General features: G+C 42.7%; 5 protein-coding genes and 3 long non-coding RNA genes across 16 annotated transcripts in view; 6 read left to right on the forward strand and 2 right to left on the reverse strand.

The window, feature by feature from the left end:
* Positions 1–12,891: 12,891 nt before the first annotated feature.
* LOC135236214 (dehydrogenase/reductase SDR family member 11-like) lies at positions 12,892–19,656 on the forward strand. The gene is made up of 7 exons (XM_064302454.1): positions 12,892–13,310; positions 14,507–14,716; positions 15,195–15,289; positions 15,879–16,008; positions 17,778–17,870; positions 18,026–18,091; positions 18,607–19,656. The coding sequence occupies exons 1-7, from the start codon at positions 13,179–13,181 to the stop codon at positions 18,646–18,648; spliced, it is 768 nt and encodes a 255-aa protein (XP_064158524.1). The 5' UTR covers positions 12,892–13,178; the 3' UTR covers positions 18,649–19,656.
* Positions 19,657–19,680: 24 nt separating this feature from the next.
* LOC135236216 (uncharacterized) lies at positions 19,681–21,606 on the forward strand. The gene is made up of 2 exons (XR_010324531.1): positions 19,681–20,526; positions 20,670–21,606. It is a non-coding gene; the product is annotated as an uncharacterized LOC135236216 (long non-coding RNA).
* Positions 21,607–23,249: 1,643 nt separating this feature from the next.
* Positions 23,250–51,782, forward strand: LOC135236918 (flotillin-2a-like). Of its 2 annotated transcripts, none has more exons than XM_064303517.1 (11): positions 23,250–23,534; positions 25,193–25,274; positions 34,944–35,034; positions 35,872–35,995; positions 36,128–36,246; positions 39,912–40,025; positions 40,403–40,522; positions 42,482–42,696; positions 43,160–43,343; positions 43,635–43,784; positions 48,394–51,782. In XM_064303517.1, the coding sequence occupies exons 1-11, from the start codon at positions 23,486–23,488 to the stop codon at positions 48,430–48,432; spliced, it is 1,287 nt and encodes a 428-aa protein (XP_064159587.1). In that variant the 5' UTR covers positions 23,250–23,485; the 3' UTR covers positions 48,433–51,782. The 2 variants fall into 2 exon arrangements, with proteins under 2 accessions (XP_064159587.1, XP_064159588.1); XM_064303518.1 differs by having other exon boundaries at positions 23,260–23,409.
* Positions 51,783–54,841: 3,059 nt separating this feature from the next.
* On the forward strand, positions 54,842–56,112 carry LOC135236919 (uncharacterized). Its single transcript, XR_010324712.1, has 2 exons — positions 54,842–54,930; positions 55,210–56,112. It is a non-coding gene; the product is annotated as an uncharacterized LOC135236919 (long non-coding RNA).
* Positions 56,113–58,884: 2,772 nt separating this feature from the next.
* LOC135236252 (uncharacterized) lies at positions 58,885–71,809 on the forward strand. Of its 2 annotated transcripts, XR_010324535.1 has the most exons (4): positions 58,885–59,123; positions 65,211–65,315; positions 65,732–65,765; positions 65,925–71,809. It is a non-coding gene; the product is annotated as an uncharacterized LOC135236252 (long non-coding RNA). The 2 variants fall into 2 exon arrangements; XR_010324534.1 differs by having other exon boundaries at positions 65,732–71,809.
* A 5,902-nt stretch (positions 71,810–77,711) lies between these two features.
* Positions 77,712–88,967, forward strand: LOC135235886 (protein FAM222B-like). Its single transcript, XM_064301861.1, has 2 exons — positions 77,712–78,277; positions 82,813–88,967. The coding sequence occupies exons 1-2, from the start codon at positions 78,196–78,198 to the stop codon at positions 84,711–84,713; spliced, it is 1,983 nt and encodes a 660-aa protein (XP_064157931.1). The 5' UTR covers positions 77,712–78,195; the 3' UTR covers positions 84,714–88,967.
* A 6,629-nt stretch (positions 88,968–95,596) lies between these two features.
* LOC135236053 (P2X purinoceptor 5-like) lies at positions 95,597–114,140 on the reverse strand. Of its 7 annotated transcripts, none has more exons than XM_064302213.1 (12): positions 113,714–114,140; positions 110,736–110,886; positions 109,369–109,440; positions 105,012–105,087; positions 104,500–104,596; positions 103,474–103,554; positions 102,844–102,985; positions 101,289–101,425; positions 101,026–101,119; positions 100,851–100,916; positions 99,105–99,219; positions 95,597–97,249 (listed from the first exon to the last, which is right to left on the reverse strand). In XM_064302213.1, the coding sequence occupies exons 1-12, from the start codon at positions 113,971–113,973 to the stop codon at positions 97,203–97,205; spliced, it is 1,338 nt and encodes a 445-aa protein (XP_064158283.1). In that variant the 5' UTR covers positions 113,974–114,140; the 3' UTR covers positions 95,597–97,202. The 7 variants fall into 7 exon arrangements, with proteins under 7 accessions (XP_064158283.1, XP_064158281.1, XP_064158280.1 ...); XM_064302211.1 differs by having other exon boundaries at positions 95,597–97,214; positions 113,714–114,139; XM_064302210.1 differs by lacking the exon at positions 105,012–105,087 and adding an exon at positions 106,854–106,929 and having other exon boundaries at positions 99,137–99,219; positions 113,714–114,134.
* A 10,137-nt stretch (positions 114,141–124,277) lies between these two features.
* Positions 124,278–143,158, reverse strand: part of LOC135235926 (integrin alpha-E-like) — a 33,193-nt gene continuing 14,312 nt past the window's right edge. Inside the window, exons 11-32 of the mRNA XM_064301986.1 lie at positions 142,447–142,594; positions 142,075–142,145; positions 141,141–141,267; positions 140,589–140,725; positions 140,040–140,177; positions 138,616–138,840; positions 138,120–138,250; positions 137,672–137,814; positions 137,302–137,450; positions 134,452–134,574; positions 133,513–133,577; positions 133,186–133,312; positions 132,993–133,100; positions 132,785–132,864; positions 132,496–132,576; positions 132,328–132,403; positions 130,224–130,322; positions 130,105–130,146; positions 129,913–129,996; positions 129,416–129,505; positions 125,253–125,363; positions 124,278–125,152 (exon numbers count right to left, since the gene is read on the reverse strand). Coding sequence (XP_064158056.1) covers positions 125,099–125,152; positions 125,253–125,363; positions 129,416–129,505; positions 129,913–129,996; positions 130,105–130,146; positions 130,224–130,322; positions 132,328–132,403; positions 132,496–132,576; positions 132,785–132,864; positions 132,993–133,100; positions 133,186–133,312; positions 133,513–133,577; positions 134,452–134,574; positions 137,302–137,450; positions 137,672–137,814; positions 138,120–138,250; positions 138,616–138,840; positions 140,040–140,177; positions 140,589–140,725; positions 141,141–141,267; positions 142,075–142,145; positions 142,447–142,594 — 2,409 coding nt within the window. The 3' untranslated portion in view covers positions 124,278–125,098. The remainder of the gene's footprint in view (positions 125,153–125,252; positions 125,364–129,415; positions 129,506–129,912; positions 129,997–130,104; positions 130,147–130,223; positions 130,323–132,327; positions 132,404–132,495; positions 132,577–132,784; positions 132,865–132,992; positions 133,101–133,185; positions 133,313–133,512; positions 133,578–134,451; positions 134,575–137,301; positions 137,451–137,671; positions 137,815–138,119; positions 138,251–138,615; positions 138,841–140,039; positions 140,178–140,588; positions 140,726–141,140; positions 141,268–142,074; positions 142,146–142,446; positions 142,595–143,158) is intronic.

Here is a 143,158-nt window from a genome sequence, read left to right on the forward strand (position 1 = left end):
TATTTCACATGCCAATAAGCTTCGTAGAGCACGTCAAAATGAGCTAGAAGAGTCTATCACCACCTTAGACAACCTATTTTCAATTAACCGTTCACCCAATTTATATAAAGAAAGGATGGGACTTCAAACGGAACTTGATCTTCTCCTAACAAAAGAGGCAGAACGTCTCCTACTGCGCTCTCGAGGGACCATGTATGAACACGGAGACAAGTCTGGTCACCTCTTGGCCCACCAACTGAAGGCCAAGATGGCATTGAATCAAATCACCCAGATACGAGATGATTCAGGCTTTCTTGCTTCTGACTCGGGTGATATCTTCAAAACATTCTACTCCCAGCTTTACACATCAGAATCTCCCAAGGATGAAGCTCAACTACTTAACTTTTTTGAGAATTTAGACATGGCCAAGATCTCTACTAGGGATTGCCAAATGCTTGACGCCCCGTTAAAGCTTTCTGAAATCAAAGAAGCAATTAAGTCAATGCATAGCGCCAAGTCTCCGGGCCCTGGCGGGTACCCGGTGGAATTTAATAAAAAGTTTTCAGACCAGTTAGCCCCGTTGTTACTTGAAATATTTAATCAGTCTCACCACCAGGGCTCGCTGCTGCCCACCCTTACGCAGGCCTCTATCTCTTTGATTTTCAAGAAGGGCAAAGATCCGTTGAACTGCGCGTTATATTGCCCAATCTCACTTTTATCTGTGGACATGAAAATACTTGCAAAGGTCTTTGCTCGCTGATTTGAATCTGTTATACCTTCAATCATGTCGGAGGATCAGACGGGATTCATAAAAGGGAGGCACTCTTTCACAAACATACGAAGGCTTCTCGGCGTCATTCACACTCCGCCCTCCCCTACTGAACCAGAGGTGATCATATCTCTTGACGCTGAGAAAGCCTTCGACAGGGTGGAGTGGGTCTATTTGTTCTCTGCGCTGCGACAGTTCGGCTTTGGTGAAGACCTTGTTTCGTGGATTCAATTACTTTACTCTTCCCCTCACGCATCAGTGTGCACAAACACCCACCGCTCCGAACCCTTCCCTCTCTTCCATGGGACGCGCCGGGGATGTCTGCTGTCACCGCTCTTGTTCGCGATCGCTATCGAGCCACTGTCGATTGCTTTAAAAGCAGAGAGCGGGCTTAAGGGCATCCAGAGATGGGGTACAGAACATAAAGTCTACTATATACTATAGGGACTATATGCCGACGACCTGCTTTTATATGTGTACGACCTCCTGTCTAGTATCCCTCATATTCTCTCACTCTTGGAATCTTTTGGCGTGCTCTCCGGTTATAAATTAAATATCCAAAAAAGCGAATGTTTTCTTATTAACCAATTGGCAGCAGATTTACCAATGTCGTTAATACCTTTCAGACTATCTAACGTGGGATTTTAAATACCTGGGCATAGCTATTACTAGATCCATCCTCTCGCTACGGGAACAAAACCTTACGGCACAAACGGAAACAGTCAAATCTGACCTACAGAGGTGGAGCCGCCTACCGCTTTCTTTAGCGGGAAGGGTACAGACAATCAAAATGAACATTTTACCTAGGTACTTGTATATTTTCCAGTGTCTCCCTATCTTTTTACCTTGATCGTTTCTCGGATCTGTTGATAGCATTATATCCTCATTTATCTGGGCTGGTAAGCATGCGACAATTAGTAGAACCTTGCTACAGAAAAACAGGTTGCTAGGTGGGCTTGGCTTACTCAACCTCCTTGGCTACTACTGGGCCACCAATGCACACAAGGTCATGCTTTGGTTTGTTTCACCTCAGAATAGTTGGTATCAGATTGAGGCTGACTCATGCTCTTCATCTTCACCCCAAGCCCTAGCATGCAGCACCCTGCCCCTCTTCCCCTCACAATATACATCTAACCCCATTGTTATCGGCACTCTGAGAATCTGGGCACAGATTAGGCGTCACTTTGAGTGGCTTACTCTTCCCCAGGCGACCCATATTTGCAATAATAATTTATTTTTGCCTGCTGGAATTGACCCTAGATTTACCTCTCTAGATAGGAAAGGCATCCACTGCCTGGAAAGCTGGTACATAGACAGCCTGTTTGCCAGCTTCGATCAAGTGTGCGCAGCTTTCGATTTAGGCAGCTCTAATTTTTAAAGATATTTTCAGCTACAAGATTTTGCTAGAACCCACTCCCCCTGGTTCCCCCAAATCCCACCCCCCCAGGGGCCTAGATTTTGTACTTAGAGCTAGAACCTTACCCAAGGGCCATGTCTCCTACTTTTATGACCTCTTATCCCCAGCGGATGAGTCTATCATTAACAAGATCAGAGCCAACTGGGGGAATGAACTGCAGATTACCTTCTCTGATCATTTCTGGGGGAAAGCCCTAAGAGCTGTCAACTCATCCTCCAGCTGCACTAGGCTTAGCCTTATAAAATTCAAGGTACTTCATAGACTCCATTATAGCAAGGCTAAACTTTCCAGATTTTACCCAGACAGACTAGATGATAGATGTAACAGATGCTCTGGTCATGCCCCAAACTGATTTGATTCTGGCAATCATTTTTTGATGCGGTCTCAGAAATTTTAGGAATTGAAGTCCCTCCATCCCCTCATGTAGCTATCTTCGGTAGACCTCCAGATGAAGTCACTACAACAACTATCCAAACCAATGTTATCGCGTTCGCCTCTTTGATTGCCCATAGGAAAATTCTCCTTCAGTGGAAGTCCACCCTGTCACCTTCATTTAAATCTTGGCTGCTCGATACTCTGTCTCTCCTAAAACTGCAGAAAATTAAATTTACACTAAGAGGTTCCTCCGATCAATTATGAGACCACTGATCAATTATGTTGATCGGCTTCCCCCTGGTAGGGTGTCACAGTAATGGTGTGTCCTGTGCCTGCCTACATTGGGCGCGGGTCTTGCTGCCTGTCTGCCACACGGTCCCCGTATAAGATCTCTGTGTCTATGTGTATACGAAGGCTCTGCGTGTGCAGTAGTGTGCACGCTGAGTCTACTGGCTTTGCCTCCTGAACTTCGGATCTTCAATAGTCCAGTGTGACAGCTTGAATGTCAGCAACCACTAACTCTTCTTTCTTAGTGTTTGTTTAGGTGTCTGTATTATTATTATTATTATTATTATTTTTATTACTGTGTCTGTGTTTACTTAATTTAATTCCATGTTTAACTTGCCATATCTTCCATGTGTACCACACTGTCTCAATCTCATCAAAGAGGGCATCAGCAAAGCTAACACGCCTGGCGGAGATCTGCACTCTACTGAGTGCACTCTTGTAGTTTTTTTCTTATTTCATCATCAACATCATCACAATCATCATTCCTGTTATTGCTGTTGTTGTTGCTGCACTCGTCTTAGGCAACGTTTCACATAAATAAAAAATGCAAACGGACAGTCAGGTTAACAGAGTAGAAATTTATTTTTTTTATTCAGAGGGTGGAGGTTGGAGCATATATAATGCACGTGATGCTGCATTTCTGTTGGGAGGTAAAGCGCCACTGAGGAAATATTTGGCACTAGAGCCGCCGAACACGGTCTGGCTGAAAATAGCGCTAAGCATACGAACGACTGAGGAAAATGGAGTGTGAAGTGGAAGAAGGAGCAAATAAGGAAAAGTAAAAAGGAATTGAAAATGAAAAGAAAGATGAGAAATATGTAGTAGGAATGAAGGTGGAGCCCGGGTCTGGATGGGAAGCTAATGGCGTTTTTAATGACATCAATGAAATAGGGAGATTAGTGAAGGATATTGGGGACGTTAGAGCAGTGAGGGTAACGGGGGGGGGGGGGTTATAATCATTGTCAAAGAGACTGAGGGACAAAGCACTTAAAATTAAAAGATTTGGATTGACAGAAGTTATCTGTTTTTTAATGAGGGAAAGAGCACTACGAAAAGGGGTGATCAGTGGCGCCCCGGATTTGGTAGATGCTGACTGTTTCTTGGAGGTGGAGGGAGTTTTCGGGGCGAGGAGAATGAAAAGTTATCGGGAGGGGAAAGAACAAGAAAGTGGCTCAATACTATTAGAATTTGAAGGAGACTACCGGAGAGGATTTATTTAGACTATGTTAGTTACAGGGTGAGGGCATATGAAAGCGTTCTACTGAGGTGTTACTGGTGTCAGGATTATGGACACGTGGCAGCAGTTTGTAGAAGGGATCACAGGTGTAGAAGGTGTGGGAAAGATGGGTGTTTGGACGAGGAGTGCACGGTGTCTAAAGACCAGGCAATATGTTTTCACTGTGGGGGAAATCATGAAGTGGGGGCAAAACAGTGTGAAAGAAGGAAGAGGGAAAGTGAGGTAGAAAGAACACAAGTGCAAAACAAAATAACATGCTGAAGCAACGAAGAGAGTGAGGGCAGAAACCAGACTGTCATTGAGCACGGATAGCAAGTCTTCACCTACCACCTGCCAGAAGCCCTTGTAAAATTCTACTGGCAGCCATCAATTCCAGGGGCCTTCCCACTCGCCATGCCCTGAAGTGCTGTGTAGAGTTCCTGCTGAGATAGAAACCCCCCCAGATCCCCACTGGCATGAACGGTTGGAAGCCCGTCATGGGAAGCATTTGCTATCCCTGCCTCCCCTCTATATTCACTCAGGTAAAGCTCTGAAAAGAACTCCACTGCCCTCCGTCGGATTGCAGTAAGCTCTGTGAGCTCCTGACCTGTGGCGGATTTCAGACAGTGAATAAACCGACTCTGACCACTTTTCTTCTCTAAGCAAAAGAAAAACTTTGATGGGGCATCCATCTCTGCTACATTCTGGAACCTTGACAGCACGAGTGCTCCCTGAGCCTGTATGCCCAGCAGGTCAACTAATTACGTTTTTTTTGGCTTTGAGAACACCAATTGTTTCTCTTCCTCCAGAGGTCTCCACCAAAGTTTGGAGATCCTCTATTTCTCTCTCCAGAGCCTTCATAGACTCAGTGATGTCTCTTGTCACATTTAGAGTGTATTGCAGACACAACTGTTTAATCTGATTTTACCACAGTCCCACCATTGTTGTAAAGAGTTGAAACTATGTTTTCGCTTCTTCCATGTACCCCCAAAAAATTCAGAAACCTCCCTGAAATTAGAGTCCTTGTAGGAGTGTATTGTTGAAATGCCAGTAAGCACTCCCAGGCTTGAAAGATTGGATGGAAAAAGTCCCTGTCACTAAGCTGTGATCAGAAAAACCCACAGGGGTTATAAAACACTGTTTTACTGCATTACCTTGATATTCAAACACATATATCCTATCTAATCTAGCCATTGTGATTGAATTTCCTCTAGTGTGTGTCCAGGTGTACTGCCTATGCTGTCCATGGACACGCCTCCAGACATCACACAGCTCATGTGTCTCAATAATCTGACAGATTAATCTGCTGGAAGGTGCATGTGGTTCTGTATGATTCCTATCCAGTGTGTTCTGCGCTGTACAATTAAAATCTCCAGCAACATACAAGTCATCAGTGTTACATTTAGCTATTATTTCATTAAGCACATTCAGAAAAATCACCCTCTCTGGTCCATATGTTGGGGCATACACATTAATAAAGGCCATGTTGAAATGAACCTTGCAACCACCTTCAAAAATCTACCTCTAACCACCTCCTCTACAACATAGGAGAGTGGCGAGAAAGTCCTTGAAAACAAAATGGCCACCCCTGAGCTATCTGAGCTCTTATGGCTCAGAAAGACCTCACCCTCCCACTCCTTCCTCTAGTCAGTAGTCCTCATTATCAGTATCACTGTGTGTCTCTTGAGCAAAGGTAACATCAATGTGTTTTTGCTTTAATTTGCTTTTAAAATTCCCCTCTTTCTACCATCCCTCGCCCCGTTCAGGTTAAGTGTTGCTATCTTAGCCTCAGCCATGGATGGTAAAGTGATAAAGAACACATAAAACAGCACTGGATACACTAAACAGAGAAAAGGGGGAGTTTGCCTTTGCCTGAATATCATAATTTAGCTTGATTTGCTCCTTTACCTTTTGCAAAAATTAATACTCTGTAAACCTCAGGACTGGGAAAAGCTACCTGCCCTTTGATGCTCATTTGAGCCTTTACAGATCTGACAAATAGCCTCAGATCTGGAAAATGTTCATGAATCTGAATGTTCTTTTGATTCTTAGTTGTTTTCAGAAAATTCATAATCTTTTCAATACTGTAGCCACCTGTATGCTGCTCAAGCCCACTAGCTGTAGAGGAGTCTGAAAAATACTCGTCCTCACTAGCGTGAGATCCTGTCTCTCCGCTCTCTCATCTGATGTTTGCTTGTCTACTTTTTTGTTTTTGCACTACGTCCTGCTGTACATTAACTTTTCCTTTTAGCTGTTGGTATCTTGAAAACACCCTCATCTTCCTCTTCAGGCCCCCCACCCTCGACTATGGCTGTAACCATGCTATCTGCTTGAGAGGTTCCTTGTTCATTCACCTCCTCCCCAACCATGCCATCTGCTTGAGAAGCCCCTTGTTCATTCACTTCCTCCCTAACCATGCTATCTGCTTGCGAAGCCCCTTGTTCATTCACCTCCTCCCTAACCATGCTATCTGCTTGAGAAGCCCCTTGTTCATTCGCCTCCTCCCCAACCATGCTATCTGCTTGAGAAGCCCCTTGTTCATTTGCCTCCTCTGCCACCTTCTCCCCCTCTTTTCCTACAACCACTTCTGTTGTCACAAACGCACCATTATCCCCATTATCATTACCTCCCTGCTCAGAGTTTGTTTGCGCTTCCCCTGCCCCGCCAGAGGACGGGCCCGCAGGTTCATCTGCAGCAGGCTCCCTGTTCAGACAGGATCTGGATAAATAAGCCCAAAAAGGACCCAAATGCAGAGTGAGGGGGAAAACGCAAAACTCCTAAAGGGTAATTGGAAACAAGGACTTTACTTACAAACAGGAACTAAATCAGGGAGCAAAAAGCCTTGCAGGGAAACTCTCAAAAACTACAAAGAAAAACTTCAAAAACACAGGAAACAAAGAAAATCCAAAAATTCAAAAGCACATGGAAAACAGAACACGGGCAGGAACACACGGGGCAGAAACACGATCAGATGCACACACGAACAAACAACCAACGAGGAGCCAGCCCTTAGTCAGGGTGAAGGGAACTTAAATAGACAAGACACTGACGAGACACAGCAGGGCACAATGCACAATCAGGCCACAGAGAGGGAAGGGAAAACGAGACAACCCAAAAACAATAATAGTATAATTGAAAGCAATGATACAATTAAACAGGGGGAGCAGGACACAAAACAGAAGTGCCGCCATCTGGCGGCCCAACAAGGAAAGACAGACGGAAACACAGAACCATGACAGATAATAGATACAAGACAAAAACATGAAGAACATAAATCAATCAACTCTAATTAGTAGGACAGTATGCAAGTGTGTAGCCTTGCTCACAGTTTAGTGTACATAGCATAGCTCATAGAGGCAGTCTAGTGTACATAGCATAGCTCATAGAGGCAGTTTAGTGTACATAGCATAGCTCATAGAGGCAGTTTAGTGTACATAGCATAGCTCATAGAGGCAGTCTAGTGTACATAGCATAGCTCATAGAGGCAGTTTAGTGTACATAGCATAGCTCATAGAGGCAGTCTAGTGTACATAGCATAGCTCATAGAGGCAGTTTAGTGTACATAGCATAGCTCATAGAGGCAGTTTAGTGTACATAGCATAGCTCATAGAGGCAGTGCAGTGTACATAGCATAGCAGGTAGAGGCAGTGGTGAGTGCGAAGGTGAACCCTTTTGTCTTATGTCAGTCAGCAGTTGTAATTAGCCCATGGGGGGTACTGGTGTCTCCCCATAATGTGGCCTGTCAAACCAAGGTGGGGCCCTATCTCTCTCTGAGAGCTACAGCGCAACTGCCTCTGCTGAACACTGTACAACTGTGCGTGCGTATGTGTGTGAGTGTGCGTGTGTGTGTGTATGTGTGTGTGCGTGTGTGTGTATGCATGTGTGAGTGTGTGTGTGTGTGTATGCATGTGTGAGTGTGTGTGTGTGAGTGTGGGTGTATATGTGTGTGTGTGTGTGTGTGTGTGTGGGTGTATGTGTGTGCATGTGTTACGGTGAAGCCACACTATACGCGGCGACGGCCGCCTGTAGCCGCGCCGCGTCCCCACAATCGGCTGTTTGTGGGCGTGTCACCTATTTTTGACAGACAGTTGTGTTCGTTAAATGTTGACCGGGTTTAATATCGTGTTTCATATTCATTGTCCTGTCTAAATAAAAATCATTTTTGCAGTAACCTAGATCTGAAAGATGTTAGTCAGCTGCCTAGCTAGGCTGTTTAATGTCTAGCTAGTGAGTAACAACCAACAACAAAAACATTGTCTGGCTAATTAGCCAGATAATGCCTTCAGAGTTACATCTGGTCAGCTAGCTAGGTGGCTGGTAGAAACGAACAACTTGCAACTAATACATTAGGAAGATTTTTTTGTTTGTTATTGTTTGTTGTTACTCACTATAGCTAGACATTAGACAGCCTAGCCAGGCAGCTTATTAACATTTTTCAGAGCTAGGTTACTGCAAAAATGATTTTTGCACAGTGATAGTAGCTAACGGCGATAACTACGTTGCAGAGCCACCGACAATTTCAGGGACTTTTCTCCACGCTGCGTTCCTCTTATCAATGTCTCTGTAGGAGATTTTATTAATTTGGGAAACCCGATACGGAAATTACGAGTTAGGTCCTCCATTGTGGAACGATAGAATGTGGAACTAAAATTAGAAAAAATTAGGGACAATTTACTTGACGGATCATTAGATCAAATCAGATTGGTTACCGCGATGCGGCGAGGGGGTCAAAGTTGAATTTTTGCCATCTCCCCCGTGGCCTCGCTGCCTCACGCCGTGCCGCCGGCAATCCCATCATGCCTTGCGGGGTCCGGCCGCCACCTCTCATTCAAAATGAATGGAGGCGGCACCGCCGCGCGGCGGGACTGCGTATAGTGTGGCTTCAGTCGGAGACGACGTCGCCCGCTGCCGTTGTAATAACAGTAGGCCTACTTCAACTACGCTTCAGTTACGCGCGTAATACGCGCGTAGTGCGCTCGCGGTCGATACGTGTGCGGTGGGTGCCCGGCTTAAGACAATCTTTGTACCTTGGTGGTGTAGGCCTTCATGGAAATATGAACAAAGGCAATGTTTCACTTTTTGTAATGCTGGGGTCACTCTAGGAAAAGTAATCAAATTTCAAGTTCAAAAAAGATCATTTATGGGGTTTTATCTGCTGTTAAACATAGTGGTGAGTCATTTTTTACCCTTAAGACATTACAAGGGTTAATCGGGGTAACAAAGCAAAGAAGAGAGTGAGGGCAGAAACCGGAACTGTGAGGAAGGAACAGAATAGGACTGTTAACACAGGGTAAAGATCAAGTGAGATGTGATAGAGAAATGATGCATATGGAGAGAAGAAGGTTCTTGGCATTTATAGCGATGGTGATCAATTGTGCAAGTGAAACAGAAACAAAATCAGAGAGGATCAAGATGGCGGTGGACGCAACAAAAGAGATTTTGGGAATAACGGACGTGAAGGGGGACGAAATTCAGGGAATTTTGGCTAAAGGGTTTGGAGGGAGCCAGACGCCAGAGATATAGGAAATAGTAAAGAATCGTGAGTCAGATATGGAAGGGTTGAGCTGTTGTTTTATTTATTTTTTGAGAGAAGATAGCAAAGCATAGAGTTGGTGACGGTAATGCACTAATTTTTGTTTGCAAATCGCCATTAAAACCAAAAAAGAAGAAGATTACTGTTGGGAGCGGGTGGCTGCATCCGAATCAGACTGTAAAAAATATGGACAAAGCTACTGTGACGTCACCCATTGACTCTCCGTGGGTCTCTAAAACACGTTTTGAAGCTCAATGGCGCGCGCGGCCATGTTGTCAATTTGGAGCCAAAACCATAGAGTTAAGCGGTTCTGTGATTTTTGCAATGTGATTGACAGTCTGCTGCGGAAAAACCCATCAACCTGAACGAACGATTGCAGAACGAACTTGAGGCTAGCTGACTGTCTGCCGTTATGTTTTAAAATATATTATCAAATGTTTACGGAGTTTAATTTCCATCTGTGACTATAGGCTACTGTGTCATGTAATCACGTTATATGTATGACATTAATAATACAATTATGTTCAGTTATCTTCAATTTATGTTTCTTAGCAAAACGAATATGCTTAGCTAGCATATCAGCTTGCCAATGAGCTAGGTAGGCTATCCGTGGTTAGCTCACGCATTAGCAATATGAACCACAGGGGAAGAACATCGACTACACTGATGGTCAATCAATCAGAGATGTGTAGCTACTGGTGATTTGACTAGGCTAATTTTCATATAACTGTCTGGTAGACCTGCTGTTAACCGAGCAAGTTATCGTCATAGGTTTTCGCCACAGTCAATTAATGAGCCAGTAACTGCTCCATCGCCGTTTGTGGTGTTCACTTGCTGGGTGACCCTAGGTGACCGATCGTTCGCAAGTCACTTTTTACCAAATAAAAATTAACACTATCAGCGGTGATTAACAAATCTACCAAGTATTTTAATAACTGATCTGCAGGCGGGTAAATATGACAACGCACTCTGTACAGCAAGATTTCCACCTGGTGCATGAAGAAAAAAATAATGTACATTGAATTTCTAATTATTATTAGGCTATTTTTTTTTCTTGTAGACCATCAAAACCAATGGAGAAAAGCCAATATAAGCAAGGAGCCCCCAGGACCGATTCTGAGAACCACTGTCTTAAATGCTCTTGTCGGTCTCTTAAATGCTAAAAACATGTTCCTTTCTAAATGCCAATCTTACAAAGATGGTTAATTTAGTTAAATTCTGTGTGTGTGATTTCATCGTGTGTTGTATGTTATCCAGTAGGCTAAATAAACCTAAGACTCTTAATTCGCTTCGTGAAACTGAAAATTTAGCAGTGTTTATCCCAAAATCGCGATTATAGTAGCTTTGTCACATGCGTGAAGCATGGCCCAGGTAGACATTTACGGAATGTACACGACTGACAAGCCGTCAAACACGTTTGAAAAATTGAATATTTGCCGGTTAGGGTTAGCTAGCTAGTCAAATGGCTTGGTAGCCGAAGTTGCGAACTGTTTTAGCATAGGCTACTGGACTACCAAATATAACAAGCTGATTATGCTTTCTGCCAACTAATTATTTGGTTAAGTAGGCTAAAGGAAATAGCAAAAATGACTCGGCTACCGAAAAACTTCAGAGGAGGATTATTTTATGGTCGTCTAGTGCAGCTGTAAATAGCACACACCATAATGAAATCACAACGAATGCCTGCATTTTCTGACTTCGCACAGGTGGACCGTAGTTGGAGCCGCAATGTCAAGGCCAAGAGGCGCCACCTCCTACCCAGTGTCCATAGACTGTAGCCCGTACTGTAGCTTAGTCCTCTGCAGTAATCAGGAAGTGACACAAACGGTACCTCATTGGTCCACAACAAATATTATAACAGTGCCCAAATGACACAATAAATCATGAAATCGACCCATGGACAGTCATAATACGAATAGAATACACATATTGTGACTATTTGTTCTCATGAGAAAAAATAATTGACTTTGTATTTTGACCGCATTTGTGCCGTAGACTTACGTGGAAACCGGATATGAAAACACCTATACTGGAGCCAACCGTAGTGGCGCTAGTGAGCAACCAGGAACAACAAGACCAGGAAATGAGCTTCAAAAACGAAGTCTGGTTTTGGCCGCTTGGTCCGAATAGTCTTTTTTGCTCAGGAAGGTTCCTAACAGAGTGAAATGACCCGGAAGTATCTAAGTGGCAGCCATGATAAGAGCTGTTCGAATTCTCTAAATACTAAGGAAAGGTGCTTCAATGCTTCCTATCTTTTCTCCTTTAGCATAGGGCACACTGGACCGTCCTTTACGAAAGGAAAGGAGATAGTGCCGTCCCACAGTTCCTTACGGCAGCATCATTTAAAGCGAAGCACCATTCGGCCGTTCACGAAAACAAACGATCAACATGACTGAGTTGTGTGGTGGTTCTTAAGCTATTATATGCATAGGCTTATAATCAGATCATAATCAGCATAGTAACCATAACACAGAAGTCTGTCTTTCAAGAAACAGGGATATGAGACGTTTTTAGATTATGTTTTTAATTCAACATGTTTGAAACTTATGAATGATGATATGTACGGTAGTAAATGTGTAGGCCTAACATGTTATGCCTATCTTGCATTAAATTTAATGAATTATTTTCATACAATCATACTAATTGGGATTCATGTCGATAAATATGAGTGGACAGGAGGGTGAGCGTGAGCAACCATTCTCAATGTGACAACCATTTCGTTTCACTTTTGTGACTGGTAGCTTATATTCCTTTTTTTATTTCAATTACAACCTTGGTAATGAAGTTATATTTTTCACCGGGTTGTCCATATTTATATAGCCTGCATGAAACAACACGGTAAGAACGCACGGGGCGAAGTATCTAAGATGCGCTTTTAGTAGTCCACCTTTGGAACATTGTAGTTTTACCACGGCAGACCCACGTCAATAACATCCGCCGTCGCAAAATTCCGTAGCCTAGTGTAAGTGCAGTCGGATTGTTTTAGCACCGCGGTTGTGTTTTCCTAAGTCCTTTTGAATTCTCCTTCACATCTTTCCTTAACCTCATGACGTTTTCCATCAAGGTCAAGGAAAGGTGGTTAGGAAAAGAAATAAGACGTAATTTTTTCGACTATTCGGATGCAGCCAGTATGTGCGCAACCACAGACATATATACATAGACGCCGCATTGGCCGCTTCGGCCCCTTGCTGCGATACGTCAACGTGGCCGCCATATTGGGCCAGGCAAGACTGGCCTGAAAACAAATAGAAGTAAACGGGGGAGCCGCAGTTGTTATGGATAAAAAGCACTATGACGTTTATATTTCTCAATCGATTTCAACGAGTCGTTTTTATATTCAAGGGTTTATGATCGTGGAGTACAAAATAGTAGTGCTTTTTATCCAGAAAAACCGCAGCTCATCCGTTTACAGGCCAGTCTTGCCTGGACCGATATGGCGGCGACGTTGACGTACGATCCAAAGGCCAATGCGGCGTGTCTATGTGCGCAACTGTGTCGTCGTAGAGTTGCTTGAATTACGACAGAGCCATAGCCATATGACTCCGAGTTACGAGAAGATCAGCAGTCCTCGTTCTGTTGTGCACAGCCTGTGTTTTTCGACATGGAGCGGTGGAAAGGCAGAGTTGCCCTTGTTACAGGAGCTTCGGTTGGGATTGGAGCGGCTATAGCTCGTACTCTTGTTCAACACTGTATGACGGTGGTCGGCTGCGCTAGGAATGTGGAGAAAATAGAGGTTAGTCATTTGCTTTCCAAGAAATACCCGAGACAGTTGCTAAGATATGTTATGTACAAAATACAGACACGTCCAATGTGCAGCCCTACGTACGTTTAGCTAGTTAGTCCGTTATGTGTGAACCTTAGCATTAAGCAGGGGTTCAATTGGGATTTGGGAGGTGGGTGGACCCTGAGATCCGGTGGGAGGTGGGTGAAAAAAGGTAGCCTACAATTAATGTCTCAGCTCAAAACAGTTGTATCTTTAATGTGTTGTGCACATATGTGTAATTAAGGAAAACAGTGTTTTAAAAAGAATGTATACTGTAGATCTCCAGAAATGGTGTTGATTGAATGAGGAGTCTCGCGGTACCTTGAAGGGACAGAGATTCCCATTGGTCACTTCAGCAAGTACGCTGAATTAAAGCAGACACAGGACTGCTCCCATTGGTCACCACAGTACATACGCTGATTTAAAGCAGACACAGGACTGCTCCCATTGGTCACCACAGCACACACGCTGCTTTAAAGCAGACAAGAATGCTTTTTTACACACACACACACTGCAACACATCCATGCCCTTTATTCAATGGGTTCCTTTCTTTAGTACTTACCATTTTAGGCAGATATGGAATAAATAATTACTGTAAAACCTTGCATAATACAAATTACGCAATTTTTTAAAGGCATCATTACTATAGGTTATGGGCATTTAGCAGATGCTTTCATCCAGTGTGTCTTGCATAATTTGACATTTTTTACTGAAGCAAAGCAGGTCAAGTACCTTGGGTAATGGCAACCCTGCAACCTTTTGGCTACAAGGCCAGTTCCTTAACCATTTTGCCGCACTGTTATCATCAAAATAACCGGTTCTAAATAAATTTTTTAATTGATTATATTGCTATCAGTACATGTTGAATTAAAGCCTGTTCTGTGTGTGTGTTGTTTGGAATGCCACAGTAGATCAAGCCTTGTGGGGATGAAAGAGAATTCCTTTTTAAGGCCCTAAAAATCGTTTGCTACCGCAGCTGTCATAACAAACGACGGCAGATCACCTGTTCTCTGAGATCCCTGTACTGTGCCCTTGCTTCGGCCTGTTATGTTAAAATATATTTGTAACGTAGCTGTGATGGTTGGTCTGCTGGCTACGGCAGTTCCCTTGGCTGGCTGTGCTGAGGTGGTGTTAGGACAGGAGCTCCTGTGTTCCTGCATTTCAGAAGCTGGCTGCAGAGTGTCGGAGCGCGGGCTACGCTGGCACCCTGATCCCGTACAAGTGTGACCTGTCCAGCGAGGAGGAGATCTTGTCCATGTTCTCCGCCATCAAGACGCTCCACCAGGGAGTGGACGTGTGCGTCAACAACGCGGGCCTGGCTTGCGCCGAGCCCCTGCTGAGCGGCCAGGCCGACGGCTGGAGGACCATGATCAACGTGAGTGGAACCGCGGTTACCTTGGCGACGTTGCTTTTGGTCCACTGCCAGCCGAACCACAGTGAGGAGTAGTGGTGAGAGACTGCAGCAGTTTGAGCATTGGACTGTATGACTCTCTACATTGTTTTCACTTGACTTCCCTTGCACAGCTGTTTTTTATTATATTTTTGTTTTTAAAGGAAGGTGTTTTCTAAGAGTTCATCTTTTATCTACAGCCATATGTCATAGGATAAGGCAAGTTGTTCTGTCTTTTAAAAGTTTTTTTCCCAAAAATTTAACAGTTGGATTGATTATGCATTTACCTGTTTATTTGGCCGATATTCATGATTGCATGCTATTGGCGATAGCTTGACGCTGTAAGGAGACAGTCCTAGCCTCTGTAGCACAAGCTGTATTGGGTAGAACTGTCTCCTTGCAATGGCAAACTTGTCTTGTATGGAGTTAAGCACCATTATTGGTTTGCCTATTTTTACTTCAGGTGAATGTTCTAGCATTGTCCATCTGCACACGCGAGGCCTACCAGTCAATGAAGGAGAGAAGTGTGGATGATGGCCATATTATTAACATTAACAGGTAGAGTGTGATTTCCATCCATTCTCTGCTGAGAACAATCACCGACTTGCCTCTTATGAAATGTGACAGAAAAACTGCAGGAGATTCTGTGCTCCTGTCATTTACCATTAAAGCCCTCAGTCCTACTGACAGAACTGTGTTCCAGGATCAGCACAGAAGATTACTTATCCAGGGAAAGAGGCCACATGCTAAGCAAGTCAAGTCAGTTTATTTATAAAAAACATTTAAAAACAACAGAAGTTGACCAAAATGCTGTACAAAAGATAAAAAGATACATAAAATACAAAAATAAAATAAAAGGTATAAAATACAATACACAAAGACTACAACACATGCCAGACATTAAGATTCATATGCCAATGTAAAAAGGTGTGTCTTAATACGGGATTTAAGAAAATCAAGATGACTGTGGGTTAAACAGAGCAAAATAACACCCAGGCAAATGAATTGTTTTCGACTGCTTTGCCTGTTTAGTTAAGCAAATGACCTTTAGGTATAAACCATTGTGCATTAAAGAAATTGGACTTGCACTGACCGAGGTGAAGTGCTGGGCCTTTGCTGTTCATCTGACTGTGTTTTGTTCCTGCAGTATGAGTGGACACAGGGTGGTGCCCAATGCAGATGTGCACTTCTACAGTGCCACCAAGTATGCTGTGACTGCGCTCACAGAAGGGCTGAGACAGGAGCTGAGGGAAGCTAAGAGTCACATTCGAGCCTCGGTAAGCGCTGTCTAAACCTGGTACAGCACATACGAGCCTCGGTAAGCGCTATCTAAACCTGATACAGCACATTCGAGCCTGTAAGAACTATCTAAACCTGGTACAGCACATTCGAGCCTCGGTAAGCGCTGTCTCAACCTGGTACAGCACATACAAGCCCCTGTAAGAGCTGTCTAAACCTGGTACAGCACATACAAGCCCCTGTAAGAGCTGTCTAAACCTGGTACAGCACATACAAGCCCCTGTAAGAGCTGTCTAAACCTGGTACAGCACATACGAGCTTCTGTAAGAGCTGTCTAAACCTGGTACAGCACATACGAGCCTCTGTAAGAGCTGTCTAAACCTGGTACAGCACATACCAGCCTCTGTAAGAGCTGTCTAAACCTGATACAGCACATACACGCTTCTGTAAGTTCTGTCTAAACCTGATACAGCACATACGAGCTGTCTAAACCTGATACAGCACATACAAGCCTCTGTAAGAGCTGTCTAAACCTGGTACAGCACATACAAGCTTCTGTAAGTGCTGTCTAAACCTGGTACAGCACATACAAGCCTCTGTAAGAGCTGTCTAAACCTGATACAGCACATACAAGCCTCTGTAAGTGCTGTCTAAACCTGATACAGCGCATACAAGCCTCTGTATGAGCTGTCTAAACTTGGTACAGCACATATGAGCCTCTGTAAGAGCTGTCTAAACCTGGTACAGCACATACGAGCTGTCTAAATCTGGTACAGTACATACGAGCCTCTCTAAGTGCTGTCTAAACCTGGTACAGCACATACGAGCCTCTGTAAGAGCTGTCTAAACCTAGTACAGCACATACGAGCCTCTGTAAGAGCTGTCTAAATCTGGTACAGCACATATGAGCCCCTGTAAGCGCTGTCTAAACCTGGTACAGCACATACGAGCTGTCTAAATCTGGTACAGTACATACGAGCCTCTCTAAGCGCTGTCTAAACCTGGTACAGCACATACGAGCCTCTGTAAGTGCTGTCTAAACCTGGTACAGTACATACTGGCCTCAGTAAGAGCTGTCTTAACCTGGTACAGCACATACAGACAAAATGTATTAGACAAATGGAACCTGTGTAATCACAAAATGCATTTCTTTAAAAATTATTTCATTTATTTAATGATAAACGTAATCGCACCTATATCACCGATGTGATAAAGTAAGAACTGTCTAAATCTGGTGCATGTGAGCCAATAGTATGAGCTTTCGAAAACTTGTACCATTTGAGTGACAGTCAGACCTTTCCAGCATTCATATATACTGAGCACATGAAGTGCCCTAATGACTCGCACTGAGTGAAAGAGCTGCTGGCACTGTGACCAGCAGCCATTCCTGCATTACGGCATTTCAGTGCATCCATAAAGGTCTCAGTAACGGCATTTACAAGCTGTCAGAGCTATGGTATCAAAAATACAATTCCTATGTTCTCAGTTCTTCATGTCTCTGAAGCAGGAAAACATATTTTTGCAGGTTCCTTAATTGGAAATCTGCACCAATGATACGAGGCCGGATATTAAAAACCTGTGGGTACTCTGTGAAACTCACAGCTGCAGAGAAGAAAACTTTTTTTTGACAAAAAGCTTTCTCTCACTGCATTCTCAAACAATCGTGCAGTGCTTTCATTTGGCTACAGTTTGCACTTATTAATACATTTTAAAAAAACATTCAATTTTGTATGCATCTATGCATGGTTTCTGGATTAGTTTGATTCTACCCATGGTGAGTGTTCTGTCTGACTTTTTTTTACCACAGTGTATATCTCCTGGCTTAGTGGAAACTGAGTTTGCTTTTCGACTTCACAACAGCAACCCAGAGAAAGCCGCTGCCACTTATGAACAAATCAAGGTAAGGCAGCAGAAGTACTTTGTCAGATAGTATCGCAAAAGAACAATAGTTCCTTCAGTTATAAGTAGCAATCACATGGTGAAAATGTGATTCTTTGGAATGGAAGTCTCCCCTGCAGTGATAAGTGAGTTTTAAAATGTGTTCATTCCCCTCAGTGCTTGGAAGCGAACGACGTAGCCAGCGCAGTGGCATACATCCTCAGTGTACCTCCACATGTGCAGGTAAGCATGCTCATGTCTGCGTGAAATTTAGGACATAAAATGGTTGTTGAATGAAATCGGGTGGACCTGTATTTTGGTTTTTCATTTCATGTTGACCGTTGTTTATGTGGGGCCAAATAGGGCCATCATAAAATGAGATGTGACTATTAATGTCGCACTAAACCAGGTACACAGAGTGCTGTTCATGTCCTTAGTCCATGCTAAAGAGAGATTGCAAAACAACAGAAACATTCTTGGCATGTGTTTTTTCCATAAATGTTCCACATAGATTGACGGATCCTATTACAATTTGCACATGTCCATTTTTGGAAGTTTTTTATTCCCATTTCCTTATAAACTGCATGAGAGATTGGCCATTTTCCTTCGCTCACCTTGACATACCACTCAAAATCTAGGGGAGATGATGCTGAGCTTTTTTGAGGGATTTATTCAAAGCAAATTGTCATGGATAGTTTGACTTGTTTGTGTGACTTGTCTGTTTACCTTTTTGGTTCTAATGTATCTTCCTGATGCAGATTGGAGATGTTCTGATGAGGCCTGTGGAACAGGTGTCCTAGCAGTCTGCAGTCTCAGCTGGAGCTACCGTAGATCAAGCTGGCAGCTACGCTGTCTCTACAGTGACCCCTGCTGGGCACAAATAAGATTAAACTGGATGTGAGAATTCGGGGAGAATGGAAGAGCAAAACCCTGGCTCTGGGGATGGCTGCTCTGGGGGGCATTTCACAAAGCAGGATTAGTAACTTGGCTGGGGGGGCTATTTCAGGAAGCAGGGCTACTGAGTTAAGCCGCGTTTCCACCGCAGGAACTATACCCCGGAACTAGGAACCTTTTGAGGAACTCAGTGCGTTTCCACCGCAGGAACTAGGGTCTAAATTTAGTTCTGGGGGCTTTGTTTTACCCCCCAAAAGGTTCCTGCTCGGGGGGTAGTACTTTCCGAAAGTACAGGAACCTTTTGGGTGGAGCTTGCAGCGCTGAACATTTCGGATTGGTCGAGTACTCACGGGATTTTTTTGTGTCTATTTTCAGGCGCCATGTTTGAAAATATGCAGGCGCAAACCAATTTATTTTCATAATAACTTCAAATCAAACTTGTATGTTATGCGGCGCAATAGTCTACGTTTGGTTATAGCCTGCCAACGTCTTGGAATTATAACGTGTGCTCTTCTGTTCTTTTCTTGCTTTAGTATTCGTTTTATAAAATGCTAAGCATTCGTGCTGGGACAGCATATTACGTACTAAAACATTCAAACGGATTAATTCGGTTGCTGAATATTTTCTTCCGGATTTTCTTAGCCCGTTGTAATTGACTCAAAACGTTTGATACAGTTATGTGAGGTATGCGGTAGTTCTGCGTAATTCACATTGGTGATACAGTAAAAGCAAACTGGAAATCACCTTCCGCACTTTTTGTCAGGGTAAAATAACAGGTTAATTCTAGTAATCGTACCTTTAGCTTTTTCAGACTGCCGTAATTTTACTCTGCCATTCTTCAATTCCACAAAAAGACCAGGAAGACTATGGACTAATTTATGGTGCATGGTTCGCATCTGGAGGGCACACTTCGCTGCTCGGCTAGCAGTAACATCGAAGGAAAACAAACGGTGGCTGTACCACTACTAATTTAAATTTTCACGCAAGTCCGAGTTTTCGTTCTATTCTTGTCATTTTGCGATTAGCCTATATGGAATTGACGATGAGAAAGTAATCAAACAGCAAATTGTTTACAATGTGTGCATGTTTTCTGCTGTTGTTGCCAGTTAGCCTATATTGGAAATGTGAATGCATTCTGTCGCTTCGGATGTCAAGACATGAAAGCGAATGTTCGCATAAAAACATAATGAATGTGTTTGAGTGGATATATAAAACAGTTACAATCTGACTATTGGCCTGTTATATCCTATTTGTTGCATAACGGTCCAAGTTCAACTACCAACGACAGTTTTGCTTGACAGCGGTAAAATATGCCCAAACGGCTGCAGAAGAATATTTCAATTCCATGTGATTAAATCGATAAAAATCAATAAATACAAAAGTAACCATATATAGTCATTGTTGGTAACCCGTTGTATATAAGTGGAATAAACCCCTCCGGGCTGTCCCGGTTATTAGAAAATAATGTAGGCTACTTAGGTGGTAGTATGGGGTTACAGAAGAAATCATATGACAGATGGACCGACGACAACGCCGCTTTTTCATACGTCAGTGGGCTAATTTGCCTACTGTGGGGGGGGGGGGGGGGGGGTATTGCTCAGTGCAGTTATCCAGCTAACTAATCCTGCTTCAGGAAACAGGGCCATGGTTGTTGTTCCACTCAAGGCAAAGCAATCGTTTCTAATGGAAGACCGTTATTCAGCATGCTGCAGCAGTAGAATGTATGATTTCCAGTCCTTTAGTTTTGCATACGAGTCAGTGACTGCCATCCGGGATTAGATTATGTGTTCGTCCTGAACCATAATCGCAGGTACACACCTGGTTTAAAGTGGGAAAACCTACACTGTCCGCTGAAAATGTGGTGGAGTTTTTTGGCTGGACCGCAACAGTGGGGCCAGCCCTACAAACGCGAATGTCTGTGACTGAGTGACTGAGTGATGAAGTTACACCATTGGTCGGCCGAAATATGAAGTGGCACCATTGGTCGGCCGGTCCAGCCATATACTAGATTTTAACCTGGTCTTGTTTTGATCATGTTGCACTTCTGTTTAAATGTATGATTTAAAATAAAAGGATTTGTGCAAACAATGGTATTTTTAAAAAGCATCACAAATTTGATGGTCAGTATGTACAGTCCATAGCTCTTAAAGGCACACTCAGATTCTCATCTTTTATGTTCTAGAGAGCAGCTTCTACCTGTAATGCACCTTCCCTCATCCATTCATCCTCAGTTCTACCATGTCTACCTGCACGTCAGCCCCTGTGCACATTCCCAAAACTTCCTCTTTAAAAATGTTTTAATAATACATTTTCTATTCTGACAGTTTTAACCTATAGGTAAGCATGTCATGATTAAAATGACTACTTCTGTTGTGTATAATGTTTAATGTGTGTGTAATCTGTTACTCTGTGACAGCTGGCCACTCCTTATAATGCTTGTCTATAAGTGCCTTTCTGGCTTTGCCAGGGAAACTAAATCACCCTCAACAATAGCCTTTTTAATAGGTAGGAATTTGTGATAATGATAATAATTTGAAGATGAATCTCTTCAGGTGTTATGCCTAGGAGGATGTCCATATAGAGACAAGCATTTAAGATTGTGCAGTTTTGAACTGTTTGTGCCAATTCCACAGCTCCCCAAGCCCTGATGAATCTTGTGCCAAAAGATTAAGTTGTCTGATGTCATTGCGGAGGTTATTTTCTAAAATTTGATTTAACAAAATGGGATTTAAAATATGAAATCTTTCTGGAAATGTTCACAATGCTGCAAATATAATGTTGAGCTCCTTTAGCTGATAGCAACAAGGAGTCAGATGTTTTGATTAATAAAGCAAATCACTCAACTTGAGCTGGAAACCTTGGTATGGGCCGTGTCTGCTGCAGTCTTCTTTTCCTCTGGGTACTGAAATTCCAGTTGAGTGGAAAGGATTGTGAGCTGTGGAGGAGCTCTTTATTTCATGCATCAGCGCTTGCATTGGTACAGGACAGTAAAGATGGTGGTAAGCATGCCGTGGCACTGGGAAGAACACGAGAGACCAGTCAGTCACTGAAGACAGCAGAACGGTATCTGCACTGGAATTCTATCGCCATATGCAGCACCTTATGTGACTGTGCATGACGCTGCACACATTTCTAAGAGAGGCCAGTCAGAAGATGCCTTCTGAAGTGTATGAACCCAGTAGATAAAAGTTTGAGTCAGTTTAGCTTTCCTAATCTCAGTAACTATTATATAAATCATAACTTCTCTTGCTCATCTACAGCTTTATTGGCTTCCCTGTCACATATGTCTGTGGAATGAATTAATGTAATTAGGTCATAATTTATATACATGGTTTGATTTGTGAAACTGATTAATTGGCAAGTACAGTATTTTGCCTGCCTGGCATCCCATTTTTTGTCATGCAGATTTGAGGTCTGTTAACTATACTTTCAGTGTATGATCTAACAATTTAGGGACCAACCTCCTATTCATAAGCCTTGTGGATGTGGGGTCGCATGGAAGTTATGACCAATGGCATTTAGCACTGTTGAGTCACACCATCAGCACCTTCGTTCCTGCTGAATGTTGCATACACTTTACTGGTTAAGTCAAAGATTTACAGAAATTGGTTTGTTAATGATAACAGTCTGGGTTTTGCTGCTAATGTTTCAAAAAAATCAAATCTAGCTAAACTCTAAAACACACCCCTTTTCATATTACACTGAAATGCAACCAAAGATAAACAGTGATGTCAGTCAGGGCATGGTAGACAAATTGGTTAAGTAACAGGTGTGGAATTGGAATTGTGGGAGAGAGGAAGTTATATGGAGTAGATTACAGTGTGATTATACAGGAATAAATGCATCACTGACTGATTGGGAGACGTGAAACAGGGTTATGTGATGCGTGTTAAGTAGAGGAAACAGTGGACCGTGCTGCTGTTTTGTGAATTGTATGATGTAGACGGGGAAAGACTGTTTGATGGGGTCAGAAAAACTGGGCAGGGATGGGGTAATATTAGGGGGCAGAAAGGGGAAATAAGTGAGGCTAATGCTCTTTTTAGTTTCTTAGAGCGAGGCAGTCCTATCCTGTTCCTGGAAATGTCCTATCTTGTGGGTTTTCACTACAACCCTAACAAATCACACCTCATTCAACAGCTAACAATCTCATTGAACTGCTAATTAGTAGCATCTAATGTGCCAAATTAGAGTTGACATAAAAACCTACAGGATGGTAGATATCCAGGAACAGGGTTAGGTAGCCCTATCTTAGAGTACCAGGTTTAAATAATAATAATAATAATAATAATAATAATTTAATGAAGGGCTGCAATGTCTGCTGGGTTTTGGGGTGTTCTCGGCACAAGTGCTTCATTTAAGTCATTGATTGGCTAAGGAATCCTACATACCTCGTTCTCGAGGCTTTAATTGGCAGCTGATTGAAAGGAAACCACAAAAACCCGAAGACACTGCGGCCCCTTGGGATTCAGTTTGACACCCCAGAGGGGGACTGTGTCCTGCCTCACACTCCAGCACAGTAGGGGGCGGTGTATGCACCTTAACGTTTAGTGATCGCCACTCAAACCCAAAGAAGAAGAAGAAGGGCGGAGGTAGTGAAGACATTGAGGAGGAGCTGCGAACGGCGAGCTAATACCAGCGTTCATTTTGGAACTGTTTTGGCAGCTGAAGTACGGGGTATACGTTTGGAGTATTTTAAAAGAAGTTTGTAGTTGCGTCTTTACACGATAAATATATTTTTGTAATATGGGTAACTGTCATACAGTTGGACCAAACGAAGCCCTTGTGGTCTCAGGTACGCTGTTCTTTTCTTTATGTGAATAGCTATCTGTTGTGTTAGCCTACTCCTCCCCTCTGTTTTCGTACAGTAGCTAGTCAAATGTTATAAAGGTTGGCAAGTTCTGTGTAAATCGGCGTGGTGTAACTTTATGATCGTTAGCCAAGCACCTTGCAAGCTATCCGAGGTGTCTGTAACGTGCCAGCTAGCCAGTCGTCTGCAGGCAGTTGAATGTTATTTGCTTGCCAGCACGCAGACAGTAACGTTAGGCTGCGTTACATTGTTAACGTTACAGTGGCTCAGAGTGGAATTTGTTTGTGTGTAAGATTTAAATAGGGGGCTTCGTATGCGTTCAAGCAAGCTTTCGGGAAGCTTGGTATTTGCGTGTAACGTTAGCCGTGGATGGGATACCCTTTTGGCTAAACATAGCTGATGGGCGTGGTACTCGTAAGTGCGGAAAGCCTTAGCACGTGACTCACGTAGTTGCTGGATGGCGCAAACCAACGTTGGTGTAAATATAATGTGTCAGTGGGTGATACTATACCTGAATGCTCGTCGAATAAATGCGACACAAAAAAGCTTTCGCCTGTAATTTAATTCTATTTTAATTAGCATTCTTTCTTTCCCTCTGGTTGTCACACTAGTTTTGGCGAAACACAAGCATCTACAGCCTAACTAGGCGTATTTGTAATCGCAGGATTTCGCAAGCACGGGAAATGTCGGGAAGTTACATTAAAGATGCCATGCGCCAGATATTTGTACTACGACTGTAAAAGCCGTTATTTATTTGGTTAATTAAGAAGCTATACCATAGTTGTAAATTGCATTTTCTGTCGGTATACACATTCATTGGTAATATTACTGAGCACAGTCTGTTATAAAATATGTAATGCATATTAATTCCATGCTGTTTTATAGTTCGTTGAGCAATTTTCTTTCGAAATTGGTTGGTCAAATGAAAGTAAAAAGACCTTCTAAAAAGTTTTTTTTAAGCTAAAACAAAAATCATCCTATTTCGATGCAAAATGACCGAAAGAACCACCGTTACTGTAGGAGTGCATGGGCATTCCAAAACGATCTGTGCAGAGGCAAGTGGGGAACAACAGACACTGTTAAGTAAAAATGTAGTGAGCTTGACGCGCCTCTTTGCAGCTGTCTTAGAGTAATTAGATTCCACTGTATGCTGCAGTGGAAAGTCCCTCCGTCATACGGGGCCATAGGTCCTTGGAATGGGCACTAGTGCCTGTTGTGCATCACAGCCTCAGTAACTGACAGAATGCCACATTTAGACTAGTGTAAGTCTAATGCTTCACTGGGTGCAACATTTCAGCTGAAATCTATTTATTTATTTTGCATATTGGGACATTGTTTTATTACAGCACTGGACTTTGTACCTGTTGGGTCTTGAGTGGTGCACTTTTGTCCTTGAGTATTTTTACCTGAGTATATTGAATTACTCATGTTGCATATATTAATTAACCTAAAATAAATGTTGAAGATTAAACATTCTATTGGGGGGGGGGGGGTGGCTGCTTCATATTTATCAGTAGTACTGATAATCATCCTTCCCCATTTAAGTATTTGTTTTGCAAACCATTTTCAAAAGAGTTGTGCTTGGTTTTGTTGCAGCAGTATATTTTTATGTTAATGCCAGTGTTGTGCTCCTTCCTCCCCAGGTGGCTGTAGTGGCTCCAATGAGAAGGCCTATATTGTGGGTGGATGGGCCTGGGCATGGTGGTGTCTCTCAGACACTCAGCGGTAAGGCTTCCAGCAGCGCTTTGCTCTGTTAAAGGAACCTGTCTACTTTCAACTTTCATTTAATTCTCTGGCAATTCTGCTGCTGCCTTTTTTGTGTTAATACTTTTCAGCAATGACATTACAGTATTTATTATTTTTTTGTCTTGACCAGGCAACATCATGCTCTACTCTTGAGACACTTGAACAATTATTTTATCTTAAGCTACCAATAAATTAATTAAACCTTTGCGTTGCTGTATTTGGAATGAGATCAGTTGTATCAGTTGGGGTTAGTATGTGAGAATCTGTATCTGTTGACCGGATTGCCTATGGTTTCATTTTTGCTTTTCTGCTTTGCACCACAGTTCTGTTAACATGTAGGCGTGTGCTGATGATCGAATAATCAGGTGATCACGAAAATGTGAACTGATAACAATTCATATTTTCTGTTTTCTCAAGTTTTCAAATAAACCCAAATTTCTACCTGTCTTCCATTATTTTGCAACTTAAATAGTTGGGGGCCAAGCAGCGAAGCTGCGTAGGGCACCCATTGTGTTTCTACCTTTTTTGGCTGGACCGCAACAGCGGGGGCAGCCCTACAAACCCGAATGTCTGTGACTGAGTCAGCCGTTTGGTCAGCCGAGTTATGAAGTTACACCATTGGTCGGCTGGTCCAGCCATATACTAGGTTTTGACCTGGTCTTGTTTCTTTATTATGCATCATCATCTTTTTCTTCTGGCTAGGATGTCTATGGCAGCCCAGGGTTTCCCCCAGAAAAGTTGTTAGGCCCGGTGGCAAGTATATTTTGACAGGGGCCGGCGGCCCAGTGGCCAAGTGTCTTTTTTGATGGGGGCCCGGCGCGGGCCAGCGACAGACTGATGGCAGCATTAAGATAGGGCCCTATAGTTTCTGTGATAACAGAATCACGGACGGAATCGCGGAATTGAGAATGTAAAAAAGCTATAACACAGATTCCATAGGGCCCTACATTAAGTCAGTGCTAAAAGCTGAGTGAATGGTAAATGGTAAATGGACTGCATTTATATTGCGCTTTTATCCAAAGCGCTTTACAATTGATGCCTCTCATTCGCCAGAGCAGTTAGGGGTTAGGGGTTAGGTGTCTTGCTCAAGGACACTTCGACATGCCCAGAGCTGGGTGGAGATGGAGAGTGTGGAGACGGAGTGGAGATTTGAAAATATAACTACGTAATGTGAATGTTGTTATAAAGAAGTCATTTATTCAACACACATTTTAAAAAATCAACAACTATTTACAGCATAGCATAGTTTTACAAAGAATCTGACAGCAATGTACAGACTTGGAATGCTGTGTTTTCAAGACCAACAAAAGAAATTAAATTAAAATAAATAATATCAAAGTTTTTGCACTCTACAAAAAACTTGTATTCAAGTCCTGATTGGCTGCTGAATCTTACAACAAAGCCTTGGAATGCTGGGCACATTTAAATAGGGATGGGAATCAAGAACCGGTTCCAAGTTGTCCTATTCATTGGAATCGTATACCTCTGAGTTTTCGATGTTTTTATGACAGCTGCGCATTGCAAAACAATGACGTAACGCACGCAGGCAGCCTCTCTCAGGTGTTTGTTTTGGACGGCAGCTGTCACAACAGATTTGATCCGGGCTGCCAGCCTTGATACATTCTGTTGCGATAAAGATTCTAAGACAACTCAGCAATTTCTCTGGATTAACGGGTTATTTTCTAGCCTGAAATGCGATCGTATTACTAAATGACTACACATGCCATGTAACATGCAAGTAGTTGGCTATCGCCCTGGATATGAAGTAAATGTTTTTACCAATAAATAATAATAAATGCAATTTTATCCATGGAAATAGCTATACAAAAAGGCAAAATAAATGTTGTGGTTGCGATTGCCGGTGTAGATGTCAGAAGGAAATGTCGCTGACAGAAAAAAAAGTTTGCCCTCTTTGCAGTGGTTTGGGCTGGAAATGAGCTGTAAGAGCGGGATATGCACAACACTGCCTATTGATTGGCTACTGAATCTTACAACAATGTACAGCCTTGACATGCTGGGCACATTTCAACAAAAAAATATCTATGTATCTGTGTTAGCCTACTGACTGTTTGGCTAGCTAGCTAAATTAGCTAAATTACCACGTTGTCGTGCACATCAGTGTCACCAAGCTAACGTTATTAATAAACAAGTGAATTCGTTATTTTGATGGAGATTAATAAATCATGTAATAATGTATCGAACGTTACATTCATGCTACTAGTTTAACATTACCTACACACTGCTTAAGTTAATATAAAAAGAATGTACTTACCGACGAGATGAAGTGATAACACACAAGGTTAGTTAGCCTACTAAAGAAATGGTGCCTTGCTAGGTACTGTTAGCTTGTGATAATTGGAAGCATCAAGTGTTGAACGTCACTCTATGCACAATGAGGGTAAAGAACAATGATCTCAGACCTGCTGTTTTCCTATAGTGCGTTGACATTTTAACCAACAGATGTTGCTGGTGAGCTTTCCAACCAAGTTCCAAAAACATCTTAAAAATACATTAAAAAAAAAAAAAAATCCCCGATGCTTAGGCCCAAAGGGGGGGGAGGTCAATTTAGGCCAATACACTGGCGGAAACCCTGCAGCCCCTAGAACCGTGTGGTAAAAAGTTTTGAAATTTGGCACACTGATTGGGGACAGTCCCATGATTTTGAGCTGTATGCCCGATTTAAAAAAAGAAAAGAAAAAAGAGGTATAGTTGGATTCCTTGGATAAAGCAGAGTTCAACACGTACATTGATGTCAATTTCCGCCATATTGGATTTTCCACCATATTGGATTTTCTGAAAAAGTTAAACAAATTTTCACAGGCCACTAATTTTGTCCAATCAAACCAAAATTGCAACAGGTGATGTTCAGACCAAGCCTTACAAAAGTTATCAGATGGATTTTTGATTTTAGAAACCGTTCGTCCGTCACAGCCAATCGACATCGGCGGTGAAGTCGCCAAACAGGAAGTGAGCTCTTATTTCAGTAAAGATTTGATGTATCAACACCAAACTTGGTACATAGACTCAGTACCCCATTTTGAGGAAACACAAAAAATTTTCCACCATTTGACCACTGGGGGGGCGCTGCAATGTGTGATCTTCGGACCAAGCCTCACAAAAGTTATCAGATGAATTTTAGATTTTCAAAATCGTTTGCTCAGTACAGCCAATCGAAATGGGCGGCAAAGCTGCCAAACAGGGAGTGAGGGCATATCTCAGCAACGCTTTGATGTGTTGATACCAAACTTGGTATATGGACTCAGGACTCCTTCCTGAAGATGTGGAAAAAATTAGGTGTTATTTACTGCAACATAGACCATTGCTCTACCAGGAGCAGACAATTGCACTGAAATACTAATGAAATAGCCTACCAATTACCGATGAATTTATTTTTCTCCTTCCAGAAAACAACTGCATGGCTTACACATCAGTACAAGAATAACACAAAAGGTGGACTTTATTGGAGAAAATGCACACAGACAGAAATAAAACAACACAAAAAGGCAATGTCAAATGGAGAAGTTACAAATTGAATCAGTCTATCAGCAAGTACTTTTAAACACTAACAAAAAATTTTAACTAGACAGGGAAAACATGAACAAGTGGCAAATTAACGTCAACACGTGAAACATGAAAACACACGAAAGAAAACAAGAACTACAAAAACGAGTAGTTCAGGCCTGTATCTCCTCGCCATTCTCTAAGAATAACTCGTCTAATCCCTCTGCATAGTCCTGTGCTTCCAACCCTGGGCCACCCTGTTCGTTCGCTGCATACTCCTTAATTGAAACAATCAGCCCCTCAGTGTTGACGGGCAAGTCAACTTCACCAATACTGATGAAGTGCTCTTCAATCGCCTCCACGTCCCTCATGGAATCGCCCAAGTCCTTCTCCCTCAAGTAGGCATTTCAACACCAACATATTTTGTCCAATCTTCACCAAACTTGTCACAGATCATCTTCAGACCAACCCTCAAAAAAGTTCTCTGATGCATTTTTGATTTTCAAAAACGTTCATCCATTACAGCCAAATCAAAGCATACGACCCAAACAAGATGTGAGCTCATATCTCAGTTACACCCAATCTTTGGTCAATTGACATAAAACTTGCTATCAGTGCTTACAGCCATGCTTTTAACATGATCCTATCAAGTTGCCATGGTGACTCTGCCCTGCTGGACTGCTTGGCCCCCTCATCGCTGCTTGCAGCTATATTTTTGGATCAACTTGGTGATTAAAAATATATGCTGCGGTGAGATGTTAAACACTATCACTGAGAGCGTGCACCGTGTGCAATCTTTGAAATGTGCTGACTCCTAATGGCTTACTATTGAGTCAGCCTGCAGTTGCAGTACGCACAGTGAAAAACTTAATGCAAGTAAAATGGATCTCATTGCAAAGCCCCACATGACTTCACCCATCTGGGCATATTTGGTCCTCAAGCACCGAGAGGAACCCAAAAATTTAGAGGAAGCAGTTTGCGGCGTTAAAAAATAAAAAAGTTGCGGTGAAAGATGCAAACAAATCTAAGAAACCCCGAGCATCAACCACCCGACCAAACCACTGCAGACCACTGATTGGTCAGAAACAGCAGTTTCATGCGGCGTCGCTATGACGACCAGCTACATTAACGGGGGTACTATCTGCAGTGGAAAACGAAGTAACTCGTACCAAAAGTGAGTAGAGTCGAGTGGAGTCCAGTCGGGTTGAGCCGGTACCATGCGGTGGAAAAGTGGCTATAGAATGTCGCCAGCAGTGTATGCGTGTGAGCTCGTCAACACATTTCTGATAGAAAAGGTAGTTTGTAGGCTTTTTTTTAGTTCATTACAGTGGTGGTACAAATGACAAGAACTAAGTGGTACTGTGCTGTTAGCGTTTATTGATCGCCGTACAAGGTTCATGTAAAGTAGCTAGCACAATCTGACAGCACTAACCTATAAAAATGTACTGTGAATGGTACTTGCTCAATCGAACAGTAAATGTGAAAAACACACCGAAATTTTTTGTCACACCCTCAATAAACGTCAAAACTCCCAGTAGTAGATTGAATTAAATCTTTTAACATTATATGAAACGTTATCGATTCCGCTTGGCCACAGTGAGTGAAACTAGGCAATCTAAGCGAATAGTTTCTATGTAAATTACGTCAAAAGGATTCAGCTACCTAAACTCCTCTTCCTTGTTTGCTACCTAAACTTCACAGCACAGTCATTGCCGTTATCATGATTGTAGCATGAAGTGTCTGTTTTCAAAATCCATTTCAGCCATTCACAAGTGACCTGGGACTTTGAAGTTATAAGGCTGTATCAAGTCTCCAGTGAAAATATTCCCTTGCTATATCAGTCAGAATTCTGAGAGAACCAACTACCATATATGAGCGTGTAAAATCAACAAAAAATATAGTTCACCAAGTTGCGCCGTGGGTCTGGACGGTTTCGTGCTTGTTCTTATATGCCATAGGATCTCTCTGATCCAAGACAATTACGCCCTTGGGAGTCTATCTGGGACTAAAGTAAACCTTAACAGTGTAAACTCCCAGATAGACGCTATTGTTCAGTGTGTCATGCTTGGGGGGTGTAGTTGCAGATTAGATTGCTGGGAAGGGGTGCTTGTTAAATGGACAAACAAATAAACTACATGACAAACAGTAGAGAGCTCCGCTTTCTAGCAGTAGCCGTTCAGCGTCATACCATATGGGTCAGACTGTTGTTTTTGGTGAAACTGAAATGTGTACATCATTCCCATTTAAATGACATAACGTCATTATTGATCCATGTCGTATATATAAGTTTAACCAGTGATAATACCTCCTTTAAATGCATAATCCCTAATGATAATACCTGCTGATACACTAAGATTTTCAGCTATTGAATCCATCCTTTTCGCAGATATCCTGCGTATCACATCACATACAAATTCTGTGGAACTGTCACTGTTAATATCTGCAACTGCTGGAGTTAACCTCCAGTGCAACCATTTTACGTCATCTACCCAAAGTGCATTGCGCTTATAAAATAATGGCGATCTTCATTGATCAAATTTTATATTAAAGGCTTTGGTTTTTTAAAGTCGGACTGAAATTGCATTGCTTATATTTTGTACTTCCCTTGGTGGTAAAATAGGCAGCGTCAGCTGTATTATCATATTATTTAAAATTTATAATTTTTTTGTTTTGAATTATAGATATTGGGGTTTTAAAAATCACCGCGCCACCTACTGTGCTTTTTTCCACATTTTTAAAATTGTCGCTTCTTGATGTCAGGAAGCGGTCTCATTTGCATGCAGCCTATCACAGCGTGTATTTGCTTATGATTGACATTGAGGGCTAGGCTGCATTTGCCACTGTCAAGTCTGGGAAACATGGCACCTTGGAAGCGGCATTGCTGTGTTGAAGGATGCACAAATACTGACTCACTACACGCAATCCCGAAGGACACATGTAGAATTTTTATCAGGTTCATTAGTGTCAAACAACACAAGTGTCTGCACTCTGCATTTTACACCAGACGACTTTTTGAATAGGGCGCAAAAACAGAGTGGGTTTTGCAAAGAACTGCGACTGAACCCTGGAGCAGTCCCGACTGTCCAGTTGCAGCAGGGTTGTCTCTGCGTTGTGTTTTCTTGTAAAGATGACATGACAACTGCTGCGCGGGATCTGCATTTATTGTTGTAAAGAGCGATAAAAAGATTGTTGGAAACAGGTTCACTCGCAACTTCGCTCTCAATGGTGCGATAAACTGATATTGTTGGTAACAGGCTCACTCGCAACTGCGCCTGTTAAAATATCCAAAACGTCTTTTAATGTATGTATGTAAAGCACATGTACTTTTCCTATGCGGTACAAAATAAAAGAAAATGTATATTATTCTGAGAATGGCATGGTATTATCACTTCGGCCAAGGCTATAGTTGACTAGCACCATATGGCAACTTATGGCAACAAATAGCTATAATAAAAAAATGCACGACAGAATGCAACTTAAAAATACGTTGAGCAGTCCCCACAAATCGATCAAGCACAGTATGGAGCAGTACAGAGGATAACCACAAAGTAAGTTTCTTCTATTATTATATTTTGGATGTATAATTACTGAGTGTATGAATTACCTTCGCCTGGCTTACAATGAGGATAGCTAACAGCTACATTCGCTGACGTTAGTTGGCATAGCTGAAAAGCAATCTTAGCATCAACATAATTATCACACAAAGTATAAAGCAACAATTCAGGAAAGCCAAATATTATTTATCTAGCTAGCTATGGAGATTTGTTGACTTTGTGCAATATGACAACTCATTTAGCTTTACCTATCTACTGAAATGTAGCCTGTCACCCTATTATTTTCTCTTGATGGCTGTCACAGTCAACATTTTCAGACGGTCCGCCCACTAGCTGTCACTCAAAACGCAAGGAGTACGCCCTCGACCCTGCCCACGCAGTATCTGACCTCCATAGTAGCATTATAATAACATTTTTGTGATATGTATAAATTTTTATTAATAAAAAAAACATTTTAAAACCATTTAAAAACAATTTTGCAATGGTATAGAATATAAGTAATGATACAGTATTTCAAATTTCAGTCCGACTTTAAAAATAACTAATCTTTAGCGTGGTTTTTACAACAGGTTTTTCCATAGTTGAGGGCATTTACAACATATTAAGCCCTACAAGTCTTAACAGGCGGGGGTTCTCTCTAAGTATGCTCATGTATATTACCACTAAATTGATTTTTGTTAAAGGTGCTTAGTGCAATAATATTTAGTATGCTGTACTGGTTAAAACAGGACAGTTAAATCATTAATCACCATTATATGTGTGACAATCATCAGCTAAAGTTTCATAATCATCAGAGGAATGGAATATAGTCTCAATTTGTATTCACTCCAAAAAACGTTTTAAAAAATCAGGTTTCTGGTATTTTGCCTAATTCTGTAAAATTTGTGTAATTTATGCTGCACTGCATGAAAGGGCATTGTTCACTAAAGTCGCATTTGTAAATGAGAATGGCCAATGAGGACAACGTAGTAATGTACCCTGCAGATGTCACAGAAACTCGCCGCGCTCCACATGGAATTCATACAAGCGTGATGTATGCTAGGCAAATGAGTTGAATTTATTTGTCATAATAGTTGGACAGCTGTTAACAGAGTGCAGAGAGGAATTTATTTTAGCTATAGCCTGGAGACTGAAGCACTTTCATAATTAAAACTACAGATAGAAAGAACAAACACTCATTAAGCATCAGGTTTCAATGAGTGGAGCTGGCCATCTTGCAATTCCAAAGTAGACAGTGAATGATAGTGGTAGCTGTCCTTTTGTTTTTAAAAAATCAATGCAAAAAAATTATTTATAATTATTATTATAATTATAATTATTATTAATAATAATAATAATAATAATAATAATAACAATAATAATAATAATAATAATAATGCATTTATTTTATATAGCGCTTTTCATGGTCTCAAAGACGCTTTACAGTACATGATACATAAATACAAACATTACATACAAAAAAAAAAAAATGCAGTGGGACTAGTGGTGCAGCGGTAGTAGGAGGGGGTGTGAGAGGGGGAAGACAAACATCAAGGGAAGGCTAGGGGAAAGAGTTGGGTTTTAAGTTGAGATTTGAAAGAGGTGAGTGAGTCTGAGGTACGGATGTCAGGGGGGAAGGCATTCCAGAGTTTGGGGGCGGCAACTGAGAAGGCGCGGTCGCCAAAAGAATGGCGCTGAGAGGGGATGGTGGTGAGGAGGCCGGCAGTGGATGAACGTAACTGTCTGGGTGGCTGGTAGGGGAGCAGGAGGTCAGAGAGGTAAGTGGGTGCGAGGCCATTTAGGGATTTGTGACCTAGGAAGAGGAGTTTGAATGTGATACGTGATGTGATTGGGAGCCAGTGTAAATCTTTCAAGACGGGTGATGTGAGACCGGGAGGATGTGTGGGCCAGTATTGTTGCAGCCGAGTTCTGAACCAATTGCAGTTTGTGTAGGAGGCGGGAGGAAAGACCAGTGAGGAGTGCGTTGCAGAAGTCCAATCTGCTGGAAATGAATGTGCGGATGAGTTTTTGTGCATCGGGATGGGTGAGAGAGGGTCTAAGTCTGGAGATATTGCGTAGATGTAAAAATGAAACCTTGACAGTGTTATTGATGTGCTTTTCAAAGGAGAGGGATGGAATTTCCCTCTATGAATTTCTATTCTTGCATTTGAAGATACTTACATCATTTATATTTAAAATATGAAAATAAGTTGGCAGTTATACTAGTAAGTACAGAAAGAGCATTTGCTCTAATAATGCAGCTCAGACACAGAACCAAAACAACATCATCCTCTCTGCTTTTTCTCCCCAGTTCAGTATTTACACTTCATTCGAAATAACTCCAGTAGTGGTGCTTGGAAACCAGTCTGTTGCACGAGGAACATCTCATCAAGAAATGCATCGTAATGGATACGGATCTGTCTTTTGTTTTGTGACTTGTGTGCATTGTGGTTTTCGGCCTTCTGTGAGGAGTGAGTTCATGCGGTTGTCATGCGGAAGGCAGGCGCTGGATGACCCGTGCTGGCTGTGCTCTGGAGCTCTACAAGCTGTGTTGCTGCTCTGTTGTTTTCCCTTGCTGCTTTGACATAAACATGCCCCTTGGCATTCTCTGCAGGATCACCCTTGAGATTATGACCCTGCAGCCCAAGTGTGAGGATGTGGAGACAGCAGAGGGCGTGGCCATCACTGTCACGGGGGTGGCGCAGGTAAACACTCCTCTTCCCATCAGGCCTTTTCACCTGCTTACGTCTGTCTCTCTGTCGAATGGAGGCCTCCAAAGAACCTGTAGCAAAGTACCTATGAGTATATGAAGAGTTTCTTCAGGTTCATAATGTGTGCTTCAGGTTTTTTCCAATTAATAGTTTATTTTTCACATCCATTTGTTGAAAAATTCTACAGGATTTTCCTTGAATTTAAAGTGTTTATTTACATCATCTTTTTGATGTTATTTTTGGGTGCTTTAGCTTTCTGCTTTTAGGGATTTGAATTGGTTATAAAAAGGCATTCACCACAAGTGCAGCTGTTCTCTGTAGTTGCAGACCCTGGTCCTGTAGTTGCAGGCTGGGCCCTGGGGTTGCAGGCTGGGCCCTGGGGTTGCAGGCTGGGCCCTGGGGTTGCAGGCTGGGCCCTGGGGTTGCAGGCTGGGCCCTGGGGTTGCAGGCTGGGCCCTGGGGTTGCAGGCTGGGCCCTGGGGTTGCAGGCTTTGCTGTGTTTTGTCTTTGTCCTACCAGGGGTAGGGTGGGTTTGAGCCGCATTGGTTCCTCCCAGTAATGTGGTGGCTATCCACCTTGCTCTGCTGTAGCACTGAATGGCATGATGGTGAATTCACAGATGCAGTGAGCAGTTCCTAAATAAAATGAGGGAATTCAAATGAGCAGCTGTTTCCACAGCATGCTCATTTTCTTATTGAGATGATGGGACCATGTGCAGTAACAAAAGTTTATGTTTTGCCTCTTAAAAAAGTGTATGAATATTTGTGGTTTTTACATATTTAATATGTACTCTGAATTTGTGTCATTCTGCATGCCTGAATTTCTCACCAGGTTAAAGTAATGACTGACAATGATTTGCTGGCTGTTGCCTGTGAGCAGTTTCTGGGCAAATCTGTGACAGAAATCAAAAGCGTTGTTCTGCAAACGTTGGAGGGGCATTTGCGCTCCATCTTGGGTGAGTTCTTGGAGAATTCTTTTTGTTGTCTTGATCACTTGTCTCGTCTGATACTGGATGGATGTCTGCGTGTGTAGCTTGGAGAGCCCAGGAGCTGTAGAAGGCAAGCGTCTTCATCTGTTCTGTCTGCAGGCACGCTGACGGTGGAGCAGATCTACCAGGACCGGGACCAGTTTGCCATGCTGGTGAGGGAGGTGGCTGCTCCGGACGTGGGCCGCATGGGCATCGAGATCCTCAGCTTTACCATTAAGGTGCGCCGGCCTGCCACGCTGCACACTCTGATAGGCTGGTAACGGCCTGCCACGCTGCACTCTGATAGGCTGGAACTGGCTTGCCACACCGCACTCTGATAGGCTGGTAACGGCCTGCCACGCTGCACTCTGATAGGCTGGAACTGGCTTGCAACACTGCACTCTGATAGGCTGGAAACACCACACTGCACTCTGTTTGGCGTTACTGGTAGGCTGGAAACACCACACTGCACTCTGATAGGCTGGAAACGCTGTGCCACGCTCTGATAGGCTAGAAACACCATGCTGCACTCTGATAGGCTGGAAACACCACGCTGCACTCTGTTTGGCGTTACTGATAGGCTGGAAACACCATGCTGCACTCTGTTTGGCGTTACTGGTAGGCTGGAAACACCACACTGCACTCTGATAGGCTGGAAACGCTGTGCCACGCTCTGATAGGCTAGAAACACCATGCTGCACTCTGATAGGCTGGAAACACCACGCTGCACTCTGTTTGGCGTTACTGATAGGCTGGAAACACCATGCTGCACTCTGTTTGCCACACTCTGATAGGCTGGAAACGCTGTGCCACGCACTGATAGGCTAGAAACATCATGCTGCACTCTGATAGGCTGGAAACACCACGCTGCACTCTGTTTGGCGTTACTGATAGGCTGGAAACACCATGCTGCACTCTGTTTGGCGTTACTGGTAGGCTGGAAACACCACACTGCACTCTGATAGGCTGGAAACGCTGTGCCACGCTCTGATAGGCTAGAAACACCATGCTGCACTCTGTTTGCCACACTCTGATAGGCTGGAAACGCTGTGCCACGCACTGATAGGCTAGAAACATCATGCTGCACTCTGATAGGCTGGAAACACCACGCTGCACTCTGTTTGGCGTTACTGATAGGCTGGAAACACCATGCTGCACTCTGTTTGGCGTTACTGGTAGGCTGGAAACACCACACTGCACTCTGATAGGCTGGAAACGCTGTGCCACGCTCTGATAGGCTAGAAACACCATGCTGCACTCTGATAGGCTGGAAACACCACGCTGCACTCTGTTTGGCGTTACTGATAGGCTGGAAACACCATGCTGCACTCTGTTTGCCACACTCTGATAGGCTGGAAACGCTGTGCCACGCACTGATAGGCTAGAAACATCATGCTGCACTCTGATAGGCTGGAAACACCACGCTACACTCTGTTTGGCGTTACTGATAGGCTGGAAACACCACACTGCACTCTGTTTGCCGCACACTGATAGGCTAGAAACATCATGCCACACTCAGTTTGCCGTTACTGATAGGCTGGAAACATACTGGAGTTTTATGTGATCCTGAAGTGGCTCGTCTGCTCACTTCCTGTCTGACCGGAGGTTTAAAGGGTGTATCCACTCAGTGGCAGATCAGGGCTGGAATACGTTGAGAGCTACTTCCCTTTCTGCACAATAACATCTGTCCCGTGTGTACGTGTGTGCTCCCCTGCGCTTTCTGTGGGTATTGCACCCTGCAGACGCGCAGAGCTCATTTTTGAGGACGTGCAGAAAGAACGTTGTGAACGAGCACAGGACACATGGGACCGCAATCTTGCATGCACGTTTGCCAAATTTAAATCAGGCATGTTTCCAGCGTTACGGGTGGATTAGGGCAGGGCTTGCCCCTATCCCCTGCCTTCACTCTGGTCCCTGCTGCTGCAGAATGCATAACTGAGCTCCCAGCTTCCATTCAGAGGATTAAGAGGGGGATCAGTTGCCTGTCGCTTTAAAACACACTATTTGTGTGCCATTAATAAAGAGGAAATGCAGCTGTGGTTTTCCAGAACTGAGCCCTCAGTTTATTGTCCAGTGTTCATACTGAATCCTGATTATTTCTCTTTTCTTGCAATGTTAATCACTTACAAATGGATATGTGTTGATTATAAACAATTGGCCAGATTTTATGAGCCTTCGGGGCTATTTTCAGAAATCAAACGATGCAGATTAAGCTGCCCCGCAGTACTAGGCTTGGTGTTTGTCATGGCTAAGGTCATGGAGCACTCACATGTTAAACATCATAGAAAACTGAAAAAAGAAGCAGAAATCAAATTAATTAAAGCAAAAAAATTAAAGCAAAAAAAATTAATTTATTATTTTATAAAATTTACTAACCAATCGATCTCATGTGCAGCAATGGGGAATGATTGAAATAGCATGCGCAACAATAGCAACAGTATCAAGTTCTTGAAGTTTTAAAAAAAACGGTGCAAAGTTGCCACTTGTTAAAAAATATGAGCAAATGCGCTGATAGGCTGGTGCATTTAATTGCTTTTGTCCACCACAGAAAGAGCAGGCTTTTTGCCTTTAACAGAACATTGTTAGAAACACAGCATGCTCAAATTGCATTACTAAAATAATAAAAAATAGGGTTACTGTGCCTTGTAGTAGCTACAAGGAGCACTCAGCATCAACACTTGACAGAGGCCGTCAAACATTTGATTGCAATAACTGACTGCAGACTGCATTATAGTTTCTATCCTGAACTGCTGAAAAATCACAGAAAGCACTAAAAACTAGGAAAGACACGGAATTGATAAAAATCAGGGAATCAGTTGCACCTGCGTCTTCTGTGACAAACACCCAGGCAATAATTTCTCTTCTTGAAGAAATAAAAGGATCTGGATCATTTCACTCGACACTTGCCACCACAGCAATGCGCACTTTGTCCTGTGCTGTGCATGGTGCTGGATATGCTCCTAACTCACTGCAGAGGCATCTATTTCCCCACATCCAGTCGTATTCAACGCACTGTATGTTATAAGCTCTGCTTCATACGCAAAATATGATTAATAAGCGGCCCCTTTGGCTGATTGCCAAAATAAGAAGTTAATTTCACACAGACTGCAAACACACCAACATACCCTCGTCAGGCCACATTTTGTGCTGCAAGTTTTATGTACGTACTTTTGGCCCAGTGTGCTTATCACATATATACGTGCTGATGTAACGGAGCGAGTTCCTTCATCTGACGGAAAGTGCTCTTCCCCTCTTCCTTCTGTGAACAGAACACTTCCCTGTCATGACAATGCTAGCAATGTGGAAGTGCTGGAGAACCGGTAGAAGTTACTTTTCATTTTTAAAAACTGTCTGTGTTTGAGAGATTGTAAGAACTTGATTTAATTGAACTTGAAGTGTTGAATTGGGAGTTGTGAATTTGAAATTGGTGCAACCTGAGCACATTTAAAAAAAGTATTCGTAGTACATGGGCTCTGTCTTGTAACAGCTGGCTCAAACTGAAACAGGATTCCAGACGCCAGTTGAAGGAATAACAAACTAATTTATTCAAATGGAAAAACATGGATAAACGCAAGAATAACAAGACGTGTGTGTGTGGCCAGGGGAGGGAGGGAGATAGGGCCTCCAGGGCTATGCTAACCAGCTGTAGAGAATTTTCCCCAATTTAGCTGTGCCACATGTCCACCATCAGCACTGGGGAAAGAGCACATCAAACTACCATGCGAGTGAAGCATGACAGTCTGCACTGAACTAATAGAGTTTGGAGCATTCTGGTGAGTTGTAAGCTCTGTACTGTGTTATTTTCAGAGTATTTGATGGAGTTTTCTCTGTCTGTATTGGAGGTCTGGTAATGTCTGCATTTGGCCGCAGTAAGAGCATGCGGGTGGTGTTGGCTCCCTTACAGGACGTGTACGACAAGGTGAATTACCTGAGCTCCCTGGGGAAGACCCAGACTGCCGCTGTCCAGCGGGATGCTGACATCGGTGTTGCAGAGGCAGAAAGGGATGCTGGAATCAGGGTAAGGGAGCTGGGCCCACCATATTGAACACATTCACACGTCTACCGGAGGCATCTACAACTCCGAACCATATTCAACACATTCACACGTCTACCGGAGGCATCTACAACTCAACCATACTCAACACATTCACACGTCTACCGGAGGCATCTACAACTCAACCATACTCAACACATCCACACATCTATCAGAGGCATCTACAGCTCAGTACCATATTCAGCACATTCACACATTTACAGTTGTGTAAGTCGCTCTGGATAAGAGCGTCTGCTAAATGCCTGTAATGTAATGTAATACAGAGACATCTGCATCAAAAACTCAGAAAGAAAAGAGAGGAAATGACCTAATCTCTCCCCGTATTCACTGTCTCTGTTCAGGAAGCTGAATGCAAGAAGGAAATGTTGGACATCAAATTCTTGGCAGACACCAAAATGGCTGACTCCAAACGAGAGCTGGAAATGCAGAAGGCTGCCTTCAACCAGGAAGTCAACACTAAGGTACGAAGCCAGGGAAACAGGCTGCAGCTGTGCTTATATTTTTCTATTGCCCTTCAGATGAATATATGCACATTAACCCGGGTTCTATAATTACTAAACCTAAAAATATGGATACAGTCTATTGAACCTATTCTGGTGTAGAAATAGTTGTGTCCATGAGCAGATTTTCTCCACTCAATTCTGTTCTTGTTCATGTACACAAGCACTTGTTGGCGCATGAATGAGACTCCGATAGATAGTATCGCAGGTATGTGGGTCTTGTGCAGCTGGAGAATACAAATGAACAATGAAGTGTGTGGGAATGAGTGGAAAGGATAGCCTAAATGTGGCTGTAATTATAAATCAATAAACAATTAATATCCTTACTTCACAGAAGCAGTTCAAAATAGGTGTAGGTTAAAATGGAAATGACTGTTTTTTGTTCACTGGTATACGGTGCTCTCCAGAATGATTCACACCCTTGATGAAGATTTTTTTAAAACGCCATAACGTTAAAGATCCACCATTGTCACTGTAGATATGGCATCCTTTTCAACAAGTGTTCAATGAAATATTAAATTCTGTAACACTTGGTTACAGTGGAAGTTCCAGTGGCATTTAGCAAACTCCAGACACATGTGTTTCTCGATTGCCCTCACTGGAGGCTTTTCTGAAAAGCCTCTTGGCACAGAGGTGTCATCTGGAGACTTTGCCTTCCCAAGATGCAGTCTAGTTTTAAAGCTCTCCAACTGTGGCTCCTTGAATTTCTTTGCCTCCCAAAAAATCACACCTCGATAAGATGCACGTCCTCAGCAGGTTTGCCACTGTTCCAGTGGTTTTAACTAATGGTCGAAAGTGCTATCTTTATTTTTTTGTAACTACCGATGCCTAGGCAGTTATGCTGTGTTTTATCGTTAGTGAGCCCTGATGACGACGAGTCTTTGTTAGAAACTGTTAACTTTGTTAGTGAAGTTGGATACATATAGCTTGATAGCATGCATGTTGTCTTGAATTCAGTTCCCCTGATCCAAATAAATGCAGGTGAATTACTGAGCTAGCTAAGCTGTAACTATAAACAGTAACAGCAGTTCCCATAGGGGGGGAAGACATCTTTATTTATGGGTGGGGACAGAATTTGATATAAAAGCTACTCAACCTTGGGCACCTAGCTGCCTAACATTACTTACTGGTCAAACAAAAAACAGGCCAACGCTTTTCATCCCGTTGTTGACGCCGCCAATATTTTCAGTAAAGCAAATCCTGTGTAAAATGCCTTTAATACAGATTTATTTAATGGATTTTATTGAAAAAAAAAATGTATTTGTGGAGTGGCAGTTGGGATGCATGCTCTTTCAGAGAAAAAGAAAACGTTGAACATGTTGTATCGTTTGAGCAAAAAATGTTTCTTACTTTATATACACTTCTTTGCTAATCCTTATCAAGGGTCTGACTTTCAGAGAGCCCTCTGTGTATTAAATAAGAAATCTCAGGAGGAACAGAGGGGTGTTTTGCCTTTCAAGCCAATATCCTGGTCACAGAAATGGTTGATGAAATACCATTGAATTCCACATTAATTAAATCTAACTTTGGAGATGGAAGTGTGACAGTTTGGATGATGGTTTGTGCAGACTTGCTTGGTACTCCGCTTAGATCAGCATTAGTTTTGATAAAATGGATATGATAATGTTATACGGTATTTGCTAAATATGTAACAAACTAAAGGTAATCAGAAGGTGCGTAGAGGTTTGTTGAGTGCTAGCACCCCTGTCTGTGGGTGGTGCAGATGTATTGTTGCGGTGTCCACCCCTGAGATGCTCGCTGTTTTCCTCTGAGTGTGCAGCTGTGAGATGCTCGCTGTTTTCCTCTGAGTGTGCAGCTGTGAGATGCTCGCTGTTTTCCTCTGAGTGTGCAGCTGTGAGATGCTCGCTGTTTTCCTCTGAGTGTGCAGCTGTGAGATGCTCGCTGATTTCTTCCGTGTAGAAAGCAGAGTCCCAGCTGGCCTACGAGCTGCAGGCTGCCAAGGAGCAGCAGAAGATCAGGCTGGAGGAGATCGAGATCGAGGTGGTGCAGAGGAAGAAGCAGATCACCATTGAGGAGAAGGAGATCACCAGGACGGAACGGGAGCTGGTAGCCACGGTTATGAGGCCGGCCGAAGCGGAGGCCTACAAGATCCAGCAGCTGGCCGAGGGACAGAAGTAAGCCCCCCCCCCCTTGCTCAGCCCAAGCCTTTACGATTGTGTCAAATTTAGAGCTCACCATATACTGACATAGACTTTAGAACACATGTTGTATGTTTCTGTATGGCTATACACTAGAATGAGTTCTTAAGCAGGTGGTGAATGGCATCCACTCAGTCAGGCTTTCACAGTCTGTGCCCCTGTTTTCTGATTCCAGAAAACCTGGTTCATACCCATAGATCTGTCAGTTAAATGTTTCAGTTGAAAGACTGTTGGCCTTATCCTGTAGGACTTCTGTTGTGTCGCTAGCAGTTCATTTTGATGTTTTAGGTTCAGTATAAATACAGGGACATGAGGGTTGGAGGCTGCATTCCATTGGGAACAGTTGCCCATTTTACCTTAAATTTTAGCAGAAGAAAGTTGCAGTGCTGAGTTGGTATGCTGCCACGTTGGAATGGGAATTCATGCTCTTCCTCCACAGGACGAAGAGGGTGCTTACGGCCCAGGCTGAAGCAGAGAAGATCAGGCGGATAGGCGAGGCCGAGGCGGGCTCCATCGAGGTGGTGGGGAAGGCTGAGGCTGAGAAGATGAGGCTGAAGGCAGAGGCCTATCAGCAGTATGGAGAGGCAGCTAAGACCGCCCTCGTCCTCGAAGCCCTGCCCAAGGTAAGATGTGAAGGCTGACAGGTGTTTGATTCAGGGGGAAATCATTGTTTTCAGTGTTGTTTTGGCCTTTTTGGCGGTTTTATATTGGAATTAAATTGTTCAACCTGACCACAGTTGAGAACCTAGTCTCGTTGGCACTTACCCAGGGAGTGACATCAGAGCCGCCAAATGTTCCAACAGAAAGTAAAGCACTTGGTTTTGAATCTGAATAATTATTATTAATAACTGTCTTGGTGTTTCAGCCAAATTTTTCAGTGCGTGTAGAATAGCATGTCTGGTGTGTCTGTGCAGATTGCTAGCAAGGTGGCGGCTCCACTGGCCCGAACCAACGAGATTGTCATCCTGAGTGGGGAGGGCAGCCGCGTGACCCGGGACATCAACCAGCTCCTAGCCGAGCTGCCTGTGTCCGTCAACGCCCTCACTGGGGTGGACCTGTCTAAGGTAAGGGCATTCTGAGCCATCAGTGCCCTCACTGGGGTGGACCTGTCCAAGGTAAGAGTGCTCTGAGCCATCAGTGCCCTCACTGGGGTGGACCTGTCCAAGGTAAGGGCATTCTGAGCCATCAGTGCCCTCACTGGGGTGGACCTGTCCAAGGTAAGGGCATTCTGAGCCATCAGTGCCCTCACTGGGGTGGACCTGTCCAGGGTAAGAGTGCTCTGAGCTATCAGTGCCCTCACTGGGGTGGACCTGTCCAAGGTAAGGGCATTCTGAGCCATCAGTGCCCTCACTGGGGTGGACCTGTCCAGGGTAAGAGTGCTCTGAGCCATCAGTGCCCTCACTGGGGTGGACCTGTCCAAGGTAAGGGCATTCTGAGCCATCAGTGCCCTCACTGGGGTGGACCTGTCCAAGGTAAGGGCATTCTGAGCTATCAGTGCCCTCACTGGGGTGGACCTGTCCAAGGTAAGGGCATTCTGAGCCATCAGTGCCCTCACTGGGGTGGACCTGTCCAGGGTAAGAGTGCTCTGAGCCATCAGTGCCCTGACTGGGGTGGACCTGTCTAAGATAAGGGCATTCTGGGCCATCAGTCTCCTCACTGCGGTGGACCTGTCCAGGGTAAGAGTGCTCTGAGCCATCAGTGCCCTCACTGGGGTGGACCTGTCCAAGGTAAGGGCATTCTGGGCCATCAGTGCCCTCACTGGGGTGGACCTGTCCAGGGTAAGAGTGCTTTGAGCCATCAGTGCCCTGACTGGGGTGGACCTGTCTAAGGTAAGGGCATTCTGAGCCCCATCAGTGCCCTCACTGGGGTGGACCTGGCCAAGGAAGGGGCGCTCAGAGCTATCAGTGCACTCTCTAGGGTGGACCTGTCCAGGGTAAGAGTGCTTTGAGCCATCAGTGCCCTGACTGGGGTGGACCTGTCTAAGGTAAGGGCATTCTGAGCCCCATCAGTGCCCTCACTGGGGTGGACCTGTCCAAGGTAAGAGTGCTCTGAGCTATCAGTGCCCTCACTGGGGTGGACCTGTCCAAGGTAAGGGCATTCTGAGCCATCAGTGCCCTCACTGGGCTGGACCTGTCCAAGGTAAGAGTGCTCTGAGCCATCAGTGCCCTCACTGGGGTGGACCTGTCCAAGGTAAGGGCATTCTGAGCCATCAGTGCCCTCACTGGGGTGGACCTGTCCAGGGTAAGAGTGCTCTGAGCTATCAGTGCCCTCACTGGGGTGGACCTGTCTAAGGTAAGAGCGCTCCAAGCCATCAGTGGCCTCACTGGGGTGGACCTGTCCAAGGTAAGGGCATTCTGAGCCATTAGTGCCCTCACTGGGGTGGACCTGTCCAGGGTAAGAGTGCTCTGAGCTATCAGTGCCCTCACTGGGGTGGACCTGTCCAAGGTAAGGGCATTCTGAGCCATTAGTGCCCTCACTGGGGTGGACCTGTCTAAGGTAAGAGTGCTCTGAGCCATCAGTGCCCTCACTGGGGTGGACCTGTCCAAGGTATGGGCATTCTGAGCCATCAGTGCCCTCACTGGGGTGGACCTGTCCAAGGTATGGGCACTCTCAGGAAGAGCCCAACTCACAAGGGAGAACCGCTCTCCATCCACCTCCGTCAGCAGAGTCGCTCTCCATCCACCTTCGTCAACATCTAAGTGTATGTCCACAGGGCCCCAAGTCACAGGGGCCTTTAGTCAATGCATCCTGCAATATAGCCTCTGTTTACTAATCTTGCTAATGATGCAGCTGCAGTGGTTCAGCTACTTCATTATAGAGAATGATTTCCCAGTTTGGTGACACTCCTTTGTTTTTGTTTGTTTTTAAGCTTGTTGTACATCTGCGTACCAGTCAATGATATATTGTCCATTCCAAATTCCATTTTCCTATGAGGCTGCATGGATAACTGCCATATTGCCATACCATGGTGACGGGAGGCGTACCACGTGTTTGGGCCCCTTACCGCCTTTACCGCGACCCTCGTCCTGGAGTAATCGAATTGATTTGATGCTCTGATGTCACCGTGTTTTATGTCTTTAAGATACAAGCTCATGGTACGAAGGCTTCAGAAAAACGCAGCTTTTGAATAAGCAGACAGTAAGCAACGCAAAAGCGCCAAATGACAGTCTTGTGCTTCATTTCGGAAGATGTTGGCATAAGATGTTAAATTTGCTGCATATTTAAAAAGGCATGGGCCTGTTCTAAAATAAAACAAAACTGATATAATGTTTTGTTTAAGCAGATGAAGATCACAATGCTGGCTTACAGAAATCTTAGTCGCTGTCAACTCCGTTGTCCAACAAAGCAGATTATACAGTGTGTCTAAAGTGTGAATAGCAGCAGCAGGCTATACAGTGTGTCTAAAGCGTGAATAGCAACAACAGGCTATACAGTGTGTCTAAAGCGTGAATAGCAGTAGCAGGCTATACAGTGTGCCTAAAGCATGAATAGCAGTAGCAGGCTATACAGTGTGCCTGTAGCGTGAATAGCAGCAGCAGGCTATACAGTGATACAGTGTGTTTAAAGCGTGTATAGCAGTAACAGGTTATACAGTGTGTTTAAAGCGTGAGTAGCAGTAGCAGGCTATACAATGTGTCTAAAGCGTGAATAGCAGTAGCAGGCTATACAATGTGTCTAAAGCGTGAATAGCAGTAGCAGGCTGTACAGTGTGTCTACAGCCTGAATAGGAGCAGTACCAACAGCATTGTTTAATGCACAAGAGGAAGGCCCATATGATGCGTTCAGTCGAGCAGTGGATTTTTAAACGTTGTGCATTGCAAGACTACAGAATAAGACATAATTGAATCTTACAGAAATGCACTTGGGTTACATTACAGTAGGGAATTCTAAAGGTAAATTATAAATAGTGTTTATGTTCTTGCAAAATGAGATGAAGCGCGTTGGAAAGATTCCATGCAGTAAACAGGCTGGAGAAGCCGAACTGTGGGTTCCATGCAGTAAACAGGCTGGAGAAGCCGAACTGTGGGTTCCATGCAGTAAACAGGCTGGAGAAGCCGAACTCTGGGTTCCATGCAGTAAACAGGCTGGAGAGGCCGAACTGTGGGTTCCATGCGGTTACTGGCTGCAGAGGCCGAACTGTGGGTTCCATGCAGTAAACAGGCTGGAGAAGCCATACTGTGGGTTCCATGCAGTAAACAGGCTGGAGAGGCCGAACTGTGGGTTCCATGCGGTTACTGGCTGCAGAGGCCGAACTGTGGGTTCCATGCAGTAAACAGGCTGGAGAAGCCATACTGTGGGTTCCATGCAGTAAACAGGCTGGAGAGGCCGAACTGTGGGTTCCATGCGGTTACTGGCTGCAGAGGCCGAACTGTGGGTTCCATGCAGTAAACAGGCTGGAGAAGCCATACTGTGGGTTCCATGCAGTAAACAGGCTGGAGAAGCCATACTGTGGGTTCCATGCAGTAAACAGGCTGGAGAGGCCGAACTGTGGGTTCCATGCGGTTACTGGCTGCAGAGGCCGAACTGTGGGTTCCATGCGGTAAACAGGCTGGAGAGGCTGAACTGTGGGTTCCATGCAGTACACAGGCTGGAGAAGCCGAACTGTGGGTTCCATGCGGTTACTGGCTGCAGAGGCCGAACTGTGGGTTCCATGCAGTACACAGGCTGGAGAAGCCGAACTGTGGGTTCCATGCGGTTACTGGCTGCAGAGGCTCTGTCCTCCCACTTACTGTGAGCTTGTGTTCCTCTCCCACAACATGTGATGGCTGAATAGGAACACTGTATGACATGGGCAGCAGGAAGTCCTCTATCCTGTACTTAATTTAGGGTAATCATTTGTTTTCGAAGCCTATTATTTATGGTTGTGCTGGAAACGACTGGAGACAAACGTTTGCTTTTAGATTTATTTATGGTTTTTTGTGTTGAATGTAGCCTACTATCCTTTTGAATAGATGTCAGTTATTAGGCTATTTCAAAGTGGAAAATGCCATGAATGTAAAAGATTTCAAGTCTTAAATTTCTTAATTTGTTAATTTATTCTCTTGGAGCTTTCTTTGGATTTAGCCTATTGGCCTATATTAGTTTTTATATTTAAAGTGAAATGAAGAAGTAGGCCTGTTCTATTGAAGATTTAAGCAGAAACACCTGTGTGCTGTCTCATTATTCCAGCAAAACCACATGGTAGCCTAATGCTTTTAGTGTCGGCAATTCAAATCTTAATGAATTTGATTATACATTCTCAAAAATACGTTCTTATGACTGTTGCTTTTGACTAAGGTAAATGATCTAGATCGCCACTGAACCCATGCCAATGCATTTTTGATTACCAGAAAGTCCATGGAAATAAAAATAGTCCAGTCTCATTGTATTCAACAGCCATATGTATGAAAATGAAAATTCAGTCGGGTACAGCTGTAAATCTTAAAGATTTTCCGTAGGGTTAAAATGTTTAGTTTCTTAACATTGTGGTTATACGTTTAAAATGCACACCACCAATGATAATAAATAATTCATATTAAGTGCAGCCCCTGCCCCTTACCGTGATGAAATCTCTCTCTGCCCCTGTGGTACATATCAGCCCTATTTTCCTGTCCCGCTTTTAGGTTCTACGTGTAAGTGCTGACAGTGTGCATGTCCACATCTTTGCTAAACTCTGGCTTTCTTTTTCAACAGGTCCCTTTACTGCAGAAGCTTACCGGCACTCAGGCATGAAGACAATCTGCACTCCTCTGCTCAGAAACACGTTATGCACTCACGTCGACTGCCTTCAAACACTTTTCCCCAACTTAACAAGTGGATTTTTTAGACCTCTGGTGCCTTAATGTTTTTTGTAGGACCAGAATATGGCATGTGCCAGTACCTTGTTGTTTTGGTTTAGAATCGACTATTTCTGTCATTAGAGAGGGAGGGAGATAAAGTGAAACAAAATGGAAGCAGGGAGGGAAAGGGCATTGCTTCCATTTCAGAATTTATGGTAATGTTGGTAAATTTCAGTCTGTCTGAATACTTGTGTTATACAATCTCTTGCGTTGTCAAAATGGAAAAGGTCATTTGGTCTTGCAGGTTAGTGTCATCTTAGACCGGGGGGGCTGCTCCAGCTGTTTGGACCGCCCTTCCGGTGAGTGTGAGGTCCACTCCACAAAGTCTACTTTCGTTTTTTCTGTTTATGCCAAGGAACCGAACAGGGCGAGCTGAGTGCTGATCAAACGGAGGTTCCCAGGTGAAGGCAGGCGAAGGCCTTGTTTTTGCTCTTGCGTAGGTGTGTCAGTCAGCCTGCCTCTTCCAAATGGATAGTCGCATGTCACCTTTAGGAGCTTTGAGAAGACCAGCTCCAAGCATCTTCACCCCCTACTAAACTTTGGGTAGTACGTATAACTGCGGGTAACAATTGCTGCTTGATATACAAATTTACAATAAAGTTGAACATAGAATAGGTTCATACTTCAGAGATTGATGTACTTTATATCTGAGATATTGTACCAGGTGAAATTACCTGGGCCACCATATTTCTGCCCTGTTGGCATGTTTTTAATTGTTGCTTGCCATCCAGGACACATTTTTGCTTGTCTATGAGGTGTTGAAATAGTTGATACTTGCCTTACCTCAAAATATCCCTTTGAATCAAGCCGCAGTGTTTTCAGTAGTGTATGGAAATGTGATCCCTTCTGCTGTTTGCTCAGTGCCGTGGTGCTAAAGGTGCTACCATTGCGCTCGTGTCCTCGCTGTTGCCATTGCCATGAAACGTGCTCAAAAAGGCCTCTCCTAATCGGCCTACAAGCTATGCTTTGTCCTCTTTGTCCTCAGTTATTTAGCACTTACAACTCCATAAATGTCAAGTCCTGCTGGCAGAAAATGTATGGACTCAGTTTTGGGAAGAAATTGGTGTAGATCATAACTGGAATATTATCAAATCTGTGTGATTATTTTGAAAACCCGCTCAGTGCCATGCCCCTTACAGGCGTATGAGGGCTCATCCTGCGGCCTGTTTGGTGAAGAGTAAAAGTAGGTATCCAAGCCAAGCATCTGCCAGAATTCCATCAGGATCACCAGAGCTTGAAGTGCTGAGAATAGCAGGCCAGTGCATATTTTGGACTCCAAGTGTGCATATAAATATACATGTTTTAAGCCATTTGAAAAATGACCTTAATAGAGCTGCTCACAATTCTCTCTCATTTCAGATGCTTCAAACAAAACTGTCGTTAAACTCTCATCTTGCCAGTTTTGAAACTGAAGCTTAATGTTAACGGTTTGGTGTTTAATGTTATGCCTTTTAAACTGTATCAAAGGAAGAATGTCTCCTTTTACTAACATTTTGACTCTTTTCTAGTTGTGTATGATACTGTAAGTCACTGTGAAATTGGCAGTTGCCCAGTTTTGCATTAATATATGCATTCATTTTTGTTTGCTTGCTTCTGTTGTGAATATAGATGGATAGAAGTTAGTAACTTCCACTATGAATTTTGTGTGTTCTGTTTCTTTTTTGTAGTGTGCTGTGGTCAGATAAAAGGAATTATCATTTTTACATTTGAATTAGTTTATAGAAGGGTAATTATTCCTCGTACTATCTGTCGTCACATTCCTTTCCTTTTTTGGCCTCCCAGTGCACAGACAACAGCCAGTGTAGGAAACCGCACCAAAGTGTGTGTATATAGATATATATATATATATATATATATATATATATATATATATATATATATATATATATATATATATATATATATATATATATATATATCAGTGTAAAAATGTCTTTGTGTAGCTTTGGCAGTCTGAAATACACTTTTGTGTCGTTGTTAATGTGTAACCTCAGTTTAAACATGGGAATTATTGAAAAACCCTTTCAAAGTCACCTCAAGTGTGTTGCTCACCAAAATGGAATAACTGTAAGATATTCCTTTTATGCATACTGTGTAAAGTTCCCTATCCGAAACACTTTTTCAGTGACCATACTTAAGCTTTATATGTACTGCCTGTGGCAAACTCTCAAATGGTTTATTTGAAGTTTTATAACCGCAATAAGCGGTCATAAGTGTTTTGGTTTTGTGATCCTATGAATTGCTTATCTTAAATGCTGAAAATGCATACTGTACTTTGGCTTTCTCACAGAATGCACTTAATAAATGTCTTGGTCCTCATTAAACTATTATATGCTAGCCTTTTCTGTAAGGAAGTGACAATTTTTCCATGCCTGATTCAGACAAAAAAAAAAGAATGGTCTTGCATGTGTCGATGATGGACCGTATGGTTGCATAATGTTTCTTCATTTCTATCCCATTTTGTGTGAAAAACATGAATATTGATCATTTTGATGGAGCATTCACAGCTCTTGTTTCATCTTTTTGTATGTTTAACACCATATTGATGAGCTCATTGAATTGGAAATCAAAAGCGTGTGCCGCTAAAGGAATACTGGAAGCTGTTGTTTTTTTTTTGGGGGGGGGGTGAGGTTTGTTGTTTAGTTATAATAATTCAGTACAAGATGAAAGATTGAAGTTGCATCTGTTGGACTTAAATATGAATCCATTTTTTAATGTGTTCTATTTTTGTCATACTGTTAGAATTGTCATTTATGGTGGTTTAGTTGCTGATCTTTTTGAACTGTACATTCACGGTATTTTTATGTAGTATTTCAAGTTCTTTAAAATGGCAGTTTGATTATGATATTGTTACTCTTTAATAGATTAGTATTATATTTTAATTGGATATACCAGGTTTTACTTAATGCAAAGTCTCAGCAACGTTCAGCTTTTTACTGGACTTTCACAGCATATACAATATATGCATTTGTTCATTCATCCAGTCATTCATTCATTGCTATGTATATATTAGATATGAAAAGCCTTCTGCTTACTAAATTACTAAATTTGTCACTTGTTTTTTTTTTTTTAATGAAGGACTGTTATGGGAATCTTATCTTGCATGATATATGCATGTATCTTAGCTACAGATCTTAAATCCTTGAATTCGATTTGACTGTTACATTAATAAAACCAGTGTTTTGTCCATATACTACTGCCTGCACCCAGTTCTTTTAATAAAATAGACTAATTACAAAATAATCATCTTTCACTGTGTTTTGTACAAGTTTTTACTGCTATATAGTTTTTCTTGGATACTGGAAGATTGTATAGACAAAAACAAAAGGTTCACAATGTGAATATTGATTATATGTTTTTTTCTTAAATCTCAGTTACTGTAAAAAAGGCTTTGCTTTTACTGACATCTTCAGTATCTAAGAAATGTAAGTGGACCAAGGTTCCTGTTTTAACTCCGAATGTGCCAGCCTCACTGCCCGTTGCAGTTGTCCGCAGTTTGAGAGGTACTTTTCTGTAGATTGGCCTTATAGGGTGAAAAATAAACATAATAAAATATGTCAGGTCCGCCATGTCTCTTGTGGAACGGTTATCAGTAGGACATCCTAAATTAGAAAAGAAAGGATAATAAACTGCTTTATTTCGCCTTGGCCATAGGGGGCAGTGTAGGCGAGAAAAAACAGTCTTCTCAGCCTTTTTCTCGTTGAGCTGTTGAATGTTTGGGAAACCCAGGCTAAGTGTGTTCTTGATGTGTCTGCAATGCAAAACAGACTTGAGCAATTAAATGTTTATTCTTCCTGAGGTTATAAAATCAGTGTGGTCAGCATTAAAAATCAAGACTGCATAAGGATTATATCCTCTTGAGAACCTGCAAAGTATTTCAATTTTTTTTCATAGGACAATTGTCTTGGGTCACAAAACGATTTTGACTTTGTTCAAAAATGTATTTAATATCTCTTGTAGTGTAGGTTTTAGCATTGTAGAAATATATGGTTCTTGAAATTAAGACCATAGACTTGTGTCCCCTACAGGGGCAAAAGTAAATTTCCAGATCTTCGGAAAATATCAGACATTTTGTAGCAGAACCTACGTGGTGATTTTTAACATTTGGTTAAAGGTCTACATCAGTGTTGTTTAAGGAGGCTAAGCACCAGTGGTTTTTTGGCACATGTTTATTGTTCAAATGACTTTTGATATAAATGACTTTTGCTCAGGCATCTGAGCCAGGGAGAGGGATGTGGACTTAAACTTGCATGATCACCATTACCAATTTTTTTTCATTATCATGTAATGCTAGTGTTAACCATTTGTATAATTTTTTCATTCCATATACTGTATGTGTGAGTGAGCTTTTTCCCAGGTTTTTGTCCATGTCAGTCTGGTTTATATGTTTATGATGGGAACTGCATTCACAGCCATTTCCTCCCTCCACATTGACACATTTTTCCAGCTAACAGGAATATGGTCAACTGCCAGACCAAGCCCCAATAATGGCGGCTAAAGACGGTAGCCACAAGCCTTATGAACAGTAAGTCATCACACCCTGTATGGTCAGAATTTAGGAATTGCCTTCAAAGAATGCAAACATAAGCAGAGGACCTATTGGGGGAAGGGACTGAGTGCAGTGCTTCCGTTTCTTCTTCTTGTGTTTTTCACAGGCTCTCCAAACTGCACCATATGTCTTGCAGCCTGAAGAGAAGATTGTAATTCCTTCAGAAAGTACAGAGACATCAGGGATGAGTTATCTAATGTGATCTACAGTTGCATGTGTACATTCTCAGTGAAATTTTATGACCTGTCATATTTCATAACTGAAACTACATTGCATGTTGCTGTCACATTCAATAACAATTTCAGCAAATATTTTATTAAAACAGTTCTTTTAAACCAACCAAAAGCACTAAACTTTTGAGAACAAATGCAGTCACTAAAATTCAATGTAATTTAATCATATTACACGGATTACATTGTATTTATAGATTTTTATAACATTTGGTGTACTTTTGTGTAATACTGGTCCAGTTTATTAAGTACAGTTACAATTATGGAAAATTGTTCAGAAATAATCATTTAAATTATGTAATAATAAAAGAAATTATGGAAACAGTCAGAAATGGCCAAACAGACATCATTTCCTATTGTATATTTTATCTAAAATTTTCAGTGGAATCTGAATAGTACATCCACTTTAACATATAACCTCCTCTTGAAATGTAGGCAGAGAAAATTCTCGAACTCAAGTTTTCTCTGTAAATGCCCTTTATTTCCTGGAATCTTTAATTTATTTCTCAAATTGATAATGAGTTGTGACGAGACAGGGGTCCTGGATAGTGCTGGAGATAGTGTGTTTCCTCCTTATCTGGGCCCAACCCCAACACACATGGAGCCCTGTGAGGTCCCACCCTTGCGAATGGAACCTGTCTCCCCAGTGAGGGACACATCCCCCAGTGCACAGTTCTGTCTGTCCTAATAACTGCATTTATTTCTTTGGAGTTCCATGCAACATGTTCCATGTCTTTTCATTCCATACTAGTTTGCTCTTGCAGAGTCTTTAGTAACCACAGTTTTATAAACTAGTTTGTTTTATGGTCACACACCATTTAAACTGTCAAGTATCATTGCATCTACAAATTAATTTGATCTCCAGGCACAAAAATTTTGATATCCATGAAGTTTGCCAACATTACTCTAATAAAGGACATCTAAGGACTTTGCCAAGCATATGATTGTACGCTCTCACAAAAATTAAAACAATGTGTGTTCCATTTCACTAGCTAAATTTCCTTTTTCTTTCTTTTTTTTTTTTTTTTGTTTTGTTTTGAAAAGATCAAATCATTCAAAAGCATAAAAAAATCCTGTCTAAGTAAGCATGTGCAATAATCTTTTGGCTACATTATTCATTATTAAAGAGTAAACTGCAATGAGGGCACAAATATAAATTTTAAATGATCATGAATATTATATTTGAGGAAATGCAGGTACCACTGGATATAATCAGGTTTTATTTAAATGATTATTTAAATTATTAGTAATTCCTAATTATAGCTAGTAAATGTTTCAGTTAACATAGTTGCAGTTCTATCAAGTGAAGTTACATATTTGAGCTGAGAAAACCTGGCTTGATGGATAAGGAACTAATAACGCTATGTTCACCAAATGTAAGTTGAAACTGTTCAGTCTGCTATTGGGAGGATCTATCATTGGTCAGCAGCAAGGTTGGGAGCTGATAAGGACTGGGCAAAGCTGGAAGATATGCAAATGAGGGAGCGCCCTTATAAGGCGGACTGGGAGGGTCTTCCCAACTGTCCCTGGATCTTCAACAGCATGAAGACGGGCTATGACAATGGCTTAACTCTTCACTGATTCGCTCTTCCACAAGACATTAGCTGCAAAGGTAAGAACTGTTACATAGATGACTGCTGTCTCAATGTTATCAGAACAATATATTAGCAAACCAAATCTGATAATTGTCATAGTCCAGAAATATATTATAGGTCTATGCTTTATTAAAATATGAAAACAAGCTGACCTGGTTGTGTCCAAATAATGTGAAATTATTACTGCACATTAAAAGCTATGTGATAACAACATGGTTACTACCAAGCTAAACAAACCATTAGGTTTTATATGTGTGATTTCTTCTCGTTTTTCATTAAACCTCTCTTCCCTTTAGACTGAATCAGGGAATCAGATGAATGGTGACTTTTTCATGTGGTGCACTCTGGGCAGGATATCATCATATACTGTAAGTTGGTTATAGAGACACTACAGTATAGATGATGTACTATCCAGGGCTTCATTCCCTCACTTGGAAACACTGGGGTTAATGGCATGGATTCACTAGCTGGACGCACACTTGGGAAACCAGTAAGAGAGTGGCAGTCAAACCGTTACCATTACTGAGCTTTAGTAATGGTAAGGGTTATATTGCCTCTTCTCACTGTCATCTGGTGGACAGAGAACTAACAGTTACTATAAACCACTGTGAATCATAAAAATAGCACTTATTAATGTTTTCATAAGAAATAATAATTAAGCTTTTAAAATGCATATTGATATTGTGCTCAACAACTGAGTAACTACAATGTTTTCTGAATAAAGATGTAGTTCCTGCCACAATATGCCTGCATCCTCTGTCTCCCAAAGGACACAAGCTTCTCTGCTTGCACATTTACCAGTTTAAAAAATTTGTTTTTCTTTTATACTCAATTTACATTCCTCATTACATATTGTACATGGCAAATCTTACAAGACACATTATTTGGCTTGTATCTGAACAAACACCTTTGCATTTATCATACACATCCTTATTTACCTAAATTAGTTCTCTACCTGCACATTAACATAGACTGTGTTGCAAAGACACTTAAAGTGTCATGTAAAACAAAAATCAAGAGTATAAATATTTTTAAATGCTTTTAATGCTTAATTATGTAAAATGGTACACATATTTGCAACTCAAAACAATAACAAAATGCTGTATGGAAACAATAAACAATATATAATTTCATATATAATAAAACGTATTGATTTCTGATGTAACTAATTTATCTCAATAAAGTGATATGAGTTCTGGTTTGGTAGTGAAATGGTTATTTCTATGGGGGCAACTGGGGCATTTTCAGAGAATTCATAGCTTGCAGCCCTGTCTGTTAATGTTTTCTCTTGGTTTGTTCTTAAAAAGCCAATATAGTTTGTGTAATTTTTACATTTTCTTGTGCAATTTGAACAAAGTATGTGCAGTAAATGATGTGGCTCATTTCATTTGACTGCATAGCGTGACATAAGGAAGCAATTATTAACTTCACAGCACAATAACCAAATCAGAGAATTCAAATACAAATTGTATTACTTTTCAAATATGAGGGTCATTTTTACAAAATAATAACTTGTTGTGGACAAGCATCTTACTAGTGCTTCATCACAAGAATAAAATGATTCCAATGACATTGCTTATACACAGGCTATGGACAGGGCGCTTATGAAGCATTTAATACCACTGATTTTATCATAAGGCGCAGTGATACAACAATATGTTGGAATACATTGCTGCTCTGCATGAATCCAAAAGTTTGTAATTAAGCTAACCACAGCGAGTACATCCTGAGTGACAGCCAGTCACCCTGAGCTAACCACAGCAAGTACATCCTGAGTGACAGCCAGTCACCCTGAGCTAACCACAGCAAGTACATCCTGAGTGACAGCCAGTCACCCTGAGCTAACCACAGCAAGTACATCCTGAGTGACAGCCAGTCACCCTGAGCTAACCACGGCAAGTACATCCTGAGTGACAGCCAGTCACCCTGAGCTAACCACGCAAGTACATCCTGAGTGACAGCCAGTCACCCTGAGCTAACCACGGCAAGTACATCCTGAGTGACAGCCAGTCACCCTGAGCTAACCACGGCAAGTACATCCTGAGTGACAGCCAGTCACCCTGAGCTAACCACGGCAAGTACATCCTGAGTGACAGCCAGTCACCCTGAGCTAACCACGGCAAGTACATCCTGAGTGACAGCCAGTCACCCTGAGCTAACCACAGCAAGTACATCCTGAGTGACAGCCGTCACCCTGAGCTAACCACGCAAGTACATCCTGAGTGACAGCCGTCACCCTGAGCTAACCACGCAAGTACATCCTGAGTGACAGCCAGTCACCCTGAGCTAACCACAGCAAGTACATCCTGAGTGACAGCCAGTCACCCTGAGTTAACCACAGCAAGTACATCCTGAGTGACAGCCAGTCACCCTGAGCTAACCACAGCAAGTACACCCTGAGTGACAGCCAGTCACCCTGAGCTAACCACAGCAAGTACATCCTGAGTGACAGCCAGTCACCCTGAGCTAACCACAGCAAGTACATCCTGAGTGACAGCCAGTCACCCTGAGCTAACCACAGCAAGTACATCCTGAGTGACAGCCAGTCACCCTGAGCTAACCACACCCAGTACAACTGAGTGACATTTCCAATACTTTGGCTAACCACACAAAGTACATTATGATACAGCCAGTATGCCTGAGGCTTAACCACATCCAAGTACATCCTGAGTGACAGCCAGTCACCCTGAGCTAACCACAGCAAGTACATCCTGAGTGACAGCCAGTCACCCTGAGCTAACCACAGCCAGTCTAATGAATGTGATCTTTTCTCAATATAATTGGTGATCCATCACAAATTACGTACACTTATGCAAATATGAGCCATTATGGCTGCTGTAGAAATGGCTTGAGAAACCACCTCCTAAAGTTCAGAAAATGGTTTATTTGTTGGGTCAGGCTAACATGCAAGGATATATATGACCTGTTTGAGCAGAGGAAAAATTATGAGCAGGTTGGGTCCTACCTCTCATTTTCCAAGAGACCTGGAGAATGCCATGAGTGCTCAGCATTTACTTAACCCAATGGAGATGTCATTACATAACATTACATTACATTACAGGCATTTAGCAGAGGCTCTTATCCAGAGAAACTTACTCAATGTTTCTCATAACATTGTCTCGAGGAAATGTCTCCAGGTATACTGACTTAATAACCTTTAATGATGCCATCCATTACAAATGAAATGGCAAGGTTTGCCATCAGTACATAAGCGAGTTTGGGGTTACTTGAAGTGTATTTTCTTGCATGAAACCATGAACCCTGAAAGTCATACACCTAAACTTGTAAAGTTGTCTAAATATCTAATATATCCTTTACACAAGAACTACCTTGGCCAATTGAAAAAACATACACTAAAACTGAAATAATATTTAAAACCCTCAGAAAGTAAACTATCCAGATTTAAGTAAGATTAAGTTTTCAAATGTAACATGCTGAAATCTTAAGTGCCTGTGATGAAATTGCCTGACACCGTGGTGTAAATTTGCAGCCCCTGGGAAATGTTTTTACTGTGGTCCTCTAGCCCCTGATTATCCTGTTGTGAATTTGTTTTCAGTGAATTTATGTTTAATTACAGATCATACATTCAGTGTAATTTATTCTTCTTTATCAACAACAGAGGAATTGAAATAATTTTCTAAACGTTTTCCCCAGAATATAGGCTATTGTGAGCTTTCTTTGAACTGTTTTTCCATGGCATATGTATTGCCATTGAACATCTGCAATCCACTTCCTTTAGTTAGAGACATTTCTGTTTTATTTTATATTCTGCCTGAATTTCCAGTTATCTTTATTGTCTAATGTTTGCCTTTAAGGAGAAAATTCATACTGCTGTGTTCGGGTTTGTGGTGTGCAAAACCCCGCTTTTATTTGTTTAAACGATGCTAGCATGGCCAGAGGCATTGGCTGTCTATTTTGGTATTATTTAACATCAAAATTTCATCCACGGGAGAGTTGTCCGGACAACATAACCCACCTACTTTCAGGATTCACTATTCTACCATTTGTAAAGGCTTTCCCATTGAACTGAAACGGGCCTTCCTCTGCCTCTCCCCCTTCTTACGCTGCATGACTGAGCATGCGCCAGAAGTTGGTGCCGCAGAAATCAGCGGTGATTCGGCAATGCATCGTTACTAAACCGAAAATATTGGTGTTTTTAGTGAATCATAACGATGTTTTAAACCATGCCTTTTGTTCGAGTTTGTGGAGAGTAAGTATGTGCACTCTACATGTGGTTCGTGGTATTATATTTGACATTTGGTCTCATAAAGTCTGAAGCCGGTAGCAGCAACAAAGAAGTCCCCTTTCATTGAGTGTACTGGTGGTAGCAAGCTAACAAACGTCGCTAAGGTAGATTTTTTTTAGCAAGCTTGTGACTGTGTTGGATATATTAAGGTAGCTAACTATGAGTAGGACGTAACGCTGTGCTAATCTGATCTTGTTGCCAAGTTAATTAGCTAGTAAGATAACCAAATGTGTCAAATGGTGTTACCAGGTGCTGGTACATAGTGCTAGTTTCTGAAAGCGCAAGCTGGGTTGGCTAAATTAGCAAAGTATATAGATAACGTTAGCTAGCTAGCTAATGCCACATTTTACGATGCAGCCTAAACTGATACTAGCTTCCTAACTTTGCTGTCTAGCGAACGTTAGAACTTAGCCCTGCATACTATAAAGTTGCGTTTCTTTGAACCGTTAATACGTTTAATTGAATATCAGTATTGCTTGTCGCATGTTTGTATTAACCCGCTGCTAATGTTAGCTTGCTAGCATTGTTAAGAGGTAGCTCGGAGTAGCAAGTATTCATTCCTAGGCAATGGCTACGAGTTTTGCCAGCTAAGGTTGCTGCCGTGCTTAAGTGAAAGGGCAGCATGCTAAGTGAAATATTTATTATCTTTTGACCCGAATTGATTAAGGTTAGTCGTCTTAGCTTACACTAACACCTAATGTTAAGACGACTAAGCCAACCCAACCTTGATAACCTTATCAAGACTACTGCTTGATAATGTTAAACTATTTAGCGAGCATTTGGGCTCTAAAATTTGAAACTAAATTTTATAGTAGGTTATACATTTTTCGTTTAGGTAGACTAAGTGTTTGTTGTTATCTTTTGAGTCCCCTTAAGTTGCATTTGAATTTCAAATTGCGTTGACCTGTCTTCATTCGTATTATGAAAACTCACTACACCCAAACCACCATTCGCTGGTGTAATGTGGTTAAAGCATGTCAGACCCCTTCTTTTGCTTGTAAATGTATAGCTAACACACTTTTATAACCAGTTCTGACTGTATGTGCTTGAGCCTTCATAAGACGTTGGTAAGCCGCCTGTGTCCAATACAAATGGACAGTTGTCCTTGGCAGCTGCACTGTGACCACCACTAAATATATAAACGCAGCTCAGTTTTTGCTAATTCTTTTCGAAGTACTGTTTCCAGTCAACATATGCTACTAAATTACAAGATTTTCTTAAGAAACTAAGGAGTTAATCCTTGCAATAATGTTGGTCAGTCATACCGGAACAGAAGCGGTGACACTGGTTCTTCGGTGCAGGAGTCGGGGCGGTAACTTGCATAGGTAGTTTGGTCAGTAAGAATTGAGATAAATTTCACAATGAATGTTCTTTACAATTGGGTGGATGGTGATAATACTGTGTTATGGAACGGACAAACTTCGTGTCGTAGCTAGGCTAGTATCGTGTGCATTTAGCACTGTAGTTATAACCTGTATGATACATTTGCATTCATACACGTGGTATTGATACAACACGCCAATGAGTTTAGTTACTTTAGCTAGAGAATGCTAATGTTTTAACGACGTTGCCATTTTGGCTAACGCCACTGTATAAAACAGGTTGCTGTTGCAGCTATTTTTTTATTTCAGTAGCTAGCGAAGTACTAACGTCTGTCATTTTCCTGCTAGAATAATCAACTCAACTTGTTTTGCAAGTTAAGATGACTTTAGTTAGCAAATTGGTTAGCATAGTGATATTCCATCACAATTCTGTCGGGTAATTCCATTTTACTGTTTGTCACCATCATCCTGAGCATTCTTTAGCACAAATCTGAGTTGAAATGGGTCGGCAAGGTAACAAAGGAGTGACGTAGTTCTTTATCCGGCTCGTGACCTAAAGGCCGGAATCCCTACCTTTTTAACTCTGGTTTGGCTTTCTTATTGGTTATAGCGAGCCGGTTGAACGTTTCCTGTCTGATTCCGAGCCAATCGTGAAGATACCGGATTTTTTATGGGTTGGGTTTTCATATTCTGGGCGTGGTCTCAAACAGTGTGTTCCCAAAAGCAGGATGCAGCTGGTTCATTGAACGTTAACTAGCTAATGCGTTCCCTGACATTTTTCGAGTTGTTTACTTTACCATGCGATTTTGAAGGATGAGTTCAACGAAATGATTACATTCACTTTGGTCCCAATCCTGCTCCAGCATCAGCTTTTCACAGAGAGGAGGTAATTATTTGATACAAGTTCGTTGGGCAGTTGGCGCTAGCTAGCCTATCGGGAAACGAACCTGTGCGTTCCACTTCCATACTAGTTACACTTAGTTACGTTACTTTAGCTATGCGTGGGACGTCGGTCTGTCATTGAAGTTTGCTTGGCAGAAAGGCAGCATAAGAGCTATCCGTCTGGCTTTTTCATTCGTGTCGTTAGTGAGGTGATTGAGCTGAAGTGTTGCTGCCTAGTTAATGTTAAGTTTGCAGTTAGATTTTAGTAGTGTTATGAAGCAGTAGGTGCCAAACTTGCCTAGACTACTAAAAATACTTAGTTGCTGATTAATATTACACGTGTAGTAATATTTCCTAATGTTTCCTAGCTATTTATATGTAGTCATTTTGGTGTCTGTATATAAATTAACTTGCATGAATTTTTTTTAGTGTAAATTACGTGAATTGGTTAAAAGTTAGTTTGATTTGAGAGCAGATTGACTCACTTTCCACTCAATGAATTTCATAACACACTTGCTCATTAACGCGCTTTCAACTGTAATGTCGCTTTTGTCTTGTCGATTTCGTAACATAACATAATGACGAGAACAGGCCATTCAGCCCAACAATGCTCGCCATTTTCCAGACTAAATCAGTGCTACTTTACATTGTCAATTTCTCAGTTTATAGTCTACTTTGCTTTGTAGTGGGTGATACTTAGGATAGCGTCTAATGTATCACTTCTAAACACAAAGTTCACATAAACATGACACTGCTGACCAGAGTTTGGATTTTAAGATTGTCGTATTATTTTTTTTAATGACGACTGTGAATGTGTTGTTGGGTAGACATTTATTTTTAACTTTAAGTGCTTTTCTTTACAGAAAGCCACCACATGAATTGCCATTACCTCTGCAGAACATGCCACATTTTTAATGTGACTGCAGTATATTACTGAGTCAGAGAATTGATGATGATAGTCACCTCCCAATTTCTGTCTTGTAAGTGTATATTAGGGGACAGCTTGTACATTTGGTAAGATAGGAAGTCTATGGCTCCACATTAACTCTTAAGAGTTTTAATAAATGCTGCTGGGTGGCCTAAGAGGGCTATTAAAATATTAGCCTACAGCAGATTAAATGGAGTATTTCTCTCCAGTCTCACATACACAGTAGCCTGTTGCCTGTTGTTATTGGTGGTGGGTCCTGTCTTTTTGTGCAGTGTCAGAACTGCATAAGCTAGCTTTGGCCAGACTTGTCCCCACATTGCTCCTGCATTGTTGCTCCATGAGGCCGTTTTGGGTTCATAAAATGCCAGAGGACATGACCCAAGCAATCGGTTGTTTTCTGTTTCAAGATTTAAAGGCACACATGAAATAACAATTGAATGTTGAACCTGGTTTTGAGGGAGTCATTCATGAAGGCATTTGTACTTTTCAAGGCAGTGATGTTGAACTGCCTTGATGTGCTAGTGAGAGATGCTGAATCACACAGCAATGCCATTTTACCTCAGCCTTGCTTCAGCTGTATATAAGGTGTGGCTTGGGTTTATGTCATGGTTGCATTCATGACCCAGCATATCCTCCCTGAAGCAGGGATTGTTTTTCTTTCAGCCTGTTCTCTGATATCATACTCTGTGCAATGGCATGCCAAGCAGATTTAACCAGCAGATTTTAATGTTTTTTGTGTTTTCAGCGACAAATCCAGAAGTACATTGGAATATACATCCAGTGTCACCTGTAAGGGCGTAGTATAAATGAGACTCTTATAAATATGAACTGTATGAATGAGATTTTGAACATGGAGGCCCAGTAGACGCATAACTAGCTTCTCCATCCTGATTGAGTGCCTGCCCACCCAGTTGCATGTCCATCCGCCTAATCCATTGGCCTATTAGTACTCCGCTCGAGCTGTGGAATGGGTGCTAGGAAAGAGACCGCAGGGATGAGTGTCAGAGCAGAAGGTGTTATGTCATTCCTGATTCCTTCAGAATGGTGGGAATATGCGTTCTCTTGTGGCTTCTCTGAAGGCATTTTATGCTTGCATCACTTCCAGAAAGTTACTTCCTTTGCTGGTCCTGGCACCTTTTATTTAGTTTCTTACTGAGGAGCGAGAAAGCAAGCATTCTTTGACATTTTTATTTTACACCAGCAACTTGCTTTTGCTAACCATGTTGACGTCTGTACTGTTGCTTTTTCCGGCTATTCACAAGCTTCTGGGTTACTGGGTATTTATGCATGCGCATTTTCCTCAGGAGTGAGCAATGAGTCCCTTGTTCTTTAGTACAGTGGGAAACATAGATGTTTGAGACCTCCCAGTGGGGCTGATGTATGTTCCTCCAGAGTAGTCTCACGGCAGAACAAAGGAGAAAGTGGCTATTGTCACGCGTGGGGGGTGGGGTGGAGCCTCCTGTGTTTATGGCAGGAGATAAGGAGGCCAAATGGCCCGGGAGCCAGCTCCTCGGCCCTGCTTAACCAGTGGCGTCTCCGTCAGTGTAATTCACACTGAGCCACTGGAGCTCCTGCAGTGTGTTGGGTCTGCGACTTTGCCAAGTCCGGGGGTGTGACACAGGAAGGCTGCTTTTAAGGCCACCCTGGAAGAGGGCTTTGCAGAGCGGGTCTGGTGAGGCCTTCCCGCCCAGGTAGGCCCCAGGAGCCGCAAGGCTCCCACTCAAAGACTTTGTGCTGATCCTGAGATGGAGGGAGCAGGCCACTGCTGCTGTCATCCCTGCCATGAACTCCAGTCTAAAAACTAAGCTAGCTGAAGATAGTTAAGTGTGTCTGAATCTACAGATTCGGATGTTGCCTAGATTTAAGCCAGTTGGAGATTTAACGAGTTGTACGGTGTAGAATGTAAGTCAAAGTGGCAAGCCACTCCCCAAAGGGCCCCCCCCCCCCCACACCAGAAGGATAGCGTGGTTCTTTAATGAATTTTCTTCCCTTTTTTATATGAACAAAAAAGGACAAATGGACAGACATTGTCTGAGAGTGGGCCTACTATTGATCTCCCAAGCTGTGAGAGCCGTGACCTTTTAGAGGAGTTAAACGCGATCTGTCGCCCGATCTGTAGAAGAGCAGCTCCTCCACACATGCCTCTGCCCACAGCCTCTGCCCAAAGCCTCTGCCCACTGCTTCTGCTCACAGCCTCAACCCACTGCCTCTGCCACAGCTTCTGCCCACAGCCTCTGCCCACTGCTTCTGCCCAAAGCCTCTGCCCACTGCCTCTGCCCAAAGCCTCTACCCACTGCTTATGCCCACTGCTTTTGCCCAACGCCTCTGCCCACTGCCTCTGCCCAAAGCCTCTGCCCACTGCTTCTGCCCAAAGCCTCTGCCCACAGCCTCTGCCCACTGCCTCTGCCCAAAGCCTCTGCCCACAGCCTCTACCCAAAGCCTCTCCCCACTGCCTCTGCCCACAGCCTCTGCCCACTGCCTCTGCGTGCTGTGATGTCTGACTCCTGAGTGGCATAATGTTTCTTTCCGGAAGCTGTCTGCGGCTGACGCAAAGTTGATAAATGTTGGGGGCTAAATGATGACTGTTGAATCTAATTAGGTAAATTCACTGTCACTGATAAACATTTAATTGTACTTATTGGCTTATAGGTGCTTTACTGTACACATAATTGGCTGTGGTTGCTTGGTAAATTGAGGTGACACAGTTTGAACCTTTTTGTGGCACCAATGCAGATCGAAATGAAGTGTCAGAAGGTGCTTGCACTTGTTTCAGCCTGTGTTAGTTATATGAAAAGGTAGCTTAAGGTTTAAGCATCATGTTCTAGCCAGGGTAATGAATGCTTGTTATGGCAGTTGACTGCATAAATGCTGAATGATGGCTTACATCTTTCCTCTTGTGAAAACATGCTGCTTCTTCAGCTGTGTGGTTGTGGATCAAGAGAAAATGAAAATAAAGCCTGCTTTTCAGAGTGCCTAGCATCCCATCCAAAGCGAAAAATGAAGGCATCGGACTCTGCTATTAAGGTGAGAAAAAGATGAATGAATATATGGCTGATGCCGTTTCATTTATTAAGGTTATGATAGTAGATGCGTTAAACTTGGACAACCAGCTAGCAAAATATAGCTTAGTAGAAGATCTTTTGTTCAAAAACAGTACTGCTATAAAATTATTTAATAACCTAGTTATATTTTTTGACAACCCTGTTACTTTCATTTGGCATCACAGTTGCAGAACACTTCACTGGTGCTTCATGATACTAGAGTTAAATTTGGAAATTGGATAGGCTAAATGTAAGAAATTCCCCCGACCTAATTCATAATTGGGTACTGTGACCTTGACAACCAGCTGCTTGGGTGCACATGCCCTTCCTGGGCGACTGTCTTTGTAATCTCATCAGTAGCAATGAAGCGGAATTGAAACCTGGCGCCTTTGCTTACAGGTGCAAGCCACCGGTCTCCTGCATGTCTTTGCTGGTAACGCTAACTTGCCTGCTACCTTTCAAGTGGAAAATGGTAAAACTGTGCATGATCTAATTGGAGGGTCACTCTTGCGTGGTGATATGAGCGGGTGGGGGCTCTGGAACCTTCCCTCCCTGGGTGTGCTTTGGCCAACTGCACGTCCCTCTCCCTCAGGCCCAGAACTCACATCGCTTCTCCACCACCGTGCCGGAATCCGTGCTTCCGCTTTGTTTTGCTTCCTCCACTGCCACCTGACCCGTGCCGGGACACAAGTGCCCGTGCCGATTTTAGCTACTGCTCTGGGGTAGGTACCAAAGGTACTATCCGTGCTGCAATTCGATAGTGCAGACCATTGATTGGTCAATGGAAATCTTCACAAATACGTCATCCCATGTTCAGTTTGTTCACCGGTAGCAACCGCCATTTTTAAATGCCACAACAGCAAGAGAGAGTAACGTTAACTAGCGAATTCTACAGTCAATATCTGGGACTAAATGTTGAATAAATACACAACCTTACCTTTGGTTTTACGCGTAGAGATATTCCTTTTGAGACTGAGTGGTCATATATTGTCTTGGACAATCTGTTTGTGAAATATACGCGCGTTTATGATGCATGGGTACCTCCATAAATAACAAGCTGTGCGTAATACCACGTGTTGTTTACGGCATTGTCGCCCTTTTTAGTACAATCTGGTTTGATTGACAATTCATTTATTCAGTAGGTGAGAGTATAAGCTTTCTAACGATGTGTAACCTATCTAATTTTGCGTTTGGAATAGCGTTTTATAGGTCAGTGTAACCAAAAATTATCGCATTCACTTACGCATTCACTCTGGGGTAGCAGTAAAAGACGTAAGACGTAATGTAAGTATTACTGCTCAAATATTTCGGTTATATACGTTATTTTTTTATATTGAGTGTCTTTAAATAGGTCAGTGGTATTATATAATATGGATATTTCACACTGTAATGTTAGCGTTAGTTAGTAGTGTAATAGTTTTTGTGATGCATGCAACAGTGATGAGGAGGGCTGGAACATTGCCAAAACGTGGTGGACGGTGGAAACTGTTTTCATGTCGTCCCATCCCCATACAAGAAAACATACAAGAGTACATAGTATAGAAATACATACAAGAGTTAATTATTACACATTTAGGATCTACAGGTCGTCTGATTGGACCTTTAAAGGAGAGAACACTGGATTGCATACCCTGCTTGACGCTTTAGTTTTTTACCGGAAATTGACGTTTTATGCATTTGCATATGCTAGTTGTGTGTTCGTAAGCCTGGTTTAAAAGGTGGGTGCTTCAGTGCAGTGGTAGTTTCAGTCCATGATGGTGCAGGGCATTCCAGGATAGCATCGCATTTCAGCGACTCTGTCCATGTCAGCTTTCTGTGATTGAGAGCTGACTGCGAAACCCAAATGGATGCCTAGTGTAACTCAACTGTTCCAGTGCTAGGAAGCTTCCTGGAAACACAGGTGATTCAAGCAGCTATTCTGTGGGGGAGAGGGGGTTCCCTCTTCCCTTCTCTTATTGGTGCATTGAATTTCAGTCTCTTGATAGAAAAGATGTGTGTAATGTGCTCAGTGAGGAAAGCATATAAAGATTTTTAAATACTTTTCGTGGAAGCTAATATACAAAGCTGAGACTTGCTAACTTGCTAACATTTAGCTGCAGTAGAGCTTTTTAAAATAAGCAATCTTGTGATTCTCATTGAAATTCAGTGCATGCATGTCGTTCATTAGGTTAATTTAGGTAGTGTAGCTCACTTTGTGCTTAGCAGTCCTTGCGAGCACCTATGGGTTTCAGGGCTGTTTCTAGCTTCCTAGGAGTGATAACCACATTCTGATTGGGTTTCGCAACCTGAGAGAGACCGATAGCAGCCAATGAGAGCCAGTAAATACAGTAATATGCTCCGGACAGACGCCTGTTTTCTGTGAGCAGCTTGCTGTGGAAGAAGAGGCCATGGAAAGGCCGGTTGAAGATCAGGGCCTGATCATTGGGCCTGTTTAGAAAAGAGCAATGTCATGTTAAATTTGGTGCATCTTTTGTGCAATTTGAGTTAACTGTTCAGAACAGCACCCAAACACTGACATGTCAATTTTAATAATGTAAATTTGGCTAACGCAAGATTAGTTGAATGAGATTGCTTTGGACTGAACGAGGGCCGGTTGTGTGACTCATATTCTGGGGAATGTGGGGAGGAAAGGCCACTGCAGGCATGTTAGAGGTGAGCTCTTCAGAAGTAGTGCTTTTCTCATAACACACGGGTCGCAGTGCTAAGTGGCCCTGGTGGGCCGTGGCTTTCGTCATGCATTGCTTGTTGTGGCTGTTGTCTGCAGGTTTTAACTGCATGTTCAGGTGCACTGAGCTTTTTAAATTTTTAAAAATGTATTTATTGTATTTTGTGCACCACCACTTATTTGACCGCTTTATTAAGTATAGTGTTTCTGTTCGATTACGCAGTGGGCCTGCCCAGGCAGTTTGGGTTCTGAATGTGTTGCTATGGTTTTATGCCCCAGACCATTTAAAACTATTAAACCCTTCCGTTTTTAGTCCCCAGTGATGGATTCTAAAAATAGAAAAGGTTAAGAAGTGCTTTCCAGAAAAATCAAAGCGTAGTGTTGTCTATCCTCATCTGACGCCTGCTTCCTGAGCAAATGTTTATTTAAATGGACAGTTCTAGAAAATCAGTCCAGTAGCCTTTATAAAGCTTGAGGCCGTGACTTTATCTTGAGTGCTTGACTTGTGGAGTACTCATCCCCACCGTTAGCGGTGAGGCTGCAGGGGAGTTGTGGAGTACTCATCCCCACTGTTAGCGGTGAGGCTGCAGGGGAGTTGTGGAGTACTCATCCCCACCGTTAGCTGTGAGGCTGCGGGGGAGTTGTGGAGTACTCATCCCCACCGTTAGCTGTGAGGCTGCAGGGGAGTTGTGGAGTACTCATCCCCACTGTTAGCGGTGAGGCTGCAGGGGAGTTGTGGAGTACTCATCCCCACCGTTAGCTGTGAGGCTGCGGGGGAGTTGTGGAGTACTCATCCCCACCATTAGCTGTGAGGCTGCAGGGGAGTTGTGGAGTACTCATCCCCACCATTAGCGGTGAGGCTGCAGGGGAGTTGTGGAGTACTCATCCCCACCGTTAGCTGTGAGGCTGCAGGGGAGTTGTGGAGTACTCATCCCCACCATTAGTTGTGAGGCTGCGGGGGAGTTGTGGAGTACTCATCCCCACCGTTAGCTGTGAGGCTGCAGGGGAGTTGTGGAGTACTCATCCCCAGTGTTAGCTGTGAGGATGCAGGGAGCAGTGCATGTTTTCTTTGACGGAGAGTCACAGTACAGAAAGCACTGAATGCTGACCTCTCATTCAGAGGCTTAAGCAGCTATGTTCAGGACAGTGGTGATCAGGGATGCATTGTTGAAAAGGCTTCAGTGTCATTTGGGTCGTTTAAGCATGGTCAAACGCACAGGCTGAGTAAACGTGAGAGATGCTCGGCTAAGCAAGACTTGTTTGTAATGTTTGTGTGTTCATGTGAAGTGACAGAATTAAATTTTAAATCAGCATTTTGCAAAGAGACCAGAGGAATTACAGCATCGTTAATAATGCAGGGTGTAATTAAAAAAGTAGTGCTTCCCTTGTGGTAGATCAGCAGGCTACATGCTGAAAGTCCCTTTTGGCAGTACTGCTGCTACAGCAAGCATCTCACCAACACTACTACTTTCCTCCATTTTAGCTGTATTGGCCTAGATATTTTCTAGATGAGTTTCGCGCGGAAGTATTGCAACCAACCACATGGGAGTAACTACTCGAGTAAGTGCTCAAGGGAGTGGATATGTTCATTGCTATCGTAACCATTAGCTGCGTCTCTTCTCATTGCTTTGATGTGAACGGGTCAGTTTTAGAATGTTGTAAACAATGAATTTCGTGAAGTCAGCATTTGCAGCGATCTTTGGTCTGAACTGGGCTTCAAATTGCGTGGAATGCAAAGCAATCTTCAGGGATAAAGAATATAACGTGTTCAGCCATCTATCGTGGTCCGGTGAACACCATAAACAGGCAGGACATCCACGCTATCAACAGCAACAAAGATCTCCTGGATGAATGATAGAATAATGATTAGAGCCCGACCGATGCCAAATTTTTGGGTCCAATGCTGATCCCGATTTTGGAGAGTCCAAGCCCACCGATTACCGATGTTTTGACCGATATTTTGTCAAACCATGCAACATTTTCAAATCAATTTGAAAAACTTATATTTTATGAAAGTTTCTATATTAAAGAACATTTAACTTAAGCAAACAAATAGAAATAAAAATAAACACACAGAGAACTTTTTAGATAAAAAAATGTAAAAGATGATATTAAATTAAATATATATATTAACACCATCTTTAAGTGTGTGAAATCAAAATAACTCCACATCTTGCTTTTACTCCTTTCTTTTCCAGCCATCTATAAAAAATTAATTAAAAAAAAAATCAGTTTTCCAGTTTCAAACATAAATTTTTATGAATATTATTATTGTTGTTATTAATTTGTTATTATTCTTTCTTAGTATCTATTCTCAGTAAATTAATTATTTTCTTATTTTATTCCTACCACACGATCTCAAAGTGTAAGACTTTACCTAGCGAGCTTCCCTGTCCATAAGAATTCGGTGGTGAAAATAACTACAATGCGCTCTGACCCGTGACTAGATGACACACTCGCTCGCAATAACGCATTAGCTATTGACACAGCCTCATTATTTCTTATTATATATTCTCAGTAAGTTAAATGAATTATATTTTATTTCTACTACATGATCTCAAAGAGTAAGACATTATCTAGCGGAGCTAATGAGTGAATCAAGTGTAACGTTAGATGAAATTAAATTGACTGGATGAAATACGTGAAAAAAACTACAATGCGCTTTCGTGCAGGTTACCCGCGCTAACTGTTGATTCACTTCTCCAACAGCAATCCTTCTCTCATGTTATCACGACGAAGCTAGATAACATGGCTTAAAATGGTCCATGTTAGAAGTGTTTTATCGGCGTTTTTTACTGTCTGGTTAGCTTGCTCCGATGACGCGTGACTGGATGACACACTCGCTTGCAATAACGCGTTGGCTATTGACACAGCATCATATAGTAGCTAATATCATTATCTCAGATAAAAAAACAAATGTGTGATGCATTCAATCACCATTTTATTTTGGCTGGTTATTTATTTGAGAATACAGCGATGTCCTCTGGAAATGTAGATCCTACGCTGCTTATGTGCTCACTGCCACTTCATAAAGGCTTGCTAGCCAGCTAGCTTGCTAAAGTGAACCAAATAAGTTAGCTAGCTCGCTCGCTTGATAATGAGGATTGATAAACATAGTGGTCGTATAAACGCATTTAATTAAAAACTTTCACTAAATATACATACCTTTATTGCGGCAGTCGAATCTGTGCACAGAGGTCTTGCAGTGGAGAATATTGGATGAGGCACGAGTGACAAACGTCTTATTACAGAAGTAGCGCGTCAGCTGCTGCAGTTCACACTTGTATTAGAGCTCCCTCTACTGGATAATTCTAGTAAATAGCAATTACAGCGTTCGAACAGGCAAGTACACATAAATAATCAATGTTTTTTGTTTTGTTTATTATACTTATTTAAAAATCGGGACACACCGGCTGCATAACTGCCGATCACGATGTCGTCAAAAAAAGTCAAGTAATGGCCCATATATCGGCCAAACCGATATATCGGTCGGGCTCTAGTTATCCAATCCAATCCAATTTTATTTGTTAAGCACTTTAAAACAGCCATGGCTGACCAAAGTGCTGTACAGACAAATAAATACATTGCAAAATAAACACACAATTGGAGAAATAAATAGGATAAAATAAAATAAATAGGATAAAATGAGGAATAAAATAAAGGATAAAATAAGATAAGATAAGATAAGAAAATAAAATGAAGTCACTGTCTTACTAGGAGTCAAAAGCCAAGGAGAAGAGGTGGCTTTTGACGAGGGATTTAAAAACAGACAGAGGAGGCCTGTCTGATGTGCTGAGGCAGGCCGTTCCATAGTGTTGGAGCTGCAACAGCGAAGGCGCGGTCCTCTCTGAGCTTCCGCTTAGTTTTAGGCACTCTCAGGAGCAGCTGATCAGCTGACCGGAGAGAGCGAGTAGGTGTGTAGGGGTGTAGAAGCTCAGAGAGGTACGGCGGGGCAAGACCACTCAGGGATTTAAAAGCAAATAAAAGAATTTTAAAATGAATCCTGAAGTGTATGGGCAGCCAGTGGAGTGAGGCTAAAATGGGGGAAATGTGCTCATGCTTGCGTGTGCCGGTTAAAAGACGTGCCGCAGAATTCTGAACCATCTGAAGACGAGAGATGGAGGAAGTTATGATAGGAAGTTGCATTTCATGGACAAAATTACAATTGGAGATCTACATATTATTCTCTTAAAAACCTATCATACTATTCTGGAGTAAAGGAAACATTTGCTACACATATGCATTTTCATTTTGAAGCGCATTTGCATTGTGGTAAACTAAAAACTTATGACGAAGGAAATAAATGAATACAAAAAAATATTTTTGGTCAGAGGTTAATCTATTTGGGCAGGCTTCCCAAATATAGTGAATGTATGGGTGACACTGTGCTAATGTATTTCTTATTAAATGGGCCTGTTCGTAATTTTAGATTTTTTTTTGTAGGATATTTTCTGACAGATCTCAAGAGGGCACTGTAATCTACATGTAGCTGTGTAGACATAGACCTGTTTGAACTTAGCTGAGATGTGTAGTTGCAGACTTGTAGCTTTGTTGTCTTGGCACAGCTCGTAGCAGTGATGAGTGGCTGCTGTGTCTGTGCTTGGATGGTTTGCCTGTGACTGCACAACCAAAGCTGGGTGGGCGTGACCTTTCCCAGGTCCCTGCGGGGTGAGCCTTACGCCGCTTTGACATCGCAGATCGGCTTCAGTCATCTCCCACTCAGCACAGCTTCTGGACATCGGTGAACTTTCATACTAGGTTACTACATGTGGGGCCTCATTTATAGAAATTCACGTCAAAGCAGTGGTTTATAAAATTTCAACATGAATCGATTTGACCGTGGAAACGGCTGTGGCTTACGTCAGGTCTTCACTTGACGTATGCACGCAAGTTCATTTTATAAATGAGCCACCTGCAGTTTCTATAGCCTAATGCGCAAATGAATAAAGCACTTTCTCGTGGATGTAATTTGCCACAACTCGGCATTTATTAATCACAATAATAGGGAAATGATTGTTTATAGGAAATCCCTGTTTATTTCTTAACACAAATACTATTCAAACGGCTAATACCTGTAGCCTAAAACAACATACATTACTTGCGCGGTTTAGTTTGTTTAACTTCTTTCAGCATCCAATTTTATCAAAATCTTCAGAACAGAAGGGAAACATAGCCTGCCATGGGAACATTATTTAGCCTAAATTGTTAGCTGACCAGTAACGTTAGCGCGGGAAATGAACTTTGCGTGCACGAACATGATTCACCGCATGAAATTAAAGCCTGTATATTAATTACAAAATGTTAATTACAAAACGCGGGATCCAAAACTAATATTCAAATGCTCAAATTTATATTCGAACTTTAAAAAAAAAAAAAAAAAAAGATTTTTGAATAGTTTTCGAACTTAGAATATTTTTTGACAGCCCTAACGCTTAGCTGCTCTTGTCTCGGGAAACGGAGGAACGTCCTGAGACTCGGTCCAACACGGGGGGGAGCCCTGGACCGCCAATCCGGGACCGCCGAGGTTAACGGAGTGGAAAACATGAACTGTGTTGGAAAATGTTTACTGTGAGGCTAGAAAGCACAGCACAGCTGGGTTAGCCTCGGGTGGCCTGGCTGTGCGTAGGGATGGACTGCATGTGACTTGTGAAGGAAGAGAGCGCTCTGTGTGTGTGTGCACATGTAGCCTGTGTGTGTGCGTGCACATGTAGCCTGTGTGTGTGTGTCTGCACATGTAGCCTGTGTGTGTGTGTGTGTGCACATGTAGCCTGTGTGTGTGTGTCTGCACATGTAGCCTGTGTGTGTGTGTGTGTGTGTGTGCACATGTAGCCTGTGTGTGTGTGTGTGTGTGTGTGTGCACATGTAGCCTGTGTGTGTGTGTGTGTGTGTGTGTGCACATGTAGCCTGTGTGTGTGCACATGTAGCCTGTGTGTGTGTGTGTGTGTGTGTGTGTGTGTGCACATGTAGCCTATGTGTGTGTGTGTGTATGTGTGTGTGCACATGTAGCCTGTGTGTGTGTGTCTGCACATGTAGCCTGTGTGTGTGTGTGTCTGCACATGTAGCCTGTGTGTGTGTGTGTGTGTGTGTGCACATGTAGCCTGTGTGTGTGTGTGTGTGTGTGCACATGTAGCCTGTGTGTGTGTGTGTGTGTGTGTGTGTGTGTGCATGTAGCCTGTGTGTGTGTCTGCACATGTAGCCTGTGTGTGTGTGTGTCTGCACATGTAGCCTGTGTGTGTGTGTGTGTGTCTGCACATGTAGCCTGTGTGTGTGTGCACATGTAGCCTGTGTGTGTGTGTGCACATGTAGCCTGTGTGTGTGTGTGTGTGTCTGCACATGTAGCCTGTGTGTGTGTGTGCGCGCACATGTAGCCTGTGTGTGTGTGTCTGCACATGTAGCCTGTGTGTGTGTGTGCTCGCACATGTAGCCTGTGTGTGTGTGTGTCTGCACATGTAGCCTGTGTGTGTGTGCACATGTAGCCTATGTGTGTCTCTGCACATGTAGCCTGTGTGTGTGTGTGCTCGCACATGTAGCCTGTGTTTGTGTGTCTGCACATGTAGCCTGTGTGTGTGTGTGCACATGTAGCCTATGTGTGTCTCTGCACATGTAGCCTGTGTGTGTGTGCGCACATGTAGCCTGTGTGTGTGTGTGCACATGTAGCCTATGTGTGTGTGTGTGTGTGTGTGTCTGCACATGTAGCCTGTGTGTGTGTGTGTGTGTGTCTGCACATGTAGCCTGTGTGTGTGTGTGTGTGCACATGTAGCCTATATGTGTCTCTGCACATGTAGCCTGTGTGTGTGTCTCTGCACATGTAGCCTGTGTGTGTGTGTGTGTGTGTGCACATGTAGCCTGTGTGTGTGTCTCTGCACATGTAGCCTGTGTGTGTGCACATGTAGCCTGTGTGTGTGCACATGTAGCCTGTGTGTGTGTCTCTGCACATGTAGCCTGTGTGTGTGTCTTCACATGTAGCCTGTGTGTGTGTGTGCACATGTAGCCTGTGTGTGTGTGTGCACATGTAGCCTGTATGTGTGTGTGTACGTGCACATGTAGCCTGTGTGTGTGTGTGTGTGCACATGTAGCCTGTGTGTGCGTGTGTGTGTGTGCACATGTAGCCTGTGTGTGTGTGCACATGCAGCCTGTGTGTGTCCACGCACATGTAGCCTGTGTGTGTGTGTGTGTGTGTGTGTGCACATGTAGCCTGTGTGTGTGTGTGTGTGCACATGTAGCCTGTATGTGTCCGCGCACATGTAGCCTGTGTGTGTGCCCCGGCCCTGCCGCGCCGCCCCCCTCCCCTTCCCCGGCCCGCCGTGCCGCCCCCTCCCTCGACCCGGGGAAGGGTTTGTGTTTGTAACTGGCTGGGGTGTGACAGCACACACGCACACACACAGCCATCGAGGCTGCTGAGGTCAGCTTTTCAGGCTTTACTGTGTGTGAGTCCCGCGTTACGTTTTTGTCCCCGAGCTTTAGAGGAATTTACTTGCAGTGCAGTAGTAATTCTTGTCTGCAGGAAGTAATCCCTCTCCCCCCACATTAGTGGGGCAGAAGGTGCTTAGCCACAGGGAGATTTAAGAGTGGATACATTTTCACCCAGAGTGTAAATCAACCCATGATTTATCACCCAGCCACCGTTCTGAATTGTCATCGCAACCCGTAATTTTATACTGCAGCCGTTGCTCATTTGTGTGTTAGCATCCTGTATGGCTGTCGTAGTGTATGCCTGGGCTGTTCTCTGTTTAGTGTGTGTGCGGGGGAGGATGGGTACTTGGAAAATGTGAAAGGATATTGAAATGCAAATTTCACAGTGGATGTTGGAATTTCTCAAAAATCCTGTTCAGTTTTGGTGAATCACCGATGCAAAATCAGATTAGCTTGAGGATTTACAAATCATTTAGAACCTTGTCAAGAATAATTATATCCTATAATAATCGCACTATTCTTCTCTCAAAGAAATGGTACCATTTAAATTTTGTTAGCATAGAATTCTCCACTGAGCCCTATGATATACACACATTTGTGTTCTGCGCTGTGGTTTGATTTTGGCCGAGTTTGCCTTCCTAACAAATTTACTCCCAGCTTGACTGAGGAAGCAAGAGCGATAAGGTGAGGTGGATGGGGTAATGGGATGAACACACGGATTGCACCCATTGCTCATGGGAGATGTAGTATCATGTAGTGTAATCTCGGATGGACTTAATTATGTCAGATGCCTTTTGTGAACCACAATAATTGTTTTAAAGAAGAAACTGCTACCGAAAGTTCACCCGCCAGAGTGGCTAGTAAGAGCGACGCAGTTATACGCCAACTCGCAAATTCTACCCAAATTTGGCGGGTGCTGGGTGTTAATGCCAAATTCTGGTTATTTCCTTGTGCTCTGTCTGAGTAGGGTTTCAAACTCCATTTGCCTGTTCATCTTTTTCTGTACCTTTCTGGCAAAGCTGAGCTGTTTGGGGGCTTCAGTTAAGGCACTTCAGTACCTAAACTGTGGGTTGCTTTTCTCTCTTGGCGGTGTTGAAGCAACAAACATCAGCTGCATGAATTCTCTCAGCAGTTAATGGTTGCTAAAGGGAAACTTTAACCCTGTCCACATTTATATGTGCAAGTTTCTTTCCTGTATGTGTGATCGCTTTCTCTGGGAATTTCACTGTCCCATCTGTTCTGATCAGCTTTGCTTGCCTCCATGCCGATCTCCACAGTAATGATAGAGGCAGGGGGGTGAATGCTGCTGGTGTCCAGCCAAGTGGCATGGTGGAAGCGTGGTTATTTGCAAAACGCCATTCTCTCTGGGGGTGAAGTGAGCTGTCAACCTGACCTTTGTGTGATCATTTTAAAGTGCTAATTTCTGTCATGCAGACCACTGTAGATGTGTTAGCCTCTAGCTGCTCTGTTAAAGTTGAAGATTATCACCAGATCATGTGGATCATGTATGATTGTAATGGTCGCACAGTAAAATGTCCCATGTTAATTCAGCTGCGTGGTGTCTGACACTAACACCCCCCCAATCCAAACCCAGACATCAGGATGTTATGTGTTTGAAAATGTTTTGGTCTTTAACATTTTTGTGCTTTAAAACTACTTTTAGCAGCCCTTCCAAAATCAAAAATAATTTTTTTGATGGCATCGTTAAGCTCAAGCTGCTTGCACATTTCGTAGGAACTGAAAGTAAACCTGGTTGTGCTTGAGGGAACTGGTTAGTAAAGATGAGTAATGGTAATGGAGCCTCTCATTGGCCCGGGCACATCCTGCTTTACAGCACAGTCACTGATGGGAGCTGTAGTCAGCAAATCGTCTGTGACATCAGACAAACCGTTTGGAAAGCAGCTGGAGCCATTTCTCAGAGAATGTCAAGTGATTCATGCATCTTGAGAACTGCATACTACAGAATGAATTGTAAATGCATTAACTTAAGGTTTATGAATCAAACTTGACGAAATGTTGTACAGTGGTAGATTCTGGGGGACATTAGCCACAAAAATGCTAATAACTCTCAAGCCATTTGACATAAATTTATGGAACTCAAGTAGATTGGCATTCACGTCAAGAGCATAAACTTAAAGTATTGGCCCAATTGAAACACATGGTGGTGCTATAGAGCTTTTTTTTTTAGAATTCACAAAAAATCAGTTGTTGATTCGAATCTCTTTGCTACAGATGTAGGACTTTTTGCTAACAATAATTGGTGATTGAAATTTCACCAGCCAGCTTTGATTCAGCTGATCGCCCTGGGATGCCACGTTTGATGCCTTCAACCTTAGAAAATATTCCAGATAACCCGAATGAAACTCTGTCCCCTAGAAATGAACAAGGGATTTTAAAAGCAATGTTGGTCATCCTTTTTTTAAAGCCTTTTGATCTAGGTTTTGGAATTAAAGTAGACTGAAATAGTACAGGGACAAGCTATTTGCTGCCCAAGTACAGCAGGAGCCAGTAAATTCCGATTCCATTTGAATAATAGGTTATTGATCTCATCCGATATCTACGTTTTGCTTCGATTGTCTAGGAAGACAACGTGTGATTTCAGTCTGAGCTCTGTTGGGGAAATTGTGCCTCTTGGCAGTCAGCTTGTGTGTCCCACACATTATCATTGTGTGTTCTGTCTTTTTCAGTGTGATGCGGGTGCCCTGTGCTGCATTAGTGTTAACACTGTGTGTTCTGTCTTTTTCAGTGTGATGTGGGTGCCCTGTGCTGCATTAGTGCCTGTGAAATGCTGGCCTGTCTGCCAGTAGCAGGTGACCTTTCCCTCCAGCTTCTCTCCCACTCGCAGATGAACTCTGGACTTCAGAAATGTGAGTGCTTCCTCTGCCCTTCAACTCCATGAAAATATGTATAATGCCTTTCATGTGAGCAGTGATTACTGGTTTGAAATAATTGCTATTGCAACTGTATTAAATTTAATGCATTATTAAAACTCGACATCTTACAATTGCATTTTCGACTTAATTTAATTCATTAAAACATTTTTCTTGTTGTTTTTATTGCGTATAAAGGTACAGAAGTTCAGCTGGTTTGTTTCAAGAATGCCACCATGCAGCTTATTCTATGGCAGTATCTAAGTATAAAAGACAAAATGTTTTCATGAAGAACATTGTGTAATCAGGAATGAATTGCTAATTTTACAGCCAAAACATTGACACTTCTGTGAGAGGTGTGAGGGAGTTTTAAGTGTATACATTTTTGTGGTTTGTGTGGAAATGGGCCTTTTGTGGTTTGTGAGGGGCAGAGTCAGGCCTCATACCATTCTGCTGTGATGTTTTTAGTCTATGAGACTCAACACAACCTTTGCCACTTGTTTATCATTAAAACACGGCCTTTGGGATGACCTGGATGTGCTGGAATTGTGCTTTAAGTAAAACAACTACTTTAAGTGAGTTAATTATTCTGGCATCATTTGTTTCCCCTCATTCATCGAAAGAATAAGACTTCAATATCAGTGAGAGGGTGCCAACCTGTGCCCTCTGTAATACCAAAGCCATCCGCCTCAAAGTCACTTCATAATGGGCCTTCACACTGAGATTCTGGTGGTTTGGAGACTGCCTGTCTCTGGCTGTTGGTCTGGAGACTGCCTGTCTCTGGCTGGTGGTCTGGAGACTGCTTCTGAATGAACTACTTCTCTGGGGCCCAATTTTTCACAGCTAATTGGGGAGCCCAGTCCAGCCTTAGGGGGCCCAGCCTTAGGGAGCCCAGCCTTAGAGAGCCCAGCCTTAGAGAGCCCAGCCTTAGGGAGCCCAGCCTTAGAGAGCCCAGCCTTAGAGAGCCCAGCCTTAGGGAGCCCAGCCTTAGAGAGCCCAGCCTTAGAGAGCCCAGCCTTAGGGAGCCCAGCCTTAGGGAGCCCAGCCTTAGAGAGCCCAGCCTTAGAGAGCCCAGCCTTAGGGGGCCCAGCCTTAGGGGGCCCAGCCTTAGAGGGCCCAGCCTTAGAGAGCCCAGCCTTAGAGAGCCCAGCCTTAGAGAGCCCAGCCTTAGAGAGCCCAGCCTTAGAGAGCCCAGCCTTAGAGAGCCCAGCCTTAGGGAGCCCAGCATTAGAGAGCCCAGCCTTAGAGAGCCCAGCATTAGAGAGCCCAGCCTTAGGGAGCCCAGCCTTAGGGAGCCCAGCCTTAGGGAGCTCAGCATTAGAGAGCCCAGCATTAGAGAGCCCAGCCTTAGGGAGCCCAGCCTTAGGGAGCCCAGCATTAGAGAGCCCAGCTTTAGGGAGCCCAGCTTTAGGGAGCCCAGCTTTAGGGAGCCCAGCCTTAGAGAGCCCAGCCTTAGAGAGCCCAGCCTTAGAGAGCTCAGCATTAGAGAGCCCAGCCTTAGAGAGCCCAGCTTTAGGGAGCCCAGCTTTAGGGAGCCCAGCCTTAGAGAGCCCAGCCTTAGAGAGCCCAGCCTTAGGGAGCCCAGCCTTAGAGAGCCCAGCCTTAGAGAGCCCAGCCTTAGAGAGCCCAGCCTTAGGGAGCCCAGCATTAGAGAGCCCAGCCTTAGAGAGCCCAGCATTAGAGAGCCCAGCCTTAGGGAGCCCAGCCTTAGAGAGCCCAGCCTTAGAGAGCCCAGCCTTAGGGAGCCCAGCCTTAGGGAGCCCAGCCTTAGAGAGCCCAGCCTTAGAGAGCCCAGCATTAGAGAGCCCAGCCCAGCCTTAGAGAGCCCAGCATTAGAGAGCCCAGCATTAGAGAGCCCAGCCTTAGAGAGCCCAGCATTAGAGAGCCCAGCCTTAGAGAGCCCAGCATTAGGGAGCCCAGCCTTAGGGAGCCCAGCCTTAGGGAGCCCAGCCTTAGGGGGCCCAGCCTTAGGGGGCCCAGCCTTAGGGGGCCCAGCCTTAGGGCCCAGCCTTAGGGCCCAGCCTTAGAGAGCCCAGCCTTAGAGAGCCCAGCATTAGAGAGCCCAGCCTTAGAGAGCCCAGCATTAGAGAGCCCAGCCTTAGGGAGCCCAGCCTTAGGGAGCCCAGCCTTAGGGAGCCCAGCCTTAGGGGGCCCAGCCTTAGGGGGCCCAGCCTTAGGGGGCCCAGCCTTAGGGGGCCCAGCCTTCGAGCCTTATTTAAGAGTAGTGCACCCAGGTAGAAATTGCCTATTTAAATGCTTTGGGTTAAGGGATTAAATGGGTTTTCTGTGGAAACTTGCTTTCTGAAGCAAAAGCTTGATGGAATTAACAAACATAACTAAGGAGAGCGGGAGTTGGGCGGGTCTTGACAAAGGGTAGATTTCGCCTCAAGGACATTGTTTACATAATCTCAGTCAAACAGGAACAACTTTTTTGATGCATGGAAACATAAAATCTCAAATGTGCGAATCGGTAAAAGCCAAAGGCAATATGAGCCTTACTTGTAAACAAGCTTTACCCGGCTTATTATCTAGTCTATAATACAAGCTTAACCAGGCTGATTATCTTATCTGTAATAAAAGCTTAACCAAGCTGATTACCTTGTAGGCTAAATAATATAAGTATACAAGCAGTAATACTCGAAAGGGTCTGAAAACGACCTGGAACGTGGAGGCAAAAGCATTAGATTATTACGCACAGTATGAATCAGGAGGCTCCACTCCACACACTGCCGACTCATTTAGACCCAAAAGGGCTTTAGCAGGTGCATGCTCATATCACTGCATGTGTTTCAGGGTTCTGCAGGGGCTTTAGCAGGTGCATGCTCATATCACTGCATGTGTTTCAGGGTTCTGCAGGTAGGATTGAGCTCTGGGTGAGTTCATGATAAACTGTCCAGTTTCACTGTTAAATTTCACTGTTATTTACACCATGTCCTGCAGCTGAAAAGCAGAACTGCAGTGTTAATAGATGGTGTGAAACTGGGAAGGAAGCCTCTTAGACTGGAATGAAAATCGCACTGAGCATCATTTTTGATTAATCCATTTTTCAGATCCACTTAATGCTTTACTTGATGTGGCTCGTGGACTGAGTTTCTAAAACGTTTGTAACGCGTAAGTGCTAAACGGGGCCTTTGCCCAACGCAGCCTTTTAGATCGAATTTAACCAATGAAATGGCCTACAAGCTCTCCTGCTAACCCTCTGATACAGAGAACAGTGATTGGTCAGTGGCCTCTGTGATGGAGTTCCATGAGGAACTGTGTCCGTGGCACACAAGCATATCTACCCTAATTAATGAGGAAAATGGCTTTCTTGCTTTCAAAAGAGGAGTTATACAATTATAAACGATCTGACGCTTCACATGTCCAGCATCTTAACATGGCTGTAGGGTTGCACTGTAAATTACCTAGAGAGATAGAGCTTCCTGCAGTTTTGGATAGCCTGTTTCAATGCATGTGCACATGGTCACCATCATTTCATCTGCATTTAAATATAGTTAGAGCTTTTTTTCCCAGTACAGTCAAAGTTGTTTGTGCAAATGGTAAACTAGAGGGGCCAAGAAATGTAACCTGGAGGTACTCCTTTGGTCTTCCAGAAGATTCTACAGTAGAATGTTTTTGACCAGTTGTATGGTTTGAACATAGACAGTAGGAGAGCACCAAGATAGAGTCTACAGTCCAGTGCAAGTTAAGCACTAGTTTTATAGGGTGGCCGTTAAGGACAAGACAAGTGAATAAATAAAAACGGAAAAACAACTCCGAAAACGCAGCAACAATTTAGCAACACAACATTACACAAAACAAAGTGACAACTCTCGAACCGCAATCTAATTTCCCAGAATGCATTTAACAACACAGGAAACACAAAGACCACTTGGAGATGCAAGATTTCACAAAACAAAATAACAAACCCGAGAACACAACTGAACTCTGATAGTCTTTATCACCCGGGGCGACATAGCTCAGGAGGTAAGACCGATTGTCTGGCAGTTGGAGGGTTGCCGGTTCAAACCCCGCCCTGGGCGTGTCGAAGTGTCCTTGAGCAAGACACCTAACCCCTAACTGCTCTGGCGAATGAGAGGCATCAATTGTAAAGCGCTTTGGATAAAAGCGCTATATAAATGCAGTCCATTTTTATGATCGTATTGGAGCATCAGTAGTTGCATGCTGAGATACGTTTGTAGAAAAGAATGCCTCTGTAATGTCAGTGTCAGCGTGACTACTGTGAGCACACACAGCCTACACTCAGTCATGCCTCTGTCACAGATATGTTTATTTACTCCTGTGCATGTTTATGTATGTAATGGCCACCGTAGTTTTACCATTTTTCTGTATGTATGTCAGTTTTGTATGAATTGTTTATTTCAGGTTGATAGGGACTTCTCTGTTCTCAGAAAGAAGAAAGGCTCAATGAAATCACTTGTGTTTAATGAACTTTCATAGTTAAAGATTAATGAGTTCATCGTCAACAGGAAGTCAATATTTCTTTCAGACCTAAACTGCCTTTCCTTTTGTGTTTTTGTCTTGTTCACCAGGGGACACTACCCAGAAAATGAGATCTGCACAGTATCCAACACCAGCGGAACTGGATGCCTATGCTAAGAGAGTTGCCAACAGCCCACTGACGATAAAAATCTTCCCCAACAGCATCAAAGTTCCGCAGAGGAAGCACATTCGGCGCACCGTGAACGGCTTGGACACGTCCAGCCAGCGCTACAGCCCGTACCCGACTCCCGCCAGCGCCAAGACCGGCCTCCTCGCCATCGTCAAGGGGCCCCTCAAAGGGCCCATCAAAGGGATCCTCAAAGGCTTTGAAAGCGGCCGAGCGCGTCTGCTCCCAGAGGTGACCATGAACCCCCCCAGCGGGCCGTACGGCACTCAGAGCACTTTAAACCTCCCCCAGGCCCAGAGCAACGCCCGGGCCAGACCCCTGCCCCAGCGCCAGGGCCTGCTGCACCCGCACCCGCACCCGCAAACTTTACAGCTGCAGCAGCAACCAGGCCTGCTGCATCCGCAAACTTTACAACAAGGCCTGCCGCATCCACAAACTTTACACCAGCAGCAACAGACTCTGCAGCGCCAACAGACTTTACAGCAGACGCTGCAGCAACAGCAACAGGCGCTGCAACAACAGCAGCAGCAACAGACGCTGCAGCAACAGCAGCAGCAACAGACGCTGCAGCAACAGCAGCAGCAACAGACGCTGCAGCAACAGAAGCTGCAGCAACAGACGCTGCAGCAACAGAAGCTGCAGCAACAGCAGCAGCAACAGATGCTGCAGCATCAACAGACTTTACAACGGCAGCTGCAACAACAACAGCAGCAACAGACAGGCCTGCCCCATCCACAGACACCGCAGGATCCGAGGCAGCTCCCAGGTATGGCCCAGCTGCCAAAACTGCAGCAGCCGCAGGTCCTGCCCCAAGCACAGACTCTGCAGCAGCCGCAGGTCCTGCCCCAAGCACAGACTCTGCAGCAGCCGCAGGTCCTGCCCCAAGCACAGACTCTGCAGCAGCCCCCTGGCCTGCCCGGACTGCATGGACCCAGGAAGATGGCGGACGGCGAGGCTCCGCCCAACGTGACCGTGTCTACCTCCACCATCCCGCTGTCCATGGCGTCGGGCCGGCAGCAGGGCCGGCCGGCGGACCTGAGCAGCATCGTGCAGCAGATCAGCCAGTTCTGCCAGCCGCGGCCGGGCGCCAGCACTACCTCAGTGTGCGAGGGACAGATCGCCAACCCCAGCCCCATCAACCGCAACCTGCTCATCAACGCCAGCTCCCGCGTGTCCGCCCAGAACCCCGCCCCCGCGCCCCTTCCGTCCTGCGCCCTCGGCTCCATGGACAAGCCGGCCGCCCCACCCGCCACCACCAACCGCATGCCAGTCTACAGCAGCGACATGCAGCAGCAGCAGCAGCAGCGCTGCTGGAACCAGCAGCACCTCTCTCACCCACAGCAGCGAGTCTCAGAGGAACGGAACCCCTGCAGTCGGCAGCCCCGGGACCGGCAGGGGCGGAGCTACCCGCAGGACCCGTGCGCTGGCCAGCCCTACGGCTTGGCGGCCCCCATGGAGAAGCCTACGCCCTCCCCGCCCGTCAGTGGGATGCCGGGGGTCGTGCCCTACGCCAATGGCCACTACTTCCAGCCCATGTGGAACGGCGTCCTGCCGACGCCTAACAGTGACAGCTCCGGGTCACAGGACCTGGCCTTGCCATTCCACGGGGGACCACCAGGGGGCCCTGTAGACTGCGCCCCAGGGACGCAGTACAGGGCTGGGGCCGGGTCCTCTGGCCAGACTGGCGTGATGCAGGGCATGGAGTATGTGGGCGGGGAATACCAGGCACCCTGCTTCAGAGACCAGAGCCTGGCCCTGGGGGGCAGAGCCCCAGAGCCCAGCCACAGCAGAAATACTCATATTCAGGTTCCAGGGTTCAGATAAGCTACAACTTCTGTGTACGTAGTTATTGATCTTTTAGTCTTAAATGCATAAAAATGAATTCATTCAAATGAAGCTAACTTTAAAAAAGTATATATATATTTACATATCTATATATATATACATATATATATATATTTAAGAGCAAGCAGTGTTTTTGTTGTTGTCAATCTTGCAAGTGATCAATTGAAACGTTTTCTAAATAACACTCCTTAATGTTACTCACTTGTTAGAAAAACGAGCTGTTTTCTTCTGCGTTTTAAATGGGCTTCATTTCCTCTTTCCCCCATTTATCATCCATGTTATAGTGCACCCTCGTCCATTTTTATTTTGTTTGATTTCCAAGCTAGAAATCTAGCACCTGGGAGTGTATTCATTGTGGTGGTGGTATTATTATTATTATTATGATGATAGCCGTTTCTTTTCTTTATCATAACATTGATCTAACAATGTCATTTTGTCACACGTTTTTGCACCGATGCAGAACTGCTGAGTGCAGAATCTAGAGCCGCTGTTCATGTTCTTCTGATGTTCAGGGCCTGAGTCTATCTGTATTGGCTGCTGTTCACAGAAGCCCTATGCAGCACTCTCCCACCAACACGCCTTTCCCGGGCCTCCTCTGTGCTGAACAGCCAAAACCTTCTTAATGGTTCAGTGTGAGGCCTCACCCATTCCTAATGGTTCAGTGTGAGGCCTCACCCATTCCTAATGGTTCAGTGTGAGGCCTCACCCATTCCTAATGGTTCAGTGTGATACCTCACCCATTCTTAATGGTTCAGTGTGAGGCCTCACCCATTCCTAATGGTTCAGTGTGAGGCCTCACCCATTCCTAATGGTTCAGTGTGATACCTCACCCATTCTTAATGGTTCAGTGTGAGGCCTCACCCATTCCTAATGGTTCAGTGTGATACCTCACCCATTCCTAATGGTTCAGTGTGATGCTTCACCCATACACAGTTTGCCCAAGCTGTTCCACACGAGTATGAGCTTCTACGCTGAACATATTGCTGGACCTCAGAAGTGGACTTTGCATAGGTTAACCAGGCGATAAACTGATACAGAAGCTAGCGTGGGGCTTTGTGTCTGCCCTACTCCACACTACACCCTGTTTTTGCAGTCATTTTTTGCAGCGTTGGTGCGTGCTGATTCTGGTTTTGTCAGCAGTTGGAAATGTCACTTCCGCCGTAACTTAAAATGAAACCGCATATACTGATGTGAACTTGAAGCAGTTGGCTATGGTTAAAAAATATGTATGTATGGCCATGTTCTACTTTGAGACGTTGGTCCTTCATAAATCTTTTTAATCCTATTAGTTGTATCTGCCACACAATATCACATAGTATTCTGTGTAGAAGTCAATCTTAGTGAGTTTGAAAAATTTGTGGGTGCTCTGAACCACTTGTTCGGTTTTAAGCCGATTGTTAGAATAGTGTTTTTATGAATGGGATGACTGAAAAGAAGTGTAAAATGTTACCAGTTTCAGAAAACAATATTGAGGCATGACATATTTAGATTTTCGTACCTGTGTGTTTCTCCTTTGATCAGATTTAATGGGACTGCTGACCTTTTTTCCCCCTTAAGTTTACTTTTTATTTTTTTTATTTGCTCTTTTGTAAGAATCAAATGTTCATTTGGCTCTCCAGAGGACACAAACTGACACTTTGTATATGTTTAGTGTTAATGCATCTTTATTATGAACACTTCTTAAGTTATTTTTGAAAGGTGACTGTTAAATATGTTCAATCAGGTCGATGGCCAAGACTGGCTCTCTCAGTGAAGCTATCTCTTATCAGGTGTTTGTACTGATGAGTAGCACCCTCAGAAAGGGAGAGCGGTTGACATTCTCTCAGACACTACAGTGCAGATACAAATCCAGGCGTCTGTGTCCGCATAGTTTCTCACACATTCAGTTTCCGCCCAGCAAGTTCATTAGTAATATGCAACGTTTTTTTTCTTTCTTTATTTGTGAATGGGATCGCTTCAAGTTAGAAAACAACTTTGGAAGGTGTAGCTTTTTTTTGTCATTTTAACAAACACTTGAATTACTGAGATGAGATATTTGGTTGATTTGTTGGGTGGGAGTTAAACATTTGGAAGACTAAACTTTCTACCACACCTGACATATAGCCAAGTATCTGACAGAGTAGTACTAATCGTAACTACAAGCCAAATCAGAATTTTGATCTTTTTTTCACTTAAAAATAATGTTAGACATAGTTGCTACTAATTTGTAAATGAAGAAATGAAGAGTTACCCAGTACACATGTGAAGAAAGCAAATTGATCACTTGCAACTGCTAAGTTAAAAAGAAAGGACTTTCTCAAGCAGAATAGCAAATGTATTGTTTATTTTAATGTACACTGGTTTCACTACGATACTGCTGTAATTTGAAAGGAAGTATTCTCTGAATGTTGCCTGTGATGGTGTGTGAGTAGTGTTTGCGGGGGCTGTTTGTGGGGGCTGATTCACACACTCATGCACGCACTGTTTGTCTCCCTCCCAGACAACCCTCAAAAAAGCCTTAAGTATTTGGACCTGGGACTCGAGAACAAGCATGAATTGGGGAAATCAAACTGATCTAATGGACAGTGTTGGCATATTGGCAGCATGTGTCTTCTTAAGTTAGTAGTTTGATAGAAGTACAACGATTGAATGAAGTGGCAAGGAAATAAATTAGAAATTTTATTTTAATTAAGTTTTATACTGTATAGGTCTATGTAGTCATGGGCTGTAACAAATGTCATATTTTTAAAATTTTCAAACTACTACTTAATTTGCCTGTTATTTAACATGATTATAGTCTTAATTCTTTGTTTTTCTTGAAAAAATAGGGCTGTGACTCATTTTCTATATTTCAAGGTTGGAGCACATAGGAAACTGAATGCAAATGGCAAATTCAAAATTTACTGAATTGAATGAAAAATGCACAAATAATGATTGTCAAGCAGGAACCTGGACACAAGATCTTTATTTTCACAAGTAAGTTTTATTCCATTGCTCCCCCCCCCTTTTTTGCCCTGTTGTCTCCAATGTGCCTTGCCCCTCAGACTGTGGTTATATGGCAAACAAGTCAAGTCTGGGATTTGTGCTACAGTTTTACTTTAACACTGCTGTGATAAAAAAATATATATTTTTAATTTATGTTTTTAAAAGTAGTGCTAGACAGATGTGACATTTACTTATACCAAGGTAACATTTCCAAGATTAAATATTTACTTGAAATGTACTGGATTTCAGAGGGGTGAGAGAGGGTCTGATGGAATGGAACTGATTTAATTCACCAGGCTAAAATTGTTCATTTTCGAGGAGTCCCCTGTTCTGCTCCATACCCCCCCCCCCCCCCAATGTGTACTTTGTACTTTAATGAAGATTTGTTACAGCCCAAAGGGAAGGGGAAATAAAGCTTGTTTTTTTGCAAGTTTCTGTTCATTATCTGAAGTGCCTCCGATGGATTAAATCATGGAAATACTGTATTTGGTGTTTGTACACACGCGCGCACACATGCTCACCCTAAACATACACTAATGTTGCAATGTCCATAGTGAGAGGAGTCCAGTATTCTTCACTACTGATACTGTATTCATTAACAGAACTCCTAATGTGTTACGGGTAGCTAATGAAACATGTCAGTTGGTTTAAGCTGTTGCAGATTCACAGGTGACAGGTTTTCGTTTCCCCTGAGACTGACGGTGGACTGTAAGGTTTATGAATATTTACGAGCTCAGTTCCTCAGGGATTGTGCTGTCCCAGTGGTGCTCAGAGTGCCTAAGTGTTCATTTCTGAGGAAATCTCACTGGGATCTGTGAAGTACATTTATTCCCCCAAAAACGTCACACCTTTTCAGCTTGTGTGACCTAAAAGAAAACAAGAAATAGAACTGGGCCACTGGGCAGTTGAGTTGAGTTTGTTCAGTGTGCAGGGCATCGTCAGGTGGTGCCCTGTCTCCCTCTGGGGGTTTGTTCAGTGTGCAGGGCATCGTCAGGTGGTGCCCTGTCTCCCTCTGGGGGTTTGTTCAGTGTGCAGGGCATCGTCAGGTGGTGCCCTGTCTCCATCTGGGGGTTTGTTCAGTATGCAGGGCATCGTCAGGTGGTGCCCTGTCTCCCTCTGGGGTTTGGGGGGTGGGGGGGAGGTTTGGCTTTCCCTTTCATGTAGTTGTTTTTCCTCTTGTTCTCCTGTTTTTGAGAGGCATTATGTGTTGCACAAACATTCCCTTCTAACCAAAATAAATTATGACTTGCATTTGTAAAACTCTTGTTACTCAGACTCTTCCACTGTTTCTTTCTTCCACATGGACTTGCAATGGAGAGAATAATTCAGATGTGAAATGTGTTTACTGGGGTATTGTTGTGGCATTTGCTGTTCCCATGACATGTTTAAACTGCATTGTTTGCAGGGATGTAGGGGCCATAGCAGCTATTCATTACATGTCTGATGCGCTATATGAACCTTGTAAACTTCATAGATCAGAATCGCCACGAGTGCACTGGCAGTGAATGGTGTCCTCTTTCTCTGAAATGACTGCTCATTTTTCAGCTTCAATCACAATTTGAACAAGCCAGCAGTGCCGCCTTTGTCCTAGTTTGACCAAACACGCGTCACCCTTTCAACTCCCTGCCACAGCTCCAGGGACTGAACTGAGTGGCAATGGTTTGGCTGAATGCAGCATTCAAGAGCCTCCTTAAATTCTGGAAAATATGTCTGCTATGCCCAAAACCAGTATGTATCCATAAAGTTTCATCAAATCAAGCTCACCACCTCTGGATCGGATGGGATGGGAAGGGAGAAAGGGAAGGGAGAGCCAGAAGAAGTATTTTCCACTACCGGGCCAAATGCCAGTGACGCTGTGCTTAGCAATCTGAGTCACAGATGATTGATGGATGCTCAGAGCATGATGGAAAGTGGATTGCATTATGTAGTGCCAAGTTGTAAAAGCAAGTTTCCTTGGAAACTGCTGTTGAGTGAAGCCATCGGCACCATTTATAGGGTACATTGAGCTGATATGAAACTGTATTTTGCTCCCAGGCAGTATGAAACATCATCCATGCCAATTTTCTGGGGTTCTTAAGCAGTCTTAAGAGCATGCTTCTGTTACGGTCAGCTTTATGGAAATCAATGCATAAATAACAATTTCAAATTGGAGAGAAGTTTTTAGGCTTCACTTTGTAATGAGATTCTGAGGCAGCCTCCTCTGTGCTGCTCTTATCTCGCGCACAGGCCGCAGCGCCGGTGTACCGCGCGCACTAGCGTCAGGGTTCTTACAACCGGCACAATTTTGTGTGTTTTGATCTCAAGGGACTACAGGCTTGATGAGCTCAGGATTCCCTAGGTTTGTTCCATTGCTCTTTCTCTTACATTGCAGAATATGCTCAGGCTGCATTTCCAAAGAACCGTGGTTGTCATGCTAAGCAGAAGTGTGTGTGTCTTACACAAGGTCCTTACTGAGCGATTTGTTCAGGCAGAGATGCCAACACTGGTGCATACCTGCTATATCAAGCTAACCAATGAGGACTTGCACAGTTAAAAAGGAATTAAAAATAAAGATTTAAAAATTCAAATTAGTTTGAATCATTACCATATTCATGAAATTGAATTTAAATCTAAAAGCCCAATCTGATATTGCCAGCAACCTGAGGTTCAAATTTAAGTCATATATATTTCTATGGCCGCGTTTCCACCAAAATTACCCGGAACTTTCAGTCCCAGGAACTACTTTACCAGGAACTAAAAGGTTCCTTCAGCCAATGGTTGTCTGCGTTTCCACCGGGGTCTAAAGTACCGCGAAGATTAGGCAAATTAGCCCACTGACGTATGAAAAAGCGATGTTGTCGTCGGTCCATCTGTCATGATTTCTTCTGTAACCCCATACTACCACTGAAGTAGTAGGGGTTTATTCCACTTATATACAACGGGTTACCAACAATGACTATATATGGTTACTTTTGTATTTATTGATTTTCATATATCCTCTCAAACACATTCATTATGTTTTTATGCGAACATTCGCTTTCATGTCTTGACATCCGAAGCGACAGAATGCATTCACATTTATAGGCCCTATGTATAACTGGCAACAACAGCAGAAAACATGCACACGTTGTAAACAATTTGCTGTTTGATTACTTTCTCGTCGTCAGTTCCATATAGGCTAATCGCAAAATGACAAGAATAAAACGAAAACTCGGACTTGCGTGAAAATGTAAATTAGTAGTGGTACAGCCACCGTTTGCTTTCCTTCGAAGTTACTGCTAGCCGAGCAGCGAAGTGTGCCCTCCAGATGCGAACCATGCACCATAAATGAGTCCATAGTCTTCCTGGTCTTTTCGAGAAATTGAAAAATGGCAGTAAAATTACTGCAGTCTGAAAAAGCTAAAGGGACGATGACTAGAATTAACCTGTTATTTTACCCTGACAAAAAGTGCGGAAGGTGATTTCCAGTTTGCTTGTACTGTATCACCAATGTTAATTACGCAGAACTACCGCATACCTCACATAACTGTATCAAACGTTTTGAGTCAATTACAAGGGCTAACAAGAAATCCGGAAGAAAATATTCAGCAACCGAATTAATCCGTTTGAATGTTTTAGTACGTAATATGCTGTCCCAGCACGAATGCTTAGCATTTTATAAAACGAATACTAAAGCAAGAAAAGAGCAGAAGAGCACACGTTATAATTCCAAGACGTTGGCAGGCTATAACCAAAAGTAGGCTACTGCGCCGCATAACATACAAGTTTGATTTGAAGTTATTATGAAAATAAATCGGTTTGCGCCTGCATATTTTTAAACATGGCGCCTGAAAACAAAAAACACAAAAAAATGCTGCGAGTACTCGACCAATCAGAAATGTTCAGCGCTGCAAGCTCCACCCAAAAGGTTCCTGTACTTTCGGAAAGTACTACCCCCCGAGCAGGAACCTTTTGGGGGGTAAAATAAAGCCCCAGGAACTAAATTTAGACCCTAGTTCCTGCGGTGGAAACGCACTGAGTTCCTCGAAAGGTTCCTAGTTCCGGGGTATAGTTCCTGCGGTGGAAACGCGGCTTATATAACTACATAAAATCATATACCTCCTACTTTGCAGAGCTAATATAAAACTTAAAAAAAAAATTAGTGTCAGAGTTTTGTGAGGAAGAAATGAAACATAATTTTCAGTAAACTACGTTTAGCACGATTCACAGATCATGGAGGCATCCAACTTTCAGACCTCTAACTACCTAAAATGGCTAGACTTTATTAACAGTATATAGACTGCAAATTTCAGAGCCACAAGAGCTTCTCGTGGCCATGCTTTGTCAACTTTGTTTCTAGGACTATTCGAGAAGTCCAAAGACATACACGAAAATCATTGATGTAATTCACATAAATTTGACTAACTACCAAAATATGTGACCAGTGTAAATATCCAACTTAAGCATATATAGCAGAGTATGTCCATCAATACATGTAATTACTGTATTAGAAATGTCGCAAGAGCAGTGGTTCCCAAACTCGATCTTGGGGACCCACTGGGTATGCTTGTTTTCATGCAAGCCATTATTGAAACCTCCGAATTTTAACAAACTACCGGCTTTTCTTATTAAAATGTTTATTCCCAGTTGGTCATATTACGTCAGTCTATGGCTATACAGTCTATGAAGAATGAATGATCCACATTACTGGTCCCCAGGACTGAGTAACTACTGCACTAGGATGTTAAATGTTGTTGTTTATACTCGTCATACTCCAGAACAGTAGATGGCGGAAGTTTTCTGTGCTGCCGTTGATACTACCCTGTAAACTACCACAGAATCAGTCTGGCCAAAGATGGCACTGAGATTATTTGACACTGGAATGGGCGTTACATTAGTAACACTTTGTTATCAACATGCATTTTTCGTTTAGGAGTTTTAGTAGACAACTTTTGGTCTTAGTTCTTTACTGTAATCTGGTTATGAGCACATATCATCTGCAAATGTACAGTGAGTTATATTTTATGAATTTGTACTAAGTCGTAGGTAGGGCGACATAGCTCAGGAGGTAAGACCGATTGTCTGGCAGTCGGAGGGTTGCCGGTTCAAACCCCGCTCTGGGCGTGTCGAAGTGTCCTTGAGCAAGACACCTAACCCCTAACTGCTCTGGTGAATGAGAGGCATCAATTGTAAAGCGTTTTGGATAAAAGCGCTATATAAATGCAGTCCATTTACCATTTACCAAGTCATTGGGTCATACAAACAGTAAGGAGTATTTTTTGCTGCACTGTAAATTGCGAACATTGGTGATTTTTTCCTGCAAATGATGGCTGGTTTTTAACTGCCCTGTATTATCATTTCGGAGGAATAAGATCCAAGACAACATTATTTATTTGTGACCACGGCTTGTTGCACGCGGTAAGCAAGACCGAGCCTGCTGAATGCTTCTTTCTTATATCGGTAGCTAACCAGCTAGTTTTAGCATTACCTACCATTCACTAGTGTTTTCAGATGCCAACCTGAGTTATCAAATATTGATTAGCTAGCTAAGTAGCCTACATGGCTGACTGCAGTTAACATTCCCAAATCGCCAGACCTCACGCATTGGCTTGTCATCGAATTTGGCTCTCAACCGGGGTACTGTTATGGCAAGCCGTTTTAGCTTTAATTAATTTCTAGAGGATATCGCAAATTCAATTGTAACTAGTTATAATTCAAGCGTTTTCCCCATTCATTTCAATGGGACCTTTCATTTTTGATATCAAAAATTCCAATTTTCACTAGTTAAAATTGAATTCCTGATATCAAGAATTCCAAATTTAACTAGTTAAAATTGAATTCATGATATCAGAAACGAGTATTTTAACTATTTTTTCAACTATTTGCGTTGCGTTGGTAGACTGTGGGTATAAGCCTGCCATTGGCCGACTATTTCAGTTGGAATTCTCCTCCCCTTTCGCTATCTGTGTGTTACCGTTTTTGCAAGGCCACCGTCGCTGCATCCTGGGCTTAGCGCCGCCCAGGTGATTGTGATTGGTTTAAAGAAATACAAACAAGCCAGAGCGTTTTTTCCCCCCTATACCGGAATGATAATGGATTGAGCCAGACCTTTATCCAGTGCTGAAACGAAGTGTGGAGATAGGTCTGGCTATGCAAGACTACTGTGGCCTTGGTAGGGATTTGTTTATGGACAGAAATTGGTGCCTGTGGAAATTTAATTGTATAACTTGAATTTGTATAGCAATACATTAGTTTGTTTGAACTGAATTATTTAAGATTTGAATAGCATAACTTGATTATATTTCACTTTCTGAAATGGAATGTAATGATCTGAAATTGAACTTGGTATCTTGCAATGAATTTTCACCTAATTTCAAGTTAAATATTCAAGTTCAAGTTCTTAAAATTCAGCAGTTTGGTAGTGTTACATAGTTCGTTAAACTGATTAGCTGCTGCAGCTATTATTTATTTATTTGTTTATTTATTTATTTAAACCACTGTGGTCCAACGTGGTCTGTTCATGACGATTTTTCCGCTTCTTTGGGAAATATTTGAGATATTTATTTGAATGCCATACTTGTCACCAACCAAAGCATGTTCGGACATAAATATGAACACTTGGGTAGACACTCAAAGTATGTAGGCTGTTTTACTGTGTATAAGATATACATACACCAAACGGACTGATGCAAAACATCTGTTGTTGCACGACTGCAGTTCACACTGTTTGAAATAAAATGAAATGAAAATATGCACATATAGGTTCCCAGAATCAGAATGAACCCTTCAAGGCCAACATAAAAGGCTTGATCAAGGAACTCCAGTCTCCGTATGGGGCCACTCCTTAGTTTGCTATTCAATGAGAATGGTCTGGCTACAGGGGTGCAGATCTGTCTATGCAGGCAGTTTAATGTAATGTGCCTAAGAATGTGATGTTTTCCTATCCCTTCCCTGGACCAAAATCCCACCTGGATTGGTAAGGCTGCTGCAATATGAAATGTTTAACACTTGTGGACAGGATCTCATGATTAATGTTGCCCATTGGACAGATCAGATCTATCAGTGGTGTCTTCATCTAATGTTACCAATGTCCGAATGCACCTTTTATCAACATGTTGTGCAGGCTCTGGTGTCATGGCATCAGCCTCCTGCAGTAGAGGTGTCCATTTCTATCCTCATGGTGATGTAATTTTGAACCACCTTCAGCATCAAAGCAAACAGGCCAGCTTCTTATTATAGTAGGGAACTGTCATTGTTTACATTTGCCCCCGAGCTTGTAGAGCAGTGCTAGCCCACTCTGTTCCTGGAGGTCTACCGTCCTGTTAGTTTTCACTCCAACCCTAAAAAGCACACCTCATTCAACATCTAGAGATCTTGTTGAGCTGCTAATTAGAGGCAGGTGTGCCAAATTAGGGTTGCGATGATAACATACAGGATGGTAGATCTACTTGATTGGTTTGTTACCAATGTTGTTGATAATCAGCCAGTAAATATTTGTGATTAAGTGACTGCAACCCAACTTGGGTTTAGTGACTCAATACACTACATGACCAAAGGTATTTGGGCACCCTTTGGTCTGGGGCTGTTTTTTTATGGTTTGGCCTAGGTCCCTTAGTTCCAGTGAAGGCAAATCTTAATCAGTGCTTGACCTCACTAATGCTCTTCTGGCTGAATGGAAGAAAATCCCTGCAGCAATGCTCCAACATCTAGTGTAAACCCTTCCCAGAAGAGTGGAGGTTGTTGTAGCAGCAAAGGGTGGACCAACTCTGCGTTAATGCCTATAATATTAGATGAGAAGTTGAATGTCAGGTGTCCACATACTTTTGGCTATGTAGTTATAAGGCTTAAGTCAAGTTTCAGAGAAATGTGCTGTTCACAAACTAAAGGTAAACGTACTCAAGAGCAAAGTATATTTCAGACTCATAAAGGCACACCGCAGATTCAAGTTCAAATTTATTCAAGTGATTCACTGCAACTGAGATCTTACGGGGGCAGAATGAGTTCGGGTATAAAACATCTTGCTGCATATTTTATACTTGACTATATGGCTTGGAGATATTCTTTTTAGGCTCTTCTGTTTCCTGATGTATATTTGTGCTATAAATCTCACAGACTTAAAGCTTTGGAAAAGCTGTTCTTGGTCTGCTCAAATGAATAGATTGCCGATCTGGGTCATTAGCTTTTAATTAAAGCTTTTTGCATACATTTTATCACACTCTACGAATAAATACTTTGAAACCACCAAACTTATTCTCCAAGACTACAATATTGGTTAGACATTCAGAAATCAGCATATTGCAGTGCAAAATAAAATATTTTGTATGGCTTTGTGTGTGGTCATCTTGTATATTACTTAATTCAATTTATTAAATGTGATTTGTCTCTATTATAGCTATGGTCTGATTCTGCGGATTTTCATTGCCCACAGATATTTAAAAAAAAAATAAAAAAAATATGTAGAAAGGCTTACAGTAATTGTCAGTGTAGCATTTACTTAATAACAGTCCACACATAGAGTTCCTTCTTCTGGAATGATCTCTCAGTAAACACTTCTCTGTCATGGATTTGAATAGCGGCCCAGTTTCATGCAGCCCTACTGTCCCATCCCATTCACCGAGTCTTCACTTGGTCACATAAAGATGGTAGTGATGTCTGTTTCTGGAAATATTAAAGCCACTATCTGTTTGGTGTAAAAAGGCTAAATCCACTTTGGAACAGATGTATAGACATAATGATACCAACTTGTCGGACTTGTTCTGTATCCCAGCGATTCACAGCTGTGTTCACTAAAGTGGTTCCCTTTCTCTCCGGGGGACCGAGAGATCAAATGCAGTCTACACTGTGGAGGGCGGATGAACACAAGCAATTCTACATAGATTTCTGATGAAACTGCAAGCACAATGCAATTCTGAATCACAATTCAAGTCATTGCAGGATCATGCATTTTTCTAGCGTAAAGAGTGTCAACCTGATTTGAACATGTCCAATGCACTGCTTTTCACTGCTACGAAAACATTTCTTTATATTGCAAAAAATGTTTTGCCTTGCAAGCGTGTCATAACATGGCTTCTCCCATCTGCTGATAACAGTGGGGCTGAGAACCACAGAAGGCAGAAAGGCCAGACAGAAATGTCAGTGTATTTTTTTCAGCTCATCGCTTGTGGGGCCTGCCCGGGGGGGGGGCACAGCAATGCTGTTGTGTTCTTTGGCAGATCTGTCCTGTGGTCACGCTTGTTCTCTGTCTTTCAGCTTGACAGAATGGTAATACATTCAAGCTGTGGCATGTCGAGGCTGGAGTCTAGCATGGCCTTGTCCATGAGGCTGACCTGGCACTGCCGAGTTCCAGATGAAAGGGGAGGGATGCTGACGGAAGGCTCTGTCCCATCCATCCGGCCCCCGCCCGTTTCTGTGCTCTGATGCCAACAGCTCATCCTCTTTGAGCTGTTCGTCTGCTAAGCTTCAGGCGACAGATCGGTCAGCTGCCGCCGCTCCAGGATCTGTTTCCTGTGCACCCTGTCCTCTGTCTTCCCCTCTCCCGTTTTATGGCTAGTGCTGTTCCTTTAGAGAGGCACAAAAAACCCACGCACAAGAACCTGTAAGAAAATACACTCACACAGGTCATGCATCTGCTTGATCAAGAGAGGGCAATACTGAACACACAAAAAAGTGAATAAGGCTAAAGCAATAGATCCCTGAAACTGCACAAGAAAGGAAAAGTTAAAAATGTCACCATCCTATGACAGATTATATGGCTATTGGCCATATAAACTGAGGAAACGCATTTTAGAAATGAATCTATTTAATGAAAAAAGTTATCAAACACCCGTATCACCCATGTGAAGAAGTAATTACCCCCTTAAACTTAATAACTGGTTGCACATGGTTTAGCAGCATTAACTGGAAACAAACGCTTCCTATAATGTGGTGTCAGTCTTACACGCAGGTTCTCTTTCTCTAATTTGTATTAGGATCTGAAACCATTCAGTGTGAGAAATATGCAATAACAGGAAATCAGGAAGGAGGCAAATACTTTTTCACAGCACTGTATGTGTGTGTGTACAAGCATTATTTCTCCTGATTGATTTTCCTGTTGAACTCAATGGAAAAAATATTCAGGAGAAACAATGCTTCTCTAGTATCTACCGCATATCTGGCAGCAGCACGGTGGATTGAGGCTCATTTGATACCTTGGACCCTTGATGACTTAAAGCTATTTAGCCAACAAATGTGTTCCATACGGTATCGGCATAATTTACAGCTGAATCTAGTCCCACCCCCCAATTCCCATAGAGATCCATCAAATGCAAAGAGTTTTTGTATCGCTTATAGGACAACCTGAAAATAAGATATCCAGACTCTGATGATATTGATAGGTCACAGACATCAGGAAGTCATGGCATGCAAATGACATGCAACCAAATACAAAACATGACTCTTATTTGACATTGTTAATTTGTCTACTGTATCAGTGAATTTCCCTGTTTCTAGCTTTTCCAGTTCACTGCAGCAAAAGTGAACAAGCAAAAGGTGGCACAGGAGTTCTCAGGAGTGAATTTGTTTAATTCTTGCTAATTTTCTGACCAATGATTGGTTGTTAAGACCATTAAAAGCTTAATATTTTGCCATTTTGGGCTTGGCCCATTTTTTTGCCCAGGAATGTATATATATATATATATATATATATATATATATATATACAGTATTTCTCTCATCCATCCATCCATTATCTATACCCGCTTATCCTGGTCAGGGTCGCGGGGGGTGCTGGAGCCTATCCCAGCGTGCATTGGGCGAGAGGCAGGAGTACACCCCAGACAGGCTGCCAATCTACCGCAGGGCTCACACACCATTCACTCACACACTCATTCCTATGGGCAATTTAGAGTCTCCAATTAGCCTACCTGCATGTCTTTGGACTGTGGGAGGAAACCGGAGCACCTGGAGGGAACCCACGTGAACACAGGGAGAACACGCAAACTCCACACAGAAAGGCCCCAAGCCGAGATTCAAACCCACAACCTTCTTGCTGTGAGGCGACAGTGCTACCCACCCGTATTTCTCTGATGAGCATACTAATTGGTTAACAACTAGTTGCCAAATTGTGGAGTGCAATCCTACATTCTGAGAAGACTCTTACAATAATCTACTTACACTTTTAATATTGTGGCTTAAATATATGTGCTAAAAAATGCATGGCAGTCATTTAATTGCGCAAAAAGATCATTGCACACTATTATGCTCCCAAGTAATTTATTACAGAAGAAAGTGCGACTCTTTCTCTTTTTATGATTGCTTCGTTAGACAGCACCTCACTATACTGTATATATTTAGGTGTGTGTCCTCCTTCCCTATCAAGTAATTTCATAGCAGACAGAATCTCCTATTATTTCACCTGTTTCACTATGAAATAAGTGTGAAAGTAGAGTGTGCTCTGATTGCATGAATTACCAGTGTGTAAATGTGATATTACGGAGTCATACTTGGCAGATTCAAATTTACTCTCTCTGTAGAATGTACTCTTCTTCATCATGTAGAGCAGCACCAGGTCACAGAAGAATGCCCCCTGAAACAACATGGAGTCTGTTTGGGTATGTCCACACTGAATTATTATCTATGCGTTACTGTCACCACTCAGTGAATCTCTGTGTAATTAAAGACAGTATTATCACCAGTATGTTCCTTTTGTATCTACTTTGAAAATCCATACAGGAGATTATTGCGTAAGATCATTTTCTGTTCCAGAGGCATGACAAACATCACTTCAGTCGTGTTTGTCTAATCCAGGGATGGGTAAAATCACATGCAAAAGGCAGCTGTGATATTCTCTAAGTTTCAGTTTGGGAATATATTACTTGGAACAATGTTTGAAAGCATGCCACTTTGGTGCAGTAATTTCCAAAGTGCCCTCGCTTGCAATTGGCAGGGAACCAGGAAGAAATAAGGTTATTATTGTTATTAATTAAAAATGTTTATTTACTTACAAGAAATGTTTGTCAGTTCTAAACCTGACCTGCTGCCACAGGTGTACAATGGCACTTATTGGTTTTGTGAGTGTAGTGTCAACTACTAAATGTCAAACACAGAGTCGGCAATATGATTGCATGACATTGTTGCGCATGCAGTTATTCTTGCATAAATATAGTGTACTGTAGTAAGTAGAGCCTCCATCTTTGTTCTCTCCCTCTCTCCAACTATGCCTATATTACACCCATTCATTAATGGGGATAGCTTAAGAACTCACAGCTTTATTGCCACATGGTGTACAAAAGCATAGAATTACCAAAAATGTGTGAGCCAAAGCTTTCAAGTGCTGTATGAAAACCAGCACTGCATTTCCGGAAATAAAACTAGGCGTTGCCTAAGGCAACTACAAAGCTTTCAAGTCCACAGTCTGGTAGCTTTGTTGGAGAGGCTCTGGTGAATGATAATGAAGATAATTGAAAATCTTTTAAAATTAACTTTTTTATTTAATCACTGAAAATGCAATCTCAAAGCAATGGGGGTGATCAGCAGTACACTGACATCCATACCAGACAACAGGTAAGAGCAATCCTTACTTGGTAGCAGTGACAGGTGCAGCTAATTAGACAGCACTGAAAAGTGTTTCATATACATCAAGTCATTATAAACTACACACGTACCAAACTGGAGCTCATTCAAGTTGTGAGAAATCCTTTTTACCTCATCTTGGGCATAGCCGGTCAGGGCCCAAAAATCTTAAAGCACTATTTGAGCAGCTACAGTCCATGACCAGTTATAGTTAACTGAGAAATGAAAGAATGAACAATGTTGCCTGGAAAACATCTGAGCAAAGCTGGGTCATGGTTGCCAAGTGTATACATGAAAGAAGAAACAGGATCAAAATGGAGGCAGTTCTGTGCATATATGAATAGCACTAAAATGATGCACCACAGCCAAAATAACAATATACATTTTGCAATAGTTTTAGAAAGTAAACAAAATATATTCAAATAATTAGAATATTTTGAATGTGAGCTGAATCTGCCTCTGCCAATCAATGAAACTGAACATTAGCAATAAAATAAAATAAAATCATGTAGTGACCGCTTCTGATTAGACACTGTAACTGCACCCTACAATTTACCCTCCAAAAATGCACCTGGTCAGGTGTGTTATCCATTATATATATATTTTATTCAATGTTTATTCAATGTAAAATATGTTCATACTTACTGCACCCATTAAAGCAAGTCCAGATCCAATATTAATTATTGTGGGGATAATATTAAACTTCCCAGCCTGAAAGAGAAAGGCATAGTGTCACATGAACAGACACATGAATTAATTAACTTTCCTACTTTTTCTTTTGTAGCCTAAATAAGACTACGAAAAGTTTTTGTTTTCATACCTTCCCATGGACCATGATGTCGAAGCGAATTCCATAGACTTTATATAGCGTTCGATAACTCTGCCCTGCTCCACTTTTGTAATAGCGTGCGTATCTGAGAAAACAGGATTACACAGAAAGACAACAAACAAAAGCACAAAAAGGTTCACAAATTCACAGTGTATAATATTGCATGTAGCAGTCTCTTGTTTATCCCCTCCACCTGAATGAGCTCCTTTAACAGGGGGTGAAACCTTAAAATGCACCTGAAGCTTAAAACGCACCTGAAGTTGTATCCGGATGTGATGGAACTGGCTGAAGACTTCACATCCAGACGGGTGAAGCTGTAGTGTGGATTGCACCTGGAGTAGCCCTTGTCCAGGTCACAGTTCCATTCGATCAGAATTCCGATCGACCCTCCCTGGGTGAGATACATTAAGTTTTTATGCAGTTACATCACAGGTGTTCTACACTATTACTGCATTTGCAGTACCATCACACTCTAGGAAGCTTACAACAGATAGTTCTTACCACTTCTCAGATTAACTGAAAATGAATTTAACTGTAAAACAGAAATAGAGCAAAATGTATATACTGTGAGCTAAAGCTAAAGTGGCTCCTTATCTGTTGCATTGTCTGAAGAATGTCCCTTATGTAGCTTGATGGTCTGCAGTCTTCCTCTGAAAATACACGACATGGCGAAAAGTATGTGGACACCCTTTCTAATTAGTGGGAACGGCTACTTCAGCCCCACCCATTGCTAACAGGTGCATAAAATCAAGCAGCCATGCAATCTCCATAGACAATCATTGGCAGAAGAATGAGTTGTACTGAAGAGCAACAACAGCTCAGCCACAAAGTGGTAGTCCACACAAGCTGAAGTCACGAGTCAATGGGACTGGCGAGTGATGAAGCGCGTAGCGCGTAAAATTTGTCTGTCCTCGTTTGCAGCACTCATTATCGAGTTACAACTGCCTCTGGAGGAAATGTCAGCACAAGAACTGTTCGTCGGGAGCTTCATGAAATGGGTTTGCTTGGCCGAGCAGCCGTACACAAGCCTAAAATCATCGTGCACAATGCCAAGCGTTGGCTGGAGTGGTGTAATGCACACCACCATTGGACTTTGGAGTAATGGAAGCGTATTCTCGGGAGTGATGAATCATGCTTCACTATCTGGCAGTCTGATGGACGAATCTGGGTTTGGCGAATGCCAGGAGAAGGCTACCTGCCTGAATGCATAATGCCAACTGTACATTTTGGTGAAGGAGGAATAATGGTCTGGGGCTGTTTTTCATGGTCTGGGCTGGGCCCCTTAGTTCCAGTGAAAGGAGATGTTAATGCCACAGCATACAATGGCATTCTAGAAAATTGTGTACTCCCAACTTTGGGGCAACAGTTTGAGGGAAGGCATTTCCTGTTTCAGCATGACAATGCCCTCATGCACAAAGTGAGGTTGATAAAGAAATGGTTTGCAGAGTTTGGTGTGGAAGAACTTGTCTGGCCTGCACACAGCCCTGACCTCAACCCTATCGAACACCTTTGGGATGACCTGGAACACCGACTGCAAGCCAGGTCTTATCGCCCAACATCAGTGCCCAACCTCACTAATGCTCTTGTGGCTGAATGGAAGAGAATCGAAAGCCTTCCCAGAAGAGTGCAGGCTGTTATAGCAGCAAAGGGGGTAGCAACCATGGCCATGGTTTTGGAATGAGATATTCACAAACACATATAGGTATGATGTTCGGGTGTCCACAAACATTTGGCCATGTAGCGTATCTTAGACTGCAAGCAGATTGTTTGATCGGCTGATAAACTGAGCTGCAGTATGTAAATACTTACCATCAATGCCATGTCCTGGAACTCATGTCCAGACCAACTAACAAGATCTCCCAGTCGAAAGATAGGGCAGTATGGCTGGGTGATCTTATCGTATGAGCATCTTTTTAAATATGTGTCATTAGCTGTATCCAGAACATTCGATCTGAGAACAGAGCAAGAGGAGAGATGTATTGCACAAGACAGACCTGCATCAACTGAAGTCAGTACTGGCTTGGGCTTGTAGGTGTGAATGCAACAGTTTCCCTCACCTGTAGTGTGCCGGGAATACCCCCCTCCCCCCCATGTTGTCAATTCTACAGTTCAGTAAAAGACATGAAAATAAACCTTGATTTGCTGTCTGATCAAACTGTTGTTTACACTTTTGCTACAGCCAAGACTTGTAATTTTAAAACCTACCCGCTCATTGAGTATGCTTGCCTACAATCTGTGTGTCACAAAAACGCTACCTTAAATGTGTCTTTAGAGCAGACAATCTAACTAGTGCAATAGATCATTGGCATCCACTCACGCAAATGAAGGGTCAACTTAACAATAAAAATCTTTAAGTTAATACTGGATCTGAGCTGTTGTCTCTCTCCCTTTTATGGTTTCCTCATGCTCATTGATGGGTGTTCCATGAGTGTCACTTACTTTGAAAATCCAAATCTAGGAAATCTGATGAAGTTCTTTATGTAGATTGTGAAGTTCTCCGCCTTTCTTAACAAGGGTTCCCTGAAAAAGAGGGACTAAAAGACTAAGATAATTCTTTTACCTGCATAGAATGGTGATATATTTCAGTGAGTTAAGCCATCATATACAATACAGGCAATTACAGGCTCATAGCGAGAATGAGACCTCATTTAATTCTTACTAAAAATGCACTATGTATGCATGCATGTGTGTGTGTACGTGTGTGTGTGTGTGTGTTTGCATGTGTGTGTGCGTGTGTGTGTGTGTGTGTGTGTGCGTGTGTATATGTGTGTGGGTGTGTGTATGTGTGTGAGCGTGTGCATGTGTGTGTGCATGTATGTGTGCGTGTACATAAGTGTGTGTGTGTGTGTGTGTGTGTGTGTATGTGGAAGTGTGTGTGTGCGTGTGTGTGTGTGTGTGCATGTATGTGCGTGTGTGCACGTGTGTGTGTGTGTGCATGTATGTGTGCGTGTGTGGGTGGGTGCATGTGTGTGTGTGTGTGTGTGTGTGTGGGTATGTGTATGTGTGTGTGTGTGTGCATGTAGGTGTGCGTGTGTGGGTGTGTATGTGCATGACGGGGGGGTCACGTTATACAATTCATCATATCCAGACTCAGCACTTTTGCCCAGAGAGAGTTGATGATTAAAACCAAAATGCCAGATTGTGCTTTGCTAAGCATGATCGTGTGTGTGTATGTGTGCGTGTGTGTGTATGTGTGTGTGTGTATGTGTGGTGTGTGTGTGTGTGTGTGTGTGAGTTGCATGTATGTGTGCATGTGTGGGTGCATGTGCGTGTGTGTGTGTGTGTGTGGGTGCGTGTATGTGTGTGTGTGCATGTATGTGTGAGTATGGGGGTGTATGTGTGTGTGCATGTATGCATGTGTGTGTGCGTGTGTGTGCGTCTCTGTGTGTGTAAGTATGTAAAAATCAACTTTCAGTGATATATTTATTTGGGTAGAATGTATCAGCAGTGAAGGTCTGGTCTTACTGTGGTTGTCGGTTTCTCTCAATGGGACACCAACCATATATTTCACACGTGCCAGTAGAGTTCCTGTCCTTTTTCAAGCAGCGTCCACTCTTAACTCCTGCAGGAAAGCTCATATATCTTTAAAACAAATCTAAAGGTGTTATTATAAAACATAAATGATATCCAAACATAGCATTACTTTAATGTGATATATAATGTAAGAAATAATGTCTGTATTTACCACAGTGGTGTCTTTTTTCTGACTTTCAAATTACCATCGTACGTTATGAGAATTTTGCACAGAGGGTACAGTTGTGTCCTCATTCAGCATGGGACATATGATTAGTCACATGTTAATTTAAAACAGGAGATTTATTCACAAGGTGTCATTTCATTAACCACACTCTGACAGATGTTAAAGACTACAGTGACACCCCATGAAACCCTCCGCTCCTGTCAAGGATTAGAGTGATGAAATACCATATTTTAGAACCAACAAACTTTTTCTCCCCTTCAAAGGTAAGCAACCATACCATGGCCAGCTATGACCGATTCACCCTCTGCACAGTCAGCATTTTCCCTACAGAGGCCATCCGGCACCCTAAAGCTCTGGAACAAAACAGAAAAAAATCCAGAAGATTAAACGTGCACACACACATTAAACGTGATGTACAGCTGAGCATGAGAGAGAAGTCACCCCGTACACTGCACAAACGTACGGTTTAGGGAATTCACCCCACACACTGCACAAATGTACGGTTTAGGGAATTCACCCCACACACTGCACAAACGTACGGTTTAGGGAATTCACCCCACACACTGCACAAACGTACAGTTTAGGGAATTCACCCCACACACTGCATAACGTACGGTTTAGGGAATTCACCCCACACACTGCACAAACGTACGGTTTAGGGAATTCACCCCATACACTGCACAAACGTACGGTTTAGGGAATTCACCCCATACACTGCACAAACGTACAGTTTAGGGAATTCACCCCACACACTGCATAACGTACGGTTTAGGGAATTCACCCCACACACTGCACAAATGTACGGTTTAGGGAATTCACCCCACACACTGCACAAACGTACAGTTTAGGGAATTCACCCCACACACTGCACAAACGTACGGTTTAGGGAATTCACCCCACACACTGCACAAACGTACAGTTTAGGGAATTCACCCCACACACTGCACAAACGTATGGTTTAGGGAATTCACCCCACACACTGCACAAACGTACAGTTTAGGGAATTCACCCCACACACCAGGGTTTCCACCAGTGTATTGCAAGCCCGGAGGGCCGCCGGGCCTAAATTGACCCCCCGCGGGCCTAAGCATCGGTTCTTTTTTTAAAATGTATTTTTAAGATGTTTTTTAAACAACAGTTACAGTGGTGCGGCTCAGTTGGACAGCTCATCAGCGACATCGGATGGTTAAAACGTGAACGCACTATAAGAAAACAGCAGGTCTGAGATCAGTGTTCTTTACCCTCATTGTGCATAGAGTGACGTTCAACACTTGATGCTTCCAACTATCCCAAGCTAACGGTACCAAGCAAGGCACCATTTTTTAGTAGGCTAACCAACCTCGTTACAAACTGTGTTATCACTTCATCTCGTCAGTAAGTACATTCTTTTTATATTAACTTAATCAGTGTGTAGGTAACGTTAAACTAGTAGCATAAATGTAACGTTCGATACATTGTAAAATTACATGATTTATTAATCTCCATCAAAATAACGACTTCACTTGTTTATTAATAACGTTAGCTTGGTGACATTGATGTGCACGACAACGTCGTCATTTAGTTAACTTAGCTAGCTAGACAAACAGTCAGTAACACAGATACATAGATATTTTGCAGTTGTTGAAATATGCCCAGCATTCCAAGGCTGTGCATTGTTGTAAGATTCAGTAGCCAATCAATAGGCAGTGTTGTGCATATCCCGCTCTTACAGCTCATTTCCAGCCCAAACCACTGCAAAGAGAGCAAACTTTTTTTGTCAGTGACATTTCATTCTGACATCTACAACAACAATCGCAACCATGACATTTATTTTGCCTTTTTGTATAGCTATTTCCATGGATAAAATCGCATTTATTATTATTATTTATTGGTAAAAACATTTTGCACAGAGGGTACAGTTGTGTCCTCATTCAGCATGGGACATATGATTAGTCACATGTTAATTTAAAACAGGAGATTTATTCACAAGGTGTCATTTCATTAACCACACTCTGACAGATGTTAAAGACTACAGTGACACCCCATAAAACCCTCCGCTCCTGTCAAGGATTAGAGTGATGAAATACCATATTTTAGAACCAACAAACTTTTTCTCCCCTTCAAAGGTAAGCAACCATACCATGGCCAGCTATGACCGATTCACCCTCTGCACAGTCAGCATTTTCCCTACAGAGGCCATCCGGCACCCTAAAGCTCTGGAACAAAACAGAAAAAAATCCAGAAGATTAAACGTGCACACACACATTAAACGTGACGTACAGCTGAGCATGAGAGAGAAGTCACCCCTACACTGCACAAACGTAGGTTTAGGATTCACCACATGCACAAACGTATGGTTACCGAATTCACCCACACACACTGTATGTTTAGAATTCACCCCACACACTGCACAAACGTATGGTTTAGGGAATTCACCCCACACACTGCACAAACGTAAGGTTTACCGAATTCACCCCACACACTGCACAAACGTACAGTTTAGGGAATTCACCCCACACACTGCACAAACGTACGGTTTAGGGAATTCACCCCACACACTGCATAACGTACGGTTTAGGGAATTCACCCCACACACTGCACAAATGGATGGTTTAGGGAATTCACCCTACACACTGCACAAACGTACAGTTTAGGTAATTCACCCCACACACTGCACAAACGTAAAGTTTAGGGGATTCACCCCACACACTGCACAAACGTATGGTTTAGGGAATTCACCCCACACACTGCACAAACGTACAGTTTAGGGAATTCACCCCACATACTGCACAAACGTATGGTTTAGGGAATTCACCCCACACACTGCACAAACGTACGGTTTAGAGAATTCACCGCACACACTGCACAAACGTATGGTTTAGGGAATTCACCCTATACACTGCACAAACTTATGGTTTAGGGAATTAACCCTATACACTGCACAAACATATGGTTTAGGGAATTAACCCTATACACTGCACAAACATATGGTTTAGGGCTACATTCACCGATAGCGTCAGGAGTGTCCTATTCTCCAGCTGGACCCTAGTCAAGTATTTCATTGCCTTGAGCTTCACCAAACGAAGCTCCCTCCTCCTTTTAATGTAAAACGGTTTACGTACAGATGGACTATTTATTGTCCTCGCAGAGGACATTCTTTTCAGGGCAGGATGGAAACAGTGATGGAACAGAGACGGTGTGCCCTATGACTGATGCACCATGTAAGGAAGTGCAAAACTGTTGCCATGGAGTCAGAAATCCGGCAGACAGAATGTTTGTTCAGCCCGCAGCTGGAGGTGCTCAGGCAGTGAGCCTGTAGACACTCAAGGGTGCCTATGATGTCACCCCTGAATGCGAGTGATTAGTTCCCTAGTCTGGGGACCTTGGTGTTTAACTTGGTAAGCACATTATATTTCTTGTGCCATGCAGAAGGTGAGACCTGTGGTTTGAAACCTGCAGCAGATGACCAGCAGAAACTGCATGGGCCTCACAATGAAACATTTCCAGCACCCTAATGGCCACTTTTGGAATTTGCTGTGATTATTAACTGCTGAAGTTTTCTCACTTCACTCGCCATTTTGCATACATCTCTGCTTACTTTGCTTTTTAACAGTGACGTTGAATGTATTCTTCTACTGACTCAGTCACTTGTTCATTTATCCCTTTTGCATTTTGAACAGTCAGCATGTTCTCAGCTTATCTTTGTTTCGCCAATATAGACATCGTATCATCCCCCCTTTAATTGGCTGGATAAATAACTCCCAGACAGCATACACTGTTGTTACAGTAAACGGTTTTTTTTTCTATAGAAGACATTTATTGCTGCTGTCTGTACCAAAAATTTAACTTACAGCTTAATTGAAAGAACAGATAAGAAACCAATACAAAACTTAGTGCCTTACCTAGTTTTTGTGTAATATACCTTTGAATCCAAATGCATCTCCCTTAGGAAGACTGTGACACACCTTTGATGTGTAGCATTTCAAGAGGTCAGTGGCACATACAGATTGTCTGATTTATTACACACACAGCTCAAGATTTGTGGTCACACACATTTATTTTTAGTGATCTCAGATCTAAGGCTATGAAACAGCCAGTAAGTATGTTAAAAATGTCAATAACTTTCTCTGCATGCCCTGGGAAGTTATTACTCCTCTGGGTCATTCTGTGGGACCCTGTAAACACTACTAGTTCTGACAATGTTTTTTCTAAATCATCGTTTTGATAGCATTTTACCAAGCTCTAAATGTTGCATATTTATTGTTTGTTTGTACCCAGATGTGTGTGAAATACTTTTAGTTGTTGCATTATTTAGCATATTTTCGATGCATTTATAAAGTTTGACAGTACGTAATCACACTTCCCACATGTGGCTCATTCAATAGGCAAAATATAAAGATGCTTGCAGTTGTTTGCCACGGAATTAGCCCCCTGGTCACGGCGAAACAGGAACAATATTTTTACCGTGATTTTACATTAATCACAGTAATCTATCCTCTGTTTTTATCAAGTCTTCCTTAATAAAAATCACACAAGATTGCACTGCATTACATTTCGCTGTATGAATTGCCTCTAAAAAGTGCTTTGAAAGTAGCAGTGCAATAAAACTGCAAGGCAATGACAAAATATTTTTCATGAAATATTGACTTTCTTACCTCAGCACAGTATCCTAGTCTCTGATTTGGAGTCTCAATAAAATTTGTAATAATGAAAAATACTGTCTCCCCCTGAAAAAAAAAAAAAAAAACATTGTTTCTGAGAATATGGGCTGTAATGTCCAAGAGGTGTTACTTCTGAGGTCTATAATGCCATTTGGTTCATAACTGAGTGAACAAACCTAAAACTAAGAAAACGGAATCTCTTGAGTTGGCTGCCAGGCTGAAAAACGAACACTGTGTCAGCAGTGCACTGTGAATAAGTGATAAGTGTCACATATTCAACCAAACTCGTCATTTACAATGAGGTGTTAGTGGTTTCCCCACTTATCACTAAACATACCATAACACAAATTTGACAGCTCATTAAACCAGCCATATACATGCGCTAATGCTGCTACAGATATAACTGTTATCTTTCTGTGGCATAGCTGTGGTGACAGCAATTATAATGAGCATGTATGTCCAAACATTGTGATTCAGACACACTGCCTAATATATCAGTTGGAAGATAACTTGCAGCTGGCAATATGAAGAACAGCGAAGACTGGTACTTCCTTAACATAACACAACACAACACAACATAACGATGAGAACAGGCCATTCAGCCCAACAATTATCGCAACTTCCCCACCACTAAATTGTACCTAGTGCTCAGGCTACATACAAATTAGATAGCATTCAGCACCATATCAAGCCTGGTCTTGAAAATCCCCAGAGTTTCTGCCTCTACTCTGTGACCTGGCAGGCTATTCCACACAGTGACTATTCTCTGTGTGAAAAAATGCTTCCTAATGTCTGCAGAATTTACCCATCACCAATTTCCATTTATGCCCCCTTGGTCTGCTAATAACACTCAACCTGAAGAACCTCTTGTAGTTCAATTTCTTAATCCCCTTTATGAATTTACATACCTCAATCAAAATGCCCCTAAGTCTCCTTTTTCAAAGCTTGAAGATATTAAGCATCTAAAGTCTTTCCTCATAACTTCTATCTTTCATACCAGAAGCCAATTTGGTTGCCATTCTTTGAACCTTTTCCAGAGCCTCTATATGTTTCTTGTAGTACCGTCCCCAGAACTGCACGGTTGCCAGAACTGTTGTCCGACAAAAAAAGTTATACTTATCTTATAAGCTATACTTATAAGATAAGTATAACTTCCTTAGATTCATACTCAATATTTTTGCGAATATATTCCAGCATCCAGCTGGCCTTCTTTTTACTGCTACAGAACAGTGCCTAGAACCCGAAAGGCTTTGATCAACTATTACTTTTTAAAACTGAGCACATTCCAAATACACAAACTTCATATTTATTTATGATTCATGCCTCTTAGGAGACTTTTCTAAAGCGATCCGATGACTCACCTGGGGAGGAATGACATAGTCCTCAGGACCCCACAGATGGAGCTCAGTGTCTGTAGTGTTGGTGAGGGACACCCCCTTGAGTTTAGTGATCACAGAACTCTGGACAGACTCCTCTGTTTCCTGATAACCTTTCTTTGTCAGGAAAACCCATCTGTGCACATGTTAAGCACAAACATAAAATTTCAGTAGCCCTGCCACTTACAAAACACCACCACCACCAATAATAAATAAATACATTTCCTGCAAAGTCTTGCAAATGGTGCATCTGATGCAAGGTGTTCCAGGAGAGCCAGCTACATGTTAACCATGAAAGTAGCTGACATCATGAGCTGGCCAACACCCTCAGCTTAATCATCACACCCCATGGAATTGACCATTCCGTAGGCAACAAGATGCCATTACAATCAAATATTCTCCACATCATACCTTAGTTAAGCCTAAAATTATTCATGCCAAATTTTTTTTTATAGTGAATTTTTATTTGACGAATAGGTTTCTTCTGGCTGGAAATGACATAAGAAGGTGACAAAAGACGGTAAGACAATGTGTTAGAGATATTAATGAAAATTTTTTTTTTTTCATTTTTACAAAAAATGCCATGTCCAAAATTATTCATACCCTTTCTCAGCAATTAATGGCAAAGCCTTTATTTGTCATCACAGCAGTCAAACGGTTCTTATAATTGTCAACAAGCTTTTTGTACGTCTCCACTGGGATTTTGGACCACTCCTCTTCTGCGAAGATCTCCAGGTCCTTGAGGTTGGAAGGCTTCAGGTCTTTACTTCCCTCCACAGATTCTCAATGGGATTCAGGTCCGGACTCTGGCTGGACCACTCCAAAACGTTGATATTGTTTTCTGTTAACCGTTTCTTGACCACTTTAGCTGTATGTTTCGGATCATTGTCTTGTTGGAAGGTCCAGTGCTGCCCAAGGCCAAGTTTTTCTGCTGACTGCCTGATGTTTTCCTCCAGAATCTTAATGTAGTCCTCTTTTCTCATGATGCTGTTTACTTTGACAAGGTTGCCTTGCCCATTGGCTGAAAAACACCCCCAAAGCATTACGTTCCCACCACCATGCTTGACCGTGGGGATGGTGTTCTTGGGGTTGAATGCTTCTCCTTTCTTTCGCCAAACAAAAGCCACGTCCCTGTGTCCAAACAACTCCATTTTCGTCTCGTCTGACCACAGAATTGATGACCAAACGCTTTCTTCTTTGTCCAGGTGAGCTTTTGCGAAGGCTAGGCGAGCTTTTGTGTGCCTGTCTTGGAGAAGTGGAGTCCTCCTTGGTCGGCGTCCATGGAGGCCAGCCTTGTGCAGTGTCCGCTGGAGTGTCTGCCTTGAGATGTTAGTACCAGAATTGCTCAGATTCTTCAAGATGGCCTTGGTAGTGATCCTTGGATTCTTCTAGGCCTCTCGCACTACCATTCTTGCCAGCGCAGGGTCACTTTTGGCTTCCTACCACACTTTTTGAGATTTATCACAGTGTGGAACTTCTTGTACTTTTTGATGATGGGGCGACATAGCTCAGGAGGTAAGAGCAGTTGTCTGGCAGTCGGAGGGTTGCCGGTTCGATCCCCCACCCTGGGCATGTCGAAGTGTCCCTGAGCAAGACACCTAACCCCTAATTGCTCTGGTGAATGCGAGGCATCAATTGTAAAGCGCTTTGGATAAAAGCGCTATATAAATGCAGTCCATTTACTATTTACCATGATGCTTTGCACTGTGGCCACTGGCACTTGAAAACACTTGGATATGGCTTTGTAGTCTTTCCCCTTCTTGTGAGCAGCCACAATGTGCAACCGGAGGTCCTCACTAAGCTCTTTGGTTTTAGCCATGACATGCAATTGGCTAGAAACTTACTAGAGAACAACTGCATCAGCTGTTCTCAATTTATAGTTGATTAGAATGCTCTAGAACATGGCAGAAATTACCAGGATCATTTGGAATGGTATAGAAGCTTGCATTTCCTCAAAAATTTGCAACAATTTCAAGGGGTATGAATAATTTTGGATGTGGCATTTTTTGTAAAAATGTTTCAATTTTTTTTTTTAATTAGGTAACATTTTTCCTTAATATCTCTAACACAATGTCTTACAGTCTTTTGTCACCTTCTTATGTAATTTCCAGCCAGAAGAAACCTATTCGTCAAATTAAAATTCACTATAACTCAAAATTTGGCATGGGTATGAATAATTTTGGGCTTAACTGTATATGCATACAGTATATGCATGAACTGTCTAAATGGGACCTGGGTTTGTTGAGATGTCATGGTGGAATGACACTGCCGAGCAGTGTGTACTATGTGTTATTAATCGAAACGCACAAAATACAACCCCCCCAAATAAAAATAAATAAATAACATTCTACTCGATATAAAGTTAGAATAAACAATCTGTTTCAAGCTGTGTAGTCATCATTTGTTATTGCAACGTCACAGAATGGAATGTTGATTAAGAAAGGGTCATCAAAGGTAGGCTATTTCTTAAGCAAAAAACCTTGGCATGAAACGAGTTGCTACTTGACAATATAAGTCAGACTCCTGAATGAAAACTTGCAGTGCAGTAGACTACCACCACCGCCTTGCAGCTGTAAGGAATTTAGAAAATGACCCACCGGCAAGCCGATGGTATTTTCAAATAGTTGTCTGTTAAACTGGTATAGGCAATTTAGACGATTCATAAATCAAGCAAAACTGAAGAATATGGCAGAGCACACGTCCTGCCTTACTTCAAATACAGTACGCTCTCATACGCATACGTGCCATGTGAATACGGTAGCCTAACATACAAAATTGGTTACATGGTTTACGATACATTATTACCATAGCTTTTAAGATCCTCTGATCACAATAAATCAAATGTCAATTTCAAACCTGGGGGAATACCGACGACGCCTTAGCACCAGGTAATTTTAGCCAAGTTCTGAAGGTTAACTTGAACTACGGCACCAAAATAAGTCATACATAGCTCAAACACTTACCCGATAATGTATCCAATGATTGCGAGCTGGACGACTCTATATAACACTCCGACTTTCTTGTTTTTCGCAATGACATATTTCTCTGTTTTATAATCAAATGCGGAGAGGAAAAATCCCTTCCAGCTGGGTTCAGCCATGCCCTCTACGAAGTGTCGCAGCCGGGGAGTTGACGGTGGACTGTGGTCATTCAGAAGACGACACGTATAGCCACGCCAAAGAGACTTAAACAATGAAGAAATTAGTACAGACGTACTGTGCATATAGTAGAAGCCATTCTATTTCCTGGATCATTTCAGCGGCAGTTTTTAGTAATGACAAAATACCCTGATTAAAGTGCCCAATGATCCATTTCACTACTGCACTGAAGCAAGCTGTATATCTGCATTGGCCTGGCGGCAGAAAAATGAAAGGCTATTTTGATTTAGTGCGATGCTTTATAATTAAACGAAGGCTGTCTCGAAATTTCTGGTGAATAAATTTTCTTAATTTTCTATTCAAATAGATTATCACCGTGGTATTTAGAAAGAGTTTTCAAGTTGACTGTGCAAGTGCAACACTATTATGTTTAATGGTTATGTGTGACATTGAGTGCGTAGACTACATGTAGCAAAAAGTATCTCTTAAAAAACAAATGCAGTAAAAAAATGTAATAATTAAAAAAAAATAAAAAAAATTAGAGAACACCCGCCAAAGTAATAATTGTGTTCCAAAACAAGAGTTATGGTCCGAGGGAAAGTGGGGTTATATTGTTTAATGTCCTGTGACAATATGCCAACAGTGTTGGCCAGATTGGACTGTACAGTGGGTACTAGTGTGTCAATGCTGTAAGCTGTGGCATTTTATTTAATATCATAATCAAATGATATCCTACGCTTGCTGCTGTAACTCTATATAAATGTAGTTTGTTTTAACCTCTTTGTTTTTGGTTGAGGTACTTAATCTTTTGTTATGAAAACCTGTAACCTAAGATCTACTGGAGATAACTTATTTTAACTTTATTTTAATATGTCTGTTTGGGGCTAGTTCTTAGATTCCTTAAATTGAAATTACAGAATACCTGTGGACTGTTTCAATATACTGCTTAGCCCTTTCAAGCACAGTTGGGCTGTGCTTAGGAATTAGGCTTATATTTAAATTGGATTTTGATATAAAACTAAGACAGTTCCATAGCTTTTTTGTTGAAAACTGTTAAATCGGATCTCCACATCTGTGTTATCCATTCTGTTTCCTTATTTGCCCCTGTAGCCTGAACCTGATATCTGCCAAATAAACAGACACATTATAACCTTGTATGATTTACACAAAACTACAGTGAGCTTCTCTAAAATTAAAATTAGACAAATAAATATTTGTCTAGTTAATTTTTATTAAAACAAATATACCCCACCAATTCACTATTGAAGTTGTCAAGACAAGAAGATGTTGTATGATGTCACATGTATACTGTCGCAGTCGAGTAAAAATAGCAACTGAAAAGCTGATGCTGTCAGCTTTATTGATGGAGGAGAGCGAGAGACAGTAAGGGAGAGAGCGAGAGAGAGAGAGAGCAAGGGAGAGAGAAAGAGAGCAAGAGAGAGAGCAAGAGCAAGGGAGAGAGAGAGAGCGAGAGAGAGAGAGCAAGGGAGAGAGGGAGAGAGAGAGAACTCTCTGGGTCTGACAATCACTTCTTCAGGGCGGTTCAATCTAGCAATAAAAAATTTAGCAGATAAGGCACGTAGAGCATATTATACAATGAGAAAATCACTGTATAGATTTCACCCTCCTATAAGGATATGGTTAAAAAGATTTGGCTGTGTGTACATTGTACTTCAGGGGAGGTAGAGAATGAGGAACATTTTCTCCTCTCCTGTTCCAAATATGAAGATATTAGAACAGCACTTTTCAAACATTTCAGAAAAAATAAAAACTTTCCAATATTTAGGGACTGATAAAAAAATGTGCATTCTCCTTGGAGAACATGTTGAAATGATAGAGCTTTGTGCACAATATATAATGTCTTGTCATCGTTTAAGGAATACAGCTACATCTACACTGTAATTTCTAAACCCATTTTCAACTTTGTCTACCAAACCCATGTACTCTGCTGAATGATTCTAGTTTGATTTATTAATTACTTATTTTAGGGGTTTATTTTATTTTTATGTATTTATTTATTTGTATCTTTTCATTTATCTCATGTATATTTGTTTATTACCTATACTGTGTTGTATTGTTGAATGCTTTGACAATATTGTTTCTTCCAACATTCACGCCAAAAAAGAAAATTGAATTGAATTGAACTGAGAGAGCAAGGGAGAGAGAGAGAGAGCAAGGGGGAGAGAGCGAGGGAGAGTGAGAGAGAGAGAGCAAGGGAGAGAGAGCGAGCGAGAGACAGAGAGAGAGAGAGCAAGGGAGAGAGACCAAGAGAGATCAAGGGAGAGAGAGAGCGAGAGAGAGCAAGGGAGAGAGAGCCAGAGCAAGGGAGAGAGAGGGCAAGTGAGAGAGAGCAAGGGAGAGAGAGAGCTAGCGAGAGAGCACAAGGGAGAGAGAGCAAGGGAGGGAGAGAGGGAGTTTGTATGTATGTATGTGCATGTATATGTGCATATATATATGTATATATGTATGTATATGCTGTATGTATTATGTGTACTATATATACAATCATATTATCCTGTTATAATTCTTTGTATCACATGTTCACATGTTCATTGTCATGCACTGGCAATACAAATGCAAATTTTGTCATGCCAATAAAGCATTACATTACATTATTACATTACAGGCATTTGGCAGACGCTCTTATCCAGAGCGACGTACAACAAAGTGTATAACCATAACCAGGAACACGTATGACGAAACCCCTAGAGAGAAGTACCGGTCCAAGTGCAGGGAACAACCGCATAGTTCAACTTTGACCCTGATGGTTAAACTGATTAACACTAGCACTTTGAATTTGAGAGAGCTGAACAGCTGCCAGAGTCAACTGCCCATTCACAGCACTGGCATTTAATAAGGGTTTTCTCAATGACCCTAGGAGGGCATAGGCCCCCCAAAATGATCAATATTATATCAGTATCACAATTCAATATGACGATGAGGTCCTGGGTTTTGTCGTCAGTCCAGGGTAAATGGAAATGGTCAAACAGAGGATGGTGTAGCATCCCTGTGTGTTCCTGTGCGCGCGTCTCTCCCTCGCTCTCTCTCTCAATTTTTTCAATTCAATTCAATTCAATAAGCTTTATTGGCATGGTAAGGGTACACTTACATTGCCAAAGCATTCACTCACATGACAAATATAACAGACAGGCAATAACAATTTAACTACAATAAACAGAAAAATATAAAATCCAGACAATCCACAGAAATAAAATTCTATATCGAGAACATAACACATACAAAGTGTCAATTAACTATAATAATGTTACTTTTCTGGTGTCAATGTTACTCCCTGTCCCTCAGTTTGTGGCAAGTGGCAATGTATTGTGCTGCCAAATCTACACATTCCCTTCTTTCTCCCAAAAGGAATGGCAGCTTCTCTGTCTCTGAGTGCATCTCAAATTGTGGGCAGATTTTTTTCATTTTTAGGAAGAACAGTGACCTTGTCTCTCTGTATTTCTCACATTTTGTGAGGAAATGAAGCTCTGTCTCCACCTCTTCAGTGTCGCAAAGTGAGCACAACCTGTCCTCTCTGGGCAGCCAGGTCTGCCGGTGTCTACCTGTCTCGATAGCCAGGTTGTGTTCACTGAGTCTATATCTTGTCAATATTTTCCTTGTTTTTGAATCTTTCACTGTGGTCAGGTAATCTGCCACAGTGTACTCTCTTTTTAGGGCCCGATAGCATTCTAATTTGCTTTGTGTTTTTGTTTGTGTGTCCCAATAGGTGATGTAATTTTCTTTATGTTTTGCTATAATTTGGTTGACTCTAATTGTTTGTATGTTGCTGTCTTGAGGCTGCTTTGTGTTAGTAGGGGTTAATGAACTAAGCTTCAAGACTAGCTGGCTGAGGGACTCTTCTTTGGGCTCATCTCTTGGTATTTCAGGGCCTTGTAATGATAAGAGTGGGGGTCGCTGTTTTGAGGTGAATCCAAAATTTAACTGCCCTTTTTGGATGTTAATTAATAGTGGGTATTGGCCTAATTCTGCCCTGCATGCATTGTTTGGTGCTTTCCTCTGGACATGGAGGATGTTTTTACAGAGTTCTGCATGCAGGGTTTCTATGGGGTGTTTGTCCCATTTTGTAAAATCTTGCTCTGTGAGCGGACCCCACACTTCGCTGCCATATAATGCAATTGGTTGAATCACTGATTGGAATATTTTAAGCCAAATTTTGACAGGCAGTATAATTTGAGTATTTTCTTTATGGCATAGAATGCCCTGCGTGCTTTCTCCTTCAGTTCATTTACCGCCAAGTTAAAGCTTCCTGTTGAGCTTATTTTTAAACCTAAATAACTGTAATTGTTACTGTGTTCAATTGTTTTATTTCCTAATTTGAATCTGTATTTGTTTCCCTGAAATCTGGATCTTCTTTGAAAGATCATAATTTTGGTTTTAGTCATATTCACTGTCAGGGCCCAGGCTTGACAGTGTTTCTCTACTAGAGCCAGGCTCTGCTGCAGTCCATGTTCTGTGGGCGATAGCAGAACCAGGTCATCTGCATAGAGAAGGAATTTGATTTCTTTATCATCAAGGGTGAGTCCAGGTGCTGCAGATTGTTCCAGCGCTTTGGCCAGTTCATTGATATAAATGTTGAACAGAGTGGGACTCAAGCTGCAGCCCTGCCTCACTCCCGCCCCTGGGAGAAGAATTCTGTTCTTTTGTTTCCAATTTTGACTCCGCATTTGTTTTTGGTGTACATTGATTTGATTATATCATATACTTTACCCCCTACACCACTTTGGATAAGTGTGTAGAACAAACCATTGTGCCAAATTGAATCAAATGCCTTCTTGAAATCTATGAAACAGGCAAAAATTTTGTTTTTATTTTGGTTGACATGTTTTTCTACTAATGTGTGTAGGGTGTAAATATGATCAGTTGTACGGTGTTTAGGTAGAAATCCAATTTGACTTTTACTCAAGACATTGTGCTCAATAAGGAAGTCTATGAGTCTTGTGTTTATTATACTACACAGAACCTTCCCCAGATTACTGTTCACACAAATGCCTCGGTAGTTGTTGGGTCTAATTTGTCTCCACTTTTAAATATAGGGGTAATTAATCCTTGATTCCAGATTTCAGGAAATAACCCACACTCAGAACCAAATTAAATAGCTTTAAAATTGCATTTTGTAATTTTTGGTTGCTGTATTTTAGCATTTCATTTAAAATTCCATCTGGTCCGCTGGCTTTTCCAGATTGGAGCACGTGAAGTTTGTCAGTCAATTCCTGCTCAGTGATTGGGGTGTCTAATGGATTCTGATTGTCTTTTATGCTTAACTCAAGTCTGTTTAGTTTTTCACAGATCTTTTTCTGTTCCAGGTGATTTTGATGTGGTATGTTTTTATAGAGGTTTTCAAAATGATCTTTCCATATTTTACCATTTTGGATGGCCAATTCCTCTTGTTTTGTTTGATTTAGTTTTTCCAGTTTTCCCAAAATTTGTTGGAATTGATTGACTCCTCAATTATTGTAAGTTGTGCCTGTTTGTGCTGTTCTTTTTGGTTCTGAGGGTGTGTTTATAGTGTTTTAATGTCTCAAAGTAAGCAAGGCGTAAATCTGGGTTTTGTTGATCTCTGTGTTTCTGATTTGATAATTGTCTAAGTTTTTCCTTATTTCTTTGCAGTCTTTGTCAAACCATGTTTCTGCTTTGATCTTTTTAGGGCATTATGCTTTTTCTTTAAATTTGATATTAAAGCTGCCTTTTTAAATATGTTGTTTACATTTTTGACTGCCATTTTAATCCTTCTTTACTTTGGGGGTATGTAGTGACCAGAAAGGTATCTAATAGTGTCTGGATTTCTTGATTATTGATTGCTTTCTGGTATTCCTCCTTGCTGTTTGTCTCCCATCTGTATGATTGGTTGATGTTGTACAGCTTACTGGGAGGGTTGTGGGTGCTGGTGTTAGGTTCTGTCCTTTTGAGATAGACTGTGATTTGGCTGTGGTCGGACAGAGGGGTTAGTGGCTTGACGGTAAATGCTCTGAGAGAGAATGGATCTAGGTCTGTGACCATATAGTCTACTGTACTGTTACCAAGAGGTGAGCTGCAGGTGTATCTTCCCAAAGAGTCGCCTCGTATCCTACCATTGACAATATATAGACTCAGGTCGTGACAGAACTGCAGTAGCTGTCTTCCATTTTATTTATGTGGTGGTCGGAGTTATTTCTGGGTAGGTTTGTTACATTTTTAGGAGATTTTGTCCAAATATGTGCTTGTTCCCGTCTTCATTGATGTAGTCAGGCTGTGTGCCTGTTCGGGCATTTAGGTCTCCACAGATCAGCACATTTCCCTGGGCCTGGAAATGGCTGATTTCACTGTGGAGGTTGGGGAACATGTCCTCCTTGTAATAAGGGGATTCAGAGGGTGGGACATAGATTGCGCATAAATATAGATCATTTTTGGATGCAATTAATTTTTGCTTATTTTAAACCAAATATGTGATTCCATTTTTTTATTGCTGTGATGTCATTTTTGAACTCTGATTTGAACCAAATTAGTATACCACCAGAATCTCTTCCACGCTTAGTTAGGGGCATTTTAATTGATGGGACAATTGTTTCTTGGTATTCTGGGGGACAGTGAGTAACGGTATCGGCTCTACACCAAGATTCCTGAAGGATTATCATGTCGATGTTTTTTATCCTCTCTTGGAATTCCAGGGTTGAACTTTTTAAGCCAAAAACAGAGGAGTTCAGGCCCTGGATATTCCACATGCTAATGGAAAATGATGTCTGCATTTATTTTACTTATGGAACTTATTTGTTTTAAAACAGGCAAACATTGTTGGAATATATGAATTATTTATATAATTATTGATACGGTACTAATATTTATACAAAATTAATCTACTTAAAATGTTTTTGTTTTTTTTTTTTTTTTTTTTTTTTTACATGTGATTTTAACAATTACAAAGAAAATTGGTACATTACATAAATAATTTTTTTTTTTTTTTTTTTTAGCTCATCAGCCTAGTGCAGATGAGACTTAGGAGATTTCTTATCTCACCCAGGTCCTCTGTGTTCCCTGGGGCCCTGAGTGCCGCTGCGTAGCTGGGGTGCCGCTGCTGTGCTGGGCCGGGGGGAGGCTGTGTTAGCCCAGGTCTGGTCTGACCTGATTTCTGCTGCCAGGGTATTGGGTGCGGTGGGTAGGCTCCTGGCGATCCTGGTTGGCTGGGCTGATGTTGCTGATGCTGTGGGTGCGGTGGGTAGGCTCCAGATGTTTCTGGTTGGCTGGGCTGGTGTTGCTGATGTTGTGGGTGGGATGGGTAGGCTCCAGACGTCCCTGGTTGGCTGGGCTGGTGTTGCTGATGTTGTGGGTGGGATGGGTAGGCTCCAGACGTCCCTGGTTGGCTGGGCTGGTGTTGCTGATCCTGTAGGTGGGGTTTCCGAGCTGCAGCAGGCCTTGGAATGATACGCTGGCCTCTGGGCGGTCCGGCGATGTGGGGTCCAGGGGAATGAATGCTGGGCGGCCTCCTGTTGTTCCGGGGGGTGTTAATAGAGGGTCTGCCCAAAGCTGTGTCCTTTAGCGTTTTGGCAAAGATGGGAACTGCCTGTTTGTGCAGGTGAACATGGTCGTGGAGGTCGTAGGTTCCGAGGGTAGAGTGGTGTGCCAGGTGTACGTTGGCCATAAGAGCACAACCTCGTGAAATTTCAGCGTTCACCTTGTGGACTGTGAGGGGATGGAAATCTCTCCGGGGCAGGAGGGTGGAAATTATAATTTTACTGTTTGGGAAGGCCTCTGTTGCCCTCTCTGCCACTCTCCTGATGGATCCAGCCACCCTCTCCTGCTGTGCTCTCAAGTCATTGGTCCCTGTGTGAATTATAATGTGGCTGGGGCTGCCGAGCTGTGATGGGGAAAGTATCTTTAGGGCCTCTCTTGTTGTGGGGCACCAGATTTTTGAAACAGCTCTGCCAGGGAATAACTGCTCCTCATTTATGAATTTCCCATTTGAGTCAATTAATATAGCAATCTCCGTGCTGGTTGGAGTTGCTTTGGTTGTGCCCTGGTTGCTCTGTGTTGCTGGGGTTTGTGCAGCTGTGACTGTATCCTGAGCGGTGTGTGGGTCAGGGGAGGTAGGTGCAGTGCTAGCTGGTGTACGCGTGCTTGTGTTGGTGGCTGTCTCTGCGTTTACCTGGGACTCTGCTGGTGGGGGGAGTTGGTTGTGGATGGGGGACTCTCAGTCTGGGCCTCTTTGCTCTCCATGTGAACTGTGTTGGATATGGTAACGGAGTGCAGCTGCTCCTCCAGGCTTTGTACAGTCCTGTCACTGTGCTGCAGCTCCTCCCTCACTGTGGACAGCTCCCTCTCTACAGTCTCTCTGTCCTCCTGCAGCGCCCTCACCTCCTCTTTCAGCTCCCTCACCTCTCTCTGTGTCTCTGTCAGCTCCCTGCTCATCTGGCTGAACTGCTCTTTAAGGAGCTCTGTGTCCTTGCTGGCAGTGAGGTGGGTCAGCACCAGCTCCTTCAGCTCCACTAGCTCCACCTCCTGCAGGGAAAGGCTCTCCCTCATCTGGGCCATGGTGCTGTGGAGGCTGCACTGGGCTGGGTTCTCTGGGTCGGGCTCATCCTCCGCACGGGCAGGGAGGGTTGGACTGGGCTTCTGGGGCTGGGGCCAAATTTGGTTTTTATGGAGTGTTTGGGTGATTTGGTGTGGGTCAGGCGTCTCTGTTTGGCTGTATCTGTGTGTGCTCTCTTTGCTATGGTCTTAAAGTCATTTGCAAATGAGCAGAGAGCCTTTTCGCTGCCCTGAATCAGAATGGTTCCATTGTGATATATATTTATTGCTAATTTAGGATTTTGTGGGTCTTTTTCCTCATCTTCAAAAGTCAGAATTTGCCTTCCCTTGCAAATGCCTCTCAGCAAAGTGAATTTAAAGAACTGCTTAAAAGCATGATGCCAGATGTCTGTGTGCTGTGTATAAAACAGCAGGTTTGAGATGACACTCCTGTCTTCATATTGTACGTGATCTGCAGCCAGTTTCTCAGGGCAGCTTCTCAGTACTTTGTCTTTGTACTTCTTTCTGGCCTGTTTAGTGGTCAGTGTCTCTGGGTAGATAATTTCAAATGGATGGGGGAGGGGCTCTGCTGCTGCTGCTGCAGCCATTCTGAGGAACTGTTACAATGTAACAATTTTAAACGGCCACTGGTAGCCCAACTGTCACTTTTTGGAGGCTAGTTGTCAGCACTATATTATTAGCTGCTAACAATGGCTAATGGCTAGTTTTTTAAATTTTTATTAGTTTTCTTTATCTTCTTTTCCAATAAATATATTAAATTGCACTTTTTCAAAGTATTTGATTTGAGGGCTTACCCAGGTCTTATGTCCTCTTTTCTTTTCCTTTTATACTCTTATTCTTTTCTTTCTGGTTTTTTTTTTTTTTAGCTTTTAGCTTCTCTTAGCTTCCTTTAGCTGTCTGGTCAGTAAAAGTTGTTTTCCTATAATTTTGTCTCAATTTGTCATTATATTTTATTTTGGATTTGTTCTTTACTAGTTTTTAACCAATTATACCGTATATTCCAACTGTTTATCTGATTTAAAACAAACAAATTATTTAGAGGTTCAGGAGCTCATTGTAAGCATGACCTCTCTCTTGCTGATCTCCAAGTGTCTCTCTCCCTCTCTCTCTTTTTCCCCCTCTTTCCCGAAACCGCAGCCAGGCCATTCGCCATTCCTACTGCCCATCATAATCATCCTGCTGGTCCCTGCCTACCTTCCACCAATCCAAAGAGGAAGCCTGTCACCATCTGCACTGCTGTCACTTTTTACCATGATTAAGTAAACACTTTTTCACTGTACCTTTTTGTGAATTGTTATTCTTGTCACGCTGCTCTCGGAATTGACCGTTCTGTCCCTTCCACGGACGCACCCCATTTACCACACCCCTAGACAGCCGGGTTGTAACCGATGGGAAATAAGCCCCCTCTAGCACGGCCCCAGTTACTCTATGTGATCTACAGTTGATAAGATAAGCATAAAAAAATGACACATAGGCAAGTGTGAGTGAAAGGCAAAGCAGTTAAAATGACTTTGCAGATGTGAGGCTCTTTGGTGGAGTACCCAGCTGAAGCAGTATCCCCGGCCAGCAGTCTCACAGGGTGCTGTATGACTGGCAGAACCAGCTCCCAGGGAGGGTGGGTCCAGGTCAGCTGGGTCACAACACTGACCCCTTATAAAGGAGTGCTTTCAGTCACCATGCACCAGCTGTACTAGTACTAGTCCTCCTGAGTAGTCCTCCAGCTGTTTATCTAAGCTACAGTGTGAAAATAATATATAGACCTGCGTGGCAGGGTGGGCTGTCCCAAATTCAGGACAGGAGTAGAATCCTAATTCCAAATTGAGAGACAAGAAACATGTGGGAGTAAAGAGGTCTAAAAATGTTGCTACACTATACATAAACACAGAGGCAGAGACAGAAATCACCAGTAAGAAACCATTAAGCAATTCATTTATTTTAAAAAGATGTTACATCATACAGTAGTCAAAAAACAGTACCTTAGAGAAATACAGGTGAAAAGGAATAACCTTACATTCAGCAACAACCTTTGAAGGTTAATTTTACCCAAATCCTGTATATGTGGGTGTGGAAAATAAATCATTAAGCTATCTCATACAACCTTTCCAGATGCCATATCAGTAAGGTTCTAGTTTGATAAAGAAACATTTTAACATGAAACTTAACCCAAAACAAAAGATACAGATTTGATTGGGGTGTTCTCTTTCCCTTTGCTGCAGCTAATTCAGTGAAAGCAGTTCAGGACCATGACCCCTCCCAATTGCATAGACTTCTGGGGCAAAATAGCCCCTGTGCACCACTCAGCTGGGTGGTCACTGCTGCCACTGCCTTGGTACTGACATGAATGGCTCTCAACAGTAAATGCAATCCTTACTGAAAATGATTGGTATGAATCTGAGCATGTCCATTTTTGATATTCACATTTTATTTGACTTTCCTGTGACACAGATCAGCAAAATGGCAACAAGACATTCAACGGTCAAACGACACTTGCAATGAATATACCAGGCTTTTGGCTTTCCAAATTCTGTAAATAGCAGGCAGTGAAATTAAATAGGAGAACTAAAACAAACCAAAAAATACAAACATTACAAAGCACAAAAACAAATTGATAAAAAAGAAAAAATATCTTCAAGTTTTCCTACAGATGAAAACCAAAAAAACAGAAATAATCCATAATACTTTATCTGATAGCATCAATCAAGCTTTGGTTTAACAGGAAGCCAAAAACAGACATCAGTCTGTACCGTCTGCTTGCTCCACTGAGTACCGGCTCCGGAAGAAACCACACTGGAAAAGCAAACAGCAGAACACAACAATGTGGCCCAATAGTCACAGATTCAATCCACCTGAGCTTAAATGCTGAGAGTCGGGGAAAAAAGAAGCTTACCTTTATCAAGATGGCGATGATTATGGCTAGGAGCAGGAAGCCGCCGATAGAGCCTCCTATGAGCGCAGCAGTTGACCTCACTGTTTCAGGCTTAGTGATCGGTACCTGGACCTGAGAATGAGAGGCCTACAGGTGAGCCAGAACCACAGAATGTGGACCTGAGAATGAGAGGCATACAGGTGAGCCAGAACCACAGAATGTGGACCTGAGAATGAGAGGCATACAGGTGAGCCAGAACCACAGAATGTGGACCTGAGAATGAGAGGCATACAGATGAGCCAGAACCACAGCATGTGGACCCAGATAGAGAGCCATACAGATAAGCCAGTACCACAGCATGTGGACCCAGATAGAGAGGCATAAAGATGAGCCAGAACCACAGTATGTGGACCCAGATAGAGAGGCATACAGATGAGCCAGAACCACAGAATGTGGACCCAGATAGAGAGGCATACAGATAAGCCAGAACCACAGAATGTGGACCCAGATAGAGAGGCCTACAGATAAGCCAGAACCACAAAATGTGGACCCAGATAGAGAGGCCTACAGATAAGCCAGAACCACAGCATGTGGACCCAGATAGAGAGGCATAAAGATAAGAACATGAGAACGAATGATGAGACAATTCATATCCAGGCTAGGGCTAAGAGCATGCCCCATAGTATCAACTTAATTGTGATTGGCATTCTGAATGACAACAATGTAAAATTAAAGCTGCAAGCGGCGTTGGGAGGGGTCCCAGCATTGGCACTATTGCGCCCCCTATGGAGCGATTTTAAAATGGTTCTGTCCTCATGATCATATACCTTAACCCAACATATCTACTGAATATCATGATGATTGTATAAAATATTGATGACTTACAGCCAATTTTGTGCTAAGAGACGCTGTCGAATAACTTAGTTGCGTTGCCATGGATGTGCCGTAAAGGCCTTTACTATGTAACCCTTAGATGGCACGTCGTAACACTTGTCTTAACTACTGCTTGTATTTTCCATAGACTGCACTCTGTTGCCGTTCTCGTTGTGTTAGTGTTAATCAGTTTAACTTTCAGGGTCCAAGTTGAACAATGCGGTTGTTCCCTGCACTTGGACCAGTACTTCTCTCTAGGGTTTTTGTCATACTTGTTCCTGGTTATGGTTATACACTTTGTTGTACGTCACTCTGGATAAGAGCATCTGCCAAATGCCTGTAATGTAATGTAATGTAGATGGCCTGGCGTGTATGTAGAACTGCAGTGCTTCTGTGCCGTAACTAAAACAGGCGTCAGACTAGTGTTGTCACTATACAAAAAATTTGACTTTGATACTGATACCAGGTTTAGTATCAGGATACTCGATACTGAAACGATACTTGAAACTTAAACGATACTGATTCGATACTTGGTACCTAACGATACTGAAATTACCTTAATAAATCAGAAACATAATGTCCACAAGGGTTGACCTCATTTTCGAATTCACAGTTTATTAACAACCTGGTTTATTAACAACCTTTAAGTTGAAGCCTCTTCAACATATTAATAAGCATAGGCCTATAGTGTTACAACACTAATAGAAAAGTATATTAAATATATTAAAAAAATTAAACAATTGTGAACTAAATAATCTTTAAACAGGACTTTCACTTTTAAATAGATCTAAAAACAGCATATTTTAACAGCAATATAGCATCTTCCTATAATAAAATATTTCCAAATTAGAACACCTATCGCTACTGAAGTGAACTGAGTCAAAGCTTGTGCTGTATCAACGAGAGGAAATGCACAAGCGCACGTCACCTGACTTGGCTACCTTAGTTGCTACTTCCATCTAGCGAAGATTCTGACAAATTATACCTTTCATCCTCTCAATCAATAATGCGGGAGACACATTTCCCTGGCTTTTACATTTGGCCTAAAAGTACCAAACGTCGGAAAATTCTAATACCAAACCGTTTTTTTTTTTTAAGTACTGAAAAGGTACTGAAGTTTCGTTATACAGAGCGCCTCAGAGACAGATAGAATAATAATACATATTTCAAATAATAAATACGGCATTGAAAAAAACGAAACAAAAAACTTGCCATCCCTGCTACCTGCCTGCTGCCTGCAGAGTACCGTATTATTAATTTCTATATTGGCAGACTAGGCCTACAGCATAAATTGCGTCTTTTGTTTATATTCAAAATTAGTAATTGCAGCGAGAAACTGCAGCTGTAGACACAAGAAAGTTTGTTAAATTATGGAACGAACCGAAATATTTTCAGCAGTAATACTCACATAGCAATGATGAAATTTCATCTGTGTACAGTAGACAGAGACAGAGATAGTAAATCAAGTCCTACCCGCTTCTGTTTTGTTCCAGAAAAGCGTCAGATAGGTCTATCAGCAAAGATATGGCTTAGCTATGCCCAGAAGACTTCAATAATAATAGTATTTTCCAAGAAATTATGAAAAATTGTTGACAACATTTCGTTAGGTACAGCGTCTTTTAGCTATTACAAACCCAGAGCGAATGCATAAGTGAATGCGATGATAAGAATTGTTTCGGTTTACGATGACCGATAAAATGCGATTCCAAAAGCAAAATCAGACATGTGATACATAATTAGAAAGTTTATACTCTCACCTACTGAATAAATGAATTGTCAATCAAGCCAGGCTGTACTAAAAAAGGGCGACAACACTGTAAACAACAGGTGTAGTATTACGCACAGCTATTTTTGAAGGTACCCAGGCATCACAGATGCATGTATATTTCACAAACGGATTGTCCAAGACAATATATGACCACTCAGTCTCAAAAGGGACATCTCTACGCGTAAAACCAACGGTAAGGTTGTATATTTATTCAATATTTATTCCCAGATATTGACTGTAGAATGACATGGTATCATTTTTAAAAACGTTGTCTTGTTTATTTTGTTACTCAGTGAGCAGCATTTTCACTGCCGTATTGGCATTTCTTAGGGCTACTGTCGGGTTTATCTTGTTGCTATGACGGAATACGATTTTTTGAGTGGTGAAAGAATATTTTTATGAATGCCCAGATAGATAATATTGTCCATTATGAAGTTCAGACCCTCCTCTCACTTTTAAAAACTAGACCCAACGGTGTCGGATTACTTAGTTGCGTCGCCGTGGATGTCTTCTAGCCGCTTGCCGTAAAGTTTACTAGATGTCATAACACTCTAGATGTGGAGCTACAGCTCTTCCGCACTTCCGCAACAATATGTCGGACATAGGTCCCAATAGCAAAGTTGTAGAGCACATTCAGATTCATCGGTCGATGAAGTTTTGTGTTGATCTGACATGGTGTAGGAGTTATGGCCTTTTAAACATAACCCATTATTATTGCACCACCATCTGGCCGACACAGGTGATTTGTAATGCCTGAGTAGTGGGGGGCCATAGGAACCCACCTACCAAATTGGGTTGGTCTAGAACTTATGGTTGCTGAGCCTCAGACACTTTTAGCAGAGAAAGCTTCCACGCCTCAACTAAACAGTCAAAATGGCGGGCAAACAATATGGCGGACATAGGTGGTCCCAACAGCGAAGTTGTAGAGCATGTTCAAATGCATAGGTCGATGAAGTTTTATGTTGATCTGACTTATGGTGTGGGAGTTATGGCCTTTTACGCATGACCCTTTCATATAGCGCCACCATCTGGCCGACATAAGTGATCTGTAGTGCCTGAGCAGTGGGGGGCCATAGGAACCCACCTAACAAATTTGGTTGCTCTAGGACTTATGGTTGCTGAGCCTCAGACACTTTTAGTGGAGAAAAAATAAAAAAAATAAAAATAATAATAATAATAATTATTATTATAATAATAATTATAATAATAATAATAATCCTAAGAGATATAATAGGGTTCCACCAGCTTCGCTGCTTGGACCCCTAATAATCCTAACAGATACAACAGGCTTCCACCAACTTCGCTGCTTGAACCCCTAATAATAATCCTAACAGATACAATAGGGTTCCACCAGCTTCGCTGCTTGGACCCCTAATAATAATCCTAACAGATACAATAGGGTTCCACCAGCTTCGCTGCTTGGACCCCTAATAATAATCCTAACAGATACAATAGGGTTCCACTAGCTTCGCTGCTTGGACACCTAAATATGGGATGAAAAGATGTTAAAAAAAGGCTAAATATTTCATATGGAACAGCATACCAGTTCACTGGGGCTGCCTTTCTCTATGAGCTCATACTGATCTCTGTCAAATTCCAGCGTTGCTTTAGCCATGACCATCTCTGAGCTGCCCTGTGATAAGAGCACAATAAGAGCATTTAAATGAGCAGAATGGTATATATAAACATACTACTGCATACTATCACAATATCAATTGGCTTGAATGTACATTTTAAAAATCTAAATGCACAAATAAAGTTATTCACATTAGTACTACCTTACAAAACTGGTCATAGTGTACTATCACATGGTACTGTGCCAGTTTTAACAAGGACCCAGTTTCAATCTAACCACAGTGCCCTTTGTCCTTAAATCTGAATGACATTTTAAAAAATAGTGACTGTTGCAGTTATTTTCATACAAATTTTCTGACTGCATACATTTACATGCAAATAGGCAATAGGTCACAACCAATCCATTTTAAACCCTTCCTTTTAATTGAGTCTAATATAATGTTGGAAAACATGCAGCCCTCTTGCCTCAACATGTTTGACGAAGGCCTCAGCTTTGATAACAATCATGTCCTGCAACTCTCCCACTGCACAGCGGATGCAATAAGAGTCCTGAGGATAAAACGGAGAAGTTATGTGAACAAATAACAGCCGATCCCAATTTCCATCAATGGACAGCAGACGTGAGAGACTGGTTTTCAGAGGCAAAGTGGTACTTACCTGTGCTGTTTTCAAACGCCCTTGGGTGAAATTACATTTTCCCTGAAAAATATTTAAAAGTAAGTTACAAGCAGAACTTGGCAAAAAAGAAGTCATAATAATTGTATAAACTTTGTTACCTTTGATATTTCTGTGATTTCCAGCTCAGTACTCCCTGCTTGCAGATGTATGCGTATGTTTACAAACAGTGTGGCATTGTATTTGTTCTCACCATATATCTGAAAATGAACAACAGAGTATTAAGTATGTTAACAATGAATTTGTGTGCTTCCACTTGTTGGGTGTAGAAATGTATATTGTTGGTCCCAGTCTGGTTTATTTTTGGTTGTGAGAGCTACCATGCTGTATTTTGGGTTGTGAGAGGTACCATGCTGTATTTTGGGTTGTGAGAGGTACCATGCTGTATTTTGGGCTGTGAGAGGTACCATGCTGTATTTTGGGTTGTGAGAGGTACCATGCTGTATTTTGGGCTGTGAGAGGTACCATGCTGTATTTTGGGTTGTGAGAGGTACCATGCTGTATTTTGGGCTGTGAGAGGTACCATGCTGTATTTTGGGTTGTGAGAGGTACCATGCTGTATTTTGGTTGTGAGAGGTACCATGCTGTATTTTGGGCTGTGAGAGGTACCATGCTGTATTTTGGGCTGTGAGAGGTACCATGCTGTATTTTGGGCTGTGAGAGGTACCATGCTGTATTTTGGGTTGTGAGAGGTATCATGCTGTATTTTGGGTTGTGAGAGGTATCATGCTGTATTTTGGGTTGTGAGAGGTACCATGCTGTATTTTGGGCTGTGAGAGGTACCATGCTGTATTTTGGGCTGTGAGAGGTACCATGCTGTATTTTGGGCTGTGAGAGGTACCATGCTGTATTTTGGGTTGTGAGAGGTATCATGCTGTGTTTTGGGTTGTGAGAGGTACCATGCTGTATTTTTGGTTGTGAGAGGTAACATGCTGTATTTTGGGCTGTGAGAGGTATCATGCTGTATTTTGGGCTGTGAGAGGTACCATACTGTGTTTTGGGTTGTGAGAGATACCATGCTGTATTTTTGGTTGTGAGAGGTAACATGCTGTATTTTGGGCTGTGAGAGGTATCATGCTGTATTTTGGGCTGTGAGAGGTACCATGCTGTATTTTGGGCTGTGAGAGGTACCATGCTGTATTTTGGACTGTGAGAGGTACCATGCTGTATTTTGGGTTGTGAGAGGTACCATGCTGTATTTTGGTTGTGAGAGGTACCATGCTGTATTTTGGGTTGTGAGAGGTACCATGCTGTATTTTGGGTTGTGAGAGGTACCATGCTGTATTTTGGGTTGTGAGAGGTACCATGCTGTATTTTGGGTTGTGAGAGGTACCATGCTGTATTTTGGGCTGTGAGAGGTACCATGCTGTATTTTGGGTTGTGAGAGGTACCATGCTGTATTTCGGGTTGTGAGAGCTACCATGCTGTATTTCGGGCTGTGAGAGGTACCATGCTGTATTTCGGGTTGTGAGAGCTACCATGCTGTATTTCGGGCTGTGAGAGGTACCATGCTGTATTTTGGGTTGTGAGAGGTACCATGCTGTATTTCGGGTTGTGAGAGGTACCATGCTGTAACTCAGGGTTCTCGCCCTGATCATTTGGCAGGTCCCTTGCATGATTATGCAAACATATTCTCATTACATTACAGGCATTCTCCAGCGTACACATACTGGTGCTGAAGAGATGGTAATGCTACTAATGTATACTTGTAAATATTACTATTCGTTTAACAATTAAAAACTCAATTAAACATGTAAATTAGAGACAAAAATCACTCTAAACATGTGTTTCAGTGCATGTGCTGCAAAAGCTGTTCATGTTTCACAGGTAACTAGCCAGGTTTTCCCTGTTTGCCAAAGAGGAGCCACATCACAACAGTAAATTAACCTTCTCTATGAATTTGTTAGGAGAAAGAATTAATGGACATTAATTTAATGGAATATTTTATTGTATGTGCTGGCCTACATGGATGATATTTGGAATGTTATATTACAATGAAGAAGCTAATGTAAAGAAAAGTTATGACACGGGAGATATTAAAATAAAAACTGCGATACCAACTGAGCCACCTCAAAGAAGCACTCAGGCCATGATAATTAATGTATGCTTAAGGCTGAACTTAAATTACAGGGGATGAAATGATAATGAATGTATGCTTAAGGCTGAATTTAAATTATAGTGGATGAAACTTTAGAGACCACATACCTCAAAGGTAAATGTAAGATTATTTTTATCTGTTTGGTCTTCATTGTTTATGGTCAGAAATTCAGGGTTTGCCTTCCTGAAATAAAAACAGATAGCAATGCCATGTGAAATGATTCTGTTCATGTTAGAGAAGCCAAAGAATTCTTTTAGCCCTTGAAATACACTCACCCCATGAGCTGGACTTTCAGGGCATTCTTTACCACAGAGTTGTAGCTTTTATTATCCAGGACTTGACCTCCATTATTTGCACTAGAATGAATTAAGAGAAGCAATCCATTTTTGAGCAAACAAAAATCTAAAGTTCTCAGAGGTACACAGATTCCATTCCACTATGTACACCTCACACATGCACATTACGCAGGTGCATTATTGTGACACTCATGATGGTCTCATTCAAAAGCACTGCAATGCACTGCAAAAGCAACCATAAGAAGGGAAATGGGAGCGTGTTTCCAACCCTGTTAAATTAGCCAGAATCCTGGCTGTCCTTAGCGCTGTTTTCTTGTCCACAAGCTGCCAGGATATGGAAAAGCTGACCTAGGGAAAAAACAACCAGCAGAATACTGTTAAAATGGAAAATGGAAGGAAAAATGTATTTTTTCAAAATAAGGAATTGTTTCGGTAACAAATTTTGCAGGAGGGATCTTCAGATTTCAGATATTTACCTGAGCATCCCTCCTCATTACTGGATGCATAACATTGCACTTCAGCTGAGAGCTCTCTCCCTCTGTCTCTTCATTTTGACAGGCTATCAAACTGTCACTTGGCTGTACCTAATGAAAAACATACATGAAAAATGTATTTTGTATTTTAGCACAACTGGCAACTCTACCAGTGTGTGTGGTGGGGGAGGGTTACCTTGTTATAGAGGAGAATATTAGGAAATGTCAAAATCAGTGCAGTCATGTTGGACCCATCTCCCCTATTTGTCAGGTTGAAGACTATATTCAGGTTTTGTGTGTGTCCAACTACGATCATGTCTGTGCTGTAATAACAAAGGAAATCAAAGAGAAAAATTAAATTATCCAAAGATAGTAAAAAAAACAGTCTCTTACTTAGAGTGGGAATAATTAGTACACTATGTTCATTTCCATCAATTTTAGACTAAAACTCAAGTAAGACAGATAAGTATAGACTTCTGTTTCAAAAAGCTCTGTGGAATAACAGAGCTAATAACTCTCTTACCTCAGCCTTGACTCCAACAAGGACACGTCAGCCACACATTTTTCACAGTCCCTCTGGAATTGCAGCTGTGAAAGATGTTGGAATTATGACACATTGCTTATGCTCCGCTTCTGAAATACTGTACTACTTCAGGATTTATAAGAATCATGCGTTTTTCAGTGTGCAAATATTCTCCCTCTATAGAGTATATTTTAATATGACAAACATACCAAACATAATTATGTCCTTTATTGTTGGGAAATATGCAGCAGAATGGCTACATTTGTAATGCTGTAAAAATGCAATAGAGTGAACCGTGAATGCATAAGTTTTTGAAAAGAAACCAAAAATAATTTACAAACTGAACCATTGGTCATAGTATCATAACATCTTTCATACTGATGGTAAAGTTTATTTAAAATGAATCAACATCCTTTTAGGATATTCTTAACAAAACATCTGCTGCTTTCTGCATTCTCTGCCTGATTTCAGTCTTTATTTTATGACTACCCAATCAAGGTGTTTCTACAGTAAACCACCCTCCTGCTGTTCTCCATGTGGTGTGGGGATGGCTGGTTTAAGCAGCCACACCTGCCCTGGGTCAAGCTAATTAGACCTGGCTAATTAGATAATTGGTTAGGAATGAGATAATTGGCCAGGCTAATTGGACCCAGGAACAGGGGTGGCTGCACCTGTGCGTAGTGAGGCAATCAGGTTAAATCTGCCATCCCCACTCACACAAGGGGAGCCTCTGTCATGACTGTTTTACATCTGCTCCTTGGCTGTAACAGCTTGCCACCCTTGAAAATAAACGTGGACTGTTTGATCATCTCCCTGTGTCTCTGTGCTGGAGGACACCTTGGAAAGCCACTTCGGTGGCCTGTGGCAGGCTTGTTTGCCACAGTCGCACCTAGAAAATATGTTTAAAAAGCCGGTGGTACCTTATAAACACGTGTGTACCTTTTTGGTAGATTCTGTGTCACTGAACTTATCCAGAACACGAAGTGGAGGTCCAGCAGAAAGGTTGTGAAGCAGAGAAAAGCTCAGCTTGATTACAATGGGTGAGAAGCAGTCATGGCAACCCTGGAACACACAGATACATGGCTCTCTCAGGAACATGAGGCTTTATACAATTAAGTGTTTTAATCTAATTAATAAAATGAAAATACCTGGAATAATAACAAAATTAGGACCCCATTTAGAAAATCCATACCTTTATGTACACCACATTTTAAGTCACTGGCACAAGCAGGCAAGATGATTAATTGTTACTCATATGAAGATGTAGAGCAGTCCACACTAAGCACCGAAGCATAACCTCTCTTAGCATGAAAACTTAACTCTGTTGCATTCTCACATTCTGTACTTTCTGCAACTGTAGTCTGAAAGTGATGCCGTTAATTCTATCAGCCACTTAATCCTTTAATCATTTAAAAGTCCTCCGATACTGCACTCAGGGGGGTACCATGCCATCTAAAAGCCCCCCTGATACTGCACTCAGGGGGTACCATGCCATCTAAATGCCCCCCTGATACTGCACTCAGGGGGGTACCATGCCATCTAAATGCCCCCCTGACACTGCACTCAGGGGGTACCATCCATCTAAATGCCCCCTGACACTGCACTCGGGGGTACCATGCCATCTAAAAGCCCCCTGATACTGCACTCAGGGGTACCATGCCATCTAAAGCCCCCTGAACTGCACTCAGGGGTACCATGCCATCTAAATGCCCCCTGATACTGCACTCAGGGGGTACCATGTCATCTAAATGCCCCCCTGATACTGCACTCAGGGGGTACCATGCCATCTAAATGCCCCCCTGGGTGACACTGCACTCAGGGTGTACCATGCCATCTAAATGCCCCCCTGGGTGATACTGCACTCAGTGGGGTACCATGCCATCTAAAAGCCCCCTGATACTGCACTCAGGGGGTACCATGCCATCTAAATGCCCCCTGATACTGCACTCAGGGGGTACCATGCCATCTAAATGCCCCCTGAACTGCACTCAGGGTGTACCATGCCATCTAAATGCCCCCTGGGTGACACTGCACTCAGGGGTGTACCACTTGCCCATCTAAATGCCCCCTGACACTGCACTCAGGGGTACCATGCCATCTAAATGCCCCCTGATACTGCACTCAGGGGGTACCATGCCATCTAAATGCCCCCCTGATACTGCACTCAGGGGGCACCATGCCATCTAAATGCCCCCCTGATACTGCACTCAGGGGGTACCATGCCATCTAAATGCCCCCCTGACACTGCACTCAGGGGGGTACCATGCCATCTAAATGCCCCCTGATACTGCACTCAGGGGTACCATGCCATCTAAAAGCCCCCTGATACTGCACTCAGGGGTACCATGCCATCTAAATGCCCCCTGATACTGCACTCAGGGGGTACCATGCCATCTAAATGCCCCCTGAACTGCACTCAGGGGGTACCATCCATCTAAATGCCCCCTGATACTGCACTCAGGGGTACCATGCCATCTAAATGCCCCCTGGTGATACTGCACTCAGGGGTACCATGCCATCTAAAAGCCCCCTGATACTGCACTCAGGGGGTACCATGCCATCTAAAAGCCCCCCTGATACTGCACTCAGGGGTACCATGCCATCTAAATGCCCCCTGATACTGCACTCAGGGGGTACCATGCCATCTAAATGCCCCCGGTGATACTGCACTCAGGGGTACCATGCCATCTAAATGCCCCCTGAGTGATACTGCACTCAGGGGTACCATGCCATCTAAAAGCCCCCTGATACTGCACTCAGGGGTACCATGCCATCTAAAAGCCCCCTGATACTGCACTCAGGGGGTACCATGCCATCTAAAAGCCCCCCTGATACTGCACTCAGGGGGTACCATGCCATCTAAATGCCCCCCTGGGTGATACTGCACTCGGGGGATACCATGCCATCTAAATGCCCCCCTGATACTGCACTCAGGGGGTACCATGCCATCTAAATGCCCCCCTGGATGATACTGCACTCAGGGGGTACCATGCCATCAAAATGCCCCCCTGAAACTGCACTCAGGGGAATACCATGCCATCTAAAAGCCCCCCTGATACTGCACTCAGGGGGTACCATGCCATCTAAATGCCCCCCTGATACTGCACTCAGGGGGGTACCATGCCATCTAAATGCCCCCCTGATACTGCACTCAGGGGGGTACCATGCCATCTAAATGCCCCCCTGATACTGCACACAGGGGGTACCATGCCATCTAAATGCCCCCCTGATATTGCACTCAGGGGGGTACCATGCCATCTAAATGCCCCCCTGATACTGCACTCAGGGTGTACCATGCCATCTAAAAGCCCCCCTGGGTGATACTGCACTCAGGGGGTACCATGCCATCTAAAAGCCCCCCTGATACTGCACTCAGGGGGTACCATGCCATCTAAATGCTCCCCTGATACTGCACTCAGGGGGGTACCATGCCATCTAAATGCCCCCCTGATACTGCACTCAGGGGGTACCATGCCATCTAAATGCCCCCCTGATACTGCACTCAGGGGGTACCATGCCATCTAAAAGCCCCCCTGGGTGATACTGCACTCAGGGGGGTACCACGCCATCTAAATGCCCCCCTGGGTGATACTGCACTCAGGGGGGTACCACGCCATCTAAATGCCCCCCTGGGTGATGGTGCTCTAAGAGCACATTCTTTAGCTCAACGTACTACTGACAGCCCCTAATTACTCACGCAGTTCATCTGCCCTTTCCTATGTCAGTCATTTATTTAGTCGGTCAATGAAACGTTATTCAGCCTAGTAACCGTAACTACGGGGACGTTACCATAAATTTCAGGTTGAAGGTGTCCAGGCATTCCTTATCAGGAGTCAGGTAAAAGATGTCAGCCTTGGACACACCGTTAGCAAAAGACAGGCGCTTTGAGGCTTGAGCATCATCAAGATCCACCTGATATGAAATGGGGAGCTGACCCTCTGAGACAAAGTGGAAAATTTTTTTAGTAAATGTGGGAAAAAGCAAATGCACCTTAACACACAGCACAAACATTTGGGGAAAAGGTGTGAAACCAGGAGACTTATTTAATTCCCAAAAATAGATTGACTGTACAAAACCTGAATTGATGAAATAACAACAAATACAATTTTACATATTACAGATTGCAGCCATTTTTGGATGAAAACACCTGCATTCTTACCCTTTATGTTCCCTCTTTCTGTATTGAAGCAGATTTTTAGAGTGACATGTGTATTGTACAGTTTATTCTTGTCTGTGCCCACTGAGGGAAGGTGGGGAGGTTTGACTTCCAGTTTTGGTTTGAAGACAATGACAGGAAGGGCTCTGGAATAAATGCAACATCGCAAACTAAGCCATGTAGCAATACATTGAATCACTATGTACCGTATATCTGTTTGAGTTCAATAATACACCCATCATATCATTTTACGTTACTATCCAACAGAAAATATATCATTCCCAAATATAAAAAACAAACATCATACATTTTAATCTTGTTTTACCAGCAGAGAATGAATCTTGAAATAAGAAACAAAATTATAAATTTGAAATGGGAAAGTGTTATTTTATGTAAAGCCACAGATTAATTTCTTCTTTTTTTTTAGTTGACAGTATGAATTTGTGCTTACTGCAGGACGATGACGCCTCCTTCCCCCCCGACGCTGATGTACTCTCGTCTGTTTTTGTGTGCCACAGACATCCCGCTGATCGATCGGCCAAAGAACCGCAGCTTGGTCCCTAAATCTGCAGCAGAAATCCTCTGGCAGAGTAAGCATGGAAAGAAGTGGGAAAGTGTGTGAGAGGGTTCTCTAACTCAGCTGGAACCAAGGTCAGCTCAAGGTTATCATTAAAATCATCATTTGGTATTTAAGTATCTCTATGTAACCCCTTTAAAATTTGCTAGAGTGTATTTCAGAGCATTTCAAATTTACTCTGCACATCTTCCCAACCAAGATTATTAATTTCTTACAGCGCTGTTTTATACAATGAAACTCTATTTTAATCATGTTCCATACATAATCTCACAATTGTTCAGTTTAAGAGTATCTGCTCTAAGGGAATGAATGTAAATGTAGAGGTAGAATCTTTGGGGATAACTGATGACTGCAGATCCTTTTTTCTTACCTGGGAAAACCGCGGCTGGATTCCCCCCTCGTATCCGTTATAAATGTAGATGCTTCCAGAAGACCCGGATGCCTCGTTCCCCTCCAGAGGGGCCCCCACAGCCACATCATTAAACCTGTTCCCATCGATGTCCCCAAGGTCCGCGATGGCCGATCCGAACATGGCAAACACGTGCCCGTCCGTTCCCCTCCACTCTGTACCCTCTGCATCAAACCGTCCCTGGGCCTGCAGTCAATGTGCCAAACAGCTTAGGCTTCCATGAGAAACAGTGCAAAGTTTCAGAGAGCCGCCCAGTACAAGGGCTATGGTGAGGCTCGTGGTACAAGGGCTATGGTGAGGCTAAGAGGTACAAGGGCTATGGTGAGGCTCGTGGTACAAGGGCTATGGTGAGGCTAAGAGGTACAAGGGCTATGGTGAGGCTCGTGGTACAAGGGCTATGGTGAGGCTAAGAGGTACAAGGGCTATGGTGAGGTTCGTGGTACAAGGGCTATGGTGAGGCTAAGAGGTATAAGGGCTATGGTGAGGTTAAAAGGTACAAGGGCTATGGTGAGACTTATGGTACAAGAGCTATGGTGAGGCTAAGAGGTATAAGAGCTATGGTGAGGCTAAGAGGTATAAGAGCTATGGTGAGGCTAAGAGGTATAAGCGCTATGGTGAGGCTAAGAGGTATAAGGGCTATGGTGAGGCTAAGAGGTATAAGAGCTATGGTGAGGCTAAGAGGTATAAGAGCTATGGTGAGGCTAAGAGGTATAAGCGCTATGGTGAGGCTAAGAGGTATAAGGGCTATGGTGAGGCTAAGAGGTACAAGCGCTATGGTGAGGCTTATGACACAAGGCCTATGGTGAGGCTCATGGTACAAGGGCTATGGTGAGGCTCATGGTACAAGGGCTATGGTGAGGCTCATGGTACAAGGGCTATGGTGAGGCTTTTATGGTACAAGGGCTATGGTGAGGCTAAGAGGTACAAGGGCTATGGTGATGCTAAGAGGTACAAGGGCTATGGTGAGGCTCATGGTACAAGGGCTATGGTGAGGCTAAGAGGTACAAGGGCAATGGTGAGGCTCATGGTACAAGGGCTATGGTGAGGCTAAGAGGTACAAGGGCTATGGTGAGGCTCATGGTACAAGGGCTATGGTGAGCATTAGTGTAAAGGGGCATTAGCGTAAAGCCCCCAGCTGAAGAGAATTTTACCCCTTCTCCTCAAGGCCCTCTGAACCCATAAGATAGCACTCATTAGCACTATATAGGGTAAATACAACCCATCAATTATTTAGCTTTGTTTTGTTTAACTGATAGACATAACATTGCTGCTAATTTGAGTGTTAGAGTGTATGCTCAAAAGTGAAATGATAGACTCAGTGTTTTATGAGTACCATTATATTCAAATATAGTAAGGAATCAGGAGACTTCCAGGGGATGGCTCACCTGGTTCAGTTTATACACATACACTCTGCCCTCTTCTCCTTTGACATGGTAATACGGTGCTCCAACCAACAGGTAATCCGTTTTACCGTCCTTGTCAAAGTCCAAGACACAAAGCACTGATCCAAAGTAGGAACCCACCTGCATCAGGGGGACAGAGTTTGTCTGTGGCTGGGAACATGTAACACATTGAATATGCCAAAAAAAACCAGCTGCTTAATGTGGCAGGATACCTGCGCATAAAAACTATTTCCCAAGCTGGCTGTAGTCCAGTTTGTAAAGCTGTGAAAATCCAGGACTGATTTTAACAAATTTTATCAAGTTGATATTACTCCCCCACCAAAAATGTCTTATATCTTCAAAGGTCTTAAGCATGTATGCAAAGTAGAGGTATCAAATTAAGGCGAAACATCCAGGTTAATTGATTGATCTACAAATGAGGAAGAACCAGACAGACTATGCTTTGCGGCCGTGGTTCTGAATAAACAGGATAAGCAAGGTAGATAAACAGGAAGTGGCAGAGACTATCATTCTCTGAGGGTGGACACACACCTGGTATCCAGGTAATGTCTGCATCACCTGGTGAGTCTGGCTGTTGAAGACCAGGACAGAGCCGGTGAGGCTGTAACGAGGGGCCCCCGAAATGTACAGAGTCTCCTTCAGCCCCAGTGCAGACGTCACACTGTAGCCTGCGAGGGACACAGAGCAGCATATACATATACAAACACTCATATGCACAGAGTCTCAGTCAGCCCCAGTGCAGACGTCACACTGTAGCCTGCGAGGGACGCAGAGCAGCATATACATATACAAACACTCATATGCACAGAGTCTCAGTCAGCCCCAGTGCAGACGTCACACTGTAGCCTGCGAGGGACACAGAGCAGCATATACATATACAAACACTCATATGCACATTATATTTTATATATACTGTACATAAGTCGAAAATAGGTTTGTGTAATTACAGTAATACTAAGCTACTACACAGTGTGATGTATCTAACCTGAAATAGAATTGAACATAAAATGAAATTATGTAGACTAAGACTATTTACAATTAAATAATATTTTCACGATTGAACATTGGTTTTTAGTCCTTTACCTAAATATGAAAATCTTGGTCCCGTGGAAGAGTCATTGAGAAATGTTATACGCCCATCCTGAGGGTTTTTCAAAATCAGTCCCCCGCTCCAATCATAAGCCCCCACTGCACCGAAAAGGAGATTTCCCTGTGAATAGAACAGAGTTCTCGATATGTGATCGATATTGGTTCCCCGAGTAGCTTATTGTTAAAATGCTGGTACTCCCTCCAGCACACAGATCCAGGCCCCAGAGCCTCTCTCTGTGCCTTGGCCATTCATATCCCAGTCTCTGTCATGCTCAATCTTAGCCATTGGCCTAAACTTGGTTTCATGCATGTGCAGTGTTATCAGTACACACATGTACACGCACACGCATTGAGACACTCAAATGGTCATGGGACCAAATGTTCAGTCCTGAATTCCATCTCAGAATAGAAGTCTCGATTTTGGTCTCCTTCAGAGTAAGTCTGTGTGTGTGAGTGTGCATGATTGTCTGTGTGTGTGTGTGTGTATGTGTGTGTCTGTGTGCATGTGTGTCTGCGTGCGTACGTGTGCGTCTGTGTGAATGTGTGTATGCGTGTGTGTGTCTGTGTGTCTGTGTGCATGTATGTATCTGTGTTTGTATGGGTCTGTGTGTGTATGTGTGTGTTTGTGTGCATGTGTGTATCTGTGTGTGTGTGTGTTTGTGTCTGTGTGTCTGTGAGTGTGTGTCTGTGTGCATGTGTGTATCTGTGTGTGTGTGCATGTGTGTATCTGTGTGTGTGTGTGAGTGTCTGTGAGTGTCTGTGTGTATCTGTGTGTGTGTGTGAGTGAGTGTCTGTGTTTGAGTCTGTGTGCATGTGTGTCAGTGAGTGTCTGTGTGTCTGTATATGTGTGCAAATGTGTGTTTATGCGCACTGTATCAAATACAATGTAGGAACACAATGTTATGTACATGAAGAATACAGTCCTCACATCGTGTGCAAAGTGGGAGCTGAACCCTGCCTCAGCAAGCTCGAAGTGGAAACCTGCCCCCTGCTGGATACCTGTGGAGTAGCAATAATATAACATTTTTTATTATTTAATTTATTGTATTATCAGTTACTACTCTACAATAGGAATTCATGTGTACTCAATTAATAATTATTTAGCAACAGAAAATATCTGAGATGTGTCTATTTATGGAAAAACTGCCAGTACATTTAGTACAGAAAATGCACACATCCAGAACAAATCAATAAAACAAGTTAGGAGGTAATGTGTGACAGAGGAAATGTTTTTGTGAAAGGCAGTATAGTTTGATGTTGTACAAGGCTGGGAATAAAGACCCAAGGAAAGGTACACTACCTTCAATTCCAGTAATTGTCTTTTCAAAATTTCCTAATATTTCATCCAAACCAGTATAGTCGTTGACCATAAATAAGTGTTTATCTGGATCTGAAGCTATTTCCTTCAGCTCTTTAATTCCTTTGGCATCATGTAAAACATCTCCAACCTAAAAGTCAAAACATGGCATGTTATTTTTCAGCAGATTTGGACTACCCAGTCACATTTGAAAACCCAGTGAATCTGCAATTACCGCCATCCGTTTGGGAAAGCACAGACAAGAGACAGATGATGACACCATAGCTGTGGTGTAATGTACTTATATATTACTCTGGGGCTGGGGTGTCAAACCGAATCCCAAGGGGACCACAGTGCCTGCAGGTTTTTGAGGTTTCCTTTCAATCCACTGCTAATCATTGCCTTGAGAACAAGGTATGTAGGATTCCTTAGCCAATCAATGACTTAAATGAACCACTGGTGCTGAGAACACGTCAGACCCAGCAGACCCTGCGGCCCTCCAGGAGTGGAGTTTGACACCTGTGCTCTGGGGTTTCCTGGCTACAGGCTGCATTGGCACAGAAAGGGTTTGACTGCTGGTAAACTGTAATGCAGTGCCGCTGAACTTTAGGTTCTGTGAGCCACTGTGTCTGTAATATTTGTGCCAACCATGCGCTACACCACCAGATTTCACAAATAATTTTACCTTCTTGGTTCAGGAAGCGAGCTCATTAGT

Source organism: Anguilla rostrata, chromosome 12 (assembly GCF_018555375.3).
Source record: "Anguilla rostrata isolate EN2019 chromosome 12, ASM1855537v3, whole genome shotgun sequence".
Taxonomy (NCBI): Eukaryota; Metazoa; Chordata; class Actinopteri; order Anguilliformes; family Anguillidae; genus Anguilla; species Anguilla rostrata.

Excerpts from the sequence above, each read along its gene's own strand:
- LOC135236214 (XM_064302454.1), top strand. The coding sequence starts at position 13,179 with ATGGAGCGGTGGAAAGGCAGAGTTGCCCTTGTTACAGGAGCTTCGGTT. Across the intron at positions 13,311-14,506 it reads GGAATGTGGAGAAAATAGAG|AAGCTGGCTGCAGAGTGTCG; the intron begins GTTAGTCATTTG and ends CCTGCATTTCAG. Across the intron at positions 15,290-15,878 it reads CATATTATTAACATTAACAG|TATGAGTGGACACAGGGTGG; the intron begins GTAGAGTGTGAT and ends TTGTTCCTGCAG.
- LOC135236918 (XM_064303517.1), top strand. The coding sequence starts at position 23,486 with ATGGGTAACTGTCATACAGTTGGACCAAACGAAGCCCTTGTGGTCTCA. Across the intron at positions 25,275-34,943 it reads TGTCTCTCAGACACTCAGCG|GATCACCCTTGAGATTATGA; the intron begins GTAAGGCTTCCA and ends CATTCTCTGCAG. Across the intron at positions 40,523-42,481 it reads ACCAGGAAGTCAACACTAAG|AAAGCAGAGTCCCAGCTGGC; the intron begins GTACGAAGCCAG and ends TCTTCCGTGTAG.
- LOC135235886 (XM_064301861.1), top strand. The coding sequence starts at position 78,196 with ATGCTGGCCTGTCTGCCAGTAGCAGGTGACCTTTCCCTCCAGCTTCTC. Across the intron at positions 78,278-82,812 it reads GAACTCTGGACTTCAGAAAT|GGGACACTACCCAGAAAATG; the intron begins GTGAGTGCTTCC and ends CTTGTTCACCAG.
- LOC135236053 (XM_064302210.1), bottom strand. The coding sequence starts at position 113,973 with ATGCACAGTACGTCTGTACTAATTTCTTCATTGTTTAAGTCTCTTTGG. Across the intron at positions 102,986-103,473 it reads CCTAGATTTGGATTTTCAAA|ATCGAATGTTCTGGATACAG; the intron begins GTAAGTGACACT and ends CTCTGTTCTCAG. Across the intron at positions 97,250-99,136 it reads AGTAAATTTGAATCTGCCAA|GTTCTTGTGCGTGGGTTTTT; the intron begins GTATGACTCCGT and ends ATTTTCTTACAG.